Source organism: Myotis daubentonii, chromosome X, assembly GCF_963259705.1.
Source record: "Myotis daubentonii chromosome X, mMyoDau2.1, whole genome shotgun sequence".
NCBI lineage: Eukaryota > Metazoa > Chordata > Mammalia > Chiroptera > Vespertilionidae > Myotis > Myotis daubentonii.
This window is the reverse complement of record NC_081861.1, coordinates 26,997,372-27,141,550: the sequence shown is the minus strand read 5'-3', so window position 1 is coordinate 27,141,550 and position 144,179 is coordinate 26,997,372. Positions and strand designations below refer to the sequence as shown.

The window sequence follows — 144,179 nt, the reverse complement described above, 5'->3', positions numbered from 1 at the left end:
GTCACTATGACACACACTGACCACCAGGGGGCAGATGCTCAGTGCAGGACCTGCCCCCTGGTGGTCAGTGTGCTGCCACAGGGGGAGCTCTCCTAGCCACAAGCCAGGCTGATGGCTGCCAGCACAGCGGTGGTGGCAGGAGCCTCTCCTGCCTCCTCAGCACACTAAGGATGTCTGACTGCAGCTTAGGTCTGCTCCCTGCTGGCAAGTGGACATCCCCTGAGGGCTGCCGGGCTGCCAGAGGGATGTCTGACTGCCAGCTTGGGCCCAATCCCCCGGGGAGTGGGCCTAAGCCAGCAGGTGGACATCCTCCGAGAGGTCCCAGACTGCAAGAGGGCACAGGCTGGGCTGAGGGACACCCCCGCCCAGTGCACAAATTTTTGTGCACTAGGCCTCATATATATATATATATATATATACACACATACATATATATACATATATATGTATATACTAGTATATACACACACACATATAATTCTTATTTACTAGAAAAAAATAAAACTTAAGGCATTTGCCTACTTATAAAATGTATAAAAATCACAGAGGTAATATGGTGAAAAAAGCTGGGGAATTGTAGTCAAAATTCCAAGCCCCATATCCACATGGAGTCAGGCAGAAGACAGCTAAAAGGGGCCACATGGGAGCAATGTGAGATGGAGAAAGTATGGCTTTGTGGTCTAAGAGATCTGGGTTTGAAGCCTAGTTTTGCCACTAATAAGCAGTAACTGAGCAAGATACCTTCCAGCTCTCAGCCTCAACCCCAACACCATCTGTCAAAATGAAGATAATATCTCTTAAACCACTGGGTTTTATAAAAGAGCAAATGAGATAAAGCGATTTAAGTGAAATTATCAAATTTGTGGTAGATAGCTGCTTTTTATTCCTTTTTAAAATGGGAAAGTAATAAACACTTCCTTTCTCACACAGTGACCCTTCAGATATAAAAACAAACTATCCTGTCACTATTAAAAGTTTTTTTTATATTTTCATTATTCACAGAATTGACACTCATAATACCAAAATTATAAAATCCAGATAAGTAAATAAAGATTTTAAATCTCCCTTAATCCTATTAACTGTAGGCCATCATATTTTTGTAAACTCTTCAAAGGTTTCTATGGATATATGTAAATTATATTAAATGTCTCATATACAACTAAATTGTATTCATTCTTATTGGTTGCATAATGGTCCATTTTGTGGTTGTACAATAGTTTCTTCAACCATTTTTCTATCATCAGACAGTTAAGCTGTTTCCAGGGCTTGTTTTTGCTATTATTTTGCTATTGCAAACAGCTCTTATCTAATCATGAAGAAACAGCAGAAAACCCCAGATTGAAGACTATGCCACAAAACAACTGGCCTGTAAGACTCAAAAAAGTCTGTGTCTTATAAAACAAATGTTGAAGAACTATTCCAGACTAAAGGTAACTAAAGAGACATGACAACTAAAAATAATAGACAAATCTTGAATTGGATACTGGTTCAGGAAAAAAAAATATTCTTCCTATGAAGGACACATGGGGGACTACTAACCAAATTTAATTTTAGTTTGCGTATTAGGTGATACTATTGTGTCAATTATCTGTTTTTGATAATTGTAGTTACCGGAATATAAGAGAATGTCTTTGTTCTTAGAAAATACAAAGGGTGTTATGTCTGTATTTTAACTGGTTCAGAAAAACTGTGTAGATAAAATGAGGCAAAATGTCACAAGTTAGTGAATCTTGGTGAAGGAATACAAGAGTCCTTTGTAGGATCCTTGCAACTTTTTTATAATGTTGAAATTATTTTTTAAAGTAAATACATCATCAGAAACAGCAGCTTTTACTAAAGAAGCCTGAAGAAGGTCCAAACTCAGGGAACAAGAGTAAAGTTGGGGAGTAATCAGGATATTTCACTAAGGTACCACATCTGGAGGAAAGAGTATAAACTATATTTGGATCAGGTGGCCTAGATAGAACTCTCTCATTCCCCATTTAGAAATTAAGGGGTTGGGAGTCAGGGTGATTCCCAACCGTTCCACTGAAGTACACCACAAATAGGAAAGTGGCCTTTTGAGCTGCCACCATTTTATTTTGTTTGTAGCTCATGTTCTCATCCATCTGAGATTCCTATTTCATTCTGTTAAAGGTAACATTCTTTTTCTTACAGGATGCTTAGGTGATAAATGTCTAAAAAGAAATAATGCTAAGATGAACATTCTTATACATATAGCTTTCTGCCCTTGTCTGATTATTTCATGATAAACAGAAATTCCCAAGTCAAACTTTTGTGCACATTTCTTAAAAGTCCAATAACTCATATTGCTAGATGCCTTGCAGAATGTTCTTACCATGAATACATTAATCAGATAATTTAAGAATTATCAAGAAATCTTCTCTATCTATACCTTTCCCACATACCATGGGATATTTTGAAGCAAATTCAAGACATCATATCATTTCATATATATCACAAAAGATGTTTAAAAGTACAATCACAATACAGGTATACCTGAGATATTGAGGGTTTGGTTACAGACCACCACAATAAAGCCAATATCACAATAAAGCAAGTGACATGAAGTTTTCGTTTCCCATTGAATATATGTTATGTGTATACTATACTGTAGTCTATTAAGCGTGCGAAAGTATTATGTTCAAAAAGACAATGTACATACCTTAATTTAAAAATACATTATTGCTAAAAATGCAAACCATCATCTGAGACTTTAGTGAGTCATAATCCTTTTGCTGGTGTAGGGTCTTGCCTTGATATTGATGGCTGCTGATTGATCACCATAACAAATATAATAATAATGGAAACATTTGAAATATTGCGATAATTACCAAAATATAATGCAGAGATATGAAGTAAGCAAATGCTGTTGGAAAAATGGTGCCAATAGACTTGTTCAATGCAGGGTTGCCACAAACCTTCAATTTTTTAAAAAATGCAATTTAAGTGTTTGCTATTCCTACTTAAATTTCCACAGATCTGGAAGCAAGAGAGAGAAGCAAACACATGTTCTTGAGGTTTTGTTTGAAATCATCTTAAGGTTAAAACTGCAACTAGATTTACTCAGTCCTATTGCATTTTCCACTTAGAGTAGCAGTTCACTTTCATGAAGTCATTTGACTCTGGGCTAAAATAGTCCTGGAAATCCTGAGTCGTAGGTGCACTGGAATAGTCTGTCAGTTTTATGTACCTCATAGCAGTATTAGCTCACACCAGGAAGTCTGTTTCTAGTAGAATTCTTCCTACCAATGCTCTGAGGCTGCTCTTTGTCATTCCTTCCAGAACACCCACTCTAGCGAGTTTTCTACAATGATGGAAATGCTTTATGTGTGTGTTGTCTAATACAGTAGCCATTAGCTACAAGTGGCTATTGAGCATTTGCAATGTGGCTAGTAGGATTGAGGAACCAAATTATTTATTTTAATTCATTTACACTTAGATTTAAATAGCCACATGTGGTTAGTGGCTAGTATATTGGACAACACAACTCTATCTGATTGATAGCAGGGACCTTTAGGCAAACGTGAAGGGAGAGCAGAGACAACCTGTTGAAAGACCAAATGGCTGTCTTTCATTTATTATAGTAACCAAAAGAATCAGAATGAAGGTAAGTGAAGTACCTTATTAGTAAATAGGACACAAATATATGGACCTTCCTGTAACTACTTGGTGTATGATAACACTGAGGCAAGAACATACTATGAACAGAGAAGGTCTTGCTAAATCATCAGGATGTTAAAATCTGTACAGTGTGTGCTGTAATTATCAAGCAACAGAGCTATATTAAACAACAATAAAATCTTTTTAAATATATTTTTATTGTTTCAGAGAGGAAGGGAGAAAGAGAGACAGAAACATAAATGATGAGAGAGAATCATTGATTGGCTGCCTCCTGCACCCCACCTACTGGAGATCAAGCCTGAAACTCCGGCACGTACCCTGACTGGGAATCGAACCGTGACCTCCAGGCAAAATCTTTAGAAGTCGTTTTGTTCACAGTCACCTTGTAATCCCCTACACAGGAACATGAATATATCACTACCCTGCTTGAAAAGATACACAATTTCTAGAGTCATGTTTGACTTATACAAAATTAAAGGAACTTGAGCTCCTTGTGTTTGACTTACAACTTTCCCAATATTGTGAGCCTGAACTATAAGATAGTTTACTGTTGAGCTCATTAAAAATATATTAAGGAATGGAGGGAAAAGCTGACCTTTGCCTCCTAATGAGCCCCAAGCTCCTCCAGGGTTGAGAGCCATTCCCCACTCCCCACACTGAGAAAGCTGCCAGGACTGCCCAACAGGAAATGACTCCCATAGCAGGGCAAGCTCCATCTGGGTGAAGCAGCAGCTCAGCACATCCTGGAGGCTCTAGTTTCCTCTACAGAAGGACTAGAATCAAACCAGATGCTCCCTTGGGGAGCTCTTTTTGAGAGGAGTGTGGCTGCCACAGTGCTCAGGCTCCATCTCCATAAGTACTCTTTAAAAGCTTATAAGACACTGTTGGTTTTTACCATTATGAATTAAATGTTATAGCCTAGTGCCCAGAGCTTGGTTACTAATACCAGTTACCAATTAAAGGAACCAGGGCTATTTACAAAAATTGAAGATTCCAAGACTAGGGCAGTGAAAGTACAAGATGAGCTTACAGAGAGAACCAAGATGGCAGTGTAGGTAAATGCCGGTACTCTCCATCTCCTGCACACACATCAAAATTACAACTAAAATACAGAAACACCTGAAATCTGGCTGAATGGAAGTCCTACAACTAGAGAAGTAAAGAGTAGAGCACACTGAGACTGGAAGAAGGGGTGGAGGCGAAAAATGGGCCGGTCCAATACCCACATGTGGCATTTTTTTAAAAATGGGAGTGATATCTCGTCTGCAGAGGCCTCCTATAAGAAGCAAGGGGTTCCAGCCCCATACCAGACCCCCAGCCCAGGGTTCCAGAACTGGGAAGAGAAGTCCCTATAACTTCAGGCTGCAAAAATCAGCAGGGATTGTGGCTGAGTGGCACAGAGGCTGCTGGAGACCCGGCAGTTCATCTTAAAGGGCTGGTGCACAGACTTACATGGTTCAACTTCCGTTGAGCTCCAGTGCTGGGAGGTGGCTTTGGGGAATCTGGGACATATGGGGAGGAACTGGATTGTCTGGCATTGAGGCAGGATTACAAGGGAAGCTTTCTCCCAGATGAGATTGCTCACAGGGGTCATTATTCCTGTGCTGGGACCTCCCCTGTCACAGAGCTGACTGGAAGCCATATCTGAGTTTCCATCAGGTTGGCCCACACTGTTCACTCTGCCTTGGTGATTCCCTGAAATTCCACCCCTTCCAATTGGCAGTCCCACCCAAGCTGTTTGCAGCGGCTTTTCCATCTGAATGGCTTGTCGTGGCTCAAAATTTCCTAAATTCTCTCAAACAAGCAGCAGCTGGCATCAGCATGCCTCAAACCTATCAATCAAAAAGGTCCAAGACCCAGCACTAGCACCAGCCTGCCTTGCTTCACAGCTTGGCCTTGCCTGGGCACTTCTAAGCCCTATACAAGTAGCAGCCATCTGCAGATCTCTCTGTAGCTCCTGCCAGGTGGCCCCAGGCAGTGGCTGACTTTCCACCTCCCAGGAGGCCCCAGAGCCAGTGCACCATGTGGACAGCTTCATACAATGCCAGATTACAACTCTACATATCCACAAGTGACACACTTAAGAGGCAGACTCAGTGAGCACCAAAGCCCCACTGAAGCAAGTCCTGCTCCATATGGGTGTTTCCTGCACAGCAGCTCTTCCACTGCAGTTGCAGCTGGTCCTCACAGCCGATTGGCCTGGAGATCAATTCCTCCTAGTGACATCAACAGAAATCAAGGCTCAACAAAACAAGACTGTGCACACAGCCTGCACAAGGGTATACCTAGAGTGCCCAGCTCAGGTGACTGGGGGAGCTGAACAACTGGGCCCTTCAGCACACATACTATTCAAAGCCTCTCTACCAATTCCAGGAAACATAGCAGCTCTATCTAATACATAGAGCAGAGACAAAGAAACATATCACAAATGAAAGAAATGGAAGCACACTACTGGATACAGAGTTCAAAACAATCTAAATGAAAGCTTCAAGGAACTTTGTGAGACTTTCAAGGATCTTAGTGAGAATGTCAAAGAAATGACGAAGGACCAGTCATAAATTAAGCATACACTAACTGAAATAAAGAATGATGTACATGCTTGGCTGGTGTGACTTAGTGGTTGAGCATCAACCTATGTACCAGGAGGTCATGATTCACTTCCTTGTCAGGGCACATGCCTGGGCTGTGGGCTCAATTCCCAGTGTGGGGTGTGCAGGAGGCAGCTGATCAATGATTCTCTGTCATCATTGATGTTTCTATCTTCCTTTCCCTTCCTCTCTGAAATCAATTTTTTTAAAAAAATAATTTACAGGGGTTCAATAGTAGGGTAGAGGATTCAGAGAATGAAATCAGTGATTTGGAATATGAGGAAGCAAAAAACACCCAATCAGAAGAACAAAAAGAAAAAAATAATCCATAAATATGAAGGTAGTGTAAGGAGCCTCTGGAAAAACTTCAAGTGTACCAACATTCTCAATATGGGGATGCCAGAAAGAGAAGAGAGAGAGAGAGAGAGCAAGATATTGAAAATTTATTTGAGGAAATAATGACAGAAAAATTCCCCTACCTAGTGAAAGAAATAGACTTACACGTCCAGGAAGCACAGAGAGTCTCACACAAAGACATATCATAATTAAAATGTCAAGGGTTAAAGACAAAGAGAGAATCTTAATAGCAGCAAGAGAAAACCAGTTAGTTACCTACAAGGGAGCACCTAGACAATTGTCAGCTGATTTCTCAACAGAAACTTTAAAAACCAGAAGGGAGTGGCAAGAAATATTTAGAGATGAATAGCAAGGACCTATAACTAAGATCACTCTACCCAGCAAAGCTATCATTTAGAATTGAAGGTTATCCAGACTGGGTGTGGCTCAGTGGTTGAGCATTAACCTATGAACCAGGAGGTCATGGTTCGATTCATGGTCAGGGTACATTCCCAGGTTGCAGGCTCAGTCCCCAGTAGGAGGCATGTAGGAGGCAGTCTACCAATGGTTCTCTTTCAATATTGATGCTTCTATCTCTGTCTCACTCCCCCCTCCTTTCTAAAATTAATAAAAAAATATATTTTTTTAAAAAGAATTGAAAGTCAGATAAAGAGCTTCACAGACAAAAAAAATCTAGAGGAGTTCATCACCACAAAACCAGTATTATGAAATGTTGAGGGGTATTCTTTCAGAATCAAAATAAATGAACAAGAAATCTAATGTACAAAATAGAATTGGAGGCATGAAAACATGGAAGAGACTGACAAATCTGAGAGGGAAGGAGGGGATCGGGAAGAGATTAACCAGAAATCTTATATGCATACTAGAGGTCCAGTGCATGAAATTTGTGCATGGGTAGGGTCCCTAGGCCTGGCTGGTGATCAGGGCCGATCTGTGGGGGTGATCGGGATCCCCGCTTGCACCCACCATGGCCTGGCTCCACCTGCTTGCCAGCCTCACCCCCACCATCATTGCTGGTCGCTGTCTGTGGGGCAACTGGTGGGGCAATTGGGGGCCCCTGCTTGCACCAGTCTTGGCCTGGTGCCACCTGCTCACCTGCTTCACCATCCCGCTGCAGTCCCGCTCTCATCAGGGCCCATCAGGGCCAGCAGCACCTCCACTGCCACCCACTGCCAGCGCCACGTTGCTGACACCCATCATGTTCTGCACTGCCCCCTGGTGATTAGCGCAAGAGTAACTCCCTCTCGGTCAAACTCCTGCCCATGGGGACAATTTGCATATTAGCCTTTTATTATATAAGATTAGCAGCCCAGTGCACGAAATTTGTGCACTGAGGTGTGTGTGGGGGAAGGGGTCCCTCAGTCTGGCCTTCACCCTCTCCAATCTGAGACCCCTCAGGGAATGTCCAACTGCCTGTTTGTGCCCCATACTTTTAACAGATAACAGCTCCATTGTTGTTTCTTTCTTATGCTTAAAACCATTGGAATTAGTAGGTATTCAAAGTGTGAATACATTTTGTGGGGACACCGTGTATATCTCTAGTCAGTGGTGAAAGAAACCAACAGCAGATTTGGAACCCCCAGAGAGGGAACCTCGCTCACTCCCCACATGTCTCCCCACTTCACTTTCCACCTTCGTGTGCAACAGGAGAATCAACGTTTTCTCTCATTAATTCGGAAAAGCACGTCCTGTCACCCGCTGCCCAGCAGGAGTGCGCTAGGCCCCAAGCAAGCGAGGCTCAGTCAGGGCAGCCTTCGCTCATGGGTGCTGGCACCCAAAGTGCACATTCCTCCTCTACAGTCGCCCCGACTATCCCACTGTTTCACTGAGAGGACGGAATTCCTCTCTGCCTCTGGGTTCTTGATCTTGAACCCTGACCAAAGGCACCTCAGTGAGGGCCGCCCACGCCCACCAGGTGTGTCTGTCCGCACCTGCTCCTGCCTCAGCACCTGCACTAACCCCCCAGAGGTGATCTCTTAGCTGCACTGGCCTCTGTGGGAACAGGGCATCACCACTCCGCCCTCTCACTGTCATCTCACAGGCGCCCACCCTCAGCACCCAGAACACCCAGACACTCTCCAAAGGACATGAGCACATCAGAGGGGATGTGTGCACATCCTGTGGGGGTGTTAGGCATGCCGGGTTGATGGAAGTGCGGTGGAGAGGCGGGGGGAACTTGTGCACGCCTTAGTTTGCAACTGTTGCAGGCGTGGGAGGGTGACAGTGTGCTGGGGGATGTTCGAATGCCAGGGGGGGATGTGCACACCAGAGGCCTCTGGCTTGGCAGATCCGCAAACCCCCGTGGTACGGCCAGGAGGACGTCAGTCTGGCCCGCCATGGTGGCTGTCCCTGTGATCCTGCACCTTCTGGGCCAGGAGGCGGATCTTGCGCAGCCACTCCTGGGCGCTGATGGCCTGCAGGCGCTACTTCAGCTCAGCCTGCAGGCTCCGCTTGGCACGCTCACAGCTATCACCACTGTCATGTGGGGAGTACTAGCTGTCCTCCGCCGGCCTGCCTCCCCTGTCCAGAGGCTCTCTGTGCTGCTCACCTGCCCAGAGTGATTGGGGCTGGGCGGAAGCCAGGTGTCCTGCCCTGCCCAGCCCGGGCCGATCTGTCCCTGTGCGAGCTGCTGCCCCGCCGGGAAGGGTCACGGATCCGGGTCCCGGGACCGCGGACAGCCTCAAGCACTGCCCCCAGCCTGGCAGGGTCACAGATCTGGGTCCCGGGACAGCGGACAGCCTCAAGCACTGCCCCCCGCCCGCCAGGACATGGATCCGGGTCCCAGACTGTGGACAGACTCAAGCACTGCCCCCCTCCTGGCAGAGTCACAGATCCGGGTTCGGGACAATGGACAGTCTCCCGCGGTGCCCCCCGCCCGCCAGGTCACAGATCCGGGTCCAGACCGCGGTCAGCCTCAAGCATTGCCCCCCGCCCGGCAGAGTCACAGACCCGGGTTCGGGACAACGGATAGCCTCCTGCAGTGCCCCCCGCACGCCAGGTCACGGATCCGGGTCTGGACCGCAGACAGCCTCAAGCACTGCCCCCACCCGCCAGGTCACGGATCAGGGTCCCAGACCGCGGACAGCCTCAAGTGCTGCCCCCCACCCAGCAGGGTCACAGATCTGGGTCCTGGACCAGACAGCCTTGCCCGCTGCTGCCCGCCTTCAGTATGCAAATTAGCTGCCATCTTGTTGCTTCAGGATGGGGGTCCCCACTGGGGTGCCTGGCCAGTCTGGGTGAGTGGCTGAGGGCCGTTTTCAGGCTGGCAGGTGACTGAAGATCCCAACCTCTCCTTTTTTTCTTTTTTTTTTATTCTGGGATTTATTTACCTTCTATGGCTGTCACTGGAGCTGAGAGCTGGCTTTATCTCTGAGGCTCAGCTCCAGCTCTGAGACCTCAGCTGCTGAAAGCAGGGATCTGGGTTTGTTTGGATTCTATAATTGTAACACTGTTGCAATCCTGCTGGCTGAAGCCCAGCTGGCTGAAAGCAGGTTTCTGGAGTTTGTTTAGGTTCTATAATTGCAACATTGTTTCTTAGACTGCAGCTCAGAGGCTGGCAGCAGCAGGCGGGGAACCTTGGCTTCCTCCTTCACTGGAGCAAGCAAGCCTCCTGTTCGCTTCAGCTGCCTGGCTGCCGGCTGCCATTTTGGTTGGCAGTTAATTTGCATATCGCCCTGATTAGCTAATGGGAAGCGTGTCAGAAGTATGGTTAATTACCATGTTTGTCTATTATTAGATAGGATATGCATTACCTATGGACACAGACAATAGGGTTGTGAAGACCTGGGGCAGGGCAGGAACCTGGTATAGTGGGACACTGGGGGAAATGGGGGGGCATCTGTAATACTCTCAACAATACAGATTTAAAATAAAAATAAAGAAGAAATATGAGCCTTTAAAAACAACAAAAAAGATGAGCCTAGGGTATCCTGTGGTGCCAGAAATTAAATGCTCAAAAAATTATGGGGAAAGATGAAAAAGACATAGGAGCCATCATAGAGGGACTCCCAATAGTCAAATCTTGGGCAATTTGAGCAACAAAACAATAACTGCTACTAATGGTTCATTACCTAAGATAACATTGGAATCTCTGAGTCCATGTAAATCTTACCTGGTTAATTTGCATACATTGGCGTGAAGTAGCGGAGCAAAGATGGAAGGCTACAGCTGGAGCAGTGAAGGCCTGGGTTCTGGGTGCCGGAGGAAAACCTTTGCCAGCAGCCAGGGGAAGGGAAGGCCTATTGCATGAATCTCTTTGTGCAATGGGCCTCTAGTTATTTAATAAAACTGAAAGGGGAGAAGGGAAAGCTCTTCATTACAGTGGCTTTTCAATTAATAAATTAAAAAGGATTGATTTTAATGGAAAACTGACATTAGACAAACACCCCAGTAAAAGTTATTTCAGTGAAGAATCATCAATAGATACTAAAATTAGTGGGTGAAAGTTTGATGGACAAAATATTTACATAATCTCAAAGTATCATTCCTCATAATTCTTACTAATTACAAAGGGAAAAATCTTATCTTTATAGTGAAGAAACATGGCAGACACTACCTTAATCCAAATTAACATCAATAATGAGACAAATCAATAGCATGTGTCTCCTGATATTAAGTTCTGTGAAGGACACACCATCACTACTGTTGTGTTTATGGTCCAAAATGGAATGCCTGAAATTTAATGACCCCAGACACAAAAATTCAGGAAAATTCTACAGAAAAACTGGCCAGTGCCCTTCAAAAATGTCAAGGTCATGACAGACAAAGACTGAGGAAGTGTTCCAGAATGAAGGAGATTTAAGGGAATGCAACATGTACTCCTGGATTGGATCCTGGTCCAGGAAAATAACATTAATGAGACTATTGGTGAGATTTAAATAAGGGTCCTATATTATTTAATACTCTACATCAGAGTTAATATCCTAATTTTTATCATTATATTGGGTGTAGTTTTATTGAATTTTAATACTAGGGGAGGATAACTGTAAACTTTGAGAGAGAAAGCAAGAAGAGATAGGGAAGTAGAAGAATTAGGAGACAGGTGTCCAGAAGCCAAAGAAATAGATTTGAGAACAAAGTGATAATTAGTATCAAATGCAATACAAAGAACAGTTATATAAGGCCAGAAACAGTGTCCATTGGATCTGTCAATATAGCAGTCAATGGTATTCTTTGTTAGAGCTATTTGGTGTAATGATGGTTACAGAAGACAGGCTGCAATGAGTTTGTTGAGGAGAAAACTGGAGTGATAAAATAGATACAGCAAGTGTCTGGGCCTGGAGAGGAAGAAGCAGTTTAGATGTGGATAGAAGGATATTGATGTGGTTTATGATTGATTCCTTCCAACCCTTCATAAGTTAGTGACCTGAGTCTAGAGTGAGAATGATGAAGTTGAATGGGGACAGATATTCAGAACATTACTGAAGAGAATAAGGAAAAATTTACCAAGGACTTGTAAAGGATTTTAGAGGTGTATTTTGGACACAGTTAAGGTTTGGGATTGTGAGTCTACAGATTGTGAGTGCTACTTTTCTCCAGCAGCACTCTGTAGCCTAGTAGGGATAAACAAAACAGGCTGTGGATGTGAGCCATAGTGCGGCTTTGCCATTTGGCTGAGCACGATTGGATGGGTACAAAGGTCTTCCCAAGTTGGTGAGAGAGTTGTTAGAGTGGAATCCAAACTGAACTAGGAAGTAAGGGAAGCCAGGAGCAGGGTTGTAGACTGGAGAATTGGAGGTCTCTTATGAGTCTGAAGCATTATTATCCTAGGCAGGGTGGCCAAAGAGAACTGGAGAGGAAGAAAATTGTGGTCAGAGATTGGGATACCACAGTTTAAGAGCTGCCATCAACAGCATTGGAAAACACCCCCACCCTGGCCCTATAGGGATTATACATTCCATTCCACTTGGCCCAGGCCAGTCCCAATTTATGTCTGTTATCCTGGCGTCTTGGCCAATTTAGCATTTGTCCCAGAGTTTTCACTTTCCCACAATGTGTAAGTATTAATAGTTTAAGCAAAATAAGCCAGGATGTGTCTGTTGAGCCATCATTTTTAATTCTTGCTTCTACCTTGCTCTCCTCTACTAGCTTGTGAGATGCATACACAGAGAACCAATTTCTCACTTTAACACAGAGTTAAACCTAACCAACAACCTGTGATAACTTTCCTCCCTTTTCCTAATCTTTTCCATTACAGTATAACTAATATGTCCCTCTCAAGGACAGCATGCTGGGTGTTCACTGATAAAGCAACTGTACTAGGCAGACACTAGGAATTAGAGACAACAGACATATTCTTATCCTGGGTGATGGGAGGGGAGGAGCATTCAACACTGTGTCTCTTGCTGGACACTGGGGCTGCCAGCTGGGTTTGCACATGTCAAGGCCTACAAGATACAGGAAGGTGCCAGGCCATCAGCTGCTAGGCCAGTTGCTAGGCCAGTGGGGGTAGGAAATTATGTAAATTTACATGTATGTAAAATGGATTCGGGAAATAGAGGCTGAGGCATCCTGCCATAGAACATACAGCTAGTAGTCTGAATATTCTTGGTACAGTGGTTATGTTATTTATTATATAGTGCAAATCTACAACCCTTATATTTTAGTCTTTAAATTTTATTAACTTTTAGAGAGAGAAGAGAGAGAGAGATTAACTATCTCCCACATGTGCCCAGACTGGGAATTGAACTGATAACCTGAGTATGTGCCTTGACCAGGAATTGAACCTGCCACCTTTTGTTGTATAGGTTGACACTACAACCAACTGAACCACATAGATCAGGGCAACAACCCTTTATTTTATTTTATCTTATTTTATTATTTTTCCCTTTAAAAAAAATTGCAACCTATCCTTTCAACATGTGAGTTCAAAAATGGAAGTGCATAATTAATGAAAAATTAAACACCAAATTTGTCACTCAAGAAAACTGGTCATGAATGTGTAACATGAACTAAACATTTGTCAACATTTGCCATGCACATGCATGGGGACATTTATATCACTGACTACAGGAAAATCAGAAGACATAAATCTCTGGCGAGAGCATCTGCATCTACCTCAAAGGTTTGTGTTTATTTTAAGAAGACTATGCCCAAAGATGATGATTTACCAAGGTGCAGCTAGAGAGAGAGAGAGAGAGAGAGAGAGAGAGAGAGAGAGAGAGAGAGAGAGAGAAATTGATTTTAAGGACTTGGCTCACTCAATTGTGGAGGCTTGGCAAATCCAAAATATGATGGGGTGGGCTGACAGGCTGGAGAATCAGGGAGAGTTGCAGTTGGAGTCCAAAGACAGTCTTCTGGAAGAATTTCTTTTTGCTCAGAGGAGGTCAGCTTTTGTTCTATTCAGGCCTTCAAATGATTGGATCAGGCCCACCCACATTATGGCAGGTAACCTGCTTTATTCAAAAGTCCACTGATTTAAATATTCATATCATCCAAAAAACACCTTCACAGAAACATCCAGACTAATGTTTGATCAAATATTTGGGAACCATGGCCCACCCAAGTTGACATACAATTAATATTACATTACTTAATTCCAATAATGGTTCATTTTTTTTATCCAATTCAAGGAACAAAAGTAAAGCTTATGGAAATTTATTGATGGAGGTGAAATATCTGACATTATTGAGAAAGCTACTGTAAATTCCATTTTAAAATTCAACATTTAGAATAAGTATTTTTGTGGTGATAATTTTTTTCATAGAAGTACAAATTTAGGTGAAACACAGCACCAGTGTAAAAACAAGGTTCTGACTAAATGCAGAAACATGTGGAAGAGAAATATACTTGGAATTGGTTATGGTGCACATGTAATTCCTTTTGTGTCCAAACAAACTATAAATTATTTCTAGATAGGTAGGAGTGAAGATGGGAATTTTGGGTTATACTCATGTTCTCCTTATTTCTTTCTTCATGCAGATGTTCCAGTAAAGAGCAATGTCATACCTACCATATTTGACAACCACTGTAGATAATTTTTAAACAAAAAGTGAAAAAATTAAATAACAAACTTATTTTGTATTTATGACAATTTTTTCTGTAATAATTAGTAACAACCATTATTTTCTTGATTTTTTTGTCTTTAGTTTTAAAATAGTTAGAAATTTTAAGGATTACATTTTAATTTTATTTATTTTTAAAAAGTAGTTTATTAGGGGTCAGAGGATGGCCGACAGGAAAGCAGTGAGGGAGAGAGTGTGAGTGAGGGAGGGAGCAAAAGATTTGTGTGTGGACATGGTGTGTGTGTGTGTGTGTGTGTGTGTGTGTGTGTGTGTGTGTGTGAGAGAGAGAGAGAGAGAGACAGTTAGGAGTCTTGGAGGCTGGCAGACCAGGCTCAACTAGACAGGGAGCCCCTGCTACCACTGAAAGCACTCTCAGGGAAGCCGTCTCTGGCACAGAAACCACGCTATCTTGAAGTAGAGAATTTCTGTGACAGGAGCCCAGCCTCACCACCACCCACACTGGCCTCAGACACCATACCGGACCCTATAGCTACTCTCGCCAAAGACTTGCTATTTTATCTGCAGACCCACAGACTCTGGGACTCCAGCCTCCCTGGCCACAGGCTCCCGTGACTCCTGGAGTGTGCTCCCCTCCCACCAAGCCCACCACTTCAGTTGCAGGCCCACACTACCCAGAGAAGCAGTTCTCAGCCTGTGGGTCACAAACAATGAAAATACATCCTGCATATCAGATATTTACATTACAATTCATAACAGTAGCAAAATTACAGTTATGAAGTAGCAACAAAAATAATTTTATGGTTTAGGGTCACCACAACATGAGGAACTGTATTAAAGGTTTGCGGCATTAGAAAGGTTGAGAAACAATGACCCAGAGCCTGCCCCCCCCCCTACCCCGCCGGTGAGTCTCAGAAATGTGACCCTCCAACCATGGCCACTGTTTCAGCCACAGGCCCTGCATGACTCAGTGCCTGAACCAGGGTTGGGCAAACTTTTTGACTCGAGGGCCACAATGGGTTCTTAAACTGGACCAGAGGGCCAGAACAAAAGCATGGATGGAGTGTTTGTGTGAACTAATATAAATTCAAAGTAAACATCATTACATAAAAGGGTACGGTCTTTTTTTTTTTTTTTTTTTTTTTTAGTTTTATTCATTTCAAACGGGCCAGATCCGGCCTGTGGACTGTAGTTTGCCCACGGCTGGCCTGGACCCTTCAGTAAGAGCAAAAATGGGGAGATAAAGAAACAACCCCCCCCCCCCAAAAAAGGAGGAATTGCCGGAAAAGGAACTAAATGAAGCGGAAAAATGCAATATGCAATATATCAGAAAAAGAATTTAGAGTAAGGGTCACACAGTTCCTTAACTGGCTGGATGAGAAAATCAACAACTTACATAAGAATCGAGAGGAAATCAAGAATGATATTGCTGGAGAACCAAGATGGCGGCATAGGTTAATGCCAGAGTTTCCTGCCTCGAACAACCACTTCAAAAATACAACTAAAAGACGGAATGGACATCATCCAGAACCACAGGAAGACTGGCTGAATGGAAGTTCTACAACTAGGAGGAAAGAGAATAGCATACCGAGACTCAGAGGAGGTGCAGTGCTGAAGTGAAATACTAAGGTGCAGAGTGCATGCGGAGCAGGCTGGCGGCGGAGGGCGCGGTTGTTGTTTTCAATTGGGAGGGAGTCCCAGACTCTGAGCTCCAGATCCAGGAGAGTCTCTAGGGACCCAGACTCAAACGGGAGAAGCAGGACTGTCTGGCTTCGGTCGGAACTCGAAGGCAGCTTTCTCTCCGAGGTTTGCAGCGGTTGCTGGGACTCTGAGAGGCAGAGCCCCTGGGGACAGAACTGAGAGCAGCCATAACTGCTTGCTCCACCCACCCTGTAGATTCCCGGGGACCCGCCCCGCCCAAGCCCTGCACAGAGGCATTTGCCAGATAGCCTTAGGCAAACGCTAGATTAGCACCGCCCTAGAGATCCAGCACAGAAGCTCTCCCACTGCAGACACAGCTGACTCTCATAGCCAGTTAGTCTGGAGGTCAAATCACCCCCAGTATTGCCGACAACAATCAAGGCTTAACTACAACAAGACTGCGCACAAAGACAACAAGGGGTTGCACCAAGAAAGCATAAAAAATGCGGAGACAAAGAAACGTAACAGAAATGGAGGATATAGAGCTAAAAACCACACTTTTAAGGTCTTTCAATAATTTTCTAGAAACTGCCGATAAACTTAATCAGATCTACAAGAAATCTAATGAGACCCTCGATGTTGTGATAAAGAACCAACTAGAGCCAAACCGGTTTGGCTCAGTGGATAGAGCGTCTGCCTGCGGACTGAAAGGTCCCAGGTTCGATTCTGGTCAAGGGCACGTACCTCAGTTGCGGGCACATCCCCAGTAGGAGGTGTGCAGGAGGCGGCTGGTCGATGTTTTTCTCTCATCGATGTTTCTGACTCTCTATTCCTCTCCCTTCCTCTCTGTGGAAAATCAATAAAATATATTTAGAAAAAAAAAGAGAAAAAAAGAACCAACTAGAAATTAAGCATACACTGACTGAAATAAAGAATATTATACAGACACCCAACAGCAGACCAGAGGAGCGCAAGAATCAAGGCAAAGATTTGAAATGCGAAGAAGCAAAAAACACCCAACCGGAAAAGCAAAATGAAAAAAGAATCCAAAAATACGAAGATAGTGTAAGGAGCCTCTGGGACAGCTTCAAGTGTACCAACATCAGAATTATAGGGGTGCCAGAAGATGAGAGACAGCAAGATATGGAAAACCTATTTGAAGAAATAATGACAGAAAACTTCCCCCACCTGGTGAAAGAAATAGACTTACAAGTCCAGGAAGCGCAGATAACCCCAAACAAAAGGAATCCAAAGAGGACCACACCAAGACACATCATCATTAAAATGCCAAGAGCAAAAGATAAAGAGAGAATCTTAAAAGCAGCAAGAGAAAGAAACTCAGTTACCTACAAGGGAATACCCATACGACTGTCAGCTGATTTCTTAACAAAAACTTTGCAGGCCAGAAGGGAATGGCAAGAAATATTCAAAGTGATGAATACCAAGAACTTACAACCAAGAATACTTTACCCAGCAAAGCTATTCAAAACTGAATGTCAGAGAAAGAGTTTCACAGATAAGCAAAAGATAAGGAGTTCATCACCACCAAACCAGTATTATATGAAATGCTGCAGGGAATCCTTTAAGAAGAGGAAGAAGAAGAAAAAGGTAAAGATAAAAATTATGAACAACAAATACATATCTATCAACAAGTGAATCTAAAAATCAAGTGAATAAATAATCTGATGAACAGAGTAAACTGGTGAACATAACAGAATCAGGGGCATAGAAAGAGAGTGGCCTGACAATTCTTGGGGGGAAAGGGATGTGGGGGGTGTGGGAAGAGACTGGACAAAAATCGTACACGTATGGATGAGGACAGTGGGGGATGGCTAAGGGGCAGAGGGTAGGGTGGGAACCAGGTGGAGGGGATCTATGGGGGAAAAAAGATGAACAACTGTAATAATCTGAAGAATAAAGATTTAAATAATAATAAAAAACTCAATCATAAAGAATCCAATAATCTGAATAGGCTGATAACTATTGAGGAAATTGAAGCAGTAATCAAAAAACTTCCAGCAAACAAAAACTCCTGGCCATGCGGATTCACAGGGGAGTTTTACCAAACATTCAAAGAAAAACTAAAACCTACCATCCTCAGACTATTCAAAAAAATTCAAGAGGAAAGAACACTTCCAAGCTCTATCTGTGAAGCCAGCATTACCCTAATTCCAAAATCGGATAAAGACCCTGCAAAGAGAATTATAGGCTCATATCACTGATGAACATAGATGCTAAAATTCTCAACAAAATTCAAGCAAATCGGATCCAGCATTATATTAGAAAGGTAATACACCATGACCAAGTGGGATTTATTCCAGGCATGTAAGGATGGTACAATATCCGCAAATCAATAAATGTGATACACCATATAAACAAACTGAGAGACAAAAATCACATAATCATCAATTGATGCAGAAAAAGCATTTGACAAAATCTAACACCTTTTCTTCATAAAAACTCTCAGCAAAGTGGGAATAGAGGGATCATACCTCAACATAATAAAAGCCATATAAGACAAACCTACAGCCAACATCATACTCAATCGGCAAAAACTAAACTCATTTCCCCTAAGAACAGGAACAAGACAGGGATGCCCACTTTCACCACTCCTGTTTGACATAGTACTGGAAGTGCTAGCCATAGAGATCAAACAAGAAGAAGAAATAAAATGCTACCCAAATTGGAAAAGAAGGTGTAAAACTGTCATTATTTGCAGATGACATGATATTGTACATAGAAAACCCTAAAGACCCCATAAAAAATCTATTAGACTTAATAATTGAATTCTGCAATGTAGCAGCATACAAAATTAACACCCAGAAATCAATGACTTTTTATAAATCAATAATTAACTCACAGAAAGAGAAACAAACAAAAAATATCCCATTTACCATTGTAACAAAAAAATAAGATACGTAGGAATAAACTAAACTAAGGAGGTAAAAGACCTGTATTCGGAAAACTACAGGAAATTGAAAATAAAGATGGAGAAAGACATAAACAAATGGAAGAATATACTATCTTCATGGATTGGTAGAATCATCATCATTAATATGTCCATACTACCCAAAGCAATCTATAGATTCAATGCAATCCCCATTAAAATGCTAATGGAATATTTCACAGACCTAGAACAAACTCTCCAAAAATTCATATGGAATAAAAAAAGACCCTGAATAACTGCAGTTATCCTGAGAAAGAAGAACAAAGTTGGAGGGATCACAATACCAGATATCAATCTACATTACAAAGCCACTGTTCTCAAAACAGCCTGGTACTTGCCCAAGAACAAACATATAGACCAATGGAACAGAACAGAGAACCCAGAAATTGACCCAAGCCATAAGTTATGCTCAGTTAATATTTGGCAAAGGAGGCAAAAGCATACAATGGAGTGAAGACAGTCTTTTCAATAAATGGCGTTGGAAAAATTGGACAGATAACATGCAAAATAATGAAACTAGACCACCAACTTACACCATACACAAAAATAAACTCAAATGGATAAAGGACTTAAACGTAAAACAGGAAACCATAAAAATCGTAGAAGAATCCACAGGCAGAAAAATATCAGACATATGATGTAGCAATATCTTTACCAATACAGCTCCTAGGACAATGGAAACTAAAGAGAAAATAAACAAATGGGACTACATCAAAATATAAAGCTCCTGCACAGCAAAAGAAACCATCAACAAAACAACAAGAAAACCCACTGCATGGGAAAACATATTTGCCAATGTAAACTCTGTTAAAGGTCTAATCTCTGATAAGAGTCTAATCTCCAATATTTATAGGGAACTCATACATCTTTACAAAAGGAAGATAAACATTCCAATAAAAAAAATGGGCAAAGGACCTAAATGGACATTTTTCAAAAGAGGACATACCGAAGGCCAATAGACATATGAAAACATTCTCCAAGTCACTAATCATCTGAGAGATGCAAATCAAAACAACAATGAGGTACCATATCACACCTGTCAGAATGGCTATCATCAACAAATCGACAAATGACAAGTGCTGGCGAGGATGTGGAGAAAAAAGAACCCTTGTGCACTGCTGGTGGGAATGCAGACTTGTGCAGCCACTGTGGAAAACAGTATGGAGTTACCTCAAAAAATTCAAAATGGAACTCCCATTTGACCCAGTGATCCCACTTCTAGGAATATATCCCAAGAAACCAGAAACACCAACCAGAAAGGACATATGCACCCCTATGTTCATAGCAGCACAATTTACAATAGCTAAGATTTGGAAACAGCCTATGTGCCCATCAGCAGATGGGTGGATTAAAAAACAGTGGTACATCTACACAATGGAATACTACACTGCTGTAAAAAAGAAAGAACTCTTACCATTCGCAACAGCATGGATGGATACGGAGAAGTTTTTGCTAAGCCAGTCAGAGAAAAGTAAATATCACATGATTTCATTCATTTGTGGAATATACTAATAAACTGATGAACAAAAATAGATCCCTAGACAGAGAAGCATAGAAGAGACCCTCAGACCTCAGAGGAAGATCAGGGGAGGGTGTGTGTGTGTGTGGGGGGGAGGCGGGTAAGAGATCAGCCAAAGGACTTGTATGCATTCATATAAGCATAACCAATGGACACAGACACTAGCGGGGGGGGGGGCGTGATGGCATGTGCTGGGTGTTTGGGGTGCTGGGGAGAGGTCAATGGGGGGAAAGGAGACATATATAAACTTTAAACAATAAAGAATTTAAAAAGAACAGAAAAAATAGTTTATTAATTTTTAGAGAGGAAGGGAGAGGGAAAACATCGATGTGAGAGTGCAACATCCATCAGCTGTCTCCTGCATGCCCCCTACCAGTGGTCAAGCCTGAAACCTGAGAATGTGCCCTGACCAGGGATGCATCTAGCAATCTTTCAGTGCATGGGATGATACCCAACCAACTCAGCCACACAGGCCAGGGCAATATTTTTATTTTAAATTCTATATAATAAACAACACTGGAACGACCAGTTGCTATGACACGCACTGACCACCAGGGGGTAGACGCTCAGCACAGTAGCTGCCCCCTGGTGGTCAGTGCACTCCCGCAGGGGCAGCACTGCTCAGCCAGAAGCTGGGCTGATGGCTGGCAAGCGCAGGGGCGGTGGCGGGACCTGCCTCTGTGGTAGCGCTAAGGATGTCCCACTGTAGTGAGTTGGATATCCCCCGAGGGCTCCCGGACTGTGAAAGGTTGCAGGCCAGGCTGAGAGACAGTCCTACTCTCCCCGCACCCCCCCACCCCCTGCCCCAGTGTATCAATGTCATGCACCTGGCCTCTAGTATATTAATAAAATATTCCATATATGAACCAGATTTTTACTTACCAAACAAAGGTATTATACCTTGCCCTGGCCAGTGTTTTTCAGTGGTTAGAGCATCAGCCATGCACCTAAGTATCTTGGGTTCGATTCCTAGTCAAGGGCCTGTACCTGGGTTGTAGGTTCCATCCCTGGCCCTGGTCTGGGTGACTGTGGGAGGCAACCAACCAATGTGCCTCTCTCACATCGATGTTTCTCACTCTCTGTCTTCCCCCTCCCTTTCACTCTCTCTAAAAGTCAATGGAAAATATCCTTGGGTGAGGAATAGCAACAACAAAAAAAGTATTATGTCTTGCAGGTTGCACTCTCTTGCTGTTTTAAATTTTAGGCACAAGTAAAAGCCCCAAGTTGTCACACAGTGTGACAGGATTGAAAATAGTACTCTGTCTTTACAGTCATGGGGCTATCACTCTTTATTTCAAATCTCCTTTAAAATACAGAAATATGTGGTAACACAGAGGTTAACAGAAAAAAACTGCAAGCTAGAAGCAAGGTTCTGAAGTGCTGGGTGCCTAATTTAGTAACAAATGGGGGTAGCTGAGTCTGCATGTGTCACAGGCTGAATGTATAACCAGAAGTTCTCTGAATTAACTTCCCGGTGGAACACATGTTTCTTAAAAGGATAATAAAAATGTGCTGATATGAACTTCAAGGTTTATTCCAAATATAAATGCATTCATATGTTCACTGAAAGATATGTAAAACATGTTTATAGTAGCAATATTTGTAATAACCCAAACCTAGAAACTCCCCATATATCCATCAACAGGGGAATGGGTAAGAAGTCTTAGAGGCCAGAAGGCTAGTGTGAAGAATTGTTTAAGGCCAAAATATGGAACACATAACAATGGGATTATCATTTAGTGTAGCAAGCACTATGCTAGGCACTTTTGTATTCTTTTATTTAAGCCTCACCTGTGATGGAGATATTATCCTCATTTGACATGTGAGGAAACAGGCACACAGAGGTTAAGGATACTGTCCAAAGTCATAACTCTAGTTAGTGATGAACTCAGAATTTGAACTCAGATCTCAGTTCAAAGCCCAAATGTAATGTTTCCATTATAGGCTGTTGCTTCTCCATAATACATAGGGGAGGCAGAGAAACTAAGGAAGTATGGAGTTCACACATTCATATACTAGTATGCTAAAATTAATAACTGCTACTATTTCTGGAGCACCTACTATGTGGCAAGTACTATGCTAGGTGCTTTACATAAATGATTCTTACAATTCTCATAATACCTTTTGACAGCAGAAATTATTATTCTTATTTTTTAGATGAAGAGACTGAGGCTCAGAGAAATTTAATGACTTTCTCAGTTTCATGAGTCTCCCATCATCCCATATCCCTCAGTAGCCTTATCATGGATGCCACCAACTATGGACTCCACATTATGGTGGGTGATGGAGCTATACAGATGAGTACATTAGGAAAGGAACATTTGTTATTTGCTTACCTGACATCTGAACATAGGAGAATATTTTTTCTCCAGTTCCATATAGGGACTTGTGGAGGCAAAAATAAACATCAGTAATTGCAATATTCCCATTTATTGATTGTGCATTGTCCTAAGTGCTGTACCATATAATTTGTTTTAAAAAGGCACTGTACAATATAACATGTAAACAACAGGCCAAAATGGAGTCCCTTTTGCTAAGCCACACCACCAAACAAAAACTTAGTAACTAACAGTTTCAGCCTCTCTCAGGAATGAAAATTTAAAACAATCAGTCTGGAAATTCCTGGTCATTAGGTAGGTAAACTGCCTGATTAGACTCCCTGCCTTCCACAAGTGATGGAGACCTTGCCTGAAATAATCCATTCCTAACTTCTTAGTCCCACCCTCTTTCTGCTTATATAAACCTTGCATTCTGTACAACTCATTGGAGAGCCCTTCTAGTTCTGGGATGCTGCTGATTCATGAGTTATTTTTCTTAGCAAAATTTATTACCAGTCCAATCCCTTTATACTCTTCTTTATAAATTGAATTTATTAGGGTGACATTGGTTACTAAAATTATGTAGGTTTCAGGGGTACATCATCTGTATAGTCTATATATATAAAAGCCCAGCTACTGAATGGCAGAATGACCAGAATGACCAGTCGACCAGTCGCTATGATGCTCACTGACCACCAGGGGCAGATGCTCAATGCAGGAGCTGCCCCCTGGTGGTCAGTGTGCTCCCACAGCAGCTGATCCCGCAGGCTACGCCCCCCACCAGTGCACCAATCTGTGCACTGTGCCTCTGGTGAACAAAATAAAATTGAAACAGACCCATAGATACAGAGAAATGACCGAAAGCTGTCAGAGGGGTGTGAGGTAGCAGGGCTGGGTGAAAAAGGTAAAGGGATTAAACAAAGAAACCAAACACACACACACACAAAAACTGTCTCATAGACCAGTGGTTGGCAAACTCATTAGTCAACAGAGCCAAATATCAACAGTACAACGACTGAAATTTGTTTTGAGAGCCAAATTTTTTATTTTTTATTTATTTTATTTTTTTAATATATTTTATTGATTTTTTACAGAGAGGAAGGAAGAGGGATAGAGAGTTAGAAACATCGATGAGAGAGAAACATCAATCAGCTGCCTCCTGCACACCCCCCACTGGGGATGTGCCTGCAACCAAGGTACATGCCCTTGACTGGAATCGAACCTGGGACCCTTCAGTCTGCAGGCCGACGCTCTATCCACTGAGCCAACCTGGTTACGGCGAGAGCCAAATTTTTTAAACTTAAACTATATAGGTAGGTACATTGTTATTAACTTAATTAGGGTACTCCTAAGCTGGCCTTTGCTAAAAATGTCCTCAATCTGATTGAGGTACATTCGCTGAGGTCGACCCCTTCCAACTCTCCCATCCACACTCGTCTTGTATACTTGTTTTGTCTATCTTTTGTCACCCGCACGCAATTTGTGGACGCGACTAGCACTAACCACTGCACAACGAGTGGCTGGCTCACTCAACTCGTGCATGAATCCCGTGCACCTCTCCCACGCTGCTATCCCCCAGGCCTGCCTCCGCAGCATCTCCTGTCGCCTGACCAACCGACTCCCTCCACTTCTAACGCCACTTCTTCAAAATAGACTCGCCCAGGCCGAAAACCAACTTCTGTGCATGGGCCACGAAGTTTCAATCGCACTGTACCTGCACACCCGCACATGGTATTTTGTGGAAGAGCCACACTCAAGGGGCCAAAGAGCCGCATGTGGCTCGTGAGCTGCGGTTTGCCGACCACTGTCATAGACAGACAACAGTATGGTGATTACCAGAGGGAAGAGGGGTGGGGGGAGGTAGGAGAGGGTCAATGGAGGATAAATGGTGGTGGAAGGAGTTTCATGAATTAGTAAAGGCAATTAGATCTTCAGATTTACTCAGCTGAATATTGTTCTTCAACAATGTGTGTATATATAGATACATATATATAACACACATATACATATACACATGTATATCATGTCCTTTACTACTCACAAGGATCCTATTAATAACCTCATTTTACAGAGAGAAAATACAAACTTAGAGTTTGATTTGCACAAGGTCACAAAGCAGTTAAGTGTTCCCCTTCGATTTGTATGTACCCTGATCTGGTTGACTCTAGGGCTCTAGGTCTCAACTCTGACAACCAGCTAAAGATGTTTGTGAGAATTGGGCCACAAGTCAGGAAAATGGAGTCCACAATGCAGTTTAAGCTGTTGGGGAGAGGACGCCGGGCAAGTGGAATCATGTGGTGACTGAACCCTATGGAGCTGGAACGGGTCTTAGGGCCACTAGGAAGAAATGCGGGCGGCCGTAGGTTTGGAAATGTGGGAGCCATCTAAACGGGAGACTGGGGGAAAGAGGGTTAAAAGCTGCACGTGCAGAGAACCGTCTCCGCTTCTTCCACAAGTAAATTCCCAGGGCCACTACGTGACGGTGGAAATCGGCAGACAGACGCGCGCGGGGAGCGCGGGGCAGGCGTGTGGGCGGAACTCAGGGGCGGGGCGGCGCGCAGGGGGCGGGCTCAGGGGCGGAACTTGCTTCCCAGCGCGGAGCTGTGGGGACAACGGTTGAAAAGAGCATTGGGCGAACCTCTCCGCTTCCTGCAGGCGCCGCCTCTTTCTCGCCTCCGCCCCCTCTTCGGCGCTGCGCCGGCTTCTTCCTCTTCAGGTTGCCCTCCGCCGGTGCGTTTGCCGGTTCCGTTATGGCGACTCGCAGCCCCAGCGTTGTGGTGAGCAGCTTGGCCCGTCCGGCCCTGGCGGGGGGAGCCAGCCCTTGAGGCACGGGGCCTGCGGTGCGGGCGTGGGCAGGGTGGCCCAGGGTGACCCGGGGAAGCCCGGGAGCGGGGTGAGTGGGGGGGGGGCGGCCGTAGCTTTCTGGGTTCAGCTTTACGTCACACCAGGACGGCGGGGAACGGAATGGAGAGGCCGGGGTGGGTGCCTCCTTTGCAGAGTCGTGGGAAAGCGTGTGGAAGAGTGTGTGTGTGGGGGGGGGGGGGGCGGGGAGGGACGGGTAGGGGAGAATGGCGTGTTGGCGGACTTGTGCTATTTGCGAGTGTGCTGGGGGAGAGGGGCCGTGGGCCAATTCAAGAATGATCTGGTGGGGTGAGGGAGAGGCCCTTTTCTGTACATTTGGGGGATGGAAGTGATGGCTTCCGGGTACCCCTTTGGAGGGCCCAGGCAGGAAACCACCACATGAGAGGACACGTGGGTACTGATGTTTTCATCTAGTTCAGCAAATATTTGTGCCTCCCTGATCCCTACCCGACTCTTGGTAGCGGTAACCATGTTTACATTTTTACTCACGAAGGAAATAATGAAATGATATTAGGTGATTTTGCTTGCGTAGAGGTGACAGACCTGGAATTCAGATATGCTTGAAACCATATCCCATGCTCTTTGAGGCTGCAGGGGACAAAAAAAATGTCTATCTCATCCTTATCTTCAGGGACATTCATTCCATAAGCAGCCTCTCACATCGTCTCCAACCTCATTGGTTCCTTTTCTTATTTCTAGAACAAACCAAGCTGCTCCCTTCCCCCCTCACCTTTCTGATCATGCTCGTTAAAATAGCCAACCCCTCCCAACACTTAGCCTGCATCATTGTCATCATTTTGTATTGCTCAAGCAGTTTCCTGATTACCTGTTGACTGTCTCCTAATAAAACATAAACTTTATAAGGGAAGGAATCACCACTGTAACCCTGCCTTTATAGTACAGCGTTTGACACGTAAGGCATTCTGAGTAATGGTTTGTTGAATGAATACTTTAATAATGTTTAAAAATTTTTTTATTGATTTTTATAGAGAGGAAAGGTGAGGGGGAGAGCAAAACATTGATCAGCTGTCTCCTGCATTCTCCCCAACTAAGGATTGAACCGAAACTCATGCTTATGCCCTGACTGGGAATCCAACCAGTGTCCTTTTGGCAACCTTTTGGTGCCTAGGATGTGACCCAACCAACTGAGCCTCACCCACCAGGGCAATAAAAATAATTTACCATTTGAGCCCTATAAAAGAAAGGATTCTATTTCTTACTAGGCATTGTGAGTTCAGGTAAAGATCAGTGTTCTTTTATTTTTTAAATCCTCACTTGAGGACATGTTTATTGATTTTTTAAAAAATATATTTTATTGATTTTTTACAGAGAGGAAGGGAGAGAGAGAGTTAGAAACATTGATGAGAGAGAAACATCGATCAGCTGCCTCCTGCACGTCCCCTACTGGGGATGTGCCCGCAACCCAGGTACATGCCCTTGACCGGAATCGAACCTGGGACCTTTCAGTCCGCAAGCCGACGCTCTATCCACTGAGCCAAACCGGTTTCAGCAATTTTTTTTTTTTTTAGAGAGAGAGAGAGAAAGAGAGATTCGAGAGAATTATCAATCGGTTGCCTCCCATATGAATCTGGACCAGGGATTGAACCCGAAACCTAGGTATGTGCCCTGACTGGGAATGAACCTGAAACCTTTTGGTGCAAGAGAGGATGCTCCAACTAACTGAGCTGCAGGGGACAAAATGCTCTGGCCTGGGCAAGAGCAGTGTTCTTAATGGAATCTGGCCTAGAAATCAGTTGTGTGGCGTTGGGCAACTTATTTCACTTTTTGGCTTAAGTGTTATAGGGGAGGAAAAATAATTTCCCTTCTACCTGCTAAATTCTTCTGCTGGACTAATAATCAAATTAGCATGAGACATTAACCAAAGAAAATGACCAAATTTATTATGTATGTACATACAGGTGTTCCATAGTAACTGAGGCTTATATGTGATCTTGAGCTAAGGAGAAGAGGGAGTTGTGGTTTGGGACTTCAAAGTAGGATGGCAATTTGCAGGGAGATGGAAAAGTAAATGTTTGGTAAATAAACATTTGCTGGGCCATCTTTAACAATGGGACACAGAATCCTGTCTGTTACACTTAATTCATATTAAACTATAGCTGTCTATGATGATTGCTCCCCTCTATCTAAATTCTTTTAGGTAGTTCCAGGGAAGGTCAAAGGTTCTTCCTGAGTCTTTTGTTTCTTGAAAATAATGAGTTTATAGTAATATACCCAAAAAGTCTATTTTGGGGTGGCAAATTCTGTTTCATCTTGGTGTCCTTAGGTATAACTGAAGTGTTAGCTACCTCATGGTATTATTGAAAGGATTATAAAATGATTTATGGGAATCAACCTTTGTGTGGGTCCTGACTGGTAATAGTAATAATAGTTACCATTGTGTTTACCTACATTGGCCTACCCTCAAAACATCCCTGTAAAAGTAATATGATTATTACCATTTTACAGAGAAGGAATCTTTCAAGCTTCAGAGAGATTAAGTAATTTAACCTCAACATAAAATACCCACATCACGCAGTTATTAAGAGGAGCTCAGATTTAAACCTAGGTCTCTTTAAGAGCATGCACTTAAATGTTGTACTAGTAGTAGGTACTCAAAAAATGGTGGGGATTGTTTTTATTCAGTTGCTGAAGAAGTTGGATGCTTTTACCTTGGGTATGATGCCTGCCCCAGCATAGGGTGAATTATTATGGCTAGAACTGGCTGGTGCTAATTTTGTTTATCTTTTTTGATTTGCAAATTCCTGTTCTATTTTTTATTTCCTTCCCAGAAATTGTCTGCATGTTAGCAATAGTGCTTGCTATGTATTGGTTACAGTTTGATATTTAGAAAATAATTTGTGAGGCTCAAGAGAGGTTGAGTATCTTGCCGAAGATCACTCAGCAATGCTAGGATATGAATCTTAAGTTATCTGGCCCCAGAGTCTGTTCTTAACATCTTTACTTTTAAGTTAGTAGTGACAGTTGTGGCTAATTATTTATAACTAGAGGCCCGATGCACGAAATTTGTGCAAGGGGCTTGTCCCTCACAGCCCCAGCTTCGTCTGGAAGGACATCTGGTCTAATTAGCATATTATGCTTTTAGTATTATAGATTATTTAGTCAGGCATTGAGGTAAATATTTTGCAGACATTATTGACTGTAACTGTCCCAAAGTTACATAATAGGTATCTGTGAGGTAGATAAATACTAGTATGACCTTGGAGGCACAAATTGGTGAAGTAACATGCCCAACATCACTTCGATGAAATTGTTCCCCAGGTATGCTTGATACAACCCATGCTGCTTATAACTGTCATTAAACTGCCAGGATAAGCTTGGATATAGTTGAACTAAGAGCAAACTCCTGGAGTTTTGCAAATTGATGTAAAACATCAAATATGCATTATGTGAATATTATATTTTCTGAATTTCAGGATGGTAATGTTAGAAATGTAATCCTGTACTAACCAGATTTAAATCTTACCCTACCAATAATTTTCACAGAATTGATAAAATAGTGCATTTTTTGATCCACAATCCTATCATTTTTTAAGAGAGAGAGAAGAGGCAGAGAGAGAGAGAGAGAGAGAGAGAGAGAAACATTCATTGGCTGCCTCCCATATGCACCCCAACTGGGGATCAAACCTGTAACCCAGGTATGTGCCCTGACTGGGAATTGAACCTGCAACTTTTTTTGGTGTACAACCAGCTGAGCCACCCAGCCAGGGCTACCCTATTTTATTTATAACAGGGTTTAGACCAGTGATGGCGAACCTATGACACACATGTCAGAGGTGACACGCGAACTCATTTTTTTGGTTGATTTTTCTTTGTTAAATGGCATTTAAATATATAAAATAAATATAAAAAATATAAATCTTTGTTTTACTATGGTTGCAAATATCAGAAAATTTCTATATGTGACACAGCACCAGAGTTAAGTTAGGGTTTTTCAAAGTGCTGACATGCCAAGCTCAAAAGGTTCGCCATCACTGGTTTAGACTGACAATAGTGTAGACCAAAATTATTATTTGTGACCACCAAAAAATGGAGCAGATCATTTGGAGGTTTTATTCTGCAAATTGAGTAATGTAGCACATAGTTATAGATCCATTTTAATTGTTTTCCATTATTTGTATCTGTGTATTGTGGGAAGTCCTTTGTAAGGAGGTAGGAAAAAAGACAAAAGGACCAATCACATTAGCAGAGAAGAGGGGCCATGGAATTTTCTGTAGTTCATTAGGCAGTAACTGGGCCATGCCATTTTCCCCTGTGTGAAGAGATGCTAAAGATGAACTATATATTCTTCTTTCTTTCTGTAATTTTATATTGTGTGGATTCAGTAAATTTATATGTTCTGAAATTATCAACCATCCTCGTTAATATCAATCAATATTTTTCTTGCCAGTGATAACCAAATTGCTAGCATTTAGAATAATTTGCAACTAATAAGAATTCAGACAGATACTTCAAATTGCTATGGAATTACTATCTTCCACACTGTGATTCTGATAATTGATAGGTATATACTTTTTGCCCAGAATGAATATACTTATTATTCCACAGTGCACACTAATAAAAGGAAAGACCATAGTGTTGGATAAATTTATGTCCTTGCACATATAGTAGTTATGAGCCCACTTATCTAGGAGCAGCTAATAATTTATCCCTGAATTGAATAGGTAAGAATGCTGATTTTAATTTTATAATGCTTACATTGTTATAAAATTTTTAATTCTTTAACCATTAGAAGGGAGGGCAAGCAAGTTATATGTGTAATTTATTTGTAAGATTCATAAAATTGGAAGATGAATACACTACTAGCTTAAATTACTTTCACATTTAGGAATATGTGTATCAGTAATTCATAATTTTGGTTTTACGATACTCTGATATTGCATATTATCTTAAGGGGATGACATATCTGTTTTAGTGTGTTTTGAGAATTTTCAAGCATCCAATATAATAAAAGGGTAATATGCAAATTGACCCTAACAGCAGAAAGACTGGGAATGACTGGTCACTATGACACACACTGACCACCAGGGGGCAGACGCTCAATGCAGGAGCTGCCCCCTGGTGGTCAGTGTGTTCCCACAGGGGGACCTCTGCTCAGCCACAAGCCAGGCTGACGGCTGCCAGTACAGCGGTGGTGGTGGGAGCCTCTCCCGCCTCCTCAGCAGTGCTAAGGCTGTCCGATTGCAGCTTAGGCCTGCTCCCCGCTGGCAAGTGGACATCCCCCGAGGGCTCCCGGGCTGCCAGAGGGATGTCTGACTGCCATCTTAGGCCCAGTCCCCCAGGGAGCGGGCCTAAGCCAGCAGGTGGTCATTCCCCGAGAGGTCCCAGACTGCGAGAGGGCACAGGCCTGGCTGAGGGACCCTCCGAGTGCACAAATTTTTGTGCACCGGGCTTCTAGTCCAGTGATGGCAAATCTTTTGAGCTCAGCATGTCAGCATTTTGAAAAACCCTAACTTAACTGTGGTGCCATGTCACATATAGACATTTTTTGATATTTGCAACCATAGTAAAGCAAAGATTTATATTTTTGATATTTATTTTATATATTTAAATGCCATTTAACAAAGAAAAATCAACCAAAAAAATGAGTTTGCATGTCACCTCTGACACGCATGTCATAGGTTCACCGTCACTGTTCTAGTCTGAATATAAAAGGTAAAAATATAAAAATATGCCACCTAGCAATTTCTGCCCGTTCTAGTAGCTTAGAAATGTTGGTTACTAGGAAAAAAAAGTAAGATGTGTTTTATCTATTATCGTATATCTTTTAACTCATATAGCTCATTTTAAGACTCACTTCTTCATTTCCATTCAGTCTTGTTTGGACCCAAAAACGTGTTTTTTTTGTTTGTTTGTTTGTTTTTTTTTTTTTTTTTTTTTACCACAAAGAGACTTAAGCAATCCTAGGCACAGATGATAAATTGATGTTGCAAGTGTTATCTTAGCTCGAGTTAAATTCCTTGCTTACTATAATTTTATATATCTTTGTAATTAGAATTTTTATGTATATTTTTCAGTATTTCATATTAATAAAAGTACCTGTCTGGATTTTATCATTAACAAGTATATTACAGGTAGGTTAGAATTTGAGAGCTTTGTTCTAAAGCTCTGAAGAGATGCATTCAGATTTCTGAAATGTCTGGCTAAGTGTTAAGTAGCTCAGAGCTATTAACCTATCCTTTGATTTCCAGTTCAGCCAGAAATGGCAATAATGGGAAAGGTGGATCTGGAAAGAAACTGCATTTTCATTTGTCACCACTTGTGGTACCTCCAGAGCGCTCTCCCCAAATATTTTAGGTTTGGGTCCTCCCCAGAGCCATCCAGAACCTTCTTTGTGATCACTAGCCATTTTATGTTAAATTTTTGTTATGGAATAAATGTTTGTTCCCACCCCTTCCCCCCCATATGTCTTGAAGCCCTAACATCCCCAACATGATGGTATTTGGAGATGGGCCTTTGGTAGAAAATTAGGATTAGAAAAGGTCATGAGGTTGGGTCCCTTGTCTTTTTATTTATTTTATTTTATTTTTTTAAATATATTTTATTGATTTTTTACAGAGAGGAAGGGAGAGGGATAGAGAGTTAGAAACATCGACGAGAGAGAAACATGGATCAGCTGCCTCCTGCACACCCCCTACTGGGGATGTGCCTGCAACCAAGGTACATGCCCTTGACCAGAATCGAACCTGGGACCCTTGAGTCCGCAGGCCGATGCTCTATCCACTGAGCCAAACCAGTTAGGGCTATTTTTTTTTTTTATTGATTTCAGAGAGGAAGAGAGATTGATCGGCTGCCTCCTGCACGCCCCCTCCTGGGGATCGAGCCTACAACCCAGGCATGTGCCCTTGACCAGAATCGAACCTGGGATCTTTCAGTCTGCAGTCTGATGCTCTATCCACTGAGACAAACCAGCTAGGGCAAAGAAAGGTCCCTTGTCATTTAAGAAAAAAGGGAGCTCCCTCCCCCAACCCCATCCTCTAGTCTGGATTTATAGGAGAAGGTAGCCCCCAATGTGAAAGGTAGCTACTTACAATTAAGAAAAGAGGCTTCAGCCCTAGCTGGTTTGGCTCAGTGAATAGAGTGCCAGCCTGCAAACTGAAGGGTCCTGGGTTCAATTCCTGTCAAGGGTATACATGCCTGGTTGTGGGCTTGATCCCCAGTAGGGGGCATGCAAGAGGCAGCCAATCAATGATTCTCTCTCAACATTAATGTTTCTATCTCTCCTTCTCCCTTCCTCTCTGAAATCAATAAAAATATATTTAAAAATAAGAAAAGAAAGGAGTCTTCAGAATGAAACCTACTTTGTTGGCACCTTGATCTTGGACTTCCCAGCTTCCAAAGCTGTGAGAAATAAATTACTATTGTGTAAGCCACCCAGTCTATGATATTTTGTTATGGCATCCTAAGCAGACTAATATTATTCTTTTAGAAGGTATCAGTAATAACCACATGCTTAGATATGTAACACCAAGACACAAATAATAAAACAGATATGACTTACATTCATACAGAAAGTGGATACTACTGTTACCTAGGTGACTTAGAAGGCTGTGCTAATTCAGTGTCAGAGATATGCCAGTCTACTCAATTTACAACCTAGGCAACAGAATATAATAACTTTGAGCTTGATATTTCTTTTGGAAGGAGTCACTGGTGTTGGGTGACCTTGGGTTCCAGGTTTATCTTTAGTGTACATATAACTGCCTTGACAGTCAAAAGTTTGTGGGCTTGTCAAATTAGATTTGGGTACAATTTATAAGCTTTATTGTGCCATATAGTTAGTCCCATGTCTGTATGTATGTATGTATGTATGTATGCATGCCTTTTCTACTATATTGCAAACTTTTTGAGTACTACAAATTAATAATCTTTGTATCCTTCTACAAATATTGCACAGTGCCTTAACCAAGGTGGATACTAAATGCATTTTAATGTAATTGAGTATATTGAAATCCCTTCCTATCAAAGCAGCCACTGCATTGTTAACTAATCCATATTAGATAAGGTTAATTAATATCAGATATTAACCAATATCAGATGGGACAAATAGCTTATAAGATTAAAGGGCACCAAGTACATGTCTAGCTCTTGTAGAGATTGAGGTTATGGGCCTATTTAATCTGAAGCTTTGGTATTTGTGATGATTAAAACAAGTTCCTATTTATTGGATTGTATCTTACATTATTTCTTCTCTTTGATCTAGGTGCAGGTGAGACTTCTGAGTGAGTTTGAGTGCCCCCTTAAACTCCCACAATACTTAGCATTTTAATACTATGTCTTATGATTATTCATGTACATGTCATGTCTTTTACTATACTGTACGCTCTTTGAGAGTAGCCATGTTAGTGTTTACCTAATTCTCTGTAGTCTGTAAAACATAGTAGGTACTCAAGTATTTGAGTATTAGTAATAATACAGGTCTGAGTAAGGACCTCACCATTTAAAATTAGTATTCTAATATTTGCTCATTAACTATGAATTTATTTTTTGTTAATCCTTACCTGAGGATATTTTTTCCATTGATTTTTAGGGAGAGTGGAAGACAGAGGGAAAGACAGAGAGAAACACATCGATTTGTTGCCTCCTTTAAGAGCCCTGACCAGGGCCCAGGCCAGGGAGGAGCCTGCAACCAAGGTACATGCCCCTGGCCAGAATTAAACCTGGGACCCTTTGGTCTGCAGGCCTATGCTCTATCCACTGAGCAAAACCGGCTAGGACATGAATTTAAAAGACTTGGATTTTTCATTAAGTGTGAAATTGGTGCTTTGTCATCATTTAAATAAGTTGCTCCTTATTTAACTTTTAAAATATTTTTTAAATTTAATTTTATTATTATTTTTAAATTAAATCTTTATTGTTCAGATTAGTACTCTTTTTCCCCCCCATAGCTTCCCTCCACCTGGTTCCCAACCCAACCTCTGCCCTTACCCCCCCACCACTGTCCTCATCCATAGGTGTACGATTTTTTTCTAGTCTCTTCCCGTACCCCCCACACCTCTTTTCCCCTGAGAATAGTCAGTCCACTCCCTTTCTATGCCCCTGATTCTATTATATTCACCAGTTTATTCTGTTCATCAGGTTATTCACTTGATTTTTAGATTCACTTGTTGATAGATATGTATTTGTTGTTCATAATTTTTATCTTTACCTTTTTCTTCTTCTCCCTCTTCTTAAAGGATACCCTTCAGCATTTCATATAATCCTGGTTTGGTGGTGATGAACTCCTTTAGCTTTTTCTTATCTGTGAAGCTCTGTATCTGACCTTCAATTTTGAATGATAGCTTTTCTGGGTAAAGTAATCTTGGTTGTAGGTTCTTGGTATTCATCACTTTGAATATTTCTTGCCACTCCCTTCTGGCCTGCATAGTTTCTGTTGAGAAATCAGCTGACAATCTTATGGGTACTCCCTGTAGGTAACTAACTGTTTTTCTCTTGCTACTTTTAAGATTCTCTCTTTGTCTTTTGCTCTTGGCATTTTAATTATGATGTGTTTTGGTGTGGTCCTCTTTGGATTCCTTTTGTTTGAGGTTCTCTGCGCTTCCTGGACTTGTAAGTCTATTTCTTTCACCAGGTGGGGGAAGTTTTCTGTCATTATTTCTTCAAATAGGTTTTCCATATCTTGCTGTCTCTCATCTTCTGGCACCCCTATAATTCTGATGTTGGTACGCTTGAAGCTGTCCCAGAGGCTCCTTACACTATCTTCGTATTTTTGGATTCTTTTTTCATTTTGCTTTTCTGGTTGAGTGTTTTTTCTTCTTTGCATTTCAAATCTTTGACTTGATTCTTGCGCTCCTCTAGTCTGCTGTTAGGAGTCTGTATAATATTCTTTATTTCAGTCAGTGTATGCTTAATTTCTAGTTGGTTCTTTATCACAACATAGAGGGTCTCATTAGATTTCTTGAGGATCTCACTAAATTTATCGGCAGTTTCTAGAAAATTATTGAAAGACCTTAAAATTGCGGTTTTTAGCTCTATATCTTCCATTTCTGTCATGTTTCTTTGTCTTCCCATTTTTTATGCTTTCTTGGTGCACCCCCTTGTGGTCTTTGTGCACAGTCTTGTTGTAGTTAAGCCTTGATTGTTGTCGGCAATACCGGGGGTGATTTGACCTCCAGGCTAACTGGCTATTAGAGTCAACTGTGTCTGCAGTGGGAGAGCTTCTGTGCTGGATCTCTAGGGCGGTGCTAATCTAGCCTTTGCCTGAGGCTATCTGGCAAATGCCTTTGTGCAGGGCTTGGGCAGGGCGGGTCCCCGGGAATCTACAGGGTGGGTGGAGCAAGCAGTTATGGCTGCTCTCAGTTCTGTCCCCAGGGGCTCTGCCTCTCAGAGTCCCAGCAACCGCTGCAAACCTCGGAGAGAAAGCTGCCTTTGAGTTCCGACCAAAGCCAGACAGTCCCGCTTCTCCCGTTTGAGTCTGGGTCCCTAGAGACTCGCCCGGATCTGGAGCTCAGAGTCTGAAACTCCCTCCCAATTGAAAACAACAACCGCGCCCTCCGCCGCCAGCCCACTCCACATGCACTCCGCACCTTAGTATTTCACTTCAGCACTGCACCTCCTCTGAGTGTCAGTATGCTATTCTCTTTCCTCCTAGTTGTAGAACTTCCATTCAGCCAGTCTTCCTGTGGTTCTGGATGATGTCCGTTCCGTCTTTTAGTGTATTTTTGAAGTGGTTGTTCGAGGCAGGAAACTCCGGCGTTAACCTATGCCGCCATCTTGGTTTCTCCGTATTTCAAATCTTTGACTTGATTCTTGCGATCCTCTAGTCTGCTGTTGGAACTTTGTATAATATTCTTTATTTCAGTCAGTGTATGCTTAATTTGTAGTTGGTTCTTTTTCATAACCTTGAGGGTCTCATTAGATTTCTTGAGGATCTCACTAAATTTATCGCCTGTTTCTAGAAAATTCTTGAAAAACCTTACAAGTGTGGTTTTGAACTCTATATCCAGTAGTTCGCTTTCCTCCATTTCTGTCATTTGTGACCTGTTTCTTTGTCTCCACATTTTGGCAGCTTCCCTGTGTTGACAGAGTCGCATTCTGTGCTAGGTGTCCTATAGGCCCAGTGGCTCAGCCTCCCCAATTGCCTGAGGTGGATACTCTTGGTGCACCCCTTTGTGGGCTTTGTGCACAGTCTTGTTGTAGTTAAGCCTTGATTGTTGTAGGTATCACTGGGAGGAATTGACCTCCAGGCCAATTGGCTGTGAGAATCAGCTGTGTCTACAGTGGGAGAACTTCTGTCCTGGAGACACCCTTATGGGGCAAGACTTGCTTCAGTGGGGCTTTGGTGCTCACTGAGTCTGCCCCCTGAGTGTGTCCCTTATGATCTGAGGAGTTGTAATCTGGATGGTCCCACTCTGACCACTGGGTACACTGGCTCTTGGATCTCTAAGGAGGTGCTAATTTAGCCTCTGCCTGAGGCTACCCAGGAGGAGCTATGAAGAGATCTGCAGATTCCTCTTCTTTGTTTGGGGTTTGGAGGTGCCCAGATGAGGCCCAGCTATGAAGCAATGCAAGCTTCTGTGGGGCCTTGGGCCTTTTTTTGGATGTTCTGGGTCTCTCTGACCCAGCTGCAGTTTGTTAGGTAATTTTAGATTGAAAAGGGCCAGGCCTCTGAGCACAGCTTGGGTGAGGTGGGGTCTCAGGGGATCAACAGTGTGGAGCAAGCAGCTCTGGCTGATCCTCAGCCCTGCCCTAAGAGCCCTGTATCTCAGTGTCCCGCAGTAATCACTGCAAGCACCTCTGAGAGAAAGCCGCCCTTGAGTTCCACCCAATGCCAGACAGTCCAGTTTCTCCCGTATGAGTCTGGGTCCTTAGAGACTCACCTAGAACTGGAGTTCAGAGCAGTTGGGAGCTTGTGGCTCCCTCCAGATTGAAAAAGACAACCGCGTTCTCAGTTGCTAGCCCTTTCCACGTGCGCCTCCGTACCTTTGCACTTTACTTCCGCACCTCCTCTGAGTCTCAGTGTGCTTTTCTCTTTCCTTCTAGTTGTAGAATTTCTACTCAGCCAGCCTTCCTGTGGTTCTGGATGATGTCCATTTTGTCTTTTAGTTGTAATTTTTGAAGTGGTTGTGCGAGGCAGCAATTTCCGGTGTTTACCTATACAGCCATCTTGATTTCCTTTCTCTTAACATGTTTTTTATGCTTGATCTAATAAATCAGCCCTTTGACAGTAAATGTGATATACAGGGTGTCCCCAAAAATGTATATACAGTGGGGCCTTGACTTACGAGTTTAATTCGTTCCGAGACCGAGCTCGTTAAGGAGCTCGTTAACTCAAATTACTCTGTCAACTCAATGCAAAAAATCGGCCGAGAGACAGCTGGTATCTCAAAAAACTCATTAATCGGGACACTCGTAAGTCAAGGCCCCACTGTACACACTTTAAATAATTATTGAGGCAGTGTTTATTAAAATACATTTCATTTTTATTTAGCAGCTATCAGTTGTTAAAGTGTATATACATTTGGGGGGTCACCCTGTATAAATCTAATATTGATTGAAAATAAGAAATTTTTTAATTGAAAATTAACTTGGTATGTTGAAAGAGATAGAATTCCTATTCTAGGGTATATCCCTGCTGGTCTGTCTGTAATAGACTAATGGCTGGGATGAACTCTGGGCAGAATTTACATTGACTAAGACTCTGAAAGTTCTTAGGCTATTTGCAAAACCTGTAGTCAGACACTGAGCCATTTTCACAGAAGCAGTAGTCTTTACAAGTGTTGCATATTTCAGGTTCTGGTTGGGTCCTGGTTTATGCTTGTGTCAGAAGCAGTGAGTAACTGGGAGCAAGGGGTAAGCTTCTGGGAAGCCATTTTGGCACTCTGGATCTTGATTTTAAAGCACTATGAAATGGTGCATTTTCATTCATGTCAGGTAGTAGCAGATATATTCTGATGAACCTGAAATGAATGTTTATTCTTTCATCTATAGGATCTAGCACGTTCTTTCTTCTTTTCCGAAAACTTGAACTAAATTTCAGTTTATAAAATTTATCAAAGTAGTACTTGTTATAAAGTACTCTTGAAATGTTCCTGTAGGTGACAGAAATGTCCCATTTCCATTATTTGTGTAGTGAATGTTTTGAAATAAACATGATATATTAGAACTTCCTCTATGAGGATCTGGCAAAATCTTCCTCCCCCCAATGGAATTTTTTCTGCTTATGAAAATAATACATGTTTGTTTAAAAACAAATCAATATTGACTTCCAACTGCCCTCAGACCAGCTGCTGAGCCAGTGTCTGTGCACTACTTGCTGTTGTCAGAACATGCCCATGGGCATGATCCGGTTTACAATCGCAGCTAGCCTCCTGGCCATGTGTGCAGACTGAAGTGGTGTGTAGGTACTACCAGCCAGACATCACTGTGCCTTCAATTCCACCAGAACCTGGAGAACTCAAAACAGAACTTTTGAGAGGAAGGGAGAAAACATGAACCTCAAATTTCTCAGAATAGAATTCTGAATTCTGTGAATAATCTACATCTTAAATATAAATATTTTTTAATTTACTGAAAGCCAAGTTACTTGTCCATAAGCACCTACCTAATATGATGCTGACTGAAGGAGAAGAGGTGCTTAATAGGTATTAATAGATACATTGAGATTTAATTATGATCTGACCAATATTTCTTGAAAACTGCCAGAGCTCATATCATGAGCTTCTTGAATGTGATTTGGAAGTTATTTAGTCTTAAATATCATGTGAGATAGAGTATTATAATTCGGGTTTATTTCTTTGAATAAGCATTAAGTATAATGGTGAATGAGAATTATAAATAAACTATAATAAAAAATTGAACTTGAAAGTGAAAAAAAATGAATCCATATTAAAGTGTACAAAGTGGCAAGTTCCCACTTGTTATATTTGACCATTGTTTGATATATTCCTCCATACCCACCCACCTATCCTTCCTTCCCCCATCTCTCCCTCCCTATTCCTCTTCCTTTTATAGTTTGTATTAGTTTTTTGTTTGTAGAATTTATTTTAATATATCTTTTGAATTTTCCCTATACTTTATATATATATACACACACATTGCCAAAAATGATTTATAAGAAAGACTATTGTATTTTTTAAAAAGCAATATATATATATATATATATATATATATATATATATATATATATATATATTCACCGAAGAAAATTTGGAATATATGATATATAAGGAAGGAACTAAATAAAATCTCTGTAACTCCCCTCCCCAAGATAATAGTTTTCATGGTTTTGTTATATATTTTCTCTGTGTATAGATGCATATATAATATTTATAAAATTAATCATTGTACATTTTACCATTGCAGGTATGACATCATTAGTGTTGTTATTAAATATTTTGTATGCCAGAGGCTGGGCATACCAAAACAACCAATATATGGTCCTACTCAAGCCATCTTGGAGTTTCTAGTATGAAGGCACCTCATGAGTGGATTATAACAATTTCAGACTTCTAGAAGTTTGGTTTTTTTATATATATATGTTTTATTGATTTTTTTACAGAGAGGAAGGGAGAGGGATAGTTAGAAACATCGATGAGCGAGAAACATGGATCAGCTGCCTCCTGCACATCCCCTACTGGGGATGTGCCCGCAGCCAAGGTAGATGCCCTTGACCAGAATTGAACCTGGGACCCTTCAGTCCTCAGGCCGACACTCTATCCACTGAGCCAAACCGGTTAGGGCGGGAGTTTGTTTTTTTTAAGAAATCACTTAACTTCTTAATTGTAATATTTGTATTTATTAAATTTATTGGGGTGACATTGGTCAACATGAACATACAGATTTCAGGTGTGGGTTTATATGTTACAAGATCTGTATATTGCACCATGTGCCCTCCACCCTAAGTCAAATGAGATCACTTAATTTTTTTTTCCTGTCCTAGCCAGTTTGTCTCAGTGGATAGAGTGTTGGCCTGCAGACTGAAAGGACCAGGGTTCAATTCTGGGTTCGATTCTGGTCAAGGGCATGTACCTCGGTTGCAGGCTCCTCCTGGGCTCAGGGCCTGGTGCGGGCGAGTACAGGAGACAACCAATCGATGTGTTTCTCTCACATTGATATTTCTGTCTTTCCCTCTCTCTAAAAATCAATGGAAAAATATCCTCGGATGAGGATTAAAAATAAATAAATAAATAAATAACTTTTTTTTCTATTGTGAGATGAGAAAAGGGTATTTAGATTTGGGGTGGGAAATAGCATGGTTTCTTTGTTCAGTGATATTTTGATAGACTATAGTATGTTTTTTTAAACTAAATTTTCAAACATTAAAAAATGGAAAGAATATTATGAGTCCCCATATACTCATGACTCCTGTTTAAAGTATTATCAAGATTTGCCACATTTTTCTTAGCTCTTTGAAGTTTTTTTTTAATATATTTTATTGATTTTTTACAGAGAGGAAGGGAGAGAGATAGAGAGTTAGAAACATCGATGAGAGAGAAACACCGATCAGCTGCCTCCTGCACATCCCCCACTGGGGATACGCCCGCAACCCAGGCACATGCCCCTGACCGGAATCGAACCTGGGACCCCTCAGTCCGCAGGCCGACGCTCTATCCACTGAGCCAAACCGGTTTCGGCGAAGTTTTTTTCTCTTTAACGAACTAAAGGAAATTTCATATCATGTCATTTTACTATTCATATCATGTCATCTTAACTATTCATCTTTAAAATATATGGTTGAGCCGTAGCTGGTTTGGCTCAGTGGATAGAGCGTTGGCCTGTGGACTGAAGGTCCCAGGTTCGATTCGGGTCAAGGGCACATGCCCAGGTTGTGGGCTCGACTCCCAGTAGGGAGCGTGCAGGAGGCAGCTGATCATGGTTCTTTCTCATCATTGATGTTTCTCTCTCTCTCTCCATCTCCCTTCCTCTCTGAAATCAATAAAAATAAAAAACATTAAAAAAATAAGACATATGGTTGATTTCTGATATAAGTATAATTCATTATCATACTAGAAAGTTACTGAAAGTTCTTGATATCTGATACCTAAATTTCTCTGATAGGCTAAGGTTTTTAACATCTAAATCTAATTAAATGTTTGTATCTTGTAATGCTCTCATCGAAACAGCCATATTTCTTTTTCAGATTAGTGATGATGAACCAGGTTATGACCTAGATTTATTTTGTATACCTAATCATTATGTGGAGGATTTGGAAAAGGTGTTTATTCCTCATGGACTAATTATGGACAGGTTAGTAAGATCTTAAATTGAAGTTTGTGTCTTATATTAATTTCAGGTGTCAGCAATTGTTTTAAGTAGTTGATATTTGACCATAAACTGGACCAGCTTGTCAAAAAATAGATTTAAAAAAATTTAAAAGCCTCTTTACAAAAAAGGGCAGGGAGGGTTTACTAGTAACCCAGCATAAATTATGGTATACTGGGAATCTGTAGGGAGTAAAATAAAGTAAACATTGAAAGGAGATTAGAAGAATGAACTTTAGTCACAGTCTTTGATTTCTCAACCCTGAACAGGGTAATGGACTGGGACAGAATCACATGAAAGCAAGGTCAGATTTTGATTATTATGCACATCTAGCTTGAAATTTCCCATTAAATAAATTACAGTGAGGAACTTTGATATTTAAATACTTGCCTTGTGTGTCAGGTTATTTTGTTTTTTATTTTAAATTATAATATCGATACATATGCACTGTGAATTTTAACTGTAGAGGCTATAAATAAGAGTAGAGTTCTCTCCTCTCAGCCTGTTTTGATACTGCCAAATTATCCTTCAGAAAGTTATGTTAATTTATATTCCCAATGATATATGCAAATACTGTTTTCCTCACAATTTCTTCTTATATTGTATATTGTCAGGTAAATTTCATTTAATTAGAATTTGCCAATCTGGTAAGTGAAAATGGTATCTTATTTTAAATTGCATTAAAAATTTTATTAAGTGTTATAGTGAACCTGGCTTTTGAGGGTTTTTGAAATTTTTGCTTTATGAAATAAGGATATATACTTCATGGGGGCAAAGGATGTATTTTGTGGAAGTTAATGATTAAGGGATGTTTGTTATAAAGTTTAAGTGTATTTCTATTATAATATAAATTACTTTCTATTAAGTTCTTAATTTTATTTCTGTAGGACCGAGCGGCTTGCTCGAGATGTGATGAAGGAGATGGGAGGCCATCACATTGTAGCCCTCTGTGTGCTCAAGGGGGGCTATAAATTCTTTGCTGACCTGCTGGATTACATCAAAGCACTGAACAGAAATAGTGATAGATCCATTCCTATGACTGTAGATTTTATCAGACTGAAGAGCTACTGTGTAAGTATATTTAATATATGTTTATTTAATAAAAATTAAAAATAAAACACCAACTATAGGTTTTCTGTATGTTTTTGAAGCTTTGCAAACTATATTTACATGTTCATTTTAGTTTTTTGCAGTGAGATTTTCAGATATATTCAATAGTACTCTATATCCAAGTGAATTTTGTCTTTTTTTTTTTTTTTTGAGTTAATCTTCACCCGAGGATATTTTTCCATTGATTTTTTTTTTTTAGGGAGAGAGGGAAAGACAGAGAGAAACATTAATGTGAGAGAAACACATCGATTGGTTGCCTCTTGCATGTACCCTGACCAGGGCCCAGGCTGGGAGGAGCCTGCAACCAAGGTACTTGCTCTTGACGAAACGAACCTGGGACCGTTTGTTCCACAGGCTGATGCTCTGTCCATTGAGCAAAACCAGCTAGGGCAATATTGTCTTTTTTTTTCTTCCCAAATTAGTCACCTTAGAGGTTATATACTTATTTTAAAGGTTTTTTGATTTTGGGGGTTTTTTGTAGTTTTAACTTTAATTTTTTAAAATATATTTTTATTTGTTTCAGGGAAGAAGGGAGAGGGGGAGAGTTAGAAACCTCAATGATGAGAGAGAATCATTGATTGGCTGCCTCCTGCAGGCCCCGCACTGGGAACCAAGCCCGCAAGCAGGGCATGTACCCTGACCCGGAATCAGCTGTGATCTCTTGGTTCATAGGTTGATACTCAACCACAGAGCCACACTGGCCAGGCTGTATTTTGGAGTTTTTAAAAAATCTTTTAAGAATTGCTGTTGGGACTTGGGTGATACTCTTTTGACTATATTTACTGGTGGCAGATATTTTCTCTGGAGCTAGATTGGTTTGCGGGGAAATCGAAAGGCATTTGGAGCTAGGTCTGATAAATAAGGTGGGCCTAGAATTATTTCCTAGCCCTAGCCAGTTTGGCTCAGTGGATAGAGTGTCGGTCTGCGGACTGAAGGGTCCCAGGTTCAATTCGGGTCAAGGGCACATGCCCAGGTTGTGGGATCGATCCCCAGTGTAGGGTGTGTAGGAGTCAGCTGATCAATAATTCTCCCCCATCATTGATGGTTCTATTTCTCCCTCTCCCTTCCTCTCTGAAATCAATAAAATATATTAAAAAAAGAATTATTTCCTAGAAAGCACATATGGAGCGAGAGCGTTGGCACATTGGAAATACCACTTTTGATTCACACTGTGCAGTGTTACATGATCTCAAATGCTTCAGAATATTGACACTGGATGAACCAAAATCAGTGTGATCTTTTTGTTGTTGTTGTTGTTAATCCTCACCCGAGGATATTTTTCCATTGATTTTTAGAGAGAGTGGAAGGGAGAGACAGAGAAAAACATCGACGTGAGAGAGACACATTGATTGGTTGCCTCCTGCACGCACCCTGACTAGGGCCAAGGAACCTGCAACCAAGGTACATGCCCTTGACCAGAATCAAACCTGGAACCTTTCAGTCCTCGAGCTGATGCTCTATCCACTGAGCCAAACTGGCTAGGGCTCAGTTTGTTCTTTACACATGAATTTCATCCACAATTTCTTTGATCATGTGAATGTTTGATTTCATTAAGAATAAGACCACTTATCTACATTTAGCTTTCAACCTTCATTCTCTTTGTTAATTATCTATTTGACTCAAGTCTTTGACCTTTTTTACATTTTCATCAGTCCAGTGGGTGATTAGATAACCACTTAAGTATTATAGACCTTTTCCCTATCCCACCAAAGCCCTTTATGCTCATACATCATGACATTACTTTGTATTTATAAGTTCCTTTTAACTTGTCAGTCTTGTTTGAATTAAAGACTTGTTTAAATATAAAATTTGGATTTTTACTTAACAGAAGTTATTTGTTTATTTTGATGGTGTATGCTCAGATTTAATGTTAGGCAGCATAGCTGCCAACAGTATAGCTGCCCAGTTTTTATTTTATTTTTAAATGATAATCTTTTTATGTTTTTATTTTATTTTTGTTAAGCCTCACCTGAGGATATTTTTACATTGATGTTTAGAGAGGGTGGAAGTAAGAGGGAGAGACAGAGAGAGGGAAACATAGATATGTAAAAAACACATCTTTTAAAAAATATTTTTATTGATTTCAGAGAGGAAGAGAGAGAGCGAAAGATGGAAACATCAGTGATGAGAGAGAATCATTGATCAACTGCCTCCTGCATACCCCCCCACTGGGGATCGAGCCCCCAACCCAGGCATGTGCTCTTGACTGGAATCGAACCCGGGACCCTTCAGTCCTTAGGCCAATGCTCTATCCACTGAGCAAGACCAACCAGGGCAGTATTTTATTTTTTGAAAGCTGCCTAGTTTCTAATATATTGTTGCTTAGAGTCAAAACATGTACTTAAGTCCATGGTATGATTTCTCTTTGATCTTCTTAAGCACCCTACACACACACACACACACACACACGCACACATAAAAATTAATCTTGTTACTTTATGACTGATACTTCATTCCTCTGGGAATTTGGGCAGAATGTTCTTTCTTTGAAAAGAAAACTCGTAAAAACATGTAAGGGAGCTTTAATTTTTTTTTTTTAAAGTATTTTATAGCTGTAAGAGCAATTCGAAGCAAAGGAACACTTTGACATTTTAATTTAATTTTCTACTTTTAGTTTTTTTCTCATTAGTTTTAGATCTTAGAGGATTATTAAGCTGAACTCCTCAACTGATAAAAAATGTGCAAATTTAAACACAAGCAAAGTGAATTTTAAGATTAATTTTCACTTAGAGGAAAATAATATCCATTGTGTTGTATGTGAAATTCTGTGTAGGTTTACTGCTAAGCAATAGAAATTAAGAATACCATCCATATACTTTAATTTTTCAGTTTGTCATGGAAAATATTCACATGTCCATATAAAATATAGGCAACTTAATTTGATTAAGTTGTAAAATGGAAATTTAAAATTGTTTGCAGTATCAGAAACATTGATGTTAGTATAGTTTTAAATGCTATCTTGACCAGTTTGAAATAGTGAATTAAACATTGATCTGTACTACTCCTAAAGGAATGCTCAATGAACTATTAAATATTCCTAGGATATATAAAGAGCCATAACAGTGTCAGCACGCCCCATCTGGTTTTTCTCCAAAATAAAAATTGTATTTTTTTCTGATTAAAAAACGTGTTTAATATAAAAACATAGAACCACAAAAATTATAAAGGTATTGTCACCCTAAATTTCACTACCATTTTTATTTCTAATATTTTAAAGAATTTTTTCTTAGAATATACACACATGTATATTATAGTTTACATACTGTTTATCAAAGAAGCTAGGCAGGATTTTCTTTGCTTAGTGCCTAGATGGGAAATTGACTGGGGGTTCCAAATACCATATTTCATTAATTCTAAATTAAATCAGTTTAAGACCACTATTTTTTGTGCTTCTAAGGAAAAAGACCCTGTCAATTATGGTAAGTTGTGATCAGTTGTAATATGTTGATTTCTGAGGTATAAAAATGTAAATGTGTATCTTAGAACAATGAAGTTTTAGTAAAGTATATTTAATGCCCTTTTCTATCCCTAAACTCTGTGATTTTCTGAAAAATTAAATAGTTGATAAGTATGCAAACATATTTTCTCTATTGTGAGTTCAATTTTGTAGTATTTTTTTTTTTTACTAAAATAGTTGAATAAAAAATAATGAAGCCTCAGTAGGAAAAGTTGTCAGGCCAGTAAATTTTTTGTGGGAATATTTTTGTGTGGACCTTAAGCAAAGGGAAAATTAGCTTGATTTTTGAGATATGAGTTATTATCTCCATGTACATGTAAGAATAATGAGGTGTGAAAGGATTAAGTTACTTGCCCAAGATCATACAGGTCTTTGATCTGAACCCAAGCCTTTAACTACAGAACTCAGTCTTATTTGGGAAAACTTTTAACTGACTTGGATCCTCTAATATGGGCTTCCTTTTACTTCTTCACTAGAGGCACAGCACACAATTAAATCATGCACATGTAGGGTCCCCTAGACCTAGCCTTCCATCAGGGCCTTGTCCGCTGCCCAGCTACGCCTTGCACACTCCGCGGACACTGCCGGCGCCCTGAGTTGGGGAGTGGGCCTGAGAGGTGCTTCATGCCCTTCCTGGTGACCGGTCATTTGGTTGTTTCAGTCGTGATGCCTCTGGCCTTTAATTATTATGATTAGAGGCCTGGTGCATGAAATGTGTGCACTTGGGGCGGGGGGTTGTCCCTGAGCCCAGCCTTCACCCTCTCTCCAATCTGGGACCCCTTGGTGGATGTCCGACTGCTGGTTATTCCTTTCACAATCCAGGACTGCTGGCTCCCAACTGCTTGCCCTCCTGCCTGCCTGATTGCCCCTAACCACTTCTGCCTGCAAGCCTGATCACCCCCTAACCACTCCCCTCCCAGCCTTATTGACACCTAACTGCTCCCCTGCCAGTCATGATTGCCTCTAACTGCCCTCCCTTATCCACCCGGTCACCCCCAACTGCCCTTCCCTGCCCGCCCGGTTGCCCCCAACTGCTCACCCGTGCTGGCCCAGTCACCGTCAACTACCCTCCCCTGCAGGCCTGGTCCCCCCCAACTGCCCTCCTCTGCAGGCCTGGTTGCCCCCAACTGCCCTCCCCTGCCGGCCTGCTCACCCCCAACTGCCCTCCCCTGCCGGAGCCGGCCATCTTGTGACCATATGGGGGTGGCCATCTTGTGTGAGGGTGTGACAGCCAATTTGCATATCACCTCTTTATTATATAGGATTCTCTGCTAGTCATTAGTTTTGCATGCACACAAAATCTATTTTGCCAATTATGGAATTTTTCCCTCAATTGCATTCAAGGTTCATAAAGCTATAACTTTCAGTCTTTTTAAAATATATATTTATTTATTTTAGAGAGAAAGGGAGAGGGAGAGATAGAAACATCAATGATGAGAGAGAATCATTGACCGGCTGCCTCCTGCATGCCCCAGACTGGGAATTGAGCCCGCAACCTGGACATGTGCCCCTGACCAGGAATTGAACCTGGGACCTTCAGTTCATAGGCTGATGCTCTATCCACTGAGCCAAACTGGCCAGGGCTATAACTTTCAGTCTTGATCTCAGAAGTTGCTTGATTAGTAGCTTAATTAGGCTTTCTGTTTAATATATTGAAAATTCAAATTCATTTATAGTAATTTGTAAGAACGTGGCTATTTGAGTAAGTTTGTTAAAGAAAATACAGAAATTGCAGCAGTTTCTTAAAGTATCTCTTAGGTCAGTAACTTTCAGTCTGACCTTTTTCTCTGTCTTTAGTCAATTTCGTTGAGGTATGCTTACCCCGCAAAACAGTTGAATTTAAATACAGTGGGGCCTTGACTTACGAGTTTTATTCATTCTGAGACTGAGCTCATTAAGGAGCTCGTTAACTCAAATTACTTTGTCAACTCAATGCAAAAAATCCGCCGAGAGACAGCTGGTATCTCAAAAAACTCGTTAGTCGGGACACTCCGAGTCAAGGCCCCACTGTATCAGTATACCTCTTTGAATTTGACACTAAAGATAATATAAAGTTTATCTTATATAAATATGTCTATTTATATGTATATAAAGCTAGTAAAGTGATTATACCTTTCTCCTACTTTTTGAATTCAGACCATAGATATGGCTGGGGGAAAGAATTTGTTTAGTTTCAGTTGACAGAATTTGTAAGGAAACTTTAACAGAACTAGGGTAAAAAGTACACTTTCTAGCCCTTTCCTGTGGATTTTCACTTTGATGTAGTCCTTGTCGGGCAACTGAGGTTTTGTATAAGAACCCTGATTTGTAGAATAGAAAGGCAGTGTTTTGTCCCGTGAGGCTACAGCTTTTGTAAAAAAATTGAGGAAATAGATTAATTCACTTAGCAAACTCATTGATCATATGTTGTCTTCAAGGTACTATCTTAAGCTATGATAAGTGCTTCTATTGAACATACTTATGGTATTTTATCAGATCCTAGTTCCAAAAAGACATTGAATGAAAAGCATAAAGATAAAATGCAATAATTTCTGAAGGTTTGAAAATGGTGTACTTGAAAATACCAGGTATTAAATATCAGTATTAACTCTTCAAACTTTTCTAGTGTTAAATTGTGCTAAATGGTATCTTTTATTTGATTAGAGCAGTGCTGACCAATAGAACTTTCTGTGATGACAGAAATAGTCTAATCTATGCTGTATAATACAGAGCCACTAGCCACATGTGACTCTTGAGCACTTGAAATATGTCTTGTGCAACAGAGGAACTGAATTTTTAATTTTATGTAATTTTAAGTAATTGCCACATGTGCTTAGTAGCTACTGTATTGAATAGTGTAGGATTAGATTATCTATAAGGGTCCTGCTACATTAGCATAGTTTTAAACTTAAAAGATCTTTTTGAAAGGAATGTGTTCCTTTAAAACAACTCATGAAGCCCTAGCTGGTTTGGCTCATTGGATAGAGCATTGATCCGAGGACTGAAGGGTCCCGGGTTCAATTCCTGAACAAGGGTACATACATAGGTTGCAGGCTTGATCCCTCGCCCTGGTCAGGACACGTGCAGGAGGCAAGCACTTGATGTGTCTCTCTGACATCAATGCTTCTCTCTTTTTCTGTTTCTCCCTCTCCCTTCCACTCTTTCTGAAAAATCAGTGGGAAAATATCCTCAGGTGAGGATTAACAACAGAACAAAAAAAATTAAAAGAACTCATAAAATACAGGTAAATAAATTAATTTATTATCTGAACATATATCCTTCCAGACTTATTTTTTTCTGCATATCATTTTAGAAAATTGGATATCTGACATTTTTCATCTGAGGTAGAGTTTATCTCAAAAAGTGTATGATTCTAATATTCTCACTTTTGTTGATGTTTGATCAGGGTATAGGAGAACAGTTAAAGGACAGAGGGTGGTTGATATTTTGATGTGAAGAGAGAACGTGATTGAGTGTGGTGGATCTGAGGCCCAACTGGATGTAGAGGGAAGGACTTTCCCCAATGACTTCATTCTAGAGACCTGAAAGAATGATCTGAAGTTCACTGGAAAAAGCAAGCTCTGCATAGTGCTAAGCCACCAATTGCTAAACCCAGACTTTCTACCTAATACTCCTTGTCTTGCCCTCTTGGGACCGTGGCCTTGGTGATTGGCCTCTCTGCATCTTCTCCTTATGGTCTCAATCTGTTTGTTCCAGCAATTCTTTTGCCAGCCCATTCATTATGTGTTTTTACACAGCTTTCTCTCTTTTCCTATACCAAGCTGCAGGTCTTGTTACTACTTTAGAGATTTTTCAAAATTCCTAGTGATAGACAAATAGAAATAAACACAGTTCCTTTCTGTTTCCCTTCTCATTTTTACACCTGGACTCAAGAAAGGTGGACAAAATGGAGACACAGGTGCTAAGGGTATGTATTTGTTGACCCAAATTGCTTCTCTGGGAATTTTATGTAGTTGACAGTGACACTCTGAGTTTAGGACAGATTGGGCTCTCTGGCTGCAAGGAATGAGGAGGTGGAAGGATACAGAAGAAGGAAAAGCAACTTGGGGCAGGGGAGAGGGTTTTTCCCCTCTACTGTGCCAGTCCTATTATCTCAAGATGAAGCACATAAGGATCATTCAGTAATGTAATGAAGCAGGGATATAGTGGGAAGCTTGTTTCAGACAGGAAGGGAGAGAGGTAAATTCTCCTGGTGTGGTAATTGATCCATGGATGTCATTTATATGTAATTTGGACACTTACTACCTGCACATGGACTGACACATTTTTTCTTTTTTTAAAAAATATTTTTTTATTGATTTAAGAGAGGAAGGGAGAAGGAGAGAGAGAGAAACATCAATGATGAGAGAGAAGCATCGATCGGCTGCCTCCTACATGCCCCCTTCTAGGGATCAAGCCTGCAACCCCAGGCATGTACCCTTGATTGGAATCGAACCCAGGACCCTTCAGTCCAAAGACTGACCTTCTATCCACTGAGCCAAACCCGCTAGGGCTTTACACATTTTTTCTTAAAGGAATCTTCTTTATTAGCCTCCATTTAAAGAATGGCTATGTTTACATGAAAAAAAAAAAAACACCTCAGAAGAGACTTAATTTAAGCTAAAAACCTTAGGGCAAACAGGAATACGGAGATTTGGGTGCTAATTAAGCAGCAGTATCTTGAATGCTTAGAGTTCTCTTATCTCTTACCGTATTACCATAGCCTTTACATCACAGGGTGGTTGTTTTTTCTGTCTCCTTGCTTTTTTTTTTTTATTAAAGTATTACAAGGGGTATTACATATGTATCCATTTTATCCCCCCGCCCTAGACAGTCCCCTAGCCTCCCCTATCCCCCAGTGTCTTATGTCCATTGGTTATGCTTATATGCATGCATACAAGTCCTTTAGTTGATCTCTTACCCCCCTACCTCCTGCCCCCCAACCCTCCCCGGCCTTCCCGCTGCAGTTTGACAATCTGTTTGAGGCAGCTCTGCCTCTGTATCTATTATTGTTCAAAAGTTTATAATGGTCTCTATTGTCCATGAATGAGTGAGATCCTGTGGTATTTTTCCTTTATTGACTGGCTTATTTCACTTAGCATAATGCTCTCCAGTTCCATCCATGACCTTGCAAATGGTAAGAGTTCCTTCCTTTTTACAGCAGCATAGTATTCCATCGTGTAGATGTACCACAGTTTTCTAATCCATTCATCTACTGATGGGCACTTAGGCTGTTTCCAGATCTTAGCTATGGTGAATTGTGCTGCTATGAACATAGGGGTGCATATATCCAACTGAAAATGGAACTCCCATTTGACCCTGTGATCCCACTTCTAGGAATATATCCCAAGAAACCAGAAACACCAATCAGAAAGGATATATGCACCCCTATGTTCTCCTTGCTTTTTAGTTCTCAGATCTTTTCTCTATAAAAGAGAGTCAATTGAAGTTGGACTGCAATACCAAATTTCTACAGAAGATGTCACTGTTCAACTTGATTTACAGTGTAAATCATTTAGTATGAGTCACATTGAAAGATTCAGGTTCTGTTATTTTTTTGCTATTAACAGTTCTCTGTATTTGAAACACTGGGTTTTAAGTTAATTAGCATAAAGCATGTGCATAACTTCCTTAAGATGAGAAGTAATTGGCAAGATTTTTTTATATCAGAAGTCAAACATCTGTCTAGTTTGCAACATTGAACAATATTGGGCACATTGGTGTTTTTTTAAAAAAAAACAATAAAAAATGGATATGTATATGGAAGCATATAACAAAAATAGAAGTAAATAAAAGTAAAAAGTTTTGTTATCCCCATTTTCACCATTTAGATATAATTGCTGTTATAAACTTTTAAAAAGTGCTAAACAAAAGTGGTTTTATAGGTAGTACTTTGCTCTACTACTTGGTGTTTTTAATTATCATTGTTCCATGTCAGTTTGGATAGATTATCAGATTCTTTTCAGTAGCTGCATAGTATTACTTGTGTGGATGGACTTAATTTAAATAGTTCCCTGTTAATAGACATGTTGGTTGTCTCCAGTATTTTTTTATATATAATATATTTTATTGATTTTTTACAGAGAGGAAGGGAGAGAGATAGAGAGTTAGAAACATCGATCAGCTGCCTCCTGCACATCTCCTACTGGGGATGTGCCCGCAACCCAGGTACATGCCCTTGACCGGAATCGAACCTGGGACCTTTCAGTCCGCAGGCCGACGCTCTATCCACTGAGCCAAACCGGTTTTGGCTCCAGTATTTCTTTTTTATAAACAGTTGATAACAGTGAACATCCTTGTATGTACTTTTGCATACTTGTGAGTGTTTTTGTAGCATCAATTTCTGGAAGTGGGATTGCTGGGGCAAAATGGCATGCATATTTACAATTTTAATAGGTGTTGCTATGGAGTTTGCAACATTATAAATGGGCTCTTTCACCAACGAGTACTTTTTTTCCTCTCACTTTTGCCAACATATATCATCAGGCTTAAGTTTTGCCAGTGTGAATGGGTGAACAGTAGAATCCCATTGTTTTAGTATTTGTTTCTCAGGTAGATATCATCATAGATATCATTTTATGTTATGCCTTCTCTTCTGTGAATTGTGTATTTGTATTTGTTCTCCATTTTCCCATTTGGTTCTTATCCTTGGAGTCCAGTGTATAATAGGAATATTTGTTACAGATCTTTTCTTTCAGATTGGGTTCATATCATGCCTAGGTTTTTACCTTTTCTTAAGAATGTGAAAATATTCTGTTTTCTTCCATTCTGCTTATGGCTTTATTTTTTACATTTAGATTTTAATCCATCTGGAATTTATTTTTGTGTATGCTGTGAGGTAGGGATAAAACTTTACTTTATTCCCAAGTGGATAACTAGTTGATCAAGCACCATTTATTGAATAATTAATCTTTTGTTTACTGACTTAAAATACCATCTTTATCATATACTAAATTCTCATATATTTCTGGATCTGCTTCTGGGCTCTGTTTTGTTCCTTGATTTCTTTGTCTATTACTGTACTGATACAGCACCATTGTAATTGCTGTAGCTTTGATATGGTTTGCTGTCTGGTAGGGAAAGTCCAATCTGTTTTGTTCACCTGCTCTTTCAACCTAGTTTTCTGTCTTGAATCCAGTGCAGCCAAATTATAATCATTATCACCATCCACTACAGTGGGTGTAGAACATTCTCTTTTGAAATTCCTATAAGAGTTTCTACTGATTCTGTGATATCAGAAAACTGGGAGCCTAAAGAGGTATACCTTAAAAGACCACTGATCAGACCTCATTTCCCAGACTTTGCTGACAATGAATTGGACCTGGGCTAGACTTTTCAGGGAAATATCTTTGGGGTTGAGTGTGATACAGACCGACCCTTTAGCTTGCTTGACTCATGGGAATGGTTCAGGGCCAGAACCAGACACCTGCCATGCTAATAACTTCCCTCGTGGTTCAGAATTTACTGTGACTGAAGATGGGTAGTTGCTATAATACTGCCCACCTGAACATGGGTACACCATATTTTTAGGGCTCCTAAAGCATCAAGTCAGTAATGGCCAATTAGGACTTTTTAATTTTTACTAATCTCTAATTAAAAGTTATCTAGTCGTTCATTTCTACAAACATAATTCGTACACTGTGTTCATTTAGAATTTCATAATGCTATGACATTAGATAGCTAACTTCTTAAATCTTCTAGTTCCTGTTCGGTAATATGAAATATAGATATGTGTGTGTGTGTATATATATGTGTGTGTGCGCGCGCACACACACACACACACACGCACACACACATACATATATATGCACACATATATATATCTTTTTTTTTCTAGAATGACCAATCAACAGGGGACATAAAAGTGATTGGTGGAGATGATCTCTCAACTTTAACTGGAAAGGTATGTATCTTGAAGGAGAAGAAAGCCTTTATACTAAGAGTCAATTAGTAACACTATGCTGCCAATCAATCACTAAGAGGCAGTTTACATATTTATGCACATAGGTATCTTTCTCTAGGTCATATAGCAAAGAGACACGGGATCCAACATTAAATTTAAAAGTTCATGTTGCCAAGTACTGCTATCTGCCACTGTGGTGAGCTAATTTGGGATCCTTCAAAAAATATATATATATGGGGGAAAGCAGTCTTTTTTAAAAATAGAGTCACAGGTTTCCCCCCCCCCCATCTATTTAAAATTGATTGGAGAGAGAGAAGGGAAGGAGAGAGGAAGAGAAAAAGAGAAAGAAACATTAATTTGTTCCACTTATCCATGTATTCATTGGGTGATTCTTGTATGTGCCTGACTGGGGATCAAAGCCAAGACCTTGGCATATTGGGACAATGTTCTAACCAACAGCTATCCAGCCACCGCACACATAGTTTCTGAAAAGGTAGAGGAGCAGCAAAATGTAGTGGCTGAAAGTGTGGGTTCTGGAGCTGGGCAGCCTTGATTCAAAGCCTGGCTCAGTACTTCCTAACATGTGACCTGGGGCAGTTTATTTAATCTCTCTGTCTCCCATATGTAAGGTGGGGATGATAACAGCAGGCACGTCATAGAGTTAAGAAGACTAAGTGAAATAATGCATGTAGAGTTCTTACAATAATTTCTGGAGTTAGAACACTCAGTAAATTCAAACATAACTATTATTTTAAGAAACTTCAAAGAGTTTTTTAAACATCAAAATTCTTGCAGTATAAACAATTGGCTGATCTTAATAGAGATCTTAAGATATTTGAACATTTTTCTTCTAATACATGACATGATTTTTGAGTAACCAATAATAGAGTGCTGCGTTTTTAAGCTGCCATTTATTTTTTACTTATAGACCCTGTGCCTAATATAAAGGCATAATCTCAAACATTTCACAGTGTTTCTGTGAGGTGTATATTATTAGCTCCATTTTACAGATCAGTAAAATAAGACTCAGCAAAATTGAAGGACTTACTCAAAGTCACACTGCCAGTAAGTGGTAGAGCTTGTTTTTTAATCTATTTTTATTTATTTATTTATTTATTTATTTATTTATTTATTTATTTATTTTTAATTAAATCTTTATTGTTCAGATTATTACATTTGTTCCTCTTTTTTTCCCCCCCATAACTCCCCTCCCCCCAGTTCCCGCCCCACCCTCCGCCCTCACTCCCCACCCACTGTCCTCATCCATAGGTGCACGATTTTTGTCCAGTCTCTTCCCACATCTCCCACCCCCCTTTCCCCCCCAAGAATAGTCAGTCCATTCCCTTTCTATGTCCCTGATTCTATTATAATCAACAGTTCATTCTGTTCATCAGATTATTTATTCACTTGATTCTTAGATTCACTTGTTGATAGATGCATATTTGTTGTTCATAATTTGTATCTTTACCTTTTTCTTCCTCTTCCTCTTCTTAAAGGATACCTTTCAGCATTTCATATAATCCTGGTTTGGTGGTGATGAACTCCTTTAGCTTTTCCTTATCTGTGAAGCTCTTTATCTGACCTTCAATTCTGAATGATAGCTTTGCTGGATAAAGTAATCTTGGTTGTAGGTTCTTGGTATTCATCACTTTGAATATTTCTTGCCACTCCCTTCTGGCCTGCAAAGTTTCTGTTGAGAAATCAGCTGACAGTCGTATGGGTATTCCCTTGTAGGTAACTGAGTTTCTTTCTCTTGCTGTTTTTAAGATTCTCTCTTTATCTTTTGCTCTTGGCATTTTAATGATGATGTGTCTTGGTGTGGTCCTCTTTGGATTCCTTTTGTTTGGGGTTCTCCGTGCTTCTTGGACCTGTAAGTCCATTTCTTTCACCAGGTGGGGGAAGTTTTCTGTCATTATTTCTTCAAATAGGTTTTCAATATCTTGCTCTCTCTCATTTTCTGGCACCCCTATAATTCTGATGTTGGTACGCTTGAAGCTGTCCCAGAGGCTCCTTACACTATCCTCGCATTTTTGGATTCTTTTTTCATTTTGCTTTTCCGGTTGGATGTTTTTTGCTTCCTCGCATTTCAAATCATTGACTTGATTCTTGCGCTCTTCTGGTCTGCTGTCGGGCGTCTGTATAATATTCGTTATTTCAGTCCGTGTATGCTTAATTTCTAGTTGGTTCCCCAATATAAGATCGAGGGTCTTATTAGTTTTCGTGTAGATCTCATTAAGTTTATCGGCAGCTTCTAAACAGTTCTTGAGAGACCTTAAAAGTGTGGTTCTGAACTCTATATCTTCCATTGACAATTTTGTCCTGTTTCTTTGTCTCCGCATTTTGTTATGCTTCCTTGGTGCACCCCCTAGTGGTCTTTGTTCGAAGTCTTATAGTTAAATCTTGATTGTTGTAGCTAATTCCAGGGAGGGTTTGACCTCCAGGCCAAGTGGCTATGAGAATCAGCTGTGTCAGCAGTGAGAGAACTTCTGTCTTCTAGGGAGGTGCTAATCTAGCCTTTGCCTGAGGCTATCCGGCAAATGCCTCTGTGCAGGGCTTGGGCGGGGCGGGTCGCACAGGATCAACAGGGTGGGCCGGAGAGAGCAGTTATGGCGGCTCTCAGTCCTGTCCCCAGGGGCTCTGTCTCTCTGAGTCCCAGCACCCGCTGCAAAGCTCGGAGAGAAAGCTGCACTCGCTCTGACCGAAGCCAGACAGTCCCGCTTCTCCCGTTTGAGTCTGGGTCCCTAAAGACTTGCCCGGATCTGGTGCTCAGAGTCTGCGACTCCCTCCCGATTGAAAACAACAACCGCGCCCTCCGCCGCCAGCCGGCTCCGCGCACTCCGCACCTCAGAATTTGACTTCGCCACTGCGCCTCCTCTGAGTGTCTGTATGCGTTTCTCTTTCCTCCTAGTTGTAGGACTTCCACTCAGCCAGCGTTCCTGTGGTTCTGGGTGATGTCCCTTCCGTTTTTTGGTTTCACTTTTGAAGTAGTTGTTCAAAGCAGCAAACTCCGGCGTTAACCTATGCCGCCATCTTGGTTGAGCCCTTTGTTTGTATTTTTTGTGTTTTTGAATCTAGATCTTTCATTCTCCAAAACACTTTTGTCATCTGGCTTTTACATTTTTTAAAAAATATGTTTTCATTGTTTTTTTTGAGAGAGGAAGGGGAGAGGAAGAGAGAGATAGAAACATCGATGAGCATGAACATTGATCGGCTGCCTCCTGCACACCCCTCCTGGGGATCGAGCCCACAACCTGGGCATGTGCCTTGATCAGGAATCTTGTAACCTCTTGGTGCATGGGTCGATGGTCAACCACTGAGCTATACCAGCCAGGTGGCTTTTACATTTTAATATTCACAGCTTATTTGACTGAGTATCTATAAGGAAACTTTAGCATACAGCACTTGTGTCAAATTCTGTGGTCCCACCCTGCAGGTGTGGCTCAGTTTGGTTGAGTGTTGTCCCATGAACCAGGAGGTCAGGTTTGATTCCCGGTCAGTGCACATGCCCGTGTTGCAGGCTCGATCTTCAGTGAGGAGCATGCAGTACAGGAGGCAGCCGATCAATGTTTCTTTCTCATTGATGTTCCTATTTCTCCCTCTCCTTTCCTCTCTGATATCAATAAAAACATTTAAAAAATTCTGTGGTCCCATATCAGAGTCATGCCAAACTAAAATCCTCTTCAACATCTTTGGAAAACTTTTAAAGGAAAAATTTTAATCTTTTGATCCCTTCTCCTCTCTGTCCATCCTATACACCACTGCCAGACCTATTCTCCTTCCTTTTCAGCATGCTTTGCCCATATTTTGAAGTCATTTGAATCCCTTACTTCTGCAGTCAATTTTTAGTGCTGGAAGGGGTCTAGCCTTCACATTCTGTGCTTTTATTTGACCTTGCCTTTCCTGCTTAATGGCTCTGTCCCACTATGTAACTCTGTGATCTTAAGACATATCTAAAATAACTTTCTTTTCATGATAGTCACACTAAAGCACATTTATTGTGGAAAAAATCAAGACATAAATTGGATGAAGTTATTTCTTGGTGGTTAGATTATGGGTTATTTAGACTTTCTATTTTAGTTTATCTCTTTGGAACATAGTGTGTGCAGATATGTATTCCACAACCCCCTTTGTGCACTTAATGGATTAAAATATGTGAAAACACCTCTTCAAATCTCTACTCTCTGACTATTTTTGTGACTTTAGGCAACTCATTGATCTCTGAGCTTCAAATTTTTCATTTAATAAGTAAGGATGTAGCTATTTGACATAAAATAAGCTCTCAATGATAGCAATTCTCATTATTTTACTTATTTTTTTAAAACAGTATTGATGTCTCTGGACTTTTATTTGTATAAAATGTCTCATACCAGTTAAAGTCTATAATTATGACTTAACCAAGGTTCTGTAGCTACTTAGTATTGGAGCCAAGACTAGAATCCAGTTTCTCTGTCTCCAAATTCAGTGATGTTTTCAAACTACAACTTCATCCAGTGGTGCTCATTGCTGCCACAGTGAGCCAGTTACTGATAGGAAAATATTATCCTTCAGATGTGCTAGCTATGGTAATGTAAATCTTGAGAAAGAGCCACATAGTAGGTGGTGAAACAATGATTAGTCAGTTAATTATTATATTCAATTTTATTAAATATTTGGATTGAAGTATCTATTGAAAGACAAATTAGTTGTGACATGAAGAGATGAATAAATATGAACTGTGGTAGTAATATATATTGTAAAGTATATGCAAAATTATTGATTATACAAAGTGAGGTTTTTTAAAAGTTCTAATATTTATTTCTTGCAACCCAATGTATCTTGTGTGCCCTACTTTGGTAACCACTGACTTAAAAGAATATATAGAACATTAAAATTCTAGTGCAATAAATATATGTGACAGAGAAATGAGAATGAAAATAAACAATATAGTATGGATCTTATGACAATGATTATAACCAGTATGTGAAATGCTACTTTATTCCTATAACTAACACAAGAACAAATAGGACTATTCTATACATTGGAAGTAGTTAGATGGTATTTTCTCTAAGGGTTCTTTCAGCTATAAAATTCTGAGGCATAGAAATTGGGGTGAAGGTTTTTGGTGGGAGTAAGCAAAGATTGGTACCCTTTTTAGTTTAATCTAATAATAAGAACTTATCCAGAAAATGCAGAACAATTTTAGTTTAATGAGTAAATAGATTTTGAATTGGATTCCATATGGTAAGTTAAATGCATGATTTTGGAGTTATTTTCTAAATTATAGTTCTTGAATTTTAGAGTTATATACATACTCATTCAAGTCCCTCATTTTACACATAGGAAACTGATGATCTGAAAAATTTTATGACTTTCCCAAGATTAGACCTCTGTTTAAGCAGTACAAACTTTTAAAAAATGAACATATGGGTCAAATTTTATTTTTAAAAATTCTATTGCAGTGAAAATTTTATATTAAAGAGTTCTAAATCCCAACAGATGGAATTTGTTATGATGTGATTTGAGTTATAATTAGAAACACTGTCTGATTCATTGTACTGATTTTCATTTCTCTTTTTCTTCTAGAATGTCTTGATTGTTGAAGTAAGTTCTACATACTTTTAATATAGTGTTTATGTTTTCTAACTTAGTATGCACAGTCCTAAAGGTAAGCTAGGGAAAGAAATTCCTCTTCATCAATTTTGATGGTAGGCTTGTGTTATAAGAAAATGAGATTTTTTTTCTTGTCCAATTTGTACTGGATAATGGAAAGTTTTGGTATATTTCTCTTTTGGCTTGAATTTTTTTATTTATTTATTTTTAAACACATACACACACACACGCACACACACGCACACACATACACTGAATGGCCAGATTATTATGACCACCTGATGTTTATAGGCAAATTAGCTATAATTTCACGCTGAAGTTGCTAGAGGGCCATACTATTATAAACGTCTGAATAGCACAACATACCTAAGTATCGTTGCTGATCAAGTTCATCTTAGCATGTTGATGGCGTATCCCAATGGAGATGGCTTCCTCCAACAAGACAGTGCGCCATGTTGTATTGTGCAGGAGTGGTTTCAAGAACATGAGGGAGATTTTACCTTGCTTAGGTGGCCCCCACAATCACCAGATCTCAATTAAACTGAGCATTTGTGGGATGAAGTTAAAAGAGCCATCAGGCAGCTGGTTCCACAACCATCAAATCTCACAGAACTGGACAGTGCTATTCATCAGGCATGGTGTCAGATTCCTTGCATCACCTTTCAACATCTCATGGAGTCAATGTCAAGAAGAGTCGCCGCAGTATTGAAGGCAAAAGGTGGCCCAACGAAGTACTGATGGGGTGGTCATAATAATCTGGCCGGTCCTAATAAACTGGCCACTCAGTGTATATGTGTGTGTGTGTATTTAATATATTTTTATTGATTATTGATTTCAGAGAGGAAGGGTGAAGGAAAGAGAGATAGAGGCATCAATGATGAGAATCATTGATTGGCTGCCTCCTGCACGCGCACCCCCGCCCCCAACCGACTGGAGACCAAAGCCTGCAACCCAGGCATGTGCCCAGATTGGGAATCGAACTGTTGACCTCCTGGTTCATAGGTTGATGCTCAACCACTGAACCACACTGGCTGGGCTTTTTTTTCTTTTAAAGTTAATGTATATTAGCCCTGGCCCTTGTGGTTCAGTTGGTTGAGCATAATCCCATGCACTGAAAGGTAGCCGGTTCATTCCAGGTCAGGCCACTTCCCCAGGTTGAGGGTTTGATTGCCAGTAGGGTGCGTGCAGGAGGCAGCCAATCAATGTTTCTATTTCTCTCCCTCTCCTTTCATCTTTCTTCTCTCTAAAAGAATAAATAAAGTTAATGTATATTATTCACATGAATGTTTTTAATGCTTCTATTGCATATATGTACCTAGATACACACACACACACACACACACACACACATATATATTTAATTGACTTTTAGAGAGAGGAGGGAAGGGGGGGGGAGAGAGAGAGAAACATTGATGTGAGAGTGAAACATCGATGGGCTGCCTCCTGCATGCCCCGTACCATGGATTTAGCCTGCAAGCCAGGCATGAGCCCTGACTGGAAATCAAACTGGCAACCTGTGGACAACGCCCAACCACCGGACCACACCAGCCAGGGCTACAATATATATTTGATTAAAAAATTTATATAGTGCCACAGTATACATATTCTCTCTTACAACTTGTTATTTTCACTCAAAATTGGTTTTGAGGTTATTCATTTTTACATATATAGAGTCAGTTGTCTGTAAAAATGCCACATAGCATTGCAATGTCCGAATCAACCAATTTATGCCCTACAAATAGCGAGATTGCTTGCAGTTTTTCCTTCTACAACAGGGCTGCTAAGAGTGCCCTTTTCATGTCCCAGTGCACATTTGTGTGAGTTCCTTCTAGATACAGGCACTTAAAAGTAGAATGACTGGGTTGTAGAATTTGTACATTTTCAATTATACTATTACTAGAGGCCTGGTGCATGGATTCATGCACCTGTGTAGTCCTTTGGCCTAGCCTGCAGGGATCGTGCCGAAACTGGCTCTCTGACATCCCCCGAGGGGTCCCAGATTGCAAGAGGGTGGTTCTTGGGTGACGCACCCTGGAATCAGGCTCCCTCCTCTCTGGTTCTGGAGCGTCACCTGAGAACCTCAGCTGCCAAGTCAGCACAGCTTAGCAGCTCCTGCGTTGAGTGTCTTCCCCCTGGTGGTCAGTGTGCATCATAGCTACTGGCCGATTGGCCGGTCACTTAGGCTTTTATATATGTAGATTGCCAAATTACTTATCAAAGTGGTATATACTTTATACTCCCACCAATGGAATGAATTCTCATTCTTTTATGTAAAATAGTTTAAGGCTTAAGAGCAACTGTAAACCTGAATTTATTTCTGTTGTTTTTAAGGTTATTTAGAAACTTTAGCTTATAGATTAAAAGATAAACAAATGATAACTCTTTTGAAAGGTTTTGTGTACACGAATATCCCTGGGAATGGATTGCTTTCTTAAAATGTAGATTCATTAATTCCACTTGAGATTGATTTATTTTCTCTGGGGTAATGCTGCCTAATAAATTACCACAAATTTAGCAGATTTAAACAACACAAATTTATTATATCAGTTTACGTGGGTCAGGAGTACAAGTACAGGTTAGCTGGGTCCTCTGCTCGGGGTCTCACCATGCTGAATCAATGCTGGGGCTCCTGTGGCTTATAGTTCTCTTCCATGTTCATTCAGGTTGTTGGCAGAATTTAGTACCTGTGGTTGCAGGACTGGGCTCCATTTTTTTTGCTGAGCAGAAGTTGTTCTCAGCTCCTAAAGGCTATCTTCATGTCGTAGCACATGATCCTCTCACGTGGCAGTTGACTTCTTCAAAACCAGCAGGAGAATTGCTCTCCAGTCTCTTACAGTTATCTTGCACAATATAACCTAATCAGGGGAGTGACCATCCTGTCATTTTCACAGTTCCCTCTTTTGTGAGGGAATTATTCCTGGTGTGTACACCTGGGGCAGGAGTGTCTTGGAGACCATCAGAACAGAATTCTGTCTGCTACAGCTCAAAAATCTGCATTTTTTACTAGTCTCCAGCCATGACATTTCTGATGTCTCACAGACCCCACTTTGTGAAGCACTGCTTTATACCATTTGTAGAGAGTATTTTCATTGAAGAGCATTAAGGTATGGTTTAAGAAGTACTTTCCCAGCCCTAGCCGGTTTGGCTCAGTGGATAGAGTGTCGACCTGCGGACTGAAAGGTCCCGGATTCAATTTTGGTCCAGATCATGTACCTTGGTTTCAGGCTTCTCCCTTCCCAGGCCCTGGTTGGGGTGCATGCAAGAGGCAACCAAGCGTTGTGTTTCGCTCACATCGATTTTTCAGTATTTTTCTCTGTCTTTCCCTCTCTCTTCCACTCTCTCTAAAAATCAGTGGAAAAATATCCTCAGGTGAGGATTAAAAAATAATATCCCTAACCAGTTTGACTCAGTAGTTAGAGTGTCAGCCTGGTGACTGAAAGGTCCCAGGTTCGATTCTGGTCAAGGGCACATGCCCGGGTTGGGGGCTCAGTACCCAGTGGTGGGTGTGCAGGAGGCAGCCGATTAATGATTCTCTCTAATCATTGATGTTTCTATCTCTCTCTCCCTCACCCTTGCTCTCTGAAATCAATAAAAATATATTTAAAATAATAAATAAATAATTATTTTCCCAATTAGAGATGGGCTTGTTTTGAATAATGTCCTACTTTTGATTAACTTACTAAGATTCACTTTCACATAAAGACATTTTATATAGTAAAACCTTATTAATTTGGATACTTTTAAGATGGTATAAAGCAGAGTTTCCGAAAGTGTGCATCTGAGAGTTAGAGGGGAGAGCATCCCAATCTTGAATTTATGAAAAGAATCTGAAATACTTTTTATAATGGAAGGCAGAGCATAATTCTCAAATAACACATGCATGTATACACACACACACACACACACACACACACATAAAATTAGTTTCATTGACCTCTTGGTGCCTACAAAAATCCAGTCCTGAGGACTGGCTTTCCTACTGCTTGCTGAGAGCCAGGTTATTTACAGATTCTAGAATATCTAGTGTATGAATTGTGGAGAGAATTACTGCACTGAAAAAATTGGCATTGTTCCAATTGTACATGAAGTTTGGGTATGTTGTATTTAAAGAATGACTGAATTTAAAGTTTTGATGGTTTTATTTACCATATAAATGTCTTTTTTTTTAAGGATATAATTGACACTGGCAAAACAATGCAAACCTTGCTTTCCTTGGTCAAGCAGCATAATCCGAAGATGGTCAAGGTTGCAAGGTATATATAACATTTTGTCATAGGATATTTTCTTCATTTGAAAGAGGATTAAGGAATTGCTCCTGTGTTAGGGTAAATGTTTTCAGCGGCCGTTTTATCTTCAAAAAGTAATGTAATCTCAAACTCAGTATCCTTTGTAAATAATTGTGCATTTCTCTTATGACTAATTATCTTGAGATTCTTTTCATTTGCTTATTGGCTCTTTGAGTATCTTCTCTGGAGTGGTTATCCATTTAAAGCATGGGAATTACTTAAAAAACGAGCTACAGTCATGCCTTACAGATGGACCTTTATTAAACATTCAGATCTATAGGCATTGGAAGTGCCAACTTCCACTGAACTCTTAGTATAGCTGGCACTGAGTTTGCTGACATCATTTCTGGAGTGTTCCCGAGTGAGTGTAGTTAGAGGGGTGGGTTTTTCTGTGAATGACTTTTTAAAAATTTCTATATGGAAATTGAGTCCAGACATACCCTCTATTTAATGACTGGAAGAGAATCATGAAGGACTTGAATAGATGATCCCTTGGAGGCTAAGGCTTAGGCTAGTGATTCTCATTCAGCTGCACATTGAAATTACCTGAGAGTTAAAAACAAAACAAACAACAACAAAAAACCCACAACCGATGTCTGTGTCCCATCCCCAATGATTCTGATGTCATTGGTCAGGGGTGTGGCCTGGGTAGTTGAGGTTTTTTTGTTTTGTTTTTTTTTAAGTTCTCAGGTGCAGCTAAGGTTGAGAATCACTTTAGGTCCTCTCCAGCTCTTTAAATATATTTATCTAGGAAGGTATGAAGTCATAAGTTTTATTGGGACTTCCTTTAACACACAACGAGGCTTTCAAAGTACCATCTACCACTTTTTTTAATGGCTAAAAATTTCAGCATGCAGCACTTGAGTTACAAAATTAGCTTTTGTTAGAGTTGACTCATCCTACCTGCAGTTTTTGCTCTCAAAGATAAATACTACCTCCTTTAGCATGCTAGTTACTTTTTAACCTAGAATTCCTCTTTGTAAGCAAACTATTAAAAGTCTTGAAAGGTGATGCTCACCACTCCTACATTCTTTGTGGCTTAGGGATTGTATTTCTAGGGATTCTGGACTGAGAGCACTTATCTTTTCTTTGCTCATTGGCACTCCCCACCCATTTATCTTCCTGATTAGCTGTCTTACGATGGGTGCGTGGGTAGTTGGGGTGCAGCTCTCAGAACAGTCCATCATGTTCCAGGTGGAGATCAATCAAAGGCCTCATCTGTAGTGTGAACTCAACGCTGCCCCTGCCCAGTGATCCCTGTGATTTATTTAGCTCTCTGTTTCATAGACTTTCTTTGGATATGTTAAAACTGACCGTGGTATGCTAATTTCAGATGAAACCATGTTTCAGAACATTAATGTTCTCTTTTGTAATGCTCTGTAGTGTCTATATATGTCACATGTCACATTTTTAAATTAACAGCTTGTTGGTGAAAAGGACCCCTCGAAGTGTTGGATATAGACCAGACTGTAAGTGAATTACTTATTGTCAATCATTTAGCTATCTTTAACCCAAACTAATTTTATAAACGAAACTAGAGGCCCAGTGCGCAAAATTTGTGCACTCGGGGAGAGTCCCTCAGCCTGGCCTGCGCCCTTGGGGGATGTCCCTGCAGGGAGCGGGCCTAAGCCATCAGTCAGACATCCTTACCGCTGCCACAGAGGTGGGAGAGGCTCCTGCCACCTCCACTGCCCTCGCCAGCCATGAGCCTGTGGGAGCACACTGACCACCAGGGTGCAGCTCCTGCGTTGAGCATCTGCCCCTTGGTGGTCAGTGCGTGTCATATTGACCTGTCATTCTGCCATTCAGTCGATTTGCATGTTAGCCTTTTATTATGTAGGATAGGATGGTTTAGAGTTACATTAGAGAATATTTGTAGAGAAGGCACATTTGATATGAAAGTGATGTTTTCTGGCCCTTGCCGGGTAGCTCGATTGGTTGATGCGTTATCCTGATGCTCCAAGGTTGTGGGTTTAATCCATAGTTAGGGCACATACAGTGGTTAACCAATGAATGCATAAATAAGTGGAACAATGGAACAATGGCTGCATGTTTCTCTGTTTTTCTCTCCCTCTCCCCCCCTTTCTTTCTTTCTTCCTCCTTCCCCCCTCCTTCCCCCTCCCCTCTCTCTCTATCTCAAGTAAAATTTAAAAATATTTTTTAAAAAAGTGATATTTTCTGTATCTAAATGATGAATTATGATTCCTTTTAGTTGTTGGATTTGAAATTCCAGACAAGTTTGTTGTAGGATATGCCCTTGACTATAATGAATACTTCAGGGATTTGAACGTAAGTAAAACTTCTTTTTCTCACTATCATTTTTCAGAACCCATATAAAAATTTACGAAAGAGAATTGTTTTCTCTTTCCAGCACCTCATAATTTGAACAGACTGATGGTTCCCATTAGTCACATAAAGCTGAAGTCAAGTAAAGACGTCCTTAGAGCTGGAACTTGGCCAGGCTAGGGTGACACTTCTTTCTGGATGAAATAGTTGAACAGCTTTAATATACACTAACTGTCCCATTATTATTTCAGATGATAGATGTGCTCATAAGTAAGAAGTAAATGAACTAGTTTAAGTCTTTTAATTCACTCTCCTTCAAATACCCGCCTCCTACTATCGAGGCAGGAGTTCTGAGAATAAATTTATGAGCATAAGTGAGGAAGATTAGTAAGACTATACAAACCTCTGTTTGTTTAGTAAAAATGCCTGCAGCATAATACTATTCTTATAAGGTATGCAAATTGCTGTTCTTGCCTTTCACTTCAGAACACACTTTTCTAATGTGAATTTCTGGATTTTTATTTTTTAGCATGTTTGTGTTATTAGTGAAACTGGAAAAGCAAAATACAAAGCCTAAGATGAGAGTTCAAGTTGAGTTTGGAAACATCTGGAGTCCTATTGAAATCACCAGTAAAGTTATCAAATGTTCTAGTTCTGTGGCCAGCTGCTTAGTAGAGCTTATTGCATGTATCTTCTAAGAATTTTATATGTTTTGTAATTTAGAAATGTCAGTTGCTGCATTCCTGAACTCTTTATTTGCACTATGAACCTAAAGACTATCAGTTTCCTTTGGGTGGATTGTTATTTGACTTGTGAATGAAAAATCTCTTAAACTACACCACTATTGAATAAAAATATTGAAATTCTATCTGTAAGAAACATTTAAAGAGAAGATATATTAGTTTTTAATTGGTATTTTGATTTTTATATATTCAGGAAAGTACAGAAGTGATTGAATATTGTTAATTATACCACTGTGTGTTTAGAAAAGTAAAAAGCAGTCAGGTTTTATATCTAAGACAGCACCTAAGAGATATTGTTATATCAGATAAACCATATGTCCTGGAATTATTTAAGTAGTGTTTCAGTATTATTAACTTTATTTTCCTGCTTGTTCACATTATTTTCAGTGAATCTTTGTCAACAGTTCCTTTTAAATACAAATCAATAAATTCCAGAATAACATTACCACTTTTTGAATTCATCAGTGTAAAAATCCTTAAAATAAAGGCTGTCTCTTTAAAAGAAACTATGCATACCTATCATTTCTCTACAAATTAACCTAGTGTAGTTTTCTTTTGGTTTCCTTTTCCTTGTCTGTTAAGTTTTAGTAACTAGTTTAATTGTAATCTTTACCAAGCATGGCGAATGATGATTGTCTGATAGAATGGATAGGTGGAACTGGCAAAATTCTTACCTGCTTCAGAGATATTAACTTTCATACAAATGGTATACCTTACTACATTTTACTATGCTAAAATGATATGACTTTCTCTTGGAATTCTGTTGGAAATTGTTTAGATTGTAATCTCATCTGCATCACAACAATTTGTTTTCAGACATGTACGATTACCTTCTTTGTATAGACCAGTGGTCGGCAAACTGCGGCTCGCGAGCCACATGCGGCTCTTTGGCCCCTTGAGTGTGACTCTTCCACAAAACACCATGTGTGGGCGCGCATGTACAGTGCAATTGAAACTTCGTGGCCCATGCGCAGGTATTTTGTGGAAGAGCCACACTCAAGGGGCCAAAGAGCCGCATGTGGCTCACAAGCCGCGGTTTGCCAAGCCGCAGTTTGCCGACCACTGGTATAGACTAAAGAATAACAACAACAATACCTTTTGTTTTCTGGGAGGAGGAAGAAAAGTTTTAAAACAAACAAAAAAAACACCTCTTAATTGCTTCTCTGTTCCAGGTAAGGTATGAACTAGCAACTTGTGAGCCATCTAGCTATATTTATAGCTTAAAATGTTTGCTGCAACTCCCAGCAGCAAAGTAGGGAACTTTAAATAATAATTTGTTATTGCCCTAGAACTTTCTAGTTAATAAAACTTTTTCATTTTTGTTACCTCATTTGATCTTCATAACCCTATGAAGTTGAGGTCAGTGTTACCACATGTGAGTGTAGTATTCAATATAACTCCTGATTCTTCCCCCCACCCTTGTTCCAATATGTCACCTCACTGAAGTAATTTACAACTAATCTTCCTCCCATTGCTAATCTTCCTTACCCAATCTCTTCAGTTGCACTCACCATCTTTATTAGGTTGAACCATATGAAATTATCATTTTTGTAGGTAAAGGTATTTGGGTATTGGCAATTTTGAGTGGTGTAACCTAATAACATGCTGTATAATTTACATTTGTATTTATTGCTCACTGTCTCCCCCCCAACCCACATCTTAAAATGTAAGCTCCATAAGGAAGGCAAGACTTTGTATGTCTTGTTCACTGATGTATGTTTACCTAGTCTCTCAAAGATAGTAGAAGCTCAAATTGTTGTTGAAATAATGAATAGCTAAGAGCTTGGTTTTAGACTGTCCTGACCGTGGCTTATATAGTTATGTGACATTGGGTTACTTAACTTTGGGACTAGTTTACTCCACTGACTAATGGGGATAATGCTGTCTCCTTCACAGACTTATTGTGAGAATTAATTAGATTAGATAGCACAGGTAAAATAGGACAGTGGCCTGGGACATACCAAGTATTTCATAAACATTAGTTGCTACGTCAAAAATGAATGTTTTGAGATGTTAGGTGCACAGCTAGTAAGAGGCAGAGATTTAACCCAAAATCTGTCTGATTCCTGCTACAGTATCATGAAGAAGCTGAACTGTTTCTCCTTCTGACTCATGTAAGCTCTTTAGTTTCTGGTTAAGTAATGTTTTAGCTGGTTGGCAAACCCAACAAGAAATCTAGCTAACAGCTAGGAAGGAACCGCCTAAAGCTCATGTACTTTTCTAATAAGAATGTTCCTCAGACCTTCTTTAACCTGATTTTTGGGCATACAACTCTAATATTTTATTTGTTTAACCAATGTTGAACAGAATATAGTCCCTTTATAAGATGGGGGAAGGGAGATGCTGACAGCAACAGCAATAATTTTCAGGAGAACTGTCTGTCAAAGGTAGAAAAAGATATTAAAATGAAAAAAGTTGTAGCCTCTTGGGGCCATTTTTTCATTTAGCATAGGAGCAAATGGTCATAAATGTCACACCTCAGTAACCCCTAAGGGCTATACTTTCATTACAGCTCTGTATAATAAGGGATGCTCGTAAGGAAAGGAAAATGAAATTTGCTTGATTATAAGAGATAGGGAAGCTTGGGATCTGTTTTAGGAATGTTACTATCCAAGGGAATGTTGGTGATTAAAGAAGAGGTGGTGACCTGGAAAATTCATATGTATTGAACCCATCATGTTTTCTTGTACGGTGAATGCTTAGAATATTATATGTGTACTATACCTATAAATATAGGTAGGTCCCCAATTTAATTCCATGTATAAAGGATTTATAGATAATCTGGCTACTGCTCTAATTAATTAGCTTGGAAAGCTAATCAATTAATGTCCTTTCCTACATTTGAGATTCTAGAAACACACTGAGCATCCTCCATGGGCCAGGTACTGGGGAAGACAGGGAAAGGTGGTTTCATGAAGATTTCATTCTAGTTGGGCAAAGGGATAGTAAATAAGAATTTAAAATAGTGGCAGGCTGTGCAGAACCTAAAACAGCATTGTAACAGGATGGGGGTAGGGATGAGGAGTAGGCACCGTATGTTAGGTGGTTAGGGAAGGTCTTGCTTGAGCTTCAACTGAATGGAAAAGAAACCAGCCACATGAAGGGCTAGGTGTAGACAGTTCCTTGCAGTAGGAATAACAAATGCAAAAGGTACTGAGATGGTGACTGTTAACCTAGAAATAAAAAGCAGTTCAAAGTGAGAAGCAGCAAGCATTTATTTGAGATCAAAGAATAGCTATTTGGGAAGCACTGATTCAGGCAGAAACTCAAATAATGTTCCAATTAGGATACAAAGACAGTGATGTTTATGAGAAAGGGAAGAGGAACAATTATATCAAGAGATAACATAAACATAGTGATGTTAATTTTAAACAACTAGAGGCCCAGTGCACAAAATTTGTGCATGGGGAGGTGTCCCTCAGCCCAGCCTGCACCTTCTCCAATCTGGGACCCCTCGGGGGATGTCTGACTGCCTGCGGGATCGGGCCTAAACCAGCAGTCAGACATCCTCTCGCAATCCGGGACTGCTGGCTCCTAACCGCTCACCTGCTTGCCTGCCTGATCGCCCCTAACTACCACTGTCTACCTGCTTGATTGTCCCCTAACTGCCTCTGCCTGCTTGCCTGGTCACCCCCAACTGCCCTCCCCTGCAGGCCTGTTCCCCCCCAACTCCCTCCCCTGCAGGCCTGGTCCCTCCCAACTGCCCTCCTCTGTAGGCCTTAGTCACCCCCAACTGCCCTCCCCTGTAGGCCTGGTCCCTCCCAACTGCCTTCCCCTAAAGGCCTGGGTCCCCCCCAACTGCCCTCCCCTGCAGGCCTGGTCCCTCCCAACTCCTTCCCCCTGAAGGCCTGGGTCCCCCCCAACTGCCCTCCCCTGCAGGCCTGGTCCCTTGCAACTGCCCTCCCCTGCAGGCCTGGGGTCCCCAACTGCCCTCCCCTGCAGGCCTGGTCCCTTCCAACTGCCCTCCCCTGCAGGCCTGGGTCCCCCTCAACTACCCTCCCTTTCAGGCCTGGTCCCTCCCAACTGCCCTCCCCTGCTGGCCATCTTGTGGTGAAGTAAGGAGTGAAAAGATTTTCTTTGCATTTTTAAAGACATAAGCACCTCTAAGCCATTCTGCAAGTAGTTGCAGGGGTTCAGGAATAAAATTGACAATGCCAGTAGTAACCACTATTTAAAATACTTTTAATGTGTGTCAGATGCTGTGCTAAGTGCTTTATAGACTGGTACATTATTTTTATTTATTCATAACACATTTCACAGAAGAGACCATTTTAGAGGTTCAATGGTTAAATTAGTGGAGGGAAGGCTACCATGATAAATTGGCCAGCATTTCTTTGGATTATTGCGGTAGCCTCTTACCAGATCTCTAGTTCTGCTCCCCTTCCCCTGACACACAGTTTTAACACAGCAGCCAAAGTGATCCTAACTAAAACATTAGTCAGAATGAGTCACTCTTTGGCTCAAATCCTTCCTGTGGCTCCCATATTTGGAATGAAAACCAAAGTCCTTACAATGGCAAATAATGTACTCTTTTCCCACCTCAATGCCTCAAGCACCTTGGCTGCCACTGTACCGCAAGCATGCTGAGCAAGCTCCAGAATCACTCCCCTTCTGTGTTCCATCACCTTAGCGAGAACACTGGGACTGCTTCTGGAGCCTCCTAACTGTTCTCCCTGCTTCCCCTCTTGTCCCCACGCTGCAGTTAAGGATTTTGTTTTAAATTTTGTATTGTTGACACTATAATCTTTTTCTTTTCTCTTTTTGGATGATTATCTTTGAAAAATATATTTCAGATTATATCACTTGCCTGCTTAACACTTGAAAACTCAATCTGTCCTTTGGCCCATTTGTAAACTAGCCACTGCTCACCTGTCTAACTTCATTTATCCTTCTCCACCTTGCTCACTTCAAGCACACTGCTGTTCTTTCAGTGCCTCAAACCTGCCAATCATCTCACCTTTGCCTTAGGGTCTCTGTAATTGCTGTTCTTTCTGCCTATCACTCCATCCCCCCAGGTCCCCCTGGCTGGCTCACATATCACCCTGGTGAACCTTTCCCTGATCTCCCTTTCTTAACTGCCTCAAAGTCACTCCCCATTACATTACCTCTATTTTAGTTTCCTCATGGTTTTTAGCACTGTTAAGTGATCAAGCAGTCCCTAAATGACAACTACTACAGCTGCTAGGTTGGATTTGTCATAGATTCTGCTAGGAAGGAAACAGCCCGAGTGAATACAGATAGTTTATTACTTAGTATAAGCAAGATCCTGATGTCAGCTTCCCTCATCCCCAGTCCCACAGGATGACCCCAAACCAGAAAGGACAGATGACACAAGTGGTGGGTTGTCCTGTTCAGAAAGAGCTGGCTCCGTACTCCAGCTAAATGATTTTATATTTGAAGTGGGGAGGCAAGGTTGAAAGTCTCCTGCCTTACCAGCACCAGGGAGGAAGGTGAGAAACTGCTCTATGGTAGCCCCTACAAGATTGGGAGGTGGATGACAAATGGAAGTTCCTCACAAGGCTGCTTATCTTGCTATGTTCCTGGGAGGGTCACAGGGCATTCCTCTGAAACTTGGGTCAGACTGCAGTTGACCTTGTCTGCGTAGCCTATGTAGAGATGTCCATGGCAGAGCTGTTCCCTTACAAGCACCTGCCAAATTGGTCTTTTCCTTTATTTCTCCCCTTATTGTCTTTTCCTTTATTTCTCCCCTAGTAGAACATCAGCTCCATGAGTGCAGGACCTTGCCAATTTTGTTTACTGCTATATTCCCAGCACCTACAAGAGTGTCTGGCAAATTATAGTGCTCAATATCATTTGTTGGATAGGTGATAAAAAGATAGAAAGCAAATAAAATATTTTGAAATTATATCTGAATTACTTACAATTAGAAGCAAAACTTAGGTTTTTCAGGTAGAGCAAAGAAACCCCTATTAATAATAGCTAATATTTATTGGCTTATTACCATATACAATGTAACTACTAAGCACATTCCAATTTTTCTGAAAACCCCAGTGAGGTGGTTTTTTGTAATCATCCCAATTTTACACATGAGAGAAATCAGGGCAATAGAGGCTGCATAATTTGCCCAGAATCACTGGCAGGTGAGGAATTTGAACACAGGAAATCTTATTCCAGAACCTGCCCTCTTTTTTCATTGCCACTTAACCTTTAGTTCCCAGCTTTTGTGTGAAAACTAATACACTGATAGCATAGAGAAAAATATTAAGCTCTTTGAAGGCAATAATTCCAAACGACTTGTACATTAAACAGCTTTTGAGGTCACAGATAATTGTTAAGAATGTAAACTGTCTTGCTCTGGCATTAGGAAGCATTTTCAAAGATAATTACAAAGTTCCTCCAATGTGATCTTCAAATTTTTCTGCTGGCTTATTTTTATGATCCTGTGGGCAGCTTCAGACAAAATATCTTTCTGGCATGAAGGATTGTATGTGCTCTTTGCCATTTTAAAATGTGAATTTTATAGATACTTCAAACCACTTGAAAGAGTAATGATTTTTTAATGGTTTTTCATAATTATTTGTAACTTCAAGCACTAACTGATAAAAACTGCCAAATTAGGTTTCAAGTTTTCTCTTTACACAATATGGGTGTACTTCATAATGAGCTTTCTCATTATGATTTATGACTGAAGTGACTTTCAAACTTGGTAGTTTTTCAGTAGACCTTCTTTCCTAACATTGTTTCTATTTTTCATTATGACAATATTTGAGGGCTCTGAACATAGATCAGAGGCTCTGTTATATTGTGCATGGCTTTCCTCTGGAACACTTTCCCCACATCTTCCTATAGCTCCTGTGTCCTCTTGTCATGCCTTCACCCTTTTTCAAGTGCTTCCCTATTTCCTGGCACCACAAGATATTACAGGTTCACCTTGTATTTGCCCTGCTCTGGTCCGTAAACAGCCATGACTCCAAGGAGCCCGGGTTCCTTTACTTAAGAATGGTATTAGAAACCAGGATCTAGGAGCTATGTGTGCTTATTATTGGGGTATTTGCTTCTATGTCCTTCCAGTGGATAGAGCTAGGAAATATAATCAACCCCATGTACATGCACACCTATATCTTTCTGTATCTGTCTAGCTGTATACATATGAAAATGAACATACTGATTTTCCACTTTATACCACAAGATTCTTACTAGCCTTCCCCTTTTCTTTATTTTTAAGTATTTTTGTTTGACAGCAAGAATGTGGCTCCATTTACTTATTTTTTTACCCTAGTATCATAAAGTAGTTACATATGCCTATGACAGATTTACTAACTAGAGTCTAGTACAGCCGTGGGCAAACTACGGCCCGCGGGCCGGATCCGGCCCGTTTGAAATGAATAAAACTTAAAAAAAAAAAGACCGTACCGTTTTATGTAATGATTTTTTTTAAAATATATTTTATTGATATTTTACAGAGAGGAAGGGAGAGAGATAGAGAGTTAGAAACATCGATGAGAGAGAAACATCGATCAGCTGCCTCCTGCACATCTCCTACTGGGGATGTGCCCGCAACCCAGGTACATGCCCCTGACCGGAATCGAACCCGGGACCCTTCAGTCCGCAAGCCGACGCTCTATTCACTGAGCCAAACCGGTTTCGGCATATGTAATGATTTTTACTTTGAATTTATATTAGTTCACACAAACACTCCATCCATGCTTTTGTTCCGGCCCTCCGGTCCAGTTTAAGAACCCACTGTGGCCCTCGAGTCAAAAAGTTTGCCCACCCCTGGTCTAGTATTTGCCAACAGATCTTTTTGTCATAAGCCTTATTAGTTATTTTTGTATCTATCCCTTTCAGTGTTGTTGTGTTATTCATCTATAATGCACTTTGAATTATTTGTTAGTTTGTATTCCATTTAGACTCTTGGCTTCCATTTCCTGGTTGTAATTAATTAGTTATGGTGAAACATACTAAGAGTTAGAGCTATATAAAAAAGTCTGCTCTAAGATATTTTGTTCCCTCTAAACTGTTTCCATTATCCCTACTTTATACTCCTTTTCCCACCTAGCTTATGAATGTCATCTTCCTTTTTAGTTAGTTAGTTAGTTAGTTTTGACAGTAATTTTATTTATCTTTCCATTTTTAAATATATTTTCATTGTTGACTAGAGGCCTGGTGCATGAAAATTGTGCACTTGGGGGGCGGGTCCCTGAGCCCGGCCTGCGCCCTCTCATAGTCTGGGAGCCCTCAGGGGATATCCGACTGACAGACATCCTTAGTGCTGCTGCGGAGGTGGGAGAGGCTCCTGCCACTGCCGCTGCGCTTGTCAGCCGTGAGCCCAGCTTTTGGCACACTGACCCACCAGAGGGCAGCTCCTGCATTGAGCATCTGCCCCCTGGTGGTCAGTGCGCATCATAGTGACCAGTCATTTCGCTGTTCAGTTGATTTGCATATTAGCCTTTTATTACATGGAACTAGAGGCCCGGTGCACAAAAATTTGTGCACTCGGGGGGAGAGGGGGTCTCTCAGCCCGGCCTGTGCCCTCTCGCAGTCTGGGACCCCTCGGGAGATAACGACCTGCTGGCTTAGGCCTGCTCCCGGGTGGCAGAGGGCAGGCCCAATCCCTAGGTGCAGCCCCTGGTCGGGCTCAGAGCAGGGCCGATTGGGGAGTTGGGGCGCTGCCCCCTATCACGCACAGAGCAAGGCCCATCAGGGGGGTTGGGGCTTTGTACCCTGTAACACACAGAGCAGGGCTGATCAGGGGGTTGAGGAGCTCCCCCCTGTCACGCACAGAGCAGGGCCCATCAGGGGGTTGAGGAGCTCCCCCCTGTCACTCACAGAGTAGGGCCGATAGGGGAGTTGGGGCACCGTCCCCTGTCACACACACAGCAGGGCGGATCAGGGGGTTGGGGCGCCGCCACTGTCACACTCAGGGCAGGGCTGATGGGGGGAGGGGTTGGGGCGCCGCAGCCTGTTACACATAGAGCCACAGGGCGATCGGGGGTTGGGGAGCTCCCCCCTGTCACACACAGAGCAGGGCCGATCAGGGGGTTGGGGCGCCTTCCCCTGTCACGAACAGAGCAGGGCGGATAGGGAGGTTGTGGCCCCGCCCCCATCACACACAGAGCCGCAGGGCGATCAGGGGGTTTGGTCGCTGCCCCCTGTCACGCTGATCCCGGTGCTGGGAGGCATATTACCCTTTTACTATATAGGATAGAAGCCTGGTGCATGGGTGGGGGCTGGCTGGTTTGCCCTGAAGGGTGTCCTGGATCAGGGTGGGGGTCCCGCTTGGGTGCCTGGCCAGCCTGGGTGAAGGGATGATGGCTGTTTGCATTTAGTCACACCACCTTTAGGGTGGGGGTCCCGCTTGGGTGCCTGGCCAGCCTGGGTGAGGGGATGATGGCTGTTTGCATCTGGTCATACCCCCTTTAGGGTGGGGGTCCCCACTGGAGTGCCTGGCCAGCCTGGGTGAGGGGCTGAGGGCCGTTTTCAGGCTGGCAGGTGACTGAAGCTCCCAACCTGTCCTTTTTTCCTTTTTTTTTTTTTTATTCTGGGCCAGCTTTAGCTCTGAGGCTAGGCTCCAGCTATGAGACCTCCGCTGCTGAAAACAGTTTTCTGGCCTTTGTTTACCTTCTGTATTTGAAACAATGTTGCGGTCCTGCTGGCCAGAGCCCGGGGTTTTGTTTAGCTTCTATATTTGTTACAATGTTGCTTAGAGTGCAGCTGAGAGGCTGGCAAGGCAGGCGGGGAACATTGGAGTCCTCCGTCACTGAAGCAAGCAAGCCTCCCTGTTCGCATCAGCTGCCTGGCTGCCAGCCGCCATATTGGCTGGCAGTTAATTTGCATATCACCCTGATTAGCCAATGGGAAGGGTAGCGGTCGTACGCTAATTACCATGTTTCTCTTTTATTAGATAGGATTGTATTACAGAAATCTCCCTGTTCCCCCTTCTCCCCTGTTCCTCATCTTCCTTGTTCCTTTTTAAATACATTTTTATTGATTTCAGAGAGGGAGAGAGCATCATTGATCGGCTACCTCCTGCACACCCCCTACTGGGGATCTAGCCCACAATCTAGGCATGTGTCCTGATTGGGAATCGAACCCAGGACCCTTCAGTCCCCAGGCCAACACTCGATCCACTGAGCCAAACCAGCTAGGGCTTCCTTGTTTTTAATGGCAGCTACTATAGAGTGCATACTATAGATAGGCACTTTGCACACATTACTTTACTCCAAGTTCACAACAACCCCTTGAGGTAGGTACTATGACTACCTCCATTTCCTTAGGTGAGGGAGCTGAGCCCCAGAAAATGTAGAGAACTGGTCCAAGGTGACATATCTGGAACATAACCAGTACTCAAACTGGGATTTGCTGACAGGGTCAGTGTTCAAACCACCCCTTTCTAAAAATTTGTTTGGTTCCTCCTCAGTCTGGCTGTTCCTGAAGCCCGGCCCTTCCGAATCACCTTTCTGAATACATTCTATTGGCTGTTGGGACCCTTATTCTAGTTATTCAGATGCCATTAAACAAACTCAACAAGGGGCCACTTGGCCTTTGGTTGGAACCCAGGGAAAGATGTCACCTTCAGTTGATTTTGCCCTTCCCAGTATAAAAATATGTTTACATGTGATACTTGTAAATTTGGAGATAAATTTTTTTAGAATACATTTTTGTTGATTTTTACAGAGAAGATGGGAGAGGGATAGAGAGTTAGAAACATTGATGAGAGAGAAACATCAGCTGCCTACTAGGGATCGAGCCCGCAAACCAACGTATATACCCTTGACTGGAATCAAACCCAGGACCCTTCATTCCACAGGCTGACACTCTACCCACTGAGCCAAACCAGTTAGGGTGAGACATAAATTTTTTAGAAGGTCACAGAACCATCAAGAAAACAATTGTCTGGGATCATAGATTAAAAGGAGGAACCACATTCATCATTATTGCTGTTCAATTCAGGAGATAGTTAATTACAGGACCTCCCTGGGACTCAGACTCTGTGCTAGGTGCTTGGGGGATAAGATGAATGAAAATTGTCCTTGCCCTCCAGGTCTTAAGGCAGCGGTTCTCAACCTGTGGGTCGCGACCCCTTTGGTGGTCAAATGACCCTTTCACAGGGGTCACCTAAGACCATCCTGCATATCAGATATTTACATTACGATTCATAACAGTAACAACATTACAGTTATGAAGTAGCAACGAAAATAATTTTATGGTTGGGTCTCAACATGAGGAACTGTATTTAAAGGGCCAGAAGATTGAGAACCACTGTAGGTCTAGTAAGGGAGAGTGGTCCAGTATACAAATGATTCTAATGCAAGGCAAGGCTTCCTTCAGTTATAGAAGAGGAAGGCACAACTAATGCAATGGGAATTCAGAGAGGAAACTCAGAAAAGGGAGGAAAAGGTGGGGTACATTCTAGGGGAAGCTTCAAAGAGAATCAGCATTTAAAATGGGACTTTGGATAATAAAAAGGTTTGAACAGGTAGATACAGAGGAAGGAAGGCTAGGGAGAAAGTTTCGGCTGAAAGGTCAGCTTAAGCAAAGGCATAGGTAAAGAAAAAATTGCAGGCAGTGTAGGAAATGGTGAGTAGTCTATTTTGGGTGTGGCAGAGAGGATGTGCCATACAGTCCATTTCCCTTGGGACACATTGAACAAAATATGGATTCAATGAAAAAGAAGCAGGAATTGGTGCCGAGGAGGCACCAACAATAACCTCTGTGTCTCAGGTGCCAAGAAAGTGGAGTATTGTGCTTGTTTAGTGAAAAATGAGGAACATGGAAAAAATTTTAGGTTTAATAAACCAAAAATATTCCTGTTTCATTGAATCAAAAATGCTATCAATTGTTTGTCTACAAGACAAACAACCTGTTTCTTCAACAAATAAATTACAAGGAAAAAAGACATAAAGGAGGAACCTATAGATTAAAAGAGACTTAAAGGAATATCAACCAGTAGTGATGTATGGACCTCATTTGTATCCCAATTCAAATAAATAAACTTGAAAACACACACACATTTTTGGCACCTATGAGACAACTGGAAATTTGAATACTGGCTTGAATATATATTGATATCAAGGAATTATTGTGGTTTTTAAAATGTGGTATATTTTGTGGTCATGTTTTTTAAAGTCCTATCTTTTAGTAATACATACTAAATTATTTACATATAAAAATGCCTGATTTCTGGGATTTGTTTCAAAATAATCAGGAATGGGTGGAATTAGGTAGGGATATGCTACAAAATTGGCTGTGTGAGCTGATAATTATTGAAGCCGAGTAGTATATTAAGAAAGGTTGAAAAACAAGATCAGGATAAGTCTAATTGAGAAGGTAACATTTGCTATGGAATGCTCAGCATGTAGAGGGCCCCCACCACCATCTGTCATTAAAAATACTAAAAATCATATTGTCTAGGGTAGGGGTCCTCAAACTACGGCCCACGGGCCACATGCAAATACAAATATTGTATTTGTTCCCATTTTGTTTTTTTACTTCAAAACAAGATATGTGCAGTGTGCATAGGAATTTTTTCATAGTTTTTTTTTTAAAACTATAGTCCGGCCCTCCAACGGTCTGAGGGACAGTGAACTGGCCCCCTGTTTAAAAAGTTTGAGGACCCCTGGTCTAGGGGTTGTGATGGCCAAAAGTTGTATTAAAAGTTGCCAAAATTATTTTCTAATCCTCCCATTAAGAGATAGAGCAAATTCCCTTCCGCTTGAATCCAGTATGGCCTTAGGGACTTGCTTGACCAATAGGCTGCAGTAGAAGGGACATTCCAAGACTCCTGAGGCTAATTCATAAGTCTTATAGCTTTGTTGGCTCTCTTGGAACACTCTGGAAGTTCTAAGCTACCATATGAGAAGTTTGACCACCCAGAGTCCGTCATTCTGGTGGCTCTGCTCCAATAAACAGTCCCAGTTAACTCAGTCTTCTACCCATCCCCACCAAGGCTCCCAACTTGAATGTAGCCCACGTGGACCTTCCAGACCAGTCCAGCTGCTAAATGAAATAGAAGAATCACCCAGATGAACCCTGCCTGAATCCCTGACCCACAAAATCATGAGCTATAATTAATGGTTGATGCTTTAAGACACTAAGTTTTGAGGTGGTTTTTCAGGCAGCAATAGGAGGCCAGAACAGAGGTATATATACACATGTGAGAACTTGTTTTTTTAAGCAAGGGAATAATAAACACAAGAGTCAGGGTAGTTGTTTAGGGGAGGGAGGTATAGGTAGGAAGAGGCAGGAGGGTAAGACAGGGAGTCACACAGGTAGAATCAAAGGTATCCATAAGGGCCTAGTTCTGAGTTTGGGTGTTGTGGCGGTTTCTCAGGTGTGCATTTTTATTTTATATCCATATTAAATATATATTATTATAAGTGTTGAATATTACATAATAACAACTTTTATAAAAGATCTCAAGAAAGCATGGATAAAATGTTAACATTCATTAAAGCTGTGTGGTGTTTACATGGTTGTCTGCATTATTCTATACTTTATGTTTGAAATATAAAATATTTTAAAATTAATGAATAGGACTTCTATGAGGACAAAAAGGAAACATAATATGTGTATACCTTTCTAAGCATAGACAAATGCATGAAAAGAAGAGTCTCTAAAATTTTAATGATTATTATCTCAGGTTCTTATACTAATAAAATTTACTATTTTAACAATTTTAAGTGTACAATTCAGTTGCATTAAGTACATTCACAGTGTTGTACAACCATCAACACCATCCATCTCCAGAACTTTTACATCTTCCAAAACTGAAACTCAGTATACATTAAAAATAATTTCCCAATCTAACCCTTACCCCCAGCCCCTGACAACCACCATTCTACTTTCTGTCTCTATAAATTTTACTAGGTACCTCATTATAAATTGACTCACATAAAATTTATTCTTCTGTGACTGGCTTATTTCACTTAGCATAATGTTTGCAAGATTTATCCTTATGTAGCATATGTCATAATTTCTTTCCTTTTTAAGTCTGGATAATATTCCATTGTATGTATATACCACATTTTGTTTAGCCATTTATCTATTGATGGACATTTGATGTTATGGACTGAATTGTGTCCTTCCCCAAATTCATATGTTAAAACCCTAACCCCCAATGTGACTATATTTGGAGACAGGACCTTTGAAGAGGTAATTAAGTTTAAATGAAGTCATAAGGATGGGGCCCTACTCCTATAGGACTGGTGTCTTTATAAGAAGAGGAAGACATACCAACGATGTGTAAAAGGCCTAACGAGGACATAGCAAGAAGGCGGCCAGGAGAGGTCTCAAGAAGAAACCAACATGTTGGCACCTTGATCTTGACTTTGGCTTCCAGAACTGTGAGAAAATTTTCTTTTCTTTTTTTTTTAAGCCACCTAGTCTGTAATGTTTTGTTATGGCAGCTCAAACAAATTATTACATTTGAGTTACTGTGAATAACTTTTGACTATTGTGAATAATGCTGCTATGAACACAGGTATATTTATCTATTTGAGTCCCTATTTTCTATTCTTTGGGATATATATATATATATATATATATATAGTCATATGATAATGCTATTTTTGAGCTACTGCCATACTGTTTTCTACACTGACTGCAGTATTTTACATTCTTACTAGCGATAAACAAGAGTTCCAATATTTCCACATCCTCACCAACACTTGTTATTGTCCATTTTCTTGATAATGGCCATCCTTATGGTTATGAAATGGTATCTCATTATGGCTTTGATTCATATTTCCTTAATAATTAGTGATGTTGACCATCTTTTCATGCACTTAATGGCTATCTCTATGTCTTTTGTGGAGAAATGTCTATTCAAGTCCTTAGTTTATTTTTAAATAAACTACCCATCCCCACCAAGGCTTCCGACTTCCTAGTTGATACCCTCTAATGTAGAGTCAAACCTTAGTTCTTGAATGTCTCCCATCTCAAACAGTTTGGTTCTTGACCAAGTTGTTCATACAAAAAAAGTCTCATGCTGCTCTGGCCAGTTTGCTCAGTGGATAGAGCATCGACCTGCGGACTGAAGGGTCCCAGGTTCGATTCTGGCCAAGGGCACTTGCCTGGGTTGTGGGCTCAATCCCCATTGGGGGGCATGCGGGAGGCAGCTGATCGATGATTCTCATCATTGATGTTTCTATCTCTCCCTCTTCCTTCCTCTCTGAAATCAATAAAGAAATATATTTTTAAAAATGTTTCATACTCTAGCTGGTGTTACATAGTGGTTAGAGCATCGACCCACAGACTGAAGGGTCTCAGGTTTGATTCCCGGTCAAGGGCATGTACCTGGGTTGCAGGTTCAATCCCCAGCCCCAGTCAGGGCGCATGTGGTAGGCAGCCAGTTGATGTGTCTCTCTTACATTGATGTTTCTCCCTCTTCCTCTTCCTCCTTCCCTTCCACTCTCTCTGAAAAAGCAATGAAAAAATATCCTCAGGTTAGGTTGTGGAACAAAACTTTGTTTTCTAACCAGACAACCCTTTCATGCTGATTCCTCAGCATGACAAAAAGCATCTGTCAGGCAACAAACAAAGGAGAGAATTCTTCCATTGCTGGCAAAATTGATGATTAGCACAATTTTAAAACCTAGAGAGGCCATTGAGAGTGCTAATATTGCTAAAAGTGTGAAAGTGCTCATAAAACAACAATCACAGGCAATTGAATAGGTAGAAAAATTGTTGATTTGGATAAACAAACAGCAGTTGGCTGGTGACAGCATTCTGGAGTCAGTGATATATGAAAAAGGAAAGATACTGCGTGCTGACCCCCTGAAAGATACCCCTGGAATGAGTGCTGAAAGTGATTTGTTGAAGGCTAGTAGGGTATGGTTTGATAAATTTAAGAAAAGAAGTATATATAGATTAAACATTACATTAAACATGTACTGTGTATAAGAAAGGTTAAAAAAGGAAATCATCCGGGGACCTGGAATGGATTAATTCAATTTACATTATTTCTTTTTTTAAAATTAATATGAAACTCTTATTTTTTTTACATTTTTAAAATAAATCTTTATTGTTCAGATTATTACAGTTGTTCCTCTTTTTCTCCCTATAGCTCCCCTCCACCCAGTTCCCACTCCACCCTATGCCCTTACCACCCCCTGTCCTCATCCATAGGTGTAAGATTTTTGTCCAATCTCTTCCCGCACCCCCTACACCCTCTTCCCCCCAAGAATTTTCAGTCCACTCCCTTTCTATGCCCCTGATTCTATTATATTCACCAGTTTATTCTGTTCATCAGATTTTTTATTCACTTGATTTTTAGATTCACTTGTTGATAGATATGTGTTTATTGTCACTTTGTTGTTCATAATTTTTATCTTTACCTTTTTCTTCTTCTTCCTCTTCTTAAAGGATACCCTGCAGCATTTCATATAATACTGGTTTGGTGGTGATGAACTCCTTTAGCTTTTTCTTATCTGTGAAGCTCTTTATCTGACCTTCAGTTCTAAATGATAGCTTTGCTGGGTAGAGTAATCTTGGTTGTAGGTTCTTGCTTCTGGAATGCATAGTTTCTATTGAGAAATCAGCTGACAGTCATATGGGTACTCCCTTGTAGGTAACTAACTGTTTTTCTCTTGCTTTTAAGATTCTCTCTTTGTCTTTTGCTCTTGGCATTTTAATTATGATGTGTCTTGGTGTGGTCCTCTTTGGATTCCTCTTATTTGGGGTTCTCTGCGGTTCCTGGACTTGTAAATCTATTTCTTTCACCAGGTAGGGGAAATTTTCCGTCATTATTTCTTCAAATAGGTTTTCAATATCTTGCTCTCTCTCTTCTTCTGGCACCACCATAATTCAGATTTTGGTACCCTTGAACTTGTCCCAGAAACTCCTTACACTATCTTCATATTTTTGGATTCTTTTTTCATTTTGCTTATCCGTTTGGGTGTTTTTTGCTTCTTCGTATTTCAAATCTTTGACTTGATTCTTGCGATCCTCTAGTCTGCTGTTAGATCTCTGTATATTATTCTTTATTTTAGTCAGTGTATGCTTAATTTCTGATTGGTCCTTTCTCATATCCTTGAGGGTCTCACTAAATTTCTTGGAGGTTTCTAGAAGATTCTTGAAAAACCTTATAACCATGGTTTTGAACTCTATATCCAGTAGTTTGCTTTTCTCCATTTCTTTCATTTGTGACATGTTCTTTGTCTCTGCATTTTGGCTGCTTCCCTGTGTTGATAGAGTGGCCTTGTGTGCTAGGTGTCCTATAGGGCCCAGTGGCTCAGCCTCCCCAATTACCTGAGGTGGACACTCTTAGTACACCCCTTCCCTTTGTCGGCTGTGTGCAGTCTTGTTGTAGTTAAGCCTTGATTGCTGTTGGTATCACTGGGAGGAATTGACTTCCAGGCCAATTAGCTGTGAGGGCCAGCTGTGTCTACAATGGGAGAGCTGCAGTGCTGGAGATACCCTTATGGAGCAGGACTTGCTTCAGTGGCGCTTTGGTGCTCACTGAGTCTGCCCCTTGAGTGTGTTGCTTATGGATGTGAAGAGTTGTAATCTGGTATGGTCTCACACTGACCACTGGGTACACTGGCTCTTGGATCTCCAAGGAGGTGCAAAATCAACCACTGCCTGAGGCCACCCAGCAGGAGCTACAGAGAGATCTGCAGATTCCTCCTCTTTGTTTGGGGTTTAGAAGTACCCAGATGAGGCCCAGCTGTGAAGCAATGTAGGCTACTGCTGCCAGGCCTTGGGCCTTCCTTTGGAAGCTTTGGAACTCTCTGACCCAGCTGCAGTTTGTTAGGTTTTAGGTTGCAAAAGGACAGGCCATTCATATGCAAAAGCTGCAGGCAGCTTGGGTGGGGTTGTAAATTGGGTGGGGTGGGGTATCAGGGAATCACCAGGGCTGAGCAAACAGCAATGGCTGCCAGTCAGCCCTGCCCCAGAGAGGTCCCTGGGTCTCTGTGTTCTGCGGCCCTGTGCAGGAACAATGAACTCTGCAAGTACCTCTGAGAGAAAGCCGCCCTCATGTTCTGGCCCAATGCCAGACAGTCTAGTTTCTCCCCATATGAGTCTGGGTCCCCAGAGTCTTACCTGTAACTGGAGTTCAGAGCAATTGGGAGCTTGTATCTCCCTCTCAATTGAAAAAAACAACAGTGCACCCAGTTTCCAGCCCGTTTCACACCCGCCTCCGCACCTCTGCACCTCCTACCAGTCTCAATGCACTTTTTTTATTTCCTTCTAGTTGTAGAACTTTCATTGAGCCAGCTTTCCTGTGGTTCTGGATATTTGTTTTGTCTTTTAGTTGTAGTTTTGATGTGATTGTGAGAGGTAGCAAGTACAGGTGTTTACCTATGCCACCATCTTGGTTGTTCTTTTTAAAAATATATATATTTTTTATTGATTTCAGAGAAGAAGGAAGAAGGAGAGAGATAGAAACATCCATGATGAGAGAGAATCATGGATCGGCTGCCTCCTGCAAGTCCACCACTGGGGATCGAGCCCACAACCTGGGCATATGCCCTTGACTGGAATCGAACCTGGGACCTTTCAGTTCATAGGCCAATGCTCTATCCATTGAGTCAAACCAGCTAGGGCTCAATTTACATTATTTCTAATGGGAAAAAATGATTAGTTTTCAAACAAATTACTTCTCGAACAGCCTTCCAGAACAAATTAAGTTCAAGAACCAAGGTTTCACTGTATTCTTATTTCAGTTATTATCTTCTTTATTTGTGACTGGTTTGTTTTAATGTTTTCTATCTCCATTTTTATGTTTCTATCTCTGCTGAAGTTCTCTCACTAAATTCACCTACTCTTCCCTCCATTCATTGAGCATCCTTATAACTAGTGTTTTGAACTCTGCATCTAGTAGAATGCATTTCTCCATTTTATTTAGTTGTTTCTCTGGAGTTTTGTTCTGTTGTTTCATTTTGACATGTTCCCCGCCCCCCCCCCCCTCATTTTGGCAGCCTCCCTATGTTTGTTTCTATGTACTAGGTAGAGCTGCTACGTCTCCTGGGCTTGGTAGAGTGGCCTAATGTATCAGGTGTCCTATAGGGTCCAGTGGCACAGTCTCCTGGTTCACCCAAGCTAGGCACTCTAGGTGTGCTCCTCCTCCACATGGGCTGTGTACACCCTTTTGTTGTAGTTGAGCCTTGATTGCTGTTGGCACGTCCATGGGAGGGATTTACCCCCAGGTGATCATCTGTAAGGAATAGTTTTAACCACTGTGGAGAATTTGCTGTGCAGGGGCCCATCCCATGGAGCAAGACTTACTTTCAGCAGGGCTCTGGTGCCCACTGAGTCTTCCCCTTGAGTTTGTCACTTGTTGAGGTGGTTGGGTGGTGCTGTGATATGGTTTGAAGCTTCCCACTGGGGCCTACCAAGAGATGCAGGCTAAGGTCTTCCACCACCTATGTTCTGCCTGGGGGCAGCTGACATGAGCTACAAAGCAATCTGCAAAAGACTGTTTTTTGTGCTGGGCTTGGAGATGCCAGCAGAGGTCAAGCTGCAAACCAAGTTTGGCTGCCACTAGTGCTGGGCCTGGTGCCATTTGGCAGGAAGTATGGGGCACGCCAAGGCCAGATGCTGCTTATTTGAAAGATTTTAGGAAAGTCTGAAGCGTGATCCAAGACAGGCCATTCCTATGGAAAGCCACTGGAATCACCTTAGGTGGGCCCTCAATTTGGTGGGGTACGGTCTTAGGGAATCACCAGGGTGAGGCAAACAGTGATAGCCAGTTTGATGGAGACTCAGATATGTTTTGCACCTGCCGCTTCTGTGGGGGGAGGACTCAACAAAGGGCTCTGCCAGCACTTCTGGGAGAAAGCTTCCCTCTCAGTTCTCATGTTGGTGCCAGACACTTCAGTTCCTCCTCATATGTCCCTGGTGCCATTTGAGCTGCTATCATAGCTTTGGAGCTCAGAAAGAGTAAGTCAGAGTAAATCCATATGTAGGACCTTTGAGAGGAACTGCCTGGGACTCCAGCAGCCTCTGAGTCATTCAGCCTCAATTCCCACTGGTTTTTACAACCAGAAGTTACGGGAATTTCTTTTCTTGGCACTGGAACCCTGGGCAGGGGGTGGGGAGGGGTGGATCTGGTGTGGGGCTGGGACCCCTCTCTCCTCAGGGAACACCTTCACAGCCAAGATATCCCTAGTGATTTTTATCTGCCACATGTAGGTGTGGAACTAGCCCATTCTGTGTCTCTAACCCTCCTACCAGTCCCCATGCAGCTACTTCTTTAAATAACTGGTTGTAGGATTTCTATTCAGCTAGATTTCAGATGGTTCTGAATGATGGTTGTTCTATAGTTAGGTTGTATTTATGATGTAGCTGTGGGAGGATGCAATTATAGCATTTACCTATGCTGCCATCTTGCCCAGAAGCCATTTCTTGTTCTTTGAATGCTCCTTTTTTTCTTTCTTGATGAGTGTATAAGTTATCTTAAGTCTCTGAGAATATTGTTGGTTTATCTAAAGTTATTTTTTGCTGTATGCATTATTTCCTTTTCATTTGGGTTTCTTTTTTGTTTTTTGTTTATTTAAAAAATTAATTTATTATTGAAATTATTACAGATGTCCCCCCAATTGATCCCCTCCATGCCACACACCCCCCAGGTCTACCACATTATTGTCTGTGTCCATGGGTTATACATATATGCATATAAAATCTTTGTTTAATCTATTCCTGCCCTCACCCCCTCCCCGCCCCATCTGAGATTCATCAGTCTGTTCCATGCTTCCATGTCTCTGGATCATTTGTTGTAGTTGTAGTCTTAGAGGTTTTTTACTAATGTCTTGGCCAGAGCCAGAACTAGGTTAAGGCAAACAGGACACCCAAATTTTGAACCCGGGCACCTCACTCGCTGTACTCTAGTCCCAATCCTGAGAATTGATCCATATTTTGGGCTGAGACAGTAAAATGCTGACTGAAAGCTCTGTGTCATGGGTGGGGCCTGTTCACTGGCTTCGCTCTAGAATGATTGGAGCAGGACAGAGGCTTCATTATGGCCTCTCCTCATGTAGAGTATCTTAATGTGTGTTCCCTCAAAAGTAGAAACTGAGAAAAGGATTTGAAATCAGGTAGTTTATTCAGAAGTTGCTCTCAGGAGTTTGGAGTGAGGGAGCTGAGAGAGCGACACAGGAAAAGAAGAAAAGCCAATATAAAAGTGAATTATTGAAGTTACCCCTGTGGGTCTTCCTTAGAATCATTCAGAGAACACACAGAATTGACCAGTGAATAACAGGAAGCTAGAGCATTGCAACACCAGTTCCCATCTCTCCATTGGTTCAGGGTTAACCCTGGGGTGTTAATTGACCACATGTACAGGCTGTTCTCAAAACTAAGCCAGGTAGGCTCTTACAGTGTCTTATTCCATTCAGGTTGATATAACAAAATACCACAGACTGAGTGGTTTTTCAACAGCAGACATTTATTTCTCAGAATTCTGGAGGCTATAAGTCCAAGATCATGGTACCAGCGGATTTGATATCTGATGATGACTCATTTGCTGGCATCATAAAGGCACTAGTCCTATTCATGATGGCTCTACCCTCTTTACTTAATTACCTCCCTAATACCCCACCTTCTAATACCATGATCTTAGGGGTTAAGTTTCAACATATGAATTTTAAGTGAGGGTGACAGAATTGTTTAGAACATAGCATACAGCATCAGATACGGCCTTGAAACTGAAAGCAGAAAGAGACCTAATGTTCCCTGAAGGTCAAAAGCTGCCAGCATGAGGTCAGTCTGATCTTGTACAAAAGGGTGTACTTATACAGCTGAAATTAGAGGTGGCCCAAGGGGAACTGACAAGAGGCACCAGAGGTGTCTACTACATGGAGAAAAATTCAATCTCCTGCATGAGAGATATAAACTAGGTTTCTGGGAGCTCACTGGGGGTGAAGGTGATAGAGTTATTCATTTAGACTTTCAGTTAATTGTTCTGGTTTGAGTTTGGCAAATAACTCCCATCCTCAGCTGTGTTGTGTTACCATCAACAGATTTATAATTCACCCTACCCCATACTAATGCCTGCTTTAATCTTTTTGGGCCCAGACACCCAATGCCAGGCAGCCTCTACACATGCATGTCCCCTCATGGCCGGCTGAAGTTTGCTGAGGTTTGCATCTTGTGGGTGGCAGCAGAGGGTGGGCATCGAGGAGGCACCCTTTCGGCTTCCCCCTTCTTAGTCCCCCCTGTTCAGGTATCCAGTGCATCAGAGTGCAGAGGTTTAAAGACACGGGGTATATCACCCTTGTGTTGGGGTTGTTGGACCTTCTCCCCCAGACTCAGCCTGACCAAGCCCTGGCCCTTAACTCCCCGATTTGCCCTGTGCTATCTCCCCTGCCATCCACCATCTGGAGGGGCCATTAGGTGAGGCTACCTGGAGGGGCTACCTAGAAGTCAAAGGTCATGGGGACCTTTGCATTTTGGGGGAGGCAAGAAACCCTGGGCACCTGTAGGGTATCCTGGTTCTCTTCCATGGACCATACAGATGCCCTATGGTTAAACCTTAGTCTGTTTTCATCTCTTATTGGCTGTGCTGTGCCAGGAGGCTCCTCCTCTGTGCCCCTCTCCCTCACCCAATAAAACTCAGAAGACTCTTAGCAGCATATCACAATGCTGGTAGGTGGTTGAAGAATGCAGCTAGCTTCCAGAATTAATGTACAAGTATCTATTTGAATCTGGTGGGCAAGTATCTATGTGAATCTGTGCTTTTAATTCTTTTTGTGTCCATACCCAGAAGTGGCATTGCTGGATCATATGTTAATTCTATGCTTAATTTTTTGAGGAACTGCCATGTGGTTTTCCACAGCAGCTGTACCATTTTACAAGAAATGCACAAAGGTTCCAATTTCTCCATGTCCTTGCCAACACTAATTTTCTGCTGTGTGTCTTTTTTAGAGTAGCCATCCTAATGGGTGCGACATAAACTTATTTTTAAGTATAATTTGATTACACTATGGTAAACACAAAACCATTTTCACTTGCCATAAATGAAAGGAAACTAAAAATAAACACATAGTACTAAAATTTTTTAAAGTTTTCCTCTGCGGTCTAACCATCCTTTCATATACCACCAGTAGTGCTCATACACTACTGCAGTAGGAGTGCAACAGTATCAGGTTCTCTGTTCCCTTCACCAGCTGTGTCCTTCCTCAGAGCTTAATAGCACATCAGACCTATGCTACAAGAAGTAGTAAATTGCCTGGCCAGCATGGTTCAGAGGTTGAGCATTGACCTATGAACCAAGAGATCACTGTTAAATTCTCAGTCAGGGCACATGCCCCAGTTGTGTGCTTGGCCCCCAGTAAGGGGTGTACAGGAGGCAGCTGATCAATGATTCTCTCTTATCGTTGATATTTCTATCTCTCTCTCCCTCTACCTTCCTCTCTGAAGTCAATAAAAATATTTTTTAAAAGAAGTGATAAATCAATGCTGGCAAGAAGGAGTGCCCCACTTACTGATTGCTATAAGACAGCCACTCCAATACTTAGTCTCTTAAAACAACAACAATCGTTTATTGTGCTTAGAAATTTGTGATTTGGTAGGGGGATGACTTGTGATATATGGGGACTCAGCTGGGATGACCTGACCCACTGGAGACTGGACCAGTTAGACCCTGCCTGATATCTTTCCTTAATGGAGTCTTAGGGTCTCTCCATGGAATCTCTTCATAGTTGCTCCAGCACAACTCTCTCAGAGTAGCTGGACTCCTACTTGGAAACTCAAGGCTCCAAGAGGCCCAGGTAGAAGCTGCAAGGTCACTTCTGCCACATGGGGTAGCAAGTCACTTAGGCCAGCCCAGATCTGAAGGAAGAAGACAGAGATCTCATAGCCCAGTTGGAGGAATGTCAAAAACTGTGGCTACCTTTAATCCACCAAAGGGGACTTACTTGTCTTTCAGGTGCTCCACTCTGAAGAATGTGAGTGCCTTAGGAAAATAGAAAATCTTAATTTCAGTTTGAGGAGAAGTGGCAGTATGAAGCCATGATTTTGTGGAGAGAGAGAGGTAAATAGAAAAATGGGAGGGTGATGGGATGAGGAGAGGTAGATAAGAAAATGGAGGGTGATGGGATGAGGGTGTGTGTGTTTTTTTCTTCTTCTGGTTACCCCTGTGAGTCTGATTTTCACAAGCTAAGGGCTGAAAACAATCATCAAGCAGCAGTTTGCCATATCTGTTGGACTTGTGGTTTATTCATGATTGTCTTTGAATTCTTTCTGGTCCTGAACTGGGCCTGTGTGCCTTTCTAATCTTTGTGGGTGTAACAGTGCTATTTTACATACCCATGGTGTAAAATACATGGAGGCAATATCTGAATCTGGTGACAGGCTGGACTGCAGCTTTAATGACTCATGTGCTACAGAGCATGTGGAAGCCAGATGCAGTCAAGTAGGCAAGACTTTCTGGAGCTCTAGAAAGTGCATGTTCAGTTCCAAATAATAGAGCATGGGATTGCAATATAGTGCTGTTTGATTTTATAAATATTCTGTCCTATATTAGGAGCCACTTCAACTTGGCTGTGACAACAGCTCCTTTGGTGCTCTGTAGATGAGTAGGTGACAATATATTTTACCATGGGACACTTTTGAGAGTAAAAGAGGCTGCTACCGATAATTTACACAATAAAATAGGCCTAAAATTTGGATTTGGATATCTTTATCCCTGAACCATTTCCTCAATCAGCTCCATCAACAAACCTGCGTTGGGCATCCCCTCTGCTGTGTGAGGCACTCAGGGGTAGACTCCATGCAGGAGGTGGTGAAGGGGGAGCCTGGTTCTTGCCTTCATGCAGCTTCCTACTAAATTGCAGGAGGCACACCTGAAAAAATTCACATCTATTATGATCAAGTGCCTGGACATGGGTGTTGTAGAAGTTCAAAGGAGGTTCAGCGTGGTTGGGGGCTGTCCTCCATAAAAGGAAGTCCTCCATAGAAGTAAGCACTTGGAATGGGTCTTAAAGTTGTAGTGGGTTGGGGCAGGGAGAGGGCAGCTTAGGTAGGAGCTCTTAAAGGTGTTCACATCAGCTAACATGTTCAGGTCAGTGACATATTCATTCTGTATGCAGGTAGGTGTCTGGGCAGCACATAGGCAAAGGACAGAAAAATGAAGCAGGCCAGTGAAGGCTGAACCAACAAACAAGGAGGGTGGGGGAGCACCAGAAGAGCTGAGCCTGGAGCACTTCCTCAAAGTACTTTATTTTCCTTCAAAGTTGAGTTTTATCTCAGGGACCTTGATTTGAGTATGACATCTTTATGAGAGTGTTTAAAAAATGGAGCAAGTCAAATCACAGCAATTCTAGCCTTACCATACTAACTTTTTCCAACCTAGCCAGTCTCAAATCTAGATTTCTGGGAAAAATCATGTGATTCCTCTGCTCAAGAATTTTCAAAGACTTCTCCTTGTTTATAATATAGACTTTCTCTGGTACTTGGCCTATGATATAAAGTCTTGCATGATCTGGCAGGCAACCCTGCTTCAGTTGCAAATTACAAAAGCACAAATCAATCTAGAATGTAAATTCCTTGAAAGCCGGGTCATTGTCTCTTTTGTCTATAGTTCTATTTCCAGACCCTAAAATGGCGCCTGCCATCAGGATACTCAGTAAATATTTGTTAAATGACTAAATGAAGCCAGCTTAAATAAAAAGGGACCATACATGCTCTGATACCTGAGAGAGACAGGAATGTAGCTAGCCTCAGAACCACCTGGGTCCAGGGACTCAAAAATCATCACCAGTCTTCTATATATGTCTGTATTTCTATCTCTAGCTCTAGTGCTATCTCTATCTCTAGCTCTGTGTCACCCTCCCTCCCTCTTATGTGTTACTGTGTGCATGATGTTTTCATTCTCTCCTGCTGAAGCTGGTTTTTCCCCAGGTGAAGGACATGGTAGAGCAAGTGACTGAGAGTAAAGCCACATATGGCTCCAGGCTTAAACTACAGAAGAAAGAAAGAGTGTCTCCATTAATGATTTTTTAAAATTCTCAGGGAAGTACTCTCATTGGTTAGGCTAGGGTCACATGAGCTTTCTCTGTCACAATCAATGCGAGAAGGAGCGGGAGACCATTGCCCTGACTTGGGTCATGGGCCTGGTGGGAGACTCAAGCAGTTTACTGTGACTGGGCTGAGGAGAAGCTGTTTACCAAAGGAAAGAGCTGTTATTAGAAGTTGAGGCCCCTAGTACTGGCAGGAAAAACAAATAAAAAGCCAAATGTCTAGAGATGAGTGCATAAATACTCCCTCAGAATGAGACTGGGGTGGGAGTCTTGGGACAGCCCACAGGGTTCTGCAACAAACTTGAAATTGTTTTGAGGCTCAGTTTTATTTTTTTGTATCTGTGTTTATCTATAATAATAAAAGCCTAATATGCTAATTAGACCGGACAGCCGAACGACCTTCTGGACATCATTCGGGACGAAGCTGCATGGCAGGGGCCGAGACAGAGACAGTTAGGGCAGATCAGGAAGGCAGGTAGAGTGGTTAGGGACAATCAGGCAGGCAGGTGAATGGTTACGGGCAATCAGGCAGGCAGGCAGAGTGGTTAGGGGCGATCAGGCAGGCAGGTAGAGGCTGTTAGGGGTGATCAGGCAGGCAGGCAAGTGGTTAGGGGTGATCAGACAGGCTGGTGAGCAGTTAGGGGCAATCAGACAGGCAAGCAGAGTAGTTAGAGGAGATCAGGCAGGCAAGTGAGTGGTTAGGGGTGATCAGGCAGGCAGGCAAGCAGTTAGGAGACAGCAGTCCCAGATTGCAAGAGGGTGCAGGCCAGGATGAGGGATTCCCCACTTCTGCATGAATTTCATGCACTGGGCCTCTGGTAGGATAATAAAAGGCTAATATTCAAATCGACCCAATGGTGGAACGACCTGTGGCTATGACATGCACTGACCACCAGGGGGCAGATGCTCAATGCAGGAGCTGCCCCCTGGTGGTCAGTGTGCTCCCACAGGGGGAGTGCCACTCAACCAGAAGTTGGGCTCATGACTGGCAAGCGCAGTAGTGGTGGTAGGAGCCTCTCCCGCCTCCGTGGCAGCACTAAGGATGTCCGACTTCAGGCAGTCAGACATCCCCCAAGGGTTCCCAGACTGTGAGAGAGCACGGACTGAGCTGAGGGCCCCCCCCCCCCCGCCCGAGTGCATGAATTTTGTGCACCAGGCCTCTAATTTTAATAGAAAAACAATGCTTTAAAGAACTCACTATTGAATCAAATCTGTACTCTAGGAAGTGTGCTATTAAGTATTCTGTTTTTTCCACCTCTTGGAACAGTTTTGTACCCTTAAGAGTCTGTATAGCCCACACTGAGAAGCCATACTTGACCTTAATGATTTCCTCCAGACCCGTCTGCTGACTGCACTGGTGTCATGCCACATTTGTTTTCCCCTAACTGGAATGTCCTCTGTTGCCCTCTCTGCCTCTTCTGGCCCTGCCCACCTTCAACATGCTCATCAAATCTCACGTTCTTTATAGCATCTTCCTGGGTCACTCTCTCTGTCCTTTTCACACAGTGCATTACAGTGGAAAGGGCCCATAAGATTCAGGTTCTAGTTCTACCTTTGTCACTAACTCTCTGCATGAAAGTTATTTCCTCTCTTTGCAACTCAGTTTCCTCTTCTGTAAAATTAGGGGTTGCACTGACCCTGTTATTTAGCAAAGGGCAGCTTTCAGCCTGGGTGCTTCCCATCCCCTAATCCCATTTTGGCAATCTCCCAACTAGGAAGAGTGCTCTCTGTACTAGCCAAATTCTAGGACACTCTAGTCCCGTGGTTGGCAAACCGCGGCTCGCGAGCCACATGCGGCTCTTTGGCCCCTTGAGTGTGGCTCTTCCACAAAATACCATGTGTGGGCGCGCACGTACAGTGCTACTGAAACTTCATGGCCCATGTGCAGAAGTTGGTATTTTGTGGAAGAGCCACACTCAAGGGGCCAAAGAGCCGCATGTGGCTCACAAGCCGCAGTTTGCTGACCACTGCTAGTCTAATGGTTCAGAAATTCAGGGGCTGGAGCTTGTTTTTAAACTGGTAAATATAAAGAGTTTAAGGTCAGTGCTTATATTAAGGATCTCTCTCTCTCTCTCTCTCTCTCTCTCTCTCTCTCTCTCTCTCTCTCTTCTATTTAGGAAGAGGACTCTCCTACACCCTTTCTCTTTCCCTACTCTTTGTCTAGCAGGGAGCAGAGTGAAGCCTAGGGGAAAGGAGGACACAAGATAACTAGATTAACTCAACTGAGCCTAGGATATTCTCTTTGTAGTCCTATCTGGCTCAGAAGGTCAAAGCCCCAGCTGCTCCCTGCTCTGTACCCAGTAGCAAAGGAAAAGAATACTGTGTTCAAGGCTGTTCTGGCTCAGTATCACCTTAACGCCCCCACCCCCTATTCTCTCCTGTCCTCTCCTCTTCTTACTTTGTGCCCATAAGTGAGAAGCACAAAGCTAGGCACTCAGGAAATGTTCTGATTGATAAAATGTGGCAGAGAAAAATACTTATGAATGACTTAGAGCACACAACTCACAAAAAACAAGTTTGGCTTTATGATTATTCTTTTGTTGTTGTTGTTAATCCTCACCCGAGGATATTTTTCCATTGGTTTTTAGAAAGAGTGGAAGGGAGGGTGAGAGACACAGAGAGAGAAACATCAATGTAAGAGAGACACATTGATTGGTTGCCTCTCGCATGTGCCCCAACTGGGGCAGGGATTGAGCCTGCAACCTGAGGTATGTACCCTTGACCAGAATTGAACCTGTGAGCCTTCAGGATGCGGGCCACTGCTCTATCCATTGAGCCAAACTGGCTAGGGATGATTATTCATTCTTAAGCAGAACAAGGAAGGGCATGGCATCAGGAAATTGAAAAAATGTTCTTAAAGTATATTTTTGCCTCAAAACATCAGTTTCTGCTTTCAGAAATAGGATGGACATATTTTGAAGTACTGTCAAGTGGTATGGACTTGCTACATAGTGCCAATAGTTCTCTGGGGGAAAAAGTTTACCCAGAGAGCTTCTAAAAGGATGGGAAGGAACCTAGGTCTTTTTAAAAAATCTTTATTGTTGAAAGTATTGTATAGGTCCTCCCCTCCCGCCCCCCCGCCCCATTAACCTCTTCCAGCCCCATCCCATCCCCCGCACCAGGCCCTCACTACCCCATTGTCCATGACCACAGGTTATGCATACATGCATACAAGTTCATTGGTTCCTAGGTCTTCTTTTAATGTGGTATCCGTTCAATTTAGTGCAACCAAGAAATGCTCAAAGCCTTGGTAGGTGTCTTGTCAGGCTGTGGGCCTGATATGCTTTCAAATGGTATGACTTTCTTAACAGAACATGGAAAGCCTAAATTCTGGTGTCTGATGTGTTCTCCATCACCAGGATAGTCATGGAGCTCAGTAGCATTGGTGGAAAAATGCAGTGGGCTTTATCTCCAACTGTAGAAAGTTAGCTAAGTGGAACTAGACTTTTGGTAAGTTGTTCTCCTGACTCAGGCATGTCCCAAATGGGCTACCGTGTCTTGAGACCCTGGGCAAGCATCCAAATCCTGCCGTCCTGAATTGCTCCTAGAGGAAAAGGAGCCTGTTTCAACTCTCTGCACTTCTTAAAGTGTTACTCTGATTGGGCAGCAGATAGCAAGCAGTCTGTTTAGAAATATTACTATTATTACTCTGTCATGGTTATATTTTTAAATTATACTTTCTTTTTCTTTGCCAAGAGCAAACGATAACACACACTTGCACTGCAGAGCCAACCAAAGCTGTGTAGGGTTTGCCCAGACAGGTTTGAAAATGTATTCTAACCCACTGCTGCCCAAACAGGAAGTCTTTCCATACCTCTCCATCCCCAGGTCAGGAGCCCATGCCTTTTTATTAAAAACAACTCTTTTAAAAAATAAAGTAAGCTTTATTATCACTATAAAAGTAATACATTTTGTTGTTTATACAAGTATTACTTGGAAAATACACAAAAGTATAAAAAGAAAACCAGATATCATCTATAATACCAGAACACAGAAATAACTTCTATTAAATTTTGCTATATTTCTTCCTAGCCTTTTTAAAATATATTGATACAAAACTATGGATGCAAAATGTTCCCAATACACTTATATTACATATTCAGGAACATATTGCAAAAATAATTTTGTACCTTACTTTTATCACTTTATCATATCACAATCCACATATAACCATTATAAGATTTTTGGTCTATTCCCTCCAGCCTTTTATCTGTATATTGATACAAAACCATGCATGCAAAATGCTCCCAATATATTTATACTGCATATTAGGAACACATCACAAAAATAGTTCAGCATCTTTCTTTGATAGACTTTTGGTATATTTCCTCCTAGCCGTCATTCCATATTATTGATACAAAACTATGAATGCAAAATGTTCCCAATACATTTATATTACATATTAGGAACACATCGCAAAAATAGTTTAGCATCTTTCTTTGATCACTTAATCTTCCACAAGTCAGAGATAACCACTTTTGAAGTTTTGGCATATTTCCTCCCAGGCTTTCATCTCTACATTGAAACAAAGCCACATACAGAATGTTCCCTATATGCTTAGATTGCTTGATGGGAACAGTGCAAAAATTTTGTGCATTTCTTTTATCACCAAATATTTCATCCGGAGCACATTCTCATGACACTTATTTGAGGTACCATATTTTAATTACCCAATCCTTTGTTGTTGGTCATTCAGGATGTCCCTAATCTCCATCCTTAAAAATACTGAAATGAACATGTTTATGTATTCTTTTTCTGTGATTGTTTGTTCATGTCATTTTTATGTTTTTTTCTTGACCACTTCAATGAACTCAACATATTAAAGATGACCCTGTGTCTACAATACTTATAGCTAATGTTTTTTCAGTTGTTTGCTTGAGCACAAATTCTTTGTTTTAACATTCTAGCATGCATATAAAATCTTATGCCTTATGTGTTTCAATTCATTAAAAGGAAACTTAAAACAATAGTGAAGAACACAAAGGCTGACCCCTCACCTCCCATTAAACTATTAAAATACAACTCATGATACAACTCATGTCCCCCTCCTTTCCCCAAGGCAACCATTTTCTTCCTTCCTCAGGGCCTACTTTTCTTCTGATCTAGTCATTTGATTGGTCTTGTAATTACTTACCAGTCAGTAACATATGAAGATAAGTGGCTCCCAGACCTTTCAGTTATCAATCTGTCACAAGTGTAAAGTGGTATCTCATGACATGATGATCCCCGAGAAGTCTGAGATCTGTGTATCCTTGCCCCCAAATTTCCATGTTGCCTATGACCCCTAAAGACTTTTTAGAGGATTATATTTAACAATGCTACAAAAAACATAGCATAACAAAAACACATGGAAAAGTCAAGAAAAAGTCCAGCTTGAATCCCAACGCCTTAAGCAACAAGTATGCTTGTTGCATGGTCTTTCCAGTTTCTGTTCCTATACAGACCCACTTTTTAAACATGGTGTTCATGTGATTTTATGTCCCTGATTTTTAATATTTTATATATAAGCATTTTCTAGGTTTTTAATAAAGTCTTTGTAAATATTATTTGTAATGGCTGAAAAAGGTTACATTGAATAAGTTAACCCATATGGTTAAACATTCATTTGGTTGAAACTATAGAAAGTACCAAATATGGGCCAGAGATTTAAAATGAACTTAAATCATACTTTTTTGGAGGAGGGCTTGTGCATGTCTACTTGTACCAGCTGGGTAATTTACAGTCGCTATTTATTCATCTTGGGGCCAATCTTGGGTCTTGCCCATGAACTGTGTTCAGTGTGTAGGCAAAAGGTCATAAAACTAATCAGTTTCACCTCAAATTTTTGTAACTAAACTAATTCACCTCCATTTCCTGCATTAGAGCACTAATGTGCAGTCCCTCCAGCATGAGGTCTGAAGGAAAAGTCCTCAAACTAGCCTCGAACAAATCCTCCCCCTTCAGAAGCAATAGTTTTCTTGTTTGTAGTTGGGTGTTTTTTTTTTTTTTGACTGCTTTATTCTATTTATCGTTTGAGGTTGTTGCCAGTAGAAAATATGAAAGCATTTGGAATAATATGTAAAAGCAAGATGCAAAAGCAAGATGTTGGAATTATTATGATTTTGATTATTGTGGTTTTTGTGGCCAGGACTTTAAAAGGTCTGGTCTTGGGATAAGGGGAGGAGGTGGGAATAGGGATGGGAACCAGGTGAGGAAGCTGCCTTGGGAGAATCACACTTCAAAACAATGAAGCCCTGTGGCTCAGTTGGCTGAGCATTGTCCTGTGCAAGGAAAGGTTGCCTGTTGATTCCAGGTCGGTTCACATATGGTTGCAAACTGAAGGCAACTGATGACATTTCTCTCCCTCTCTCTAAGCATGTCCTTGGGTGAGAATTAAAAAAAACCAACAACAATCAGGCCTCTCAGTACCTTGGTTCTCAGCTCCCAGGGCAACCTCCCAAACTTGCACCACTGCTCAGATTATAGAGCTCACTAGTGTAAGGGGAGTGCTCTAGTGCCTGAACTACTAAGAGTAATGGAAGTCTTCTCAGAGCTCCTCCATAATGGCTCAATATACAATCCCCTCAGGGGTCTATGCCTTTTTGAAGGAGCCAAAGAGATCTATTGTGGATCGGGAGAAGGCAAAGGTGGCAGATAGGTGAAATATTAGGAAAGACCAGCAGATTTTTGTTCATTTACTGAGCAGTAATGGGTGGAGATGAGTGAGACGTAGGATGTCTAGGAGATACACATTTGCTATAACTGGTGTATATATACTCTGTTTTTCAGTTAAGAGCAATGTAATCATTCTAAATACAAATGCATATGTAATGTTCTAGGGTTGAGGCTGCTACACTGCAGGCCAGTGGGAAAATAGAGCTCTAAAAATGTATGCCAACTTGGATGTATCCCCTGACTCAAGTCTTTATTTCCTATCAATGGAACCTATTTTTATTTTCATGTTGCACAGTCTCTTGGGAAAGCTGCCTAGAAGTTAATGTCCACCTGTGTAGGATCAGGTACTCTCCAAGTGTTGCCCTGAGCTCTATAGTCCAGGATGGGGATGGGAGGGTAGGGACAGGACAAATCCAGCTCCCTGCTACCCAGTCGCCTTGATGACTTGATAAGTATGGTGTTTTAAAACAATCCGCAAAATAATTTGCACTGCAGAGTCCTTATTAGGTCTTTTTAATTGGACAGTTGCCCATATGAACGGAAATCAAAAACAGCATACAATCATTCAATCTCCCAGCACTGAAGTATGTCCAACTGTTTTCCTGTTTTGTTTGGTTTCCACTTCAGTCCTTGTCTGTATGTGCACATAAATTTTTACAGAGTTGCAACCACTGCCTTTTTTGTGCCCTGGTTATTGGCATCGAGTTTTCCAAGTAACATTGACACACATCTGTTCAAATCAATTGCCGTTCCCATCATGACTGACTCATTTGGCGGGAAAAACAAGTTTACATGCCAATTGGAACAAAGAAGCACGGGTATGGGGGAGCCGCAGGGAGAAAGAAGTGGTGGGAGAGGGTTATTTCGACTTACAGATCATAAAACATTTTCCAATAACATTTTTAAAGGATGTATAATATTACACTGAGTGATTGATTATATTTTACCCCATGCTGTGGGACTCTTGGGTGGTTTTCAATGCCTAGTGAGTTAAAATGCATATAAATTACAGACTTTTAGAGATGATTATATTTTCTTGAAACAGGAGTCTTCTGTGTCCAGATCCGGTTCAAGAGTGTTGATATACTGTTTCTTTGTTGGGGAAAAAAGTCAGTATTGCTACCTGGAGATGCTGGATGCCTTAAAAAATATTCCTGTGATTGATTTTTTAAAAAAAAAATATGTTCAATTTTAGCTTATAAAAGTAACCTGTATGTCTTGTCCCATAATTTACAGAAATGTCAAGTTTTAAATTTAGAGTTAGACTAAGCTTTTCCTAGTTTAAGGGCCACACCTGTCTAATAAACTTAACACAATGCCCTATACACTTAGCTTCCTCACTAACAAATAACATGTGTTGGGGAAAAATGAGAAAACAATGGGAAGGTGCCTCCTTGTAGGTGGTAACACTGTATCAATTAATCAGCTGACTATGTAAATTGGCTCCCTTTATACAAGTCTCTCGCACATTATGATGCACATTTAGCAATGTTGAAAAACAATTTTAAAGAATACCTTAGAGGGTTGTTAAGGAGAATTTATAGTCTGGAACGAATTGTCTTTTTAATTGACACAGAAATGTTTGGCTGAAATATTGCTTTATTCACATTTTTGTCCTTGGAGGAAAATCAAGGCACACTGCAACTTCGATCGTGTGAATAATGGTGCAAGCTGACTATTTTAAGTCAGGAAAGGGCACCGCGCAAAGGGCTGTTTGGACGACCTCAAACTCAATGCCTTTAGGGGGCCCTGGGTAAAGGGCCTCTGCGCTTCTGGGAGGCCACGCCCCCTAGCCAGGATCACTTACTCCTCGCCCTCTGCCCCTCGCGGTCCCCAACCCTCCTGGACTCTCACCTGTGTCCTGCAGGCGCCCACTGGAGGGAGCCGGGTGGCGCGGGCCTGGTCTTCTCGGAGGGGTGGGAGCCACCAAGCCTTTTGCTGGCTCAAGGGGGACCATACAGAGAGGGGAGAAAGGGAGAAGGGAAGCTGGTGAGAGGCAGGGGCAGGAGGGCAGCCTCGAGGTGCCTCCCACCCCCAAGTGGAAAACCGGTGGGGGCGGGAACCTGTTTGCCTGCAAGGCCTGGGGCTTGTGGGCCTGCGGGAACTCGGGGCAGCCCGCGCGGGCAGGAGCTAGGGCTTCGCAGCCTAGGCTTCGAGGCTGTGGCGGGGGAGGAGGGGGCGGGGCGGGGGGAGGGGGCGGAGGCTGCGGGAAGCCGGGCTCGGCCAAGGTCGCTGGGTCGCGGCGCCCCTGGGAGCCCGAGGGTCCGCGGCGGCGGGAAGGCCCCAAACCGCCCTGCGACTGCCCCTGGCGCAAGGGAGTCTGGGAGAGCAGGCGTTTCAGGCGGCTGATCCCCACTCCCACCCAGCTCTGGGGGCGGGGGGTGGGGGGGCCCTGTCACCCCCGCCTCCCCAGACCAGAGCCCTTCTGCCCCACCCCCGCTCCCGGCCTCTGGGAGGATCGGTTCTAGGCAACCCACCCAGACCCGCGGGGGTTTCGTGTTTTGTTTCTTTTAAGAGAACATAAAGCGTGGAAATGTTCCACACCTCCCTTTGTCTTTGCCAACAGTCGCTCACCTCTGGATTCGCCAGGTCAAAAATAAATATCTAAGTGATTTTCACAGGCAAAGGGAGCCTTCAGCCAGAGAATGAGAACTCTCTTTTCCTAGGCCGGTTGTCAAGCTCCTAGCCTACTGAGAGCCCCAGTGAGGAGCGGTGGTGGGAGATCGACAGACGTGCAGCACTAATTAGCAACAATGCCGAGTTGTGTAGGTACCGAAGGGCCCCTGAATGGACAGCTGAGTTACTGCCATTTTCTGCAGAACTGTCAAGTCAGTGCCTTGCCAGTGGAGAACCCTTTCTGTGAGGCCCCCCGGGGCGACCGAAGTGGCTTTGGAACATGCCTTCAGAGTGAAATTCCAGAACAGGTGTTGGGGGACAGGGCAGGGTGCAGCTAGAAATGGGAAGCCTCATTAAGGAGCCACCCCACATGTCCCCGCTCTCCCTGTAGACCTCAGATCGGGCAGGTCGGCCACTTGCCACGCCGCCTGGGAGTCACCAGGCCTGGAGGACCCTCGCATCGAGCTGAAGGGCAACTCCCCGCAGCACAGCTAGGGAGGAGGAAGAGCATGGGGCCCGAAACTTTCATCTTTCCTGGACTCCAAAATCTTTTCCATGCGCAGGACGGCACGACGTGAGGCCTTTTACCAGGAGCTTCAGAATGGCCTGGGGACTGCTTGCAGTGGGTCACCCCTTCCTGTCCCCCCTTAATCTTTTTCTAACCCCCACCCCCATTTAGCTGTTGGGGCTGAGGTAATCTCTTTTCGTTTTGTCGTGTGGATGACATTCTAAGTGTTCAGGAAGGGAATTTTTTTTTCGACCGATTAAATTTTCCTTGAGCAAGGTAAAGTGTGCTAAAATGAAGTACCTTTTATTTACACTCATTTACATATTGAAAGGCAGGCAAACATTTGATGGAGGACAAACTCCCTAACCCGAGCTGCACCAGGACTTACCTGGTGGGTGGGATCCTGTGTGATTCCCAGCCTTACCCGGGCAGCAGAAACAATACTCCAGAATACGGATAACCCACTGCAGTACTGTTCCCGCTGCTAGGGCACGGCTGAGTGCTGGCATCACGTCCCTTCTGGGAACACCTCCCCCCACCCGCCCCAAATCCCCACAGAGTATTGGCGTCCACCCCCAATCCGGTGCCTCATGGGAGGGGAAGGGCGAGGAGCGAAGAGAGAGACCGAAGCCCCGCTCCTCCTCATCTGCTGCAGAGATGGCCTTGAGAGCTGGCGCCTCGCAGGAGCACATATCCAGCAGAACCCCACCTTCCAACTTCCCCTCGAGGGGGTATAGCAGCGCCTCACGTTTTGAACTATGTAAAGCACTTCAAAACATGAATTGCTGCTGTATCCCGTCGGAGTCCACGAAGGGGGATCGCTCTGGGGTGCCTGCAGGGTGATAGGAAAAAAGCCCAGACCCGCCCTGCCCACTGTCGAGGAATACAGCAAAACTTGTAACAAAGACACTTCCTTCCAAATAGATGTACTTTTTAGAACTTCACCATTAGATTTCCAGGACTGGCCGGTGTGACTCTCAATTTCTTTTCCTAGAGGACAAATCTTGGAAAAGTATATAGGTGAAAAAACAGAGGGTGGGGAATAGGAATTAGGGTGGTAAAATAATCTTACCTCTGAAAGCAATAATAATAAAATAAATTGAGGCAGTTTGACAACATCTGGATTACTCTTTTCAACTTCAAAGTCTTGGTGAAACTTCTTCCTGCTGCCCATTAGAAATCCTAAGTCTCATTGAATGTCCCCATTAAAAAAAAACACCCCACAAAAACGTTTCATTTATTGACTTAAAGGAGATCACCAAAACGTCTCTGGCAGCTTCAGCTGATTCTAACATATATGATAGCTGGGAAATATAGATCCCTCCATCCAAGCATCAGAAGTCCTCTTTCATCCGCCATTGCTTTATTCTTACAGCAAACACCCTGCTTTGAATTGTTTTAAAAAGTGTAAAAGAATGAGAGATAACTGTCCTCAAATGAAATACCTGGCTCTTTACATGTGAAACTAGTCATTCAAATTTATCTATAAGTAATTTATATTTTTTAATGTCACCTATTAAAACATCAATCAAACCACTTAAATACTTCATGGCAAATTCCTCCTTCCTTTCTCAAGCAGCTCCACAGAAACTCTTTCCTGTCCTGAAATGGCCGCACTGTGCATATTCCTTAATGATTAACTCATTAGATACCACCATTTCCTTTTAAAATGGACACACATTGGCAATAAGTTACATGCATCCTCCCCCAATGTTTAAACAAAATAGTCAATTAAGCACAGAAGAAACTACCCTGTAACCCTCAATCACAAACCTGAAAGTTAAAACAACAAAACCAGCACAAAACTCTAATGGTTTTGAAAGTTAAAAAACATTTCAGTACAAGTCTGCTTAGTGTTTTGGCTCATTTAAAAGTTATGTCGGTTTTTCAAAACCAATATAATGATGTTGTGTCCTATTTCTTCGTTAATAATGTGCAGAGTATTTAATGAGGCTCAGTACAAAATTCATCACACCATACTGAGATCTAGTGTTGCCAAATATACTATTTGTGCCATGGTAAACAAAGTTATTAATAATAATAACCCCACTCCCTAAATTGAGACATACAATTAAGTATCTCTAAATTCCATCTTGTTTGGCTATGCTATCTACAACTTTTACATAGACTTTTGGGATTAACGGAGAAAAACGTCCTTTGTTGCCCTTAAAAAGAAAAAAGAAAACATGTTTAGCAAATGTACAGTTATACTTTAAAACTCCACAACCTCCTCCCATTTAAATATTTAAGTTCCACAGAAATATGTGAACCATTACATCAGATATTAAAGTCATCCCTAATTTAACATTTCCTTGGATGACTACTTAGAAAAACAAAGTTCATTAGAAATAGCAATGGTGTCAAAGGCGAAGTTCCCTTCCAGATTGCTCTGCAAACTGCTCTCTGGAATAGAATTCATTTGTACTCTTCACGGAACCCCTTTCTTCTCTTCCAGTGACAGTACAACGACTTACATTCGTAAAAAGCCACCCCACAATCCTATTCTACGGATTTCCCCTTTTACTTAAATTTACTTACGAAAAGAGATTACAAAGAGGCATCTTTTCACTTTAGGAGAGGGTCAACCACTGATACAATAGACAAAGAATCAATACTTTTGAGTTGCCCAAAGCCCCACCCTCCTTCTGAACTGAACTGTGTTTGGCCAAATCATGTGAGCGCCAAAGAATACAGCTCTTCCTCCGTTCATACTTTACAACGTTTTGTCTTAATTTTGCAGATGCTTTGTTCCCCACATCCCTAGGCGCATTCGTGCGAAACTTTCCCAATGTCAAGTTTCCTATAGGGAAAACTAAACAACTTTGTGAAAGTTTTAATTGGGTAAAGACAATGCAAAATTAATCGCACATTCATTTCCAAGGGATATTTCACTGCTTGCAAAGAAGAGCCACAGAAAGTCCACTTAACAGTCTGTCATAACCAGTCTCACCCCACCCTGGCGAAGCTGAAAATCTGTCACTGCCCCTTACTCAATTTTCTCCCGCCACCCCTCAATGCTAGCTTTTTTCCCAGCCAATTTCCCAAGAATTTTCCCGCTGCACTCATATGTGCTAAACACTTTCAGGGTCTGTTTCATCTGCACCCCGGCCCCCAAACGTGCTTTACAACCCCAAAGCAACAAAACTTTTTCATGATTGTCACCAGATTTCCCCCCCATTCTACCGTAATCCACGTTACTTGGGGGGGAGGGGGACGCAAACCAACAAGTCCTTTTTTTAAAAAATCGCTTGTCACCTCTCGATCCACTCGAAAATGGCGCCGAAATCGAAGAACTTCTTAAATTTCATTGTCAGCTTTTTGCAAAGGTTTCTGGGATTTTCCTGCGAAGTTGTTTGCAGCGTCTGAAAGCTAGCAAAAGGGCAAGCAAGCGAGCCAGAGAGGGGGAGGAAGGAAAGGGGAGGCACAGAGAGCGAGATCTTGGGCTCGAGAGGGGAGTAGGGCCGGGACACGGGAGGCGGCAAGGTCGCGGGCGCGAGGGGTCGGGCACCAGCAGCAGGGACCCAAAGCCCGGAGCGGACAGCCAGGAGTCGGGGTGGCCGCGCTGAGGGGCGCACTCTCGGGCTGGCTTCAGCTGAAGCTCGGAGAGCAGCTTGGCGGAGGCGGAGCGGAGCGAGGGGCTGGAGCTGTGCGCGCTGGGAGGCGAGCGGGGCAGCCAGCGGAGAGGCTCTGGGAGCGGCCCTAGAAAAAGCCGGCTCCGGGGGCGTGGCCACGCTGTGCTGGCGCCCCCCCCCCGTCCCCCCCGCCCCACCGCCCCCGTCCGCCTTGCAGAGGGGGGCGGAAGGGGGAGGGAAGGGAAGAGAGGGAGCTGTAGGGAAAGGGGGTTGTGTAGGCGTTCGACGCCACCGCCTTGGCCTGCAGCCGGGAAGGACCGAGAAGGGTACTGGGCGCGCAGAATAGCCGATCCAGAGTCGAATAGCGGGGACTCAGGGAGAAAGGAGAATGGAAAATGGCAAAAGCAAGGGCACAAGGTAGTGCAGCGCTCATTCAGAGACCCACCCGACGCAAGCCAACCCGCGCCCACTGGTCGCCTCGGGGTGCCATTTGAGCTGCCCGGAGGGCTTAAGGTGGCTAAGCAAAGCCGCTAGCTCTGTGCTTCCCGGGGGTGCCTGAAATAGTTTCGGGAGGACCCAGGGGGGCCCGGACCGCGTGAGTGCAGAGCTCTCCCCAAGCGTTTGAGTTCAGACTTGTCGGGACTCCCCTGTCCCCGCTGCCCTGCCAAGTCCTCAGGGACAGAGGCCCCTGGGACTAAGGCGATCCCGGATCCCCCGTACGTGCTTGGCCGTCTGTCTGCTTTGGGGGTCACAGCACAAAGGCCGGGAACAACTGACTATACAACTCCCAGTCCAAGAAGGGAAACTGGTTTTAAGAATGAAGTGGGGCAACAGGAGGGAAAGGAGCCCTTAGTCTGGATGCTAAAAGCTGGTAGGGCCCTAGAGTTCATTTTCCTAGGTGTGAGAATGCTTTTGATGGCAAGTAGGAGATTGTCCTTATATTTAGAAGATGCATACTGAAGTGTAGAGGTGAAATGTCACGACGTCTCCAGTTTTCAAATGATGCAGCTAACACTCACACATCTTGAGGGGTGAGGGAGGCAAGTGTTGCAATACTTTACAGTTGTTGCATCCAGCTTGGGGGCGGGGGCGGGGGGGTAAACGGACATTCCTTGTACTGTTCTTTCAACTTTCTTGTATATTTCCTGTATATTTGCAAAATGTCATCATAAAAATAGCGCCCGAACACTGTCTAAGGAAATGAGCACGGCTGCATTCTCTGTCCCTATCCCGGGTGGGACAAATCTTCAAGCAACCAGGGCTCAAATCTAGTGGGTGCTGGACAGGAAGAGTAATGGGTAGTGCCGACCTGCAGCGGCCACAGTCCTGGGGATGGGATGCAGGCTGGGAGTGGCCCGGGGTCCCAGGTGCACAGCACTAGCTAGGCGTTGCCCAGTGGCCCGGGGCGGGGGGGGGGCGGGGGGGGGGGGTTGCTCTGGCGGTTCCCAGCCACCCGGGGCCTGACTTGGCTGGCTCAAGGGCGCTGGTCGCCTGCACCATGGACTAGCGAGGACAGCGGGGGGCCACGGGGAGTCGAGCTGCGCGCCTGACTCAGCCACCATGACCAAATGTCCCCTGCTCTCCCTGTGGGAGGTCGAGGCTTTCTTGTCCTGCGCCTTGCGCAGGGGGTACTGAAGAACCATGCTCGGGCGCTGGGGGGGAAATCAGGTGCCAAAAGAAAATAACACACACACACACACACACACACACAGACACACACGAAATCAGTATAAAAAACAAAATCAAGGATTTCTCTTGCTCAGCGCTCGAGTTTCTTGAACTATTTAACTCTCGCATACATTTTATTGTGCTGTTTCTATAGACCTGATGTAAAATCTTGATTTCTTTGCAAAGGCGATTTGCAGACCCCAAGCATTGCAACGGTTGCGTGGCCTTTCGCCGGCTTCTGCATCATTTTTTGTTTTTAGAGGTTGGTGGCGGGGGAGGGACAGTAGAGTCTTCCAGGATCTGCAAAGCTGGTTTTTAAAATTACCAAGAAGTTTACAGACCAAGAATTTGATTTTCAGGAAAGGTTTTAAAACTTGCATGGCTTCGGTGGGCGCTAAAACTTATTCCTACGCTACAGTTTTCCTATTAGTCTTCAAAACTCGCCGTAGACAGGGCTGAAAGTTTGCCGTGCTGTGAGACGTGACTGAACAAGCTTCTAAATCCTCAGATAGATTATTTATAAAGCTCCAGTGTCCTAGGGGTGAAAGACTTTTCTGGGCTTTTAAGACTCGGCTTCATGAGTAAATTTGCTTGGTTTGATCTAACTACATGTAAGCATTCATTTCCCTATGTGGATTTAGCAGAAGGGCAGAAGATTCCAGCACTATAAGATAAAAGTCGATTTTGTGGCATGTCCTCTAAAGAAAAATTGAAACAGCTTTCTTTATTAAACTCTTTTTGCTATATCAGCAAATTAGAGAGCCAGTTGAATATTGATGAATTCTTTGAGGGTGAGTAATATGGCTACAGGCTGAAGAAAGTGAGGGAGGGCAGGCTTAAGTATTTACTCAAGTGAACAATCTTGAAATATTTTTCAACTACGATGTCTCAAGGATTTTTTTTTTTAGGTTTTCTTAGTACCTCTGAAACAAACTCTGATTCTGCAAATGGCTTCTCATTTTAATAAGGCCTTTCCTAACTTGACAAAACTCCCGCAGGACTTAAATTGCCCTAAGAACTTAGAAAGTCATTCTAGAACAGGCCACAGCTCACCAGCAGGGTGTAAGGGAAGCCCTCCAATAGGTAGTCAGGCAATTTCTCAGTGGGCAGCAAGGAGCCCGAAAACAAAGGAAATGGACACCATTCATTGTTTTTTTCCTCATTTCTGAAGTACTGTTTCAAAGTGGGTATTTATAGTAAAATAGCACATATTTTTCCCCTTTTTTTGCTGATGAAACATTACAAAATTACCTTGATGAGAAGTAATTATAGTCAGTCGAAGAAGAAGAATTTAGCAATAGCTTTGAAGGATCTGAAGGCTCAGCTGGAAAAAAAAATTAGCTCTAGACCTGAGAGTCAGCAAGGAAGTTATGCATAACAAGAAATAATTTTTTGAAAGTGTTTTCGGAAAAGCAATTGTGAATGAATCTCTGGAAATAGATACTAGGGAAATGAGTTGAATTGAAGATTCTTTTTTTTTTTAATTGCAAAGGAAATTTCCAGAACTAAGCATTTTTCTTTTAAATTGAAATGCCTTTTATGATTATGTTTTTCATGAAGACCTTGAGTTAAGGAAACAAGACTTTTCCTTATGTTGTAAATATCCAGGAGTCTTTAGAGAGATAAACTCAGGATAGAGTTACAGATTTAACAGAAAGAAAACAACTGGAATCGTGTCATGAAGCTTCTACTGTTATTTGTAAAGGCTTTTTTTTCAAGGTTCAAGAAAAGGCTAGTAGTGAGCAGTAATTCAACAGAAAAGATAGTGCCCTTTGATAATTTTTATTTTACTTTATGAAATTAGCTGTGATAAAAATAATTCTTTGAAAAACTTGAGACTTTGGTTAAAAGTTCAAATCTTAGCTTCTCCCACCTCCCATGATCTCTCCAGGCACAAGCAGAATTAATTAGTAAATTTTTCCTTTCTGCCAATGAGGAGCTTAGTAAGTCCTTGATGGCTGTTGCTTTTGATTTTGAGGTCTCTTTTCTCTCCTGAAAGACGCAGAATCACTGCCTTCAATGCTGCTTGGATTTCTTCTTTAAACATGACATGTTTTTCTTGTTGGGTGTGTGCTATTATTGTCTTAATTACTTCTGGATTTTTGCCCATTAAATCAAAGACAGTGTCAGATGACAGAAATGATCAGATCTTTTCACAAAGGAAGGCCACACGAAGGGTTGTACAGTGGCCTCGGTCTCTAAGCTGTGCTGGCCATACACTGTTACCGTCCTATAAGCAAGCGTGACTCACTGTCCTTTGCAGAGTGTAAACTGACAGAACAGATTGTAATCATAGAGGCATGGAGATGGAAAAGCCATCTCCTGTGTACAAGAACAGGAGCTAAAGCGTAGTCCTAGGTTAGATTTGGTCACTTGCTTTTACCATAAACATTATGATTACCAGTTTCTAACCTTAATACTTTGAGAACTTTCCTGGAGCCTTACCTAATTATGAAAAAGAGAAAAGAGAAACCTAGTACAGATCAATGTCAACATGTCAAATGTAATCATGTTCAGGAGTCTGAAGTGCATTTGGATAGTTGGTTGTTCCATTTATATCAAACATTTTTTTTTAAGCCCCAAAGTGACCAGCATCAAGGAGGTTCTGTAAAAAGCACAGAGCCCTGCCAAGTCTGGATGACATCACTTTTAGTCTTGCTACATAAAAAGAAAATGCTCCTGGGGGCAAATAATATCTTGCTGGATAGCAAGGGGAGGAGAGAATAGAAAATTGAAGGACACGAAGGGTACTATCTTTGTTTAAAACCAAGATGTGTTTTTCAAACCATGAAACCCTTTGTTGAAATAGGGAAGGAGGAAAAGTCAGTATGTATAACTGAAACATTTACTTTAATGCTATTAACACTGAACTATCCAGATCTCACTCACAGCTTTCCTTCTTGTCCCCAAACACAACTGCATTAAAAAAAAAAAAACAAAACACAAAACTTAATAGGTAGAGTTTCTAGGACTGGTGGAAAAATGTTTCTTTTACCTCCCGTCTCTTAAAATAATTCTTAGGCTTAAAATCAGGTGGGATTTTGCAATAGCTAAAGACCAGAGCAGCCCCATCCATGGGCAGGAAATGGAGATGGAAATCTGGACCCAGTTTTCAACATTTACATTTGCCCTAAACTCAGGGCTCAGCAGCTCCTTTAGCTCAGAGTCCCCAGGAATCCCTAGACCACCGGCAGGGACTAGTGAAAATAAGAGTGAGGTGGAGAGTGAGGACGAAGGCAAGAAAGAGAAAAAAGATGAAAGTATTAAAAGAAAACCAAGTCTTCCCTTCCATTTCTACCTGTACCCTAGTTAAAACCCTCAACTTGCCACCACTACATCATCAAGGTAATTTTCTCAGGCTCCTCACTCATCTCCCAGATGAGTTTTACCCCTTTCCCAGTGGACGCTGAGCTCTGTTCTGTAAACACAATTCTGATCACATTAATCCTTGTCACAAAAATCACAACTAAGTGCTGAAGTCTCGAATGTGGCCTTCAAGGCTTTCTCCAACCTGACTCTAATCTGCTTCTCCAGTTGTAAGTCCTTCCCTCCAGCCACACCTTCTTCATGGCTCTAGGCCAGCCGTGGGCAAACTACGGCCCACGGGCTGGATCCAGCCGGGTTGAAATGAATAAAACTAAAAAAAAAAAAAAAAAGACCGTACCCTTTTATGTAATGATGTTTACTTTGAATTTATATTAGTTCACACAAACACTCCATCCATGCTTTTGTTCCAGCCCTCCGGTCCAGTTTAAGAACCCATTGTGGCCCTCCAGTCAAAAAGTTTGCCCACCCCTGCTCTAGGCGGAGATGTTTGTTTCTCCCATTTCCTCAGTCATTCGCAGTCCATATCAACCTACTCATCAAAGCCTCCTCAGATACCTCAGAGTTGGACTTAATAACCTCTGTCCTGTCCCATCAGAACACTTTAAAAAAATATATTTTATTGATTTTTTTTACAGAGAGGAAGGGAGAGGGATAGAGAGAAACAGCGATGGGAGAGAAACATTGATCAGCTGCCTCCTGCACACCCCCTACTGGGAATGTGCCCGCAACCAACATACATGCCCTTGACCAGACTCGAACCTGGGGCCCTTCAGTCCTCAGGCCAACGCTCTATCCACTGAGCCAAACCAGTTAGGGCCCATCAGAACACTTTCATATAGCTAGCTATTCTGAAACTCTTCCTAGCAAACAGTAAGCTCTCAGAGGGTAGAGGCATGTTTGTGCAATAACTTGCACAGGTTGGTGACTAAGTACATTTCTGTCAAATAAATGCATATCTGAGAAGGAAAAAAGACCAAATAGAGGGAGTTAAAAGTTGTGTTGGTGAAAAGACTATGACCGAGATGCTCAACAGTTGACTTAGGTGCCCTTTGATGCTCTTGGTGCCAAGGTTATCTAACCCAGAGTGACACAGTGGCTTAACAAGCTGGCATGGGACAGACATTTGCAACAACATCCCCTATAATAACATGGAATTAATTTACTTTTAACTTAGCTTCTCAGTGCTATAAACCCTCTCCTGAAAAAACTATCAACACATTTTGTACTTTTAAGTTTCAAGCCAGTCCTTGAAAGGAAGATGGAATTTGGATGGAACAGGGAAAACTGTGCTCAAAGGGCCTGAGATAAAGAGGAGCTGGAAGGAGATAGAGTTAGCTGTAAAAAGGCTACATGTTCAGCAATTAGTTGGAGATTGAGCTGAACAAAAACGTTCCACCCACTCCAGAACAAATAGATTACGGGGGGTGTGGGAATAAGCAGAGGAGTTTTAATTGCAGGATGGTTTAGAGACTTTAAAGGTCCTTGAGTAAGGGCATGATGTAATGGAAATAATATTTGCAAGAGATTCACTTGGCTTACATGGTAACTCTCTGAACTATGAGCTGCAGCAAACTTATGAAAATCTGAATAATTAGAATATCCTATTCTCCATGCCACACAGGAGTGAGTTTTCTTACTAGGGAAGAGAAAGGGTGGGAAAAATACTACTTATTGTATGCCTAGTATGTATCAGGTGATGTCTAGACTTTTTTTTCCAAGCAGCTATTTTCTCTTTCCCTCTCCCTCTCTCTCTCCCTTTCTCTCTCACTCTCCCTCCCTTCCTCTGGCTCTCACACTTACACCTACACACACCAAACTACGCCCCACCATTAGGACTTGATTGGACTTTAAAGTTAATCAATTTCCTGTTAAATTACACTTTAAAATCTTTTAAAATACCAGTAAATATCAGGCAAAAAATTCATCAAAAGAATCCAGAAACATCATGTGCTGATTTGATGAATGAATCCACACCTTCTGGACTGAAGCTAATTGTTTTCTGGGTGGTGGCAGGGCTTCAAAATGGAGAATGTTATTTTCCATGGACAACTTAAAAAATTGTCATTAAATATTTTTGCAAAGTTAAAACAACATTGAAAGTAACTTGGACAACTTAAAAATTCCCCTTAGTTGCTGTAACCCAAATATCATGACATATTTAGAGCTTAAGTGCATCTGAATATAAGCAGAAGAGTGTGATTTCTCCACCTTAGTGGAGCAAAAATTAAGCAGATGAAATATGAAATGAAAAAGAGAATTAATTTGTAGTTTGGATCATAAAAAAGCAGATTTTTGTAGAGGTTATTTTATTTTGATTGCAGACTGTAAATTATTATAGGGAGTTGGTGTAGAAATGACATTGAGGCTTACTTTTGGGTCAATTTGTTCCTAGCTTGACCCACCCTTGGTAGTGGGGAGGGCTGGGACTTTTCTAACCTCAAAGAAACCAGTCTCCCTGCTGCTTTAGGACTTGTGTCTTCTCGCCCCAACACTGGCTTTCTTTTAGTACTTTGTCATGTAAATACAGCTTAGAAAACAGAATAAATATTCTATGGGCATTACATGGAAAATAAACTTTTCTTTTAAAGATGTGTGCACATTTAAGTTGCAAACTTACAACCCCAAAGAATTCTTGATATAAAGAAATAGGTATTTGGCTAAAAGTCAAAACTTCTGAAGTAACTTTAAAAGGTGAATAATTTACATTAGCATGGTGTTTATATAATAGGGTGTGTGTGACAAAGTTAAAATAACACTGAAACTAACTTGGTCAATTTAAATATTCCTCTTAGTAACTGTAGAATATAAGTGCCTCCAAGTGGTACATTTCTAGACAGCTGGTGGGGATTTTAAAAATTTTCCTTTATGCTTGAAAAACTGGTATTAGCCTTTACTTCCCTGATTGAGAGCAATTCCCTCTTGCCTGTCAGAGAACATCTACAAATGAATGTTGACAAAGCTATGTATGGAAGAACAAGCCTGTTACCTCCCTTCCAGAAACCTGTTTATGAACCCTCCTACAATCCCACCACCTGCTCAGACTCAGTTAGCCCCTCTCAGCTACTGTTGTATTATGAATTGGATAGGAACAAAGCAAAAATGAAAGTAGTAAGTGATGGGGAGTGTTGTGTTAATATTCATATATAAATCAACAAGCAAAGCCCCCTGACTACTTTTCTTAGAAGCTGGATAATAATGGCATATGTGTAATACATATATATATATATGTATATATATATATATATTCATATACATATATGTATACACATATATACATGACACAGATTCCCCTACCTTACACTCCCACCTTGAATTACATTAGAATAGTGTTACTCGATCTGAATTACACTACATTAGAGGACTATTGAAAGAGTTTATATTGTCACTAATATGGGTAACATTAGAAACAACATTAGAACCTCTACCCAGTATCATCATCTATACTATTTAACTTTTACACTTTTTCCCTTTGGTTTTGAATGTCTGCATCAATGTTCTCTTATAAAAACAAAAGAAGCTTCCTCTGAAATGCTTTCCACCAATCAGTTAATTCTATAACTTGCAGCTTATAGAACAATGATGGTGAACCTATGACACACGTTTCAGAGGTGATACACAAACTCGTTTTTTTGGTTGATTTTTCTTTGTTAAATGGCATTTAAATATATAAAATAAATATCAAAAATATAAGTCTTTGTTTTACTATGGTTGCAAATATCAAAAAATTTCTATATGTGACACGGCACCAGAGTTGTTAGAGTTTTTCAAAATGCTGACATGCCAAGCTCAAAAGGTTCACCATCACTGTTATAGAACTTGTTTTCCCTGGAGAAGGATAATAGAACTGACTGATGCAAGGTATGGCAGTGACATGGATTTTTCTACCCAGTCTGTGCCCTGCCATTAATTTTCGTAACATAAATAAATTGAAACAGGTTGTATTTGTAGAGTTTGCCAATATGATCAGATTGAAGGTCCCCACTACGATGATCCTCATCTCCTAGTATTTATTTTTTTAAAAAATATATCTTCATTGATTTCAGAGAGGAAGGGAGAGGGACAGAGAGATAGAAATATCAATGATGAGAATCACTGATCGGCTGCCTCCCGCATGCCCCCCACTGGGGACCAAGCCCGCAACTGGGGCATGTGCCCTTGACCAGAATGGAACCTGGGACCACCCAGTCCACAGACTGACACTCTATCCACTGAGCAAAACCAGCCAGGGCTCATCTCCTAGTATTTCCACCCTTGTGTAATTCCTTCCCCTTGTTTGTGGTCTGGGCCTAGATACTCACTTCTTACAAATAGAATATAGCAGAAGTGATGAGATGTCATTTCTGAGGTTGGGTTACAAAAAGCCTGTGGCTTCTAACTTGGATTCTCCCTTCCCTTCCCTTCCCTTCCCTTCCCTTCCCTTCCCTTCCCTTCCCTTCCCTTCCCTTCCCTTCCCTTCCCTTCCCTTGCCTTCCCTTTCCTCCCCTCCCCTTCCCTCCCCTTCCCTCCCCTTCCCTCCCCTTCCCTTCCTTCCCCCCTCTCTCTTTCTCTCTATCATCATCATCATCATCATCATCATCATCATCATCATCTATATCATGAAGATACTCAGACAACCTGTGAAGAGGCCCACAGAGAGGCTTTGAGGCCTCCTGCCAAGAGCCCCTTGAGTGAGTGTGGAAGTGGATTCTCCAACTTCAGTTGAGTGTTGAGATGACTGCAGCCACACCCACAGCTTGACTGCACCTCCTGAGAGACCTTGAGGCATCCAGCTAAGTGGTACAGAAACTATGAGATAATAAATGGTTGTTATTTTAGGGTAATTAGTTTTCAGCAGTAGATAACTAATACAGAAGGTCTTGTAATTATATAACCAACGTAAGTTTATAAGCTGAAATCTGACTAAATCATTTATTTTCTTCTGAAAACATTATAGAATATCACAAGATTGAAAGCCCCCCCCCTCCCCTCCTCTCTCTCCCCTCTCCTCTTTCATTCTCTCTCTTTTTGGAATAAACAACTATAATTACAATTTAAACAGGATATCATGGAGATCAATCATAAGGATTAACATGAATTTGAATTAAAGAAAAAAGAATAAAAATAAAGGATGTGTCTGAGAAAGTTAGCCTTCCCTTTATAATAAACACTTGTCCTTTGATAATGTATTTCTTATAAACATGGTGATGTGTCTGTGTATGTGGGTGCATGCCTGTGTGTGTGTGTGTGTGTGTGTGTGTGTGTGTGTGTACAGCACTGTGTTTAGTTTAATGTGTGACGAGGCTTTCCTTATTGGTAGAGGAATGGAGGAATGGCGAGAGTTACATGCATTTCCAAAATGGTCTACTGGTTAAAATTGGGAATAAAAGACTTGTGCCCTAAATGTTTACATATATTCTTTACATAGTTTTTTTTCTTTTTAAAAATTTTATTTTTCAGCTACAGTTGACATTTAATATTATTTTTATACTATTACTTTCAGGTGTATAGCATAGTGATTAGACAATTATATAATTTATAAAGTGACCTCCTCTCCAATATTTCCAGCACCCACCTGGTACCATACTAGTGCATAGTTATTACAATATTATTGATTATATTCCCTTTGCTGAACTTTAGGCTTCATATTTTACTAGGAGGAATACTAAAGAATTTGTGGACATATATTTTAAACTAACTGAGATAAAAAGAAAATTGGTTTCTTTTTCTAATAATTGGCATTTAAAAAGCATTTTGAGTCTTTCCATTGTAAGGTGTTATGGCTTTGTATAAGTAAAAGACTCTGTGCTCTAGAATATTCTAGTCCTAGTTCAGAAAGTTAGGCATATATATAAATATGATATATTCCCAGAGTACTTGTGATTTGCTTTTTTAAATTAACATTGCCTAAATATTGTTCCAATTTATTAACCCTAATTGGAAAATGTTAAAAATCTTGTGTCTTCATTTAAAAAAAGCCATGACATTCCTGAATATTTATTAGTTTAACTGCTTGGGGTAAACTCAGAAATTCTATAATTTAACTAATTAATATCTGTATTATGCAAAATGTATAAAGTATAGAAGAGAAACAAAGCATTTAAATATACCTTATGAACTCTTTGAGTCTTAGAAGAAATACCATTTTTTAAAATTATCCTAGTTAGCTAAGAGTTAATGTAAAAGAAATACAGATGCCAAGTGAGAGTTCTGAATACAGAGTTAATTATCCAGACTGCCAGTTTATAGATCTTTATGTAAACTGCTGTCCTATTTGTAGCTCTGAACTGAATTAAGCATTTCCTCCTAGTAAGATCCTTTCTGTTTAAATAGAGAGACAATATAATGTAGCAGAAAGATGGTGGGGTTGGGATTAAATTTGGGCTTAAATCTTTGCTTTGTTATATATTACCTATGTGACCTTGGGCCAGCTATTTAATCTCTGAGTTTCTTTCTTGGTCTACCTCTGAGGTTTATTGTGAAGATTAAATGGAAATCATATGAAGGGTTGCTCAGTGCCTCTTAGATACTCAGTAAATGTTAGTTACTTTAATTTTACCAATTTCCCTTCAGGAATGAAGAGAAAGGCAGTCAGGAAAGGTTTCCTTGAGATTTATTTAAACCAGGGATGGGGAATGTCCTGCCTGAGGGCCCTATAAGGCCTGAGACATCATTTGGTCTGGCCCTGCAAGGCATTAGGAGTGAGTTAATTAAATGTTTGACCAAATATAGCAGGCTAATTTTTAAGTTGACAGTTTTGTATGGCCCAAAAATGATGTTATAAATATCCAAACGGCCCTTGGTAGAAAAAAGGTTTCCCATCCTTGATTTCAACTGAGAACCAATAAAGGTCAGCTGTATCTAGTGGGAATAACATGTGCAAAGATATAGTGAAGACAAGCTCTGCAGTTTAGAACAAATCAAAGCTTTGTGTCTGGCGCAAAGTGAGGATAACATTGGAGAAGTAGGTTGGAGCCAGATCTTAAGGCCCCTCGAGGTTATGGCAAGCATTTATCTCGATTTAATTCTGAATGTAGTGGAAACCATTGGAGAGTTTAAATTTGTGAAGGCTGTAACTCTGATTTCCCAAATTTTGAGACAATATGCTGTAGTTAATCCTCAAGGAGGGATTTGCTAGTATTTTTCTTTATTTTTTTCTTCAAATTTTAAAATCTTATTGTTTAAAGTAGTGTATTACATATGTCTCCTTTTCCCCCCTATTGAGCTCTCCCCAGCCACCCCCACCCACAGCACATGCCCTCATCCCCCTAGTGTCTGTGTCCATTGGTTAGGCTTATATGCATGCATATAAGTCCTTTGGTTGATCTCTTACCCCCTCCCCTGACCCTCCCCTGCCTTCCCTGTGAAGTTTGATGGTCTATTCAGTGCTTCTCTGTTTCTGGATCTATTTTTGTTCATAAGTTTATGTTGTTCATTATATTCCACAAATGAGTGAGATCATGTGATATTTATCTTTCTCCAACTGGTTTATTTCACTTAGCATAATGCTTTCCAGGTCCTTCCATGCTATTGCAAATGTTAAGAGTTCCTTCTTTTTTACAACAGCGTAGTATTCCAGTGTGTAGATGTACCACTGATTTTTAATCCACTCATCTGCTGATGGGCACTTGGCTATTTCCAAATCTTAGCTATTGTAAATTGTGCTGCAATGAACATAGGGGTGCCTATATTCTTTCTGATTGGTGTTTCTAGTTTCTTGGGATATATTCCTAGAAGTGGGATTACTGGGTCGAATGGAAGTTCCATTTTTAATTTTTTGAGGAAACTCCATACTGTTTTCCACAGTGGCTGCACCATTCTGCATTCCCATCAGCACTGCACAAGGGTTCCTTTTTCTCCACATCCTCCCCAGCATTTGTCGTTTGTTGATTTGTTGATAACAGCCATTCTAAAATGTGTGAGATGGTACCTCATTGTTTTTTTTTTATTTGCATCTCTCAGATGATTAGTGATTTTGAGCATTTTTTTTCATACGTTTCTTGGCTTTCTGAATGTCCTCTTTTGAAAAGTGTCTATTTAGGTCCTTTGCTCATTTTTTGATTGGATTGTTTGTCTTCCTTTTGTTAAGTTCTATGAGTTCCCTATACATTTTGGAGATTAAACCCTTATCTGAGATAACATTGGCAAATACGTTTTCCCATGCAGTGAGTTTTCCTGTTGTTTTGTTGATGGTTTCTTTTGCTGTACAGAAACTTTTTATTCTGATGTAGTTCCATTTGTTTATTTTCTCCTTAGTTCCCATTGCCCTAGGAAGCTGTATTGGTAAAGATATTTCTACGACATATGTCTGATATTTTGCTGCCTATGGATTCTTCTAAGATTTTTATGGTTTCCTGTCTTACATTTAAGTCATTTATCCGTTTTGAGTTTATTTTTGATAGTTACATGCATCTCCAAAATGGTCTACTGGTTAAAATTGGGAATAAAAGACTTTTGCCCTGAACATTTACATATATTCTTTACACAGTTTTTAAAAAAATTCTTTATTGTTAAAAGCATTACATATGTCCCCTTTCCTCCCCATTGTTCTCTCCCAGCCCACCCTTCCCCCCAGCCCAGGCCTTCATTCCCTATTGTCTCTGTCCATTGGTTATGCTTATATGCATACAAGTTCTTCGGTTGATCTCTTACCATCTCCCCCTCCCCTCCCGCCCATCCTTCCCTTTGAGGTTTGAAGGTCTGTTCAATGCTTGTTTGCTGTTTTTAGTTTACAGGAATAAAATTTAAGTGTTCCTTTGACTCTCCTTTTATGAGTGACTCTTTTGATGGCAGGAAAGCACTTCTTATTGTTATCGCAAATATGATTAAAACTGTATGGTAGGCTTTTATAAATCATGTTACCTTAAAATGGAATGACCATTTCTATGATAAAGGAGGAAAATACTCTTTTAGAGTGGCATTTCAAAGGTAAATAAATTAGCCAATTCAAATGCCATTTTTCTTAAGGCATTTTTATATTCCCATATTTTAAATGGTTACTATGCTTATGAACTCCCAGGCCCTTTATCAGTAACAATCAGTCAGTCAGTCAAATGGATTAAGCACTTACTGAGTACCTTTACCAAGTTCTATGTAAGGTAAAGGCAAAATGGTGAAACAAGAAAGCAGATGAAGAGGGTTTCCAGTGCTCAAGAAGCATACAATTAAGTGGAAAATATCAAATATGCAACTGAAATGGTTGAAGTACACTGATACGAAGTGATGACTTTTCCAGGTTAATAAGTGCAGAGTGCTCCTGAAAAAAGTATGCCCAATCATGCTGAGATGTATGCCCAGGCAAAATATGATTCTTGATCACAGTATTGCTTTGCATCTTTGTTCTTGCTGATTTTCCATTGCCTAGAATGCTCTTGCCCTCCATTTTCACCTGATGAAAATTTATCTCTCATTTACTAGTATGGTCTAGTTCAAAGTCTTCTAATTCCATGATGACTAGGCTTACTCTATCTTGACTTATTGGTTGCAGTGGAAAATACAGTCCACCTAGCTCTCCATCCTAGAATTCCATGAGTCATATTTCTCCTTTCACCTCTTGATCACTTCTTTTCTGTCCCCTTTGGTGTCTCTTCTTCTTTTCTTAACTGTACCTTAAAGATTTAGCATCAGGGAATTCTGATTCTGTGGTCCTAATTGCCTTATTCACGTGATCTCAAGACTTTATTTCCCAGTAATTATCCCTTACACCCCTTACTCAAGCTCCAGCTCAAGTAAGCTCTATTTCTTGAGCTAATTCCTGGACATATCCACTTGGATGTCACTATCATCTCACACCCAACATGTCTAAACTAGATTCATCTTCACCTCTACACTCTAATTTTCTTACTTAAATACAAAGCTTATCATGTATTCTTAGTTTCTCGGGCTCTAAACTGTGATGTCTTTTTATTCAATCTCTTCTTTTTTTCACATATATCCAGTTAGACAGATTAGGACTTAGCTCAAGTCTTGTCCCCTCTGCTCCTGGGCCTGGAGTATTCTACACTTCAAATTTTTCTGCACTACTTAATTTATCTCTTAACCATGAATGGGGCTTAAGTAGATATTTAACTGTTTTCTAGGCTAAAATAAAGTCCTGTTGTTCTTTACTTAAAATGGTTCTCGTTTTCATCTCTTCCTACACTTCAACTCCTTCCCCTATCTGTTCTCCTCATCGCCTCTCACCTATTTTAGAGCAATAACCCCCAGGTGTCTTCCTATCAACACAGTACATTTCTCCACCCTGTCCTCAGTGTTTTTGCTCACCAAGAATGCTCTTCTTCTTTTCTCTGTGAGACAAATCTTCTATATCTTCTAAGAGTGGGGTCATTGCCCACTTCTACCAGGAAATCTTCCTGGATCTCCCAACCCAACTGGAAGTTTCTGTATGCTGGTAGGGAGTGTTTAATATAGGGGGAAAGTGAATTTGGGGGCTAGACAAACCTGGGTTTGAATCCCAGTGATGTTATTAACTATACAGCCTCAATTTCTCTGAGCCTTAGTTTCTTTATCTATAAAAATGAATAAATAATTGTTATCTTATAGAGTTGTTATATTAAATGAGATTATGTATATAATATATCTGGCACTTGAATATTATTACCATGTAGGTCTTGAGTCTCCTCCAAGCCTGATACATTATACAACTTCAGGGGGTGTCTTCATGAATATTGCCCCTTACAGTTATTAAGTGCATAACTTGCATATGGTACCACAGGTCTAATGTGTCTAGTATTGTTTGCTAAGTTATTTATATGTGTTCTAGTGTTTAATAATCTGTAAGTTTCTGAAAACAGGATGGGTGAGGGAAGTGCTAGTTCTCTTGTACATCGTGTTGTATACGGTTATTTCCTTAGCCCCAACTCTCACCACCATCAGCTACCCCCTCCCATTGCAGCTTCTCTGATGGCCATAGCCCAGATCCTCATGTCTTTGTACAGTCCTATTCTCTGGGCTAGAGTAACCTCTAGGTCCCTAGACTTCTTTACTTGTATCCTCTTGATTAGACTAAATTAGTCTTGTTCCCCAATGCAAGCTCGACATCTAACATAATTCCTGGCACATAGGACAAACTCAATAAACATTTGCTGAATGAATACATTGTTTTCAGGGATTATTACCTGATTTTCCTCAAAAAGGAACAGGAAAAATTTTAAATGAATTGCTATTTTTCTTCAACTAACATGACTACAATGGCTTGAATGTTTGTGTCCTCTCCAAAATTCATGTGTTGAAATCTTCACCCTCAATGATATTAGTAGGTGGGAGGCCTTTGGGAGGTGATTAGGTCATGAGGATTGGGTCATCATCAATGGGATTATTATCTTTATGAAAGGGTCCCTAGGGAGTTCTCTAGATACTTTTCCACAATCAGAAGAGAACTGTCTGAAACCTGGAAGATAGTTTTTACTGGAACTTGATTGTACTCGTACCTTGATCTAGAATTTCCAACTCCCAGAGCCATGAGAAGTAAATTTCTGTTTTTTTATAAGCTACTCAGTCTATGATACTTTGTTATAGCAGCCCAAATGGACTAAGACAATGATTGAATTTCTAATGTCTACTCATCCACTGAAGCACTTTGTGTGTATATCATCATGTACATTGTGCTAACATTGTCTGATTCTTAATAGGGATGTTTGCCTTGGGCAAGTTTCTTAATCATTCTGTACCTTAGTTACTTATTTGTAAAATGGATATAATAAGAGCACTTTCAGTGTTGTGAGGATTAAATGAGATGCTTCTACTATCTGGAATGTTCTCTCTCAGATGATCCCAGGGCTGGCTCCTTCTTCACATTCAAGACTCATTTCAAATGACAGTACCTCAGAGGCCTTTCCTAACTGCTTTAACCTATTTTGCAATTTCTCTCATATCACTGTGTTTTAAGCTCTTCATGACATTTGTTGCTCTCTAAATTTCTGTTTACTTGTTCATTTGTTTACTTAATTTCTTTGAGCCTTAGTTTATATTCACTGACATATCCTCAGTGCCTAGTACGGTGATTGGAATGTAATAGTATGCAATGCATATTTGTTGAAACATTTTATTTACCCTTCCCCCTCCCAGTCTTTGAAAAAAACTAATGGATTGCCAAACTTGAGTGGAAATATTCTGATCACAAAAGTCAGGCACAAAACTCTTTTTAAAGTATTATCAATCTCTCAGGAGCTCACAGCCTAGTTAGTGGGGTGTGACTTGAACGATTTTTAGAACCATTGGTGGCTTATAAACCAAACCACTAGTGCAGCCTGTGCCTTTCATGGATAAAAAGTGATACAGCCATAGATCTAAGAAGGTATGTAGCTAAGAACTAATTTGTTTTTTCTTTAGTGTTGAAAGTATTACAGATGTCCCCTTTGTTTGTTTTTTTCCCCATTGACCCCTTCCTCCCCAAATCTGCCCTTCCCAGGCCTTCATCACTCTATTGTCTGTGTCCATATATGTATATAAGTTACCCGATTAATCACTCCCCACCCCTTCCTTGCCTTCTCTCTGAAATTCGTCAGTCTGTTCAATGCTTCTATGTCTCTGGATCTATTTTGTCCATCAGTTAATTTTGTTCATTAGATTCCACTTATGAGTGAGATCATGTGACGCTTATCTTTCTCTGGCTGGCTTATTTTGCTTAGCATAATAGTCTCCAGGTCCCTCCATGCTGTTGCAAATGATAAGAGTTCTTTCTTTCTTTTTGTTACAGCTGCATAATATTCTATTGTGCAAGTGTACCACAGTTTCCTAATCCACTCATTTGCTAATGGTCACTTGGGCTGTTCCCAAATCTTAGCTATTGTAAATTGCCCTGCTGTGAACATAGGGGTGCATATATTCTTTCTGATTGGTGTTTCTGGTTTTTAAGAACTAATTTGAATGCTGCAGAGTATAAGTAAAATGAAGATACAGAGGGAGGGATTCACCTCGGGACCTTGAAGGAGAGATAAGTTATCCTAGAAAAAAAAAAAAGAGACCAGGCACTAATGTTTGAAAAGCACATAGAACAATGTCTCATCCATAGTAAATATATATGTATATATTTATTGTCCATAGTATATATATTTATTAATTAATGTCCCCAACTGATATTTCTAAGCCATCAGAACTTTATTTTTGCTTTTAAAAAAGATATAAAAATATTTAAAAAACTTTATTCAAAAAGTTAACACAGGCTGCCCTTTTCAAAAGCCCTCATAAGAGAGCCACAAGAACATTTACTTGCCTGATATTAGTAAATATCACATACTAACTTTATTTAGTTTTAAAAGACTTTCACCAATATGTAGATAGAGGAAGAGAGAGAGAGAAACATTGATGTGTGAACACAATGTTACCTGGCTGCCTCTTGCATGGCCCCCACTGAGGATCTGGCTTGCAACCCAGGCATGTGCCTTGACTGGAAATCGAACTGGCAACCTTTCAGTGCATGAGACAATGCCCAATCAACTGAGCCACACCGGACAGGGCTATATACTAATTTTAGAAATAGCATTAACAGGAGACCCCAAACTGAGATCACATGGACTCAAGTAGATTGTCTGAACAGAGATCAATCCTCAGATATATCCACAAATAAAAATGACTGCTTAGAATGGCCCTTCTGAGCCTCTGCTTTACGCTGTGGAGCCTGGGCACATTCTCCTTCGTTGAAGACACAAGGTGGACAATTGCAGTTGGGCCTCTGGCTGGACTGTGACAAGGTGAACACCTCGTAGCCTGTCTCACCATCCTGGGTTGTGGTTTGTATCTTGCTGGCTTCTTTCATGCAGTAGGGAGTAGTGAGCCATGGGGAGTACTTGGGGGCAGTGCATGACACTGGAAATGTGTATTTAGATGAGGTAGACTTTGAAGCACAATGTATCTCAGTGCTGTACATAACCATATCCTGAGAGATAGCTTTGGCTCTGATGCCACATTCGGTAACACGGTAGGTAAACTTGTAGATATGTGACTGAACATGATTGACAGGGCAACCCTGGCCCAAGTGTAACTCATGAAAGTGTACATATACATTGCTGTTCAACATGAACGGGTGTACCGTAACCATGAACCAGTCTATAGAGCAGAATACAGTGATTGGAATTTGCCCCAAACAGGTGAAAAACAAAGAGGTGAGGATGACCATCCCTCCTATCAACTTGAAGACTTTCATCCCTGTAGCTGATCACGTAATGATTCTCAGGAAACAGGAAGCTGTCTGGTGAGGATTTCTAGAGCACACAAAAACACAAAAGGCAAATCATTTTATTTCCTATCAAAAGTTCAAATATGATCATTTTCTTAAAACAAAAGGCCATTCCTAAAGCATTAAAAAAGAATATAAGAGAAAAGAACATACATGTTCTCACCAAAAAAGTTAAATATGTCATGTGTTAACTTGATGGGGGAATCCTTTCACAATGTATAAGTATGTCAAATTATCACATTGCATACTTTAAGTATCTTACAATTTTATTTGTCAATAAAACTGAAAAAAGGGAAAAAAGAAAAGGAAAATATTCTTGTGAAAGAGAACTGAATTTTAATTTCATTGTTGAAACTCACGTTTATGGATGACTACAATAGCTTCTTTAAGTGACTTTATCATGCTGTTTTGGTATAAAGCACATATCCCTCATATGTAGAATGAGAGTCCATACTGATCAGGAGTGGCTAAAAAAATAAATAAAAAAACAGTTTTCATGCCAAACATTAAATAAGGAGACAGGAGATACAGTTTAATTCAAACTGACAGCACTTGCCCTCTCATATGCCGTAATGATGAACCCCTCCTTATTGCTGTTTTTTTTTTTCTTTTTGGTTAGCAACAAATTTAATTAAATGAAACCTAAGAAGAAATGATGTTTTATTCCTGACAACCAAGTATTAAAATTTTGACCAGAGGCTCCCATAAGCTAATCAAATGAAGGCTTCAAAAACTCTAGCAGTAGTATCATAAGTCATTATAACCAATAGATTCCCTGGTATATTAATTGGGATACCTTCTAAAACAGTAAAATTTCAGAAACAAAATATTCCTTTTTAATTTTATATTTTGATCCATATTATCCATGAAAACTATTTAAATGTCCTATATTAAAGAAAGAGGGTCTTAGGTTTGTGTTTTATACATTGGTTGATAAGTTATTTTCTAAAATATCCTTTGTGGCCATGGCTGGTACCTCATTGAATCACATACTTTGCTTTACATTCTTCTTTTATTTTCACTAGCTTTTCATTTTTAAAAAATATGAAGCTCTGTGGCTACCTCCTAGTCCTATTGTCTTTTACTTCTTAAGGAGTGACTAGCAGAGTAGTGTGAAGAAAAATAACTAATGCTAAGAACAAGTATCAAAAAGACAACATCAGAATGAGGTGACAAATGAAGAAGGAAAGAAGAGAAATATTATCAAATATTATCCAACATAGCTTCCATTTTAAAAGTGAAAATGAGATAAATAGAAAAGTGCCTACATTTTCAAAGAAATTGTGTGTTTGTGTGTGTGTGTGTGTGTGTAAGGTTTTACTTTTGTTCCCTGCTGATTTAGTAACCCCCGCATAAATGAATTCATTCTTTGACTAAAATTTATTTAGTGCCTACTATATGTATATCACTGTACTAAAAAGCATCCCAAAAACTCTTATTTCTTTCCCCTTTCCTCAGTTGCAAAAATGCAGCTCTTTCTCTTCATTTGATATGGATGAATTTCCTGCATTCTTTAATGGAAACCATGGTATGAGAGCCTGCTAGAAAAGAGCACTGGCCTGGATAAAATGTTTTGTTTCTAAGTCAGGCACTTAATTTGATTGGTACATATTGGTCTCTCTCTCTCTCTCTCTCTCTCTCTCTCTCTCTCTCTCTCTCTCTCGACCCATCATTTTCTCTGAGGTGTTGAGGTATAAAGAGAAGTCTAAGGGGTCTACCAGGCTACTTCCTTTCATTATTGTTCATTCTGAAATGTCTTTCCTGAGACTGCTTTTTTGTTTTACACAAAGCAAAAACAGAAGCAGCATCAACACACAAAAACCTGATCTTCTTACCCCTCCAAAAACCAAAACAAACAATATAAGACAATAAAAACAATAATAAATCAAGTAAATTATGATGCCAGTTGGTCCTGGGTGATGACTCAGCAGTTTAATAAACATGATCCAGAATGAGGCATGATATTTGCTGAGGTTCCTTTTGGAAGCTGAGATAATCACTCCATCACCACTGTACTATTGTCTTGGTTTAAAGAAGGCCGCCTTGTCCTGAGCATGCTTTAGGAGTGGCTTTCTTTTTCTCCCTCTCCTTCCTTCTGTCCTTAACATCATCTCATAGCATATGCATATTTGCCCTGAACAAAAACCTCTCATTTAAATAGTTACTGCAATAGGCCAGAGAAACAATCCTTCCATTTCATTTTCTTTGTTCAAACCCCCAAACCAAGACCCAAGCTTAAGGCTGTGTTTTTGGCCAGGAAGTTATGCCACCCATTTTCTTTCACTCCCTCAAACATCTTTCCTATCCTCCTCCCTCTGAAGGACAATTCAGATCGTTATTAAAAGCCCAGATTCTCTGATAAAGAAGACAGTTGTCTTCCAGCTAATCATTTTAGACTACCTTACTAATGAGCTTGCTAACGCTTAGCTCAATGCCACACTTGGGGAGTTGCACCCTTTTGCTGAGTACAGGTCATCAGAACTTGGCAGCCTCCTTTCCCTTTAGCTTGAAATTACCAGGGAAGGGCAGTGTGTGTGTGTGTGTGTGTGTGTGTGTGTGTGTGTGTGTGTTTATTGGGGGAGGGTTATTAGTCATTCACAACACAGTGAGAATTCATAAAACAAGCTGGGTTTTCTAACTTCTAGCAGAGATGTGCTGAAAGAATGGTATATTGGACAGAGGAAGGAGACAGTGGGTCTCTGATGCCTGGGGACAGAGTAAAAAGAAGGCTGAGGGGCTAGAGAGGGAAATGAGCTCCTAAAAAGTGAGTTGTGCAGGGGTGCCAAACTGAAGGTATTTTTAGCCATAGTTGGAGCTGTGCATACATAACATCCCAGGAGCTGTGGACAGAATCCTATTTAAAGTTTCCAGAAATCTTCAGAGCTATGGGGAGTTGAGGACTGGGGAAGAAATGAAGCAGAAAAAGGAGCGCTAACCTTGGACTACTGTCCAGTTTCTGGAGGAGGTGGCTGGGCTGTCATGTCTCAGGGTTTGCATTACCATAGCCCCATTTAGACTAGATTGCAAATTATCCCTGTGACATTCCAGAAGCAATGAACTTAGATGCATTTGTATAGCCAAGTAGGGCTCAGCTATTGGTACATACCGTCCTGAACTGAGCTATAGAGAGGCCAGCACAACCGGAGCTGCTAATGACACCTGGATACAAAATGTTTGCTTTCTTAGCAGCTACAGAGTACAGTAGCTTTCTGTTTTTTTCTAAATGTGGTTTACGCATATACATTTTTCCATTAGTTCCTCTAACAGAGCTTTCCTCCTCCCCTCCCTTTTTTTTAAAAAAAAGAACTCCTTAATAAGCCTAATTCTTAATAAATACTTTACTGTTCTTTTAAAAAAAGAGAAACATTTCATTCTTGGAATATGGACTCTTTTTCTCCCCCAGTGAACATATGAAAAGATGTTTATTTTTATTGGTCATCAGGGAAACACAAATTAAACCACAGGGTGATACCACTGATTACTCATTGGAATGGCTGAAATAAAAAAAGGAGGAATATATTAAGTTGATGGGAATGTAGAATTGGAGTCCTCATATATTATTGATGGCAGTGTTGGAAAATATATATATATTATACTTGCACATGTATGGAAGTATGTATCTATATTTTATATACATAACCAATATAAAAGGACATATCTATAAAATAAAATATTTGCACAAAAATCATAGCAACATTATTTTTAATAAATCAAAACTGGAAACTATGCACATTCCCCAAAGCAGTGGAATGGATAGATAAATTATTGCATATTCAAAAAAGGAATAGAAGACCACAGCAATAAGAATGAATGCATCATTATTACATGCAACAATATGAATAAATCTCAAAAATATAATGTTGGGTGAAAGAATCCAGACACAAAATAATGCACAATGTAAAAGTTCATATTCATAAAGTTCAAAATAGGCAATGCTAACTTGTGGTTTTAGAAGTAATGGTAGATATTTTGGGGAGTGTGAACTCTATTTCTTAATGTCTTACACAAAAGAGGTTAGATATTGGTTTAAACACAGAGCATTTTTCATCTCAGGGGAAAAATCCCCTCTTTTTAAAAGAGACAAAAGCTACAGTCCAAATTTGTTTTGTAATGTTGGTTAGTGAACTGAGAAGTGTAACACAAATCTCCTTGAAAGCAGATAGGATTTTTGCCTCACCATCTCCTCTGATGTCATCAGAGACACATATTAATTCTCTGCATGGGGAATGAGGAGGGGAATAAGCTAAACATTTCCACATCTGGTTTTGGAATGGTTTGGAAAAAGAATTCACTCCATAGGTTCCTGGAAGCTTTTGGGGTTGACAGTTATTTATTTTTAAAATTCAGTGTACTCATGACAGCAGAATTATCATTTGTATATTGCTTTCCCAGAATCTTGTTGTCAAAACAAAAGGAAACAGAGGGGAAAAGGAAAGTCCAAGGCAACATGCAATTATCTCAGGGAAATATAACTGTCAGGGTTTTGATTTGTAGCAAATTTTGTTTGCTCTCTTGCAGCTGATTTGAAGAAAAATTAATCTCAGTTGGAATAAAGATTCTTTTACAAAACAAGACCGGAAAAAAGAATTTTAACACTTTGTGAACTCTTTCATTTAGAAATTCAAATAGCCACATTCTGATTTTTCTCTGCCAACTATCTCAAGGTTTAGGAGCCTTTTAAATAATACTTTCAAAAATAAAGATAAATTTAAAAAAGACTATTTTCTACCCCCCCAAAATAAATAAAAGTGAGGTTCTGTTTCAACCCCATTTTTAAAGAATTGGTTCACTGCTCTCAAAGAAAGTGAGGATTGTGATTATACTAATGATGTCAAAGGTACATTAAAATGAATCAAAAAGTGAAATAATTGCTTTTGTAGATTCTAAAGAATCTGGTTCAGTTTTCTAGCTTTGTGAAGAATAGTGTGAAAAGTAACTGTACAGTATTCACCATTTTATGTGGAAGAAGAATTATGAACTGCTAATATTAAGCAATGTCCATTTTCTCAACAAAGTAAAACACCTTGACTCAAACTAGAAAAAACTTCATTAAAATTAAATGAAAAAGTAGTTATTAAAATGTTTACTAGTATGTAATTCTAAAATTAACTATGGAAATTGGAAGATATAGAAAAGAAAAAAGGAGAAAATAATTTGCAATCTCAAAATAGCCATTGTTACTTTTTTGGTTTACACACTTCTATTTTTTTTGTGATGTGTGTGTGTGTGTGTGTGTGTGTGTGTGTGTGTGTGTGTTGGGGGGGAGAAGTATATATAATATTCCAAAGTCATGTCTGGAAAAAAAAGCCAAGGTTTCTTTGAAAGCTGTTTTTAATTTTTGACATTGAATTTGAAAGCAATCAAAGTATTATTTTTGTTAGGGCCATCTGGTTTTGTTCTTATAATCTGCTAAGCTATCAAGCATAGTTTAAATGTCATGGTTCATCTCATGCACAAATAAAGGTTGCGAAATAAACAAGAGTCCAAGCTCCTTGTAAGAGAGAGTTTTCGTTGGATCACAAATTTGGTTACTAAAAGGTGAATAGTTTGATGTGAAATCAAACCATAATAAGGCTCTACAGCAAGGATAAACCATACCCTGCCTGAACATAAGTATTTCCAAATAAATACAGAAAGTTGGACTTCAGTGGAAATTACATATATCAGGTCATGGGAACTCCTTCCCTTTTATGCAGAGAAGCTGAGTGGGTTTAATTTTAAAGCTGAACGAAAAGATGTATGTATTTCATAATTTTCATAAAATGTAAGCAAAATCCCAAATGCATGCCCCTAATTCAGTTTATGTTTTAATTAAATAATTTATTTGAGTTTGATTTTTCAAAAAACCACACCCTTTGCCACAAAGCCCCAGAGTCCCTTTTCATTTTAAAAGAAAAGGTAATTTTGTGTCTGAGCCAAGCTCCCAACTCCACAGCAGCTCGGCTGCATTTTTAACCCATTAGGAGTCTCTGAAGTTCTGCTCAAACTAGATAAAGGCCTGTTTGCCTGGGCTGATTTCTGGATGTTGCCATCAGAAGGCAGAAGGTTGAATCAGATACTCCTTCAAGGGGTTCACCACTTCTCTGATACACCTATCTCAATAAATGAGAGTTCTAGACAGTTTCCAAAAATGACCAGGCACATTCCTCCATCCCTTTCAAAACGGATTTGGGGGTACAGGTTTTCTTAAAGCAAGGTGTGCATATATAGCACCAGCTGAAGGATGGCTTAAGTCCAAATTAAAAAATCAAATGACAATTGACATTACAGGCTGTTTGGCTGAGTTTTTATTTATTTTTTTGAGAGAAATATCATTGTGAGAGATTTTGCCTCCTGCATGCGCCCCCACTTGGGATCGACCCACAACCTGGGTATGTGCCCTGATCTGGAATTGAACCTGCCACCTTTTGGTGTATGAGATGATACTTCAACCAACTGAGAAACAAGGGCCAGGGCTGGGCTGATTTTTTACTGACTTGACCAACATGGATCTTTTCAAAACCCAAAGCTACCTTATATATGCCCCACACAGAATGTGGCCACTTGGTGTGTGATATACACCCTAACTGAGTTCATTCACCACTCTAGGCTCCTGAGAGGGAGAAAAGTTTTATAAAATGTTCATTTGATAGGAAGGATGTTGGTTTTTGTTAGAAAGCCCCCAATTTGGGAGGCATGCATGCATATTGGAGTAGGTAAAGATGCATTGCTTTGGGGTCAGGACATTATGGGAAGAATGAATTACACACACACACACACACACACACACACACACACACGGGGGGGGGAGAGAGAGAGAGAGAGAGAGAGAGAGAGAGAGAGAGAGAGAGAGACCAAGAAGAAAGGAAATCCCTTGTTGTTGTCCTGATCCCTACTATTTTTCCCTTTTCTTTAATCCATGGACTGTAAATTTCTTAAGGAACTGGCTTTTAGAGTACTAGAGTATCTGGTACATAATGACTACTCAGTAAATGTTTGTTGCATGAAAGAATAAAGGAATCAATGAATGACTAGCAGAAATCACCACCTGCCCCTATACCTCCTTGTACAGTCCCTAAGGTCTCGAATCTGGTTTCTGGCTAACCCTCCCCATTCTTTGCCCAAACTCCCAGTTGAAGTCCTGTTGTGTCAGTAAAGTGTTTCTTGGTAGAGAATTCAGGTCCCTTGTCAAGGGTCCCAGCAGGCCTACTTGCCCACTTGCCTGCCTACTGGGCTCACACATGCCATGGGCTATATGTCTGGCCAGCCCAGTGGTACCCACTGCCCTGTTGACTAGCTCTTAGCCAGTCACTCCAAATGGAGCCAGCAATCCTTGTACTAATCCCCCAGCCCTGGTCAAAATCCTCCTTTTTCTGTCAAGCAACCAAATACAAGTGCTAGTAAGTCTGGATTCCGCCATAGAGTCTCAGGCGAGCAAACTAAGTCAATCTCTACAGAGAAAACAAGGTGCAACTCTCCTTTGGTCTGGCTTTATTTGGGAAGAAAGTAGAAAGTCCCAGATCCTACCAGACCAAGTCCAGGCAACTGAGAGACACAGCATTCTCAGAATCAAAAGCCTCAGGTTCACGAGGTAGTGAGAAATGATGGGGTGCCTAAAAGGGGCTTGCTGGAGTTACCAGGTTCACTGAAGCAAATGGATATGGCCCCCTGAAGTTTCCTGTGGATGGATTCCCTGAGGTAGGAGGAACCAAAACCATAGGTTGGATATCTGTTTCTCCTCAGAGCACATCTACATGTCCACTACCAGTTCCAAGCACAGAGGTAGAAATCCAAAAATACCAGAGTTTCCTGGGAAATTGGAGGAAAGATGAGTTAAGTCTCCCCTACTACAAGTTGATAGTTGGCTCACTTTGGGCTCGGCTCTCTGCTCTGCCAATCCAGGCCAACTTCGGATTTTGTTTTAACATCCCCAGCCTGAGTGCTCCCCAAAATGCTTTGAAGTTGACCCCATCTACACATATTATATAGAATTTCACGGGTAAATATCACTCTCCACTTCTCTTGCCTGCATCTTTTATATAAAAAGGTTTGACTTTGGGTGTGAAAGCTCCTTATCCTAGCAATATCAAAATATTTGGGGCAAAATGTTGGCTTGGTACCTTCTTTATACAATTAGTATTTGGTTAAAATATATACATAATAGGTTGAAATTGTGTTCATAATTAGCATATTATAATATGTAAATATTTTAAAATATATAATGTACAAATAACATTAAGAATCTGATAATATACACATATGTGATATATAATACTTATTTAAATATATATATATGAGGAGGTCCCCTCCCCACTGACAACCCATCTTCCCCTTAGCAAAGAAAAAATAAAGTGCTCATTTCTGAAATTTTTCTCAAGGGCCAAGACTTTGAATTTACATCATTTGGATGCAAATATGTATGTATTTATGCATATATAATATACACATATAAATTTATTAAATATGTTGAATTGTGTCCCCCAAAATTCATACTTTGAAGTCCTAACACTTAGTACCTCAGAATGTGACCTTATTTTGGATATAGTCTTTTTTAAAAAAAATATATTTTATTGATTTTTTACAGAGAGGAAGGGAGAGGGACAGAGAGTTAGAAACATCAATGGGAGAGAAACATCGACCAGCTGCCTCCTGGGATGGGGAACTGGGGGTGGGTGGCAGCAGACATGGCCCCTTTCCCAGGGGGCCAAAGGACGACTCCCTCCTTGGGGCTGGTGGCCAACCTCCCCCTGGCTAGGCCTAGGGGATGTCCCCAGGCCACTGGGGATGTCCCCACAACCAAGGCACATGCCCTTGACCGGAATTGAACCCGGGACCTTTCAGTCTGCAGGCCGACGCTCTATCCACTGAGCGAAACCGGTCAGGGCTGGATATAGTCTTTAAAGAGATAATCAAACCCTAGCTTGTTTGGTTCAGTGGATAGAGCGTTGGCCTATGGACTGAAGGGTCGCAGGTTCGATTCTGGTCAAGGGCACATGCCCAGGTTTCAGGCTTGATCCCCAGTAAGGGGCGTGCAGGAGGCAGCTGATCAATGATTCTCTCTTATCATTGATGTTTCTCTCTCTCCCTCTCCCTTCCTCTCTGAAATCAATAAAAATATATTTTTAAAAAGAGATAATCAAGTTAAAACGAGGGCATTAGGGTGGGCTGTAATCCAATATGACTGATGTCTTAGCAAAAAAGGGAAATTTGGACACAGTGATACCCACAGAGAGAAGATGATGTGAAGACACAGGGAAAAAACAGCATGTGACTAGTGATGCATTTACAATCCATAGAATGTCAAGGACTATCAGCAAACACCAGAAACTAGAAAAGGCAAAGAAGGATCCTCTCTTAGCGCCATCAAAGAGAGCATGGCCTTGTTGACATCTTGATTTTTGACTTCTAGCTTCCAGAACTATGAGAGAATAAATTTCTGTTGTTTTAAGTCACCCAGTTTGTGGTACTTTGTACAGTAACCTTAGCAGACTAATAAATATATATTTCCTCACAGATTGAATAGACACACATGTCTCCTTCCTGAGACAAGAGCTTGCAACTATTAATGTTCTGACTCCATGTCTTACCTTAAATTCTATTTGGAATTAGAAAGATAAGACAACAAGGAATGGAGACAAAAGTTAAAAAGAAAGGGGATGGTCAAAAGGGGTATGGGTGTTGGTAGTTGATGCCTATAGGAGAAATGGAATTAGAGAATTAGATTTTAGTGTGATATCAGGGAGACCTTCCTAACTCTAAAAGTTGTCCAAAAATCAACAAAGAAGCCTGGTACAGAACTGAGTTTCCTTGGTTCTCTGCAGGTATTCAAGTAGAGAGGCTGGATGGCCACTTGTCAGGATGGCTGGAGACAGAATTCCGATCCTATACAAGAAGTTAGAGGATATTTAAAGTTTTATCACAGAAATCCTTAGAATTCTTCCCCTTAGCAAAGAAAAAATAAAGTGCTCATTTCTGAAATTTTTTTGTGTGTGCTCCTATGCATGTGTTCATAATATATCATAATTCACAATGTGCTCATAATTGTCTATCTATCTATCTATCTATCTATCTATCTATCTGACTGTTACAACCGAACGACTGGAATGACCAAAATGACCGGAATGACTGGTCAACCAATCACAACCTCCCACGCCTTATCCCTCCTTCCGGCTGGCAGGCCCTGATCAGCCTGGCCCTGATCGGCCCTGATCACTGGCCAGGCCTAGGGACCCCACCCATGCACGGATTCGTGCACCGGGCCTCTACTGTGTTTATAATTAGCACATATATTAACTACACAGGCATGGAAGAGCACACATCATGCACACATGCATAAGTTATCTATTTAGGTCTTCCTAATAGATACAAGACTGTATAATACTGTCTAATAGGGACCTAACTCTCAGCCAGGTTTTTGTTGCAACTGGAACTTAGTGATAATGGTGGTAATTACAAGGGGGAGAATGGAGGGTGTGTCATGAAATAGAGGAAAATACTGGTTTCCTTCACTATCTGAAAGTAGAGAATTCCTATGAAACCTTTGGTAAGCTGAACTAGCCAAAGCAAAGAAACAATACCTTAGGACACATCTTACTAAAGAATGCACAAAGTAAATCAATATAAAGTACAGATGTTCACAGAGTTCAAAGCTCTGGTGGCTTGATGCTGACATGCTGAATGTGGTTCCTGGGGAAGGAGCTAGAAAGGGCCACTCTCACTGCTTGGGTGCGTGCAGCAATACAAACATGGAATACTATTTTTGTCTTCTTTTCCCCAGTGAAAGCAAAAATCGTCTTCAGATTTCTTAAGGTTAGGGAAAACGGGTACTAATGTAAGTCTTTCATAAAGGCAAAGTAGCAGAAAGTGAACTTTCAAAAAGCAGGTGGGTTACCTGTACTCAGAATGGGGCTTACTGCCTAGCTCTAAATGATAGGATATATTTCTTTATATAGCGATCCCCATAATAGGCTATACTTTCCCCTAGTATCTCCTTTGATCCTTGAAATTTTCCCATGGCCTCTAAATGGGATGGCTTTTCTAAGCAGCATGATCTCTGGAAGCCCTGTACTGGGGGGTTCTCTTTACAAACTTCTTGCACTGGATTAAAAAGACTGGGGCTCTGCTCCTTGAAACTACTGTTTGTAAAGGCCCTAGCACAGCTATAGTTAGGAGCATGCTCAAAAGTATACATATTTTTTATTTAACCTAGAAAGGAGTAGTAGTAATGACTTTTCTCTCTATGTTCATGCTTTTTGCAATGTTTTAAGCAATTGCAGAATCTGAAGATTTTTATGTTTGTTTGAACATATATGGGTCACATATGGCAACAACTAAAAAATAAAACATTTTAAAAAATGTGGATATCTTTACTTATATAGAGAGCCCCCCTAATCCTTATAGTTCTCCCATAAGTTCCCCAAAGACAGGGATCACATGTTAAAACTGGGGAAATGGGAGCCCAGCAGGCAGAGTCTTCGCCAAGATCAAGGTTGAATAAGTCATTTTGGCCCTCAGACCTTCCCTCAGCCTGCCTGTCTTCTCTCCCCTTTTACAACATATACAAAATTGTAAGACATTATTATGAATTAATCATTGTGGAAAGAAAGGGAAAATCCTAAAGTGGCTTGACCTATGGACTACTGCTCCAAGACACATGGCAACTTCTGCTTCAGTGTCTGATGGCAGTTATTTAGGAGAGGAAGCAGAAGTGATTCTCAAATTCAGCCAAGGGAGCTGAACAAACCAAAGTACAGGTGGCCTTTAGGAGTAGCTTTCCACAGCTGGGAAAAGCTGAGAGAAGCTCTAAGATGGCAAATGGCAGTGAGGAGCAGGGACCAAGGTTTTTAGAAGAGCCCAAGATTTGAAAAAATAAGGGGAAGAATGAAGTATTCATAGGCCAGAGAGAGGGCGGACCCAGTAAGACACCAGTTGAGTGTGTAGTGTGTGCTTTCTCTGTCCCATCTTCCTTTTAAAAGTTTCCTTTTTACTCTTAAGTTATGGGAACAAAGATAAACGCCAAGCCCACTCATTAGACAAGACCATTCATCATAGGCAGCTGTCTAACTCTAGAAACTGAAATTCTCCTGAAGAAGGAAGGAAACCAACATTATTGAGGCATTGTGTTAGGGGCTTTATGTGCAATATCTCATTTAATCCTCAGAGTAGCCCTGTGTAGTAGATATTATCTTTGTTTCTTTTAATAAGAAAACTCAGAAATGTTATCTTCCTCTCCCAGGTGGAGAAAGCCAACTTTATTTTATTTTTAAAAATATTTTTATTTATTTCAGAGAGGAAGGGAGAGGGAGAAAGAGATAGAAACATAAATGATGAGAAATAATCATTGATCAGTTGCTTCCTGCATGCCTCACACTGGGGATCAAGCCCACAATCCGGGCATGTGCCCTTGACTGGAATCAAACCCGGGATCCTTCAGTCTGCAGGCTGATGCTCTATCCACTGAGCCAAACCAGCTAGGGCCTTCCCATTGTTTTACAATCAGGTTGTGATGGGACAGGGATCCAAATGCAGGTCTGTCTGGTGCAGAAGCATGGTCACGGACCTGCTAATCCCCCTCATAGCACTGATGGGCATGGACTCTCGTCAGATCTGACCTTTGCAGTCATGGAGACTGGTGCCCACAGGGACATTTCTCTGATGCCTCTATTTTGGTCTTAACATATTTTAGCAGCATCACATTGTTTCTTTTTTTTTTTTTAAATCTTTATTGTTGAGATTATTACAGATGCCCCCCCCATTGCCTCCCTCCACCCAGTTCCTGCCCCACCTCAGGCCTTCGCCACCCTGTTGTCTATGTCCATAGGTAATGCATATCTATATATACTAGAGGCCCAGTGTATGAATTCGTGCATGGGGGAGGGGAACTGCAGGAGGTTGGCCGGCAGGGGGAGGGACCGTGGGAGGTTGGCTGCTGGCCCAGAGTAGGGGGCCAGCCCTTGGTCCCCCTGGGAAAGGGTCTGCGCCCGCCGCCACCCATCCTTGGTTCCCCATCCCAGCCCAGGGCCCGAAGGCCCTGGCGGGTCAGGAGAAGAGGCAACAGTTGCTGGGCTGGGCACAGAAGAAACAGATGCTGATGCCATCGTCGGCACCCCACCATCGTGCAGTTCCCCACCTCTCCCCTCCTCCTTCCTTCGCTGCTGCATTGCCACTGTAGCAGGCTGGTGGCTCCTGGGGAAGGGACAGGATGGGAGAGAGACAAACCCTTGTGTCAAGGGCTGACTTTCAATAGATTGCAGTGAGAGAGCTGCTCTGCTATGTACGAAACCCTGATCCAGAAGCAGGTTTCTACAAATGATTTAGCACCAGGTGCAGATGGGGGCCAGCTGGCAGGGGGGAGGGGCCATGGAAGGTTAGCTGTGGGAGTGCACTGACCACCAGGGGGCAGCTCCTGCATTGAGCATGGTGGTCAGTGCACGTCATAGCGACTGGTTGATTGGTTGTTCCGGTCATTTGGTTGTAAAGATTGCTTAGGCTTTTATATATATAGATAAAACTGTAAGCGACTGTCCGACCATCTGACCAGTAGCTATGACACGCAATGACCACCAGGGGGCAGACACTCAATGCAAGAGCTGCCTAGCTGTGGTGACTTGGCAGCTGCTGTTCTCGGGTGATGCACCCAGAACCAGAGAGGAGGGAGCCCGATTCTGGAGTGCATCACCTGAGAACCACCCTCTCGCAATCTGGGACCCCTCAGGGGATGTTGGAGAGCTGGTTTAGGCCCGATCCCCACAGGTCAGGCCAAGGGACCCACTGTTGCATGAATCCGTGCACCGGGCCTCTAGTATGCATATAAGATCTTTATTTAATCTCTTCCCGCCCCCTACCCCACTTCTCTGAGAATCATCAGTCTGTTCTATTTCCATGCCCCTGATGCTATTCCATTCACCAGTTTATTCTTTTCATTAGATTTCTTATGTGTTTATTTTGATTTTTAGATTCAGTTGTTGATAGGTATGTATTTGTTGCCATTTTCTTGTTCATTTTTTGATCTTTTTCTTTTTCTTCTTCTTCCTCTTCTTAAAGACTACCCTTCAACATTTCCTATAATACTGGTTTGGTGGTGATGAACTCCTTTAGCTTTTTCTTATCAGTGAAGCTCTTTATTTGACCTTCAATTCAAAATGATAGCTTTGCTGGGTAGAGTAATCTTGGTTGTAGGTTCTTGGTATTCATCACTTTGAATATTTCTTGACACTCCCTTCTGGCTTGCATATTTTCTGTTGAGAAATCAGCTGACAGTCGTATGGGCATTCCCTTGTAGGTAACTAACTGCTTTTCTCTTGCTGCTTTTAAGATTCTCTCTTTGCCCTTGGCATTTTAATTATGATGTGTCTTGGTGTGGTCCTCTTTGGGTTCCTCTTGTTTGGGACTCTCTGTGCTTCCTGGACATGTAAGTCTATTTCTTTCACCAGGTAGGGGAAGTTTTCTGTCATTATTTCTTCAAATAGGTTTTCAATATCTTGCTGTCTCTCTTCTTCTGGCACCTCCATAATGCAGATGTTGGTACACTAGAAGTTGTCCCAGAGGCTCCTTACACTGTCCATATTTTTGGACTCATTTCTTTTTGCTCTTCTGGTTGGGTGGTTTTTGTTTCCTTATATTTCAAATCATTTATTTGATTCTCAGAATCCTCTACTCTACTGTTGAATCCCTGTATATTATTCTTTATTTCAGTCAGTGTATGCTTAATTTCTGACTGGTCCCTTTCCATGTGTTTGGCATTCTCACTATGATCCTTGAAAGTATCACTAAGTCCCTTGGAGGTTTCCAGAAGATCCTTGAGTAACCTTATAGCTGTGGTTTTGAACTCTATATCCAGTAGTTTGTTTTCTTCCATTTGTGACATGTTTCTTTGTCTCCGCATTTTGGCAGCTTCCCTGTGTTTGTTTCTATGTATTGGGAGAGCTCCTATGCTCCTTGAGTTGGTAGAGTGGCATTGTGTAGTAGGTGTCCTATAGTGCCTAGTGCAGGGGTGGGCAAACTTTTTGACTCGAGGGCCACAATGGGTTCTTAAACTGGACTCAGAAGAAGGAGCTGCAGCCGTGTTTCCCAACGTTGCCATGTTAACACTGCTGCTGGTGAAGGAGCGGAGGGGAGAGCAAGAGAACCCTCTGCTCTTTCGGCTCCACAGGCCGGATAGAACACCGAACAGGCCGGATCCGGCCCACAGGCCATAGTTTGCCCACGGCTGGCCTAGTGGCTCAGCCTCCCCAGCCACCTGAGCTGGGAACTCTAGGTGTACCCTTTTGTGGGCTATGATCACAGTCTTGTTGTAGTTGAGACTTGATTGCTTTTGGTGTCACTGGGAGGAATTGACCTCCAGGCCAATTTGCTGTGAGGACTAGCTGCACCTACAGTGGGAGAGCTGCTATGCAGGAGGCACCCCTATGGAGCAGGACTTGCTTCAGTGGGGATTTGGTGCTCACCTAGTCTGCCTCTTGAGTGTGTCACTTATGGATGTGTACAGTTGTAATTTGGTATGGTCTGACAGTGACACTGGGTACACTGGCTCTTGGGTCTCCAGGGAGGTGCAAAATCAGCCACTGCCTGGGGCCACTCAGCAGGAGCTACAGAGAGATCTGCAGATTCCTTTTCTTTGTATCGGGTTTGGAAGTGCCTAGATGAGGCCTATCTATGAAGCAAGGCAGGCTGGTGCTGGTGCTGGGTCTAGGGCCTTTTATTGATAGGTTTAGGGTTCCCTGACCCAGCTGCAGCTTGTTTGAATTTTCAAGGACAGACCATTAATATGCAAAAGCCGCTACAGGCAGCTTGGGTGGGGTTATAAATTAGATGGGGTGCGGTCTTAGGGAATCACCAGGGCGCAGAAAACAGAAATGGATGCCAGTCAGCCCTTCAACTGGGGAGATCCCAGTACAGGAACAATGATCCCTGTGAGTACCTCAGTCTGGGAGAAAGCCACCCCCCAAGTTCCTGCCCCAATGCCAGACAAATGTGTACTCCAGAGCCTTGCCCTGGTGCTGGAGCTCAGAGGAAGCAGAACCTTGTAAGTTCAGTTTGTGGTGCCAGCCTTTTAAGAGGAACAGCTGGGTCTCCAGCAGCCTCTGTGTCACTGAGCTCTAATTCCCACTGGTTTTTACAGCCTGTGGTTACGTGGACTTCTTTTCACAACTCTGGGGACCTGGGCTGGGGGTCTGGTGTGGGGCTGGGACCCCTTGCTTCTCCAGGTAGCCTCGACAGAGATGATCTCCCTCCTTATTATAAAAGCGGCCCACGTGGGTGACAGACCAGTCAGTTCTGTGCCTCCACACCTCATACCAGTCTCAGTGTGCTTTCTTCTTTACTTCTCTAGTTGTAGGACTTCCATTAAGCCAGCTTTCTGGTGGTTCTGGATGATGGTTGTTTTGTATTTTAGTTGTAATTTTGATGTAGTTGTGTGATGTGGCAAGTACAGGCATTTACCTATGCCACCATCTTGGTTTCTCCCATGTAATAGATTCTGTTATTAATTGCCCCATTTTATAGAAGAAGAAATTAAAGATCAGAAAGGTTAGAAAACTCACTAAAGACACAAAGCTAGCAAGTGGCAAGACAGGATTGGAAGCATCTGCCATGCTCATGGAGATTCCATAGTTTTCTCTGTAATGTATGCCAATGCTAAGAAAGTAAACACATTGAAGGCATTTTTTTTAAAAGACATAAAAAAGGCATAGATTATTTATGTGGATCAGAGTCTCAGGTGATGGGGAGGTGGGGAAACTAATAGTTTTTCAGGCAGAGGAAAGCAAGAAAAAAAAGAGGCAATAAATGAGAGCCAGAAATTCAGAGGCACTTAGAGAAGATTATTCTAGATCACTGTTTATATTTTATCACTCCTTATATTTTAGACTTCTTGCAAGAAAGCAGTCATTACTGATTTTAATGTAACACATTTATTCCACGAGTTGCAAGCATACCCAGAACATAATGAAACTCAGGACACACTGTATATTCAGCCCTTCCCAATCTATTTTGACAAGGAAAATGTATATGGCTTCTGTACAAAGCCACCAAATATGGTAACCCCAAACTTTGAAGAGTGGGCTGCAGGCTCACTCAATAAATCTTTCTGAATGGAAATAGGGTCTCAGGCATTCTCAGACTCTTACATTTGTCACAAAAGTGGTGAATCACATATTTCTAATTCCACCCCAAGGACAGAGATTGTGTCTCTTTCTGATTCTGTTATATCTTTAGAAAGAATGCTGGGTTGCATTTACCAAGCCTGGATGTTTGTGAAACTCCAAACGGAACAGATAGCCAAGTGGTAGAATCAGTAGGTATCTTTTCATTAGTACCAAGTTCTAAACAGCCAGAGCGAGGCAGCCCTAGTGCCCTGACAAAAGTGTTCACTTGAAAAAAACTGGCTAGTTAGTAAGTGTAAAGAAAGCTGCAGGGTTGGACACTTTTCATTCCTTGTCAAAGTCACTAGCGCAAGATGCTGGGGAAAGGAATTGAGCTTATTTTCCCCAGAAATACCATCTGGCATTCTCTCAGACTCTTTATGAAGAATCTTGCATTGTTTAAGCCATGCTCTGGCACATAATAAGAGTTGAACAACTGTCATGCCCACCTGTTAGAAATCAAGACTGGGGTATTAAAACCAGCAGTGCTGACCCATTAGAAGGGCCTGAGTATTTTGCATGGAAAGAGAACCTCTCCTAAACCCAGGGATTAGAGTGTTCACATTGGGGCAATAATTGAAGCAGGTGCTCATTCTATGAATTGTTCAGAGTAATTTTTTCTGACTACATTGAGGCAGGAGCTGAAATAGAGCAAGTCTTCAGAGGGCATAACCCCAGACAGGGGATTGGGACATAAGGGAGACATTCCTTCTTCTTTGATTAAAGAAATAGGGAGGACTGTCTTTATCAAGGGATATATATGGTCATTCAGAACACAAACCTTACTAGTAATGTACATTTAAATTCTGAGTCCCTGAATAACAACAGTTTCAAAAGAAACATCTTGTCATTATTTATAAAATGAACTAATTTTCAGGGAAAAGGACTTCTCTTGTGCCTTCCTTTTAGAGATTTTGCTTGTGGGAGATATAGACCTGGGGAGTATTTTTTTTTAAAAAATCAACTTTTAAGTAGCATTTATTATTCCTAATGATTTATGGTTTTATTCTGTTTTCTTATGATTCCATGGACATATAAGGGGGACTAGAAATTTGGTGCTGGTAATATCCTTGGGACATCCAGGCTTGGATAATTGGATATTGGGGATAAGCATTCTTGGTGAAAAGCTTTTGAAGGAGACAATGACTTAGGTAACCTTATAGAACAGAAGTGGATGAGATTCTATGGACAGAAAAGGGGTGAGTAGAAAGTGTGAGCAAAGACTCTTCAAAATAATGAGGTACTGGAG

At 41.3% G+C, this 144,179-nt stretch overlaps 2 protein-coding genes across 6 annotated transcripts; one reads left to right on the top strand and one right to left on the bottom strand.

The window, feature by feature from the left end:
• The first annotated feature begins 25,550 nt into the window (after positions 1–25,550).
• Positions 25,551–116,561, top strand: HPRT1 (hypoxanthine phosphoribosyltransferase 1). 5 transcript variants are annotated; one of them, XM_059680384.1, is made up of 10 exons: positions 25,558–25,732; positions 41,917–42,023; positions 42,926–43,109; positions 50,483–50,512; positions 54,422–54,487; positions 60,050–60,067; positions 64,247–64,329; positions 65,785–65,831; positions 66,575–66,651; positions 67,178–67,836. In XM_059680384.1, the coding sequence occupies exons 1-10, from the start codon at positions 25,706–25,708 to the stop codon at positions 67,223–67,225; spliced, it is 687 nt and encodes a 228-aa protein (XP_059536367.1). In that variant the 5' UTR covers positions 25,558–25,705; the 3' UTR covers positions 67,226–67,836. The 5 variants fall into 5 exon arrangements, with proteins under 5 accessions (XP_059536369.1, XP_059536367.1, XP_059536368.1 ...); XM_059680386.1 differs by lacking the exons at positions 66,575–66,651; positions 67,178–67,836 and adding an exon at positions 116,260–116,561 and having other exon boundaries at positions 25,551–25,732; XM_059680385.1 differs by lacking the exon at positions 60,050–60,067.
• An 8,367-nt stretch (positions 116,562–124,928) lies between these two features.
• Positions 124,929–126,097, bottom strand: PLAC1 (placenta enriched 1). The gene has a single exon (XM_059679516.1). The coding sequence runs from the start codon at positions 125,775–125,777 to the stop codon at positions 125,175–125,177; it is 603 nt and encodes a 200-aa protein (XP_059535499.1). The 5' UTR covers positions 125,778–126,097; the 3' UTR covers positions 124,929–125,174.
• Positions 126,098–144,179: the final 18,082 nt, after the last annotated feature.

What these genes read in the sequence shown, in the direction of transcription:
- PLAC1 (XM_059679516.1), bottom strand. Translation starts at nt 125,777, where the DNA reads ATGAAAGTCTTCAAGTTGATAGGAGGGATGGTCATCCTCACCTCTTTG.
- HPRT1 (XM_059680384.1), top strand. Translation starts at nt 25,706, where the DNA reads ATGGCGACTCGCAGCCCCAGCGTTGTG. An exon ending in CTCGCAGCCCCAGCGTTGTG is followed by an intron (nt 25,733 to 41,916) that starts GTGAGCAGCTTG and finishes TTTCTTTTTCAG; the next exon opens with ATTAGTGATGATGAACCAGG. An exon ending in CATGGACTAATTATGGACAG is followed by an intron (nt 42,024 to 42,925) that starts GTTAGTAAGATC and finishes TTATTTCTGTAG; the next exon opens with GACCGAGCGGCTTGCTCGAG.